The 144,179-nt window shown below is 39.4% G+C and overlaps 3 protein-coding genes across 5 annotated transcripts; 1 reads left to right on the top strand and 2 right to left on the bottom strand.

Moving 5' to 3' along the window:
* Window positions 1-44,299: 44,299 nt before the first annotated feature.
* Window positions 44,300-56,201, bottom strand: MAIP1 (matrix AAA peptidase interacting protein 1). Of its 2 annotated transcripts, XM_049887758.1 has the most exons (5): window positions 55,734-56,201; window positions 49,602-49,673; window positions 49,044-49,170; window positions 47,468-47,615; window positions 44,300-44,552 (listed from the first exon to the last, which is right to left on the bottom strand). In XM_049887758.1, exons 1-5 carry the CDS (start codon window positions 56,187-56,189, stop codon window positions 44,474-44,476), a joined length of 882 nt encoding a protein of 293 aa, XP_049743715.1. In that variant the 5' UTR covers window positions 56,190-56,201; the 3' UTR covers window positions 44,300-44,473. The 2 variants fall into 2 exon arrangements, with proteins under 2 accessions (XP_049743715.1, XP_049743716.1); XM_049887759.1 differs by lacking the exon at window positions 44,300-44,552 and having other exon boundaries at window positions 47,492-47,611.
* A 92-nt stretch (window positions 56,202-56,293) lies between these two features.
* TYW5 (tRNA-yW synthesizing protein 5) lies at window positions 56,294-80,983 on the top strand. Of its 2 annotated transcripts, none has more exons than XM_049887756.1 (8): window positions 56,294-56,609; window positions 59,214-59,349; window positions 67,657-67,748; window positions 68,514-68,558; window positions 69,545-69,682; window positions 72,177-72,264; window positions 72,661-72,777; window positions 74,923-80,983. In XM_049887756.1, exons 1-8 carry the CDS (start codon window positions 56,532-56,534, stop codon window positions 75,177-75,179), a joined length of 951 nt encoding a protein of 316 aa, XP_049743713.1. In that variant the 5' UTR covers window positions 56,294-56,531; the 3' UTR covers window positions 75,180-80,983. The 2 variants fall into 2 exon arrangements, with proteins under 2 accessions (XP_049743713.1, XP_049743714.1); XM_049887757.1 differs by having other exon boundaries at window positions 59,214-59,368; window positions 67,679-67,748.
* An 87-nt stretch (window positions 80,984-81,070) lies between these two features.
* C6H2orf69 (chromosome 6 C2orf69 homolog) lies at window positions 81,071-89,024 on the bottom strand. Its single transcript, XM_049887755.1, has 2 exons — window positions 88,573-89,024; window positions 81,071-83,112 (listed from the first exon to the last, which is right to left on the bottom strand). Exons 1-2 carry the CDS (start codon window positions 88,903-88,905, stop codon window positions 82,285-82,287), a joined length of 1,161 nt encoding a protein of 386 aa, XP_049743712.1. The 5' UTR covers window positions 88,906-89,024; the 3' UTR covers window positions 81,071-82,284.
* Window positions 89,025-144,179: the final 55,155 nt, after the last annotated feature.

Genomic DNA, 144,179 nt, shown 5'->3' with positions numbered 1-144,179 from the left:
GAATCAGAAGTATTTCCCAGTCGATTATGGGATGCATAAATCCAATCAAAGTTATCACCTATAGAACTGAAAACATTAAACTTACAAAGCTGAATGGATCACCTGGCAAGTCATAAATATTGCTGTGGTATCTACATATTGGCACTCCATTGTCTTCAGTCAAAATTTGGGAGAAAGGTTAACTCTTTCAGATGGTCAGGAGAAGGGCAGCTGTGTTCTTATAGGTACGACTCCACATAATTAGGTTAGGAAGCCAAATTATCCTTCACATCTGAGAAGGCACCGTTCCAAGTAACACGTGACAAAAAGTCTCCTTTGGTCTCCCTGTCTTTTCTCCCCCTGGAGCCAGTGACCGCCAAAGCTGTAGACAAAGCAGCTTTTCTGCGGCATTTAAAACAAACAGACCAGGAAGGTGACCTAGTGTGGTCAAGAGAATATTAGGCTGTTCTCACTAATCATAGGAATGGAAAGTAGAACCCTCATTAATATGCTGTTCCTGCTTCCTCCTGAGAGAAAGTTGAATTTGGGATTATCAGGAGAAGGCAGGGCCGTCTCAGGATAAAGCCAAGTTTGTTTGTTTTAATTTTAGAGTTGCTTATCAAGGCCTCTATTATTCCTCTCCTGTCTACTCCCCATTATGTTTTCCTTTGTCCTGTATGTGTATATATATATATATATATTTGACACGTTCACGTATATAGTAACCAAACAAAGAGCCCTGGTGTCTCAATGGTTAACTGCTTGGCTGCTAACCAAAAGATTGGCAGTTCAAACCCACCAGCCACTCCATAAAAGAAAAGACCTAACAATCTGTTCCCGTAAAGATTACAGCCTAGGAAACCCTACGGGATAGTTCTACTCAGTCATTTAGGGCCTTTGTGAGTCAGAATGGGGCACCCTAGTGGCACAGTGGTTAAGAACTCAGCTTCTAACCAAAAGTCTGCAGTTCGAATCCACTGGCAGTTTGAACCCACCAGCTGCTCCTTAGAAACCCTATGGGGTAGTTTTACTCTGTCCTATATGGTTGCTATGAGTTGCAATTGACTCGATGGCAACAGGTTTGATTTTTTGGTTTTTTTATGAGTCAGAATTGACTTGATGGCACACAATAACATAATAACCAAACATCTTACATATATCTAGACAGTTCTGCTTCCAAATATGTTATGCTATTTTCCCATTAGCATACCCATACTGATCACATCATGTTTCCTGCTTTTTCATTTAGAAACAAGGTCACCAATAGGCCCATAAGGAAAACATGCCCCATCTGCACTGGCTGCCTGTCTTTATTTCACTATCATTAAGTGTAGCAGACATTTGGTTACGGTAGTTTTCTCTGCCGTAGTCAATATGTTAGCCAACTTTCTTTTAGTTGCAAGTGATAGAAAGAGTTAAGTTAAAAAGTTAATTTATTGAAAGGATGCTGAGACAGCTCCCAATATCTGAGGATGAGAGGAATATCCAAGCCTGAGGGCTGATACCTCAGCATAGGAGCCTGTGGACCAACTCCCTAGAGCACTGCCATTGATGTGAGTCAGCTCTAAGAATCCCATCTCTGTATGTCATCATTCACAATGCCAAACTGGAAAGAGAGAGAATCTGATTTGCTTAGCTTAGGCCAGGTGTCCACTGCTGTATCCATCAGCTGTAGCCAGAGGCAAAGGTCTCTTGATAAGGTGTGGCTGCTGAGGCCCCTCCCTTGTCTCTTTGGATAGTTCCGTTTCACAGCAGGGGAAAAGGCCATGAACTGAGAGGTGACACCAAGGGGCATCTGAACCTCAGGAATTCCTCTTTGTATATTGCTTCGAATAGAACCATGCCTGTTGTGTTTCTTTGCTATTTTTGCCATGAGACTGCCAACAATGGCTAAGTGTTGTCTCTTCATCCCAAAGCAAAGGCACATTTATTAAGCCCATGTGTTCCCATAGCTTTGAAAACACCAAACATTGTCTGGTTCACATTGACATGGTATAGACAGTCCAAATCTAACAATGAATTAAAACATACTTCCTGAGAATAGCATACCAAGTTTTGAAAAAGAAAACTTCTTTGCCAAGTAAGATGCATCTACCTCCCAAAAGATATAATTTAGGATGGAAGAAAGAAAGGCTCTTTTAAAATGCCAGCCTGTTAGTTTATAGCCTCTATCAGGGGCTGCAAGAGATGGAAAAGGAAGGTGTCAAAAAAGTAAAATAGCTGATTTACTATCTACAAAAGATTAACAGCTTTGCTAGGCCTGAGCAAGTAGGGAAGTACAGAAGAGTGAAATGTTCCTGACGGACCCACGCTGATGAAAAGGGGTTGGGTGAGCAGATTGACCAAATTGTTTCTGTTGTGGGAAAAAATATTTGTCATCCATCATAATTTAATCTAGTCAGCCTAGGGATCTGTTTGCAAATCCATTTTGCTTAAGGTTCATTTTCACAATTTGATACTTCTGAAGATGAACAAATTATTCTGGGACTAAAATGTAACCAAATTTCTATGTCCTAAGTTAGGGATATCACTTTCCATCAGTCTCCTCTGCAGATTTATTCAAGCCCCCTCCCCCTTTTATTTTGGAGTAGGGGATACCAAAAGGCACAGAAGGAAGCTATAACTTGGTGAATGAAGGAATCACTAGAGTTGATATGGCCAAAATGTGGGTCAAACACAGGAAAACAAGATGTCGGCAAGGATTGGACAGAAGGCAGTTTCAGAGCCCGAGTTACTTTATTCAGGCATCAGGCTAGCCCATCCTCTGATCTCACAGGGACCCCTATGAGAGACAAGCACCTGGCTGGGAATCACATCTCCTTCTGGCCTGGCTCAAGAGGCTGAGGACAGGTATCCAGGGCAAGAGCTATATCGATCCTCACAACCAAGCCTAAGTCCAAGGTAGAGGGCAAGGGACTGAGCAGAGGACAGTTGCTTCCACACATTCGGAACCCAAGGACACTGACCGAAATGACGTAGACAGGTCATAAAGACTCGTCCAAATTCTGGAACATACTGGAATAAAAATTAGAAAGAAAATACATTTCTAAATGCATAGCAAAGACTATCACATTCTTGGCTGGTGTGCTGTGCAAACCTGTTAGACTTTCATCTAGTTTCTAAGCAAAAAAGGTATCTGTTTTCCAATGTTATTTAAATCTTTCTGTCTACACTTGACCCTGGTGTGAGTTCATGGGATGGGTAACCTTTCTTATATTTAAACTGTGCCACATAGACCTCTGAGTGACATTCTGTTCTGATAGGTTTGTATTAGGGTGGTGCTTCTAAACCTTATGAGACCCAAATGTCTCCTTTGTAGAACAGGTGTTTTATAACACCTTGTCATGGATTGTATTCTGTCCCCAAAAAATATCTGTATCAATTTGGCTAGGCCATGATTCCCAGTGTTGTGTGATTGTCCACAATTTTGTCATCTGATGTGATTTTCCTTTGTGTTGTAAATCCTATCTCTATGATGTCAATGAGGAAGGATTTTTGGCAGTTATGTTAATAGGCAAGACTCAGTCTACAAGATTAGGTTGTATCTTAAGCCAATCTCTTTTGAGATATAAAAGAGAAAAGCGAGCAGAACAGAGAGACAGGGGAACCTCATACCACCAGGATAGCAGTGTGGGGAGCAGAGCTCATCCTTTGGACCCTGGGTTCCGCTCGGGAAAGCTCCTAGACCAGAGGAAGATTAATGACAAGGACCTTCCTCCATAGCTGACAGAGAGAGAAAGCCTTCCCCCTGAGTTTGGACTTCTGGCCTCCTAGACTGTGAAAAAATTAATTTCTCTTTGTTAAAGTCATTCACTTGTGGTATTTCTGTTAGAGCAGTGCTAGATAGACTGAGACACACCTTCTTTACTATCTTTCGATAAAAATCACAGATTTTTTTTTTTTTAGTAATATAACTTATCTTTACACATGATTTTTTTTAAATCAAATGTAATCATAACATTAAAGGAGAAACAAAAGGAAAGCAATTTATAATAAAATAATACTTATTTCAGTATGTAGAAGCTCAGAGACAGCTGCATTAGGTGAAACAAAGAAGTCAGACACTTGTACCTACATGTAAAATTATTATGATTGCAACAGCTGCAAATACTAACTAATACAGGTGCGATGTTGGTAACTCAAGTGCCCCAAGAAGTATTGCTGATAGTAATGTGATTTTCTGAACTGGCTGACAACTCTTGGTAAAGTTCCCAGCAAAGTAAAGTATAATCTTCCTTCCATTTCCATGGTAGTTGCACTCATGGAAAATGCAGTATATATTTGAACTGTATCCAAAGTAGTCTGTGTTTATATAAAATTAGAGTTAGGATCTAGGCTTAGATCATTATAAACAGTTTTTTTACCTATACTGATGTCTTCTGGGACATTTGAAAGTCATGTCAATCATGCATCAATTAATTATCCACTTGCCTGCACACTACAGACTGTATAGAATCCCTGCGCTCATCTAACGAATGCCAATTGCACCCCTCAAACATTGTAACAGTTCAAAAGCCTCCCACATACTTCTAAAATGGCCCCTGAAGGCAAGGTCTCTCCCGTGTATTAGGGCGTCTTAGTGTGACATATCATTTAAAACATAAGGAACATTTAATTAACCCTTCTTTACAGAATCTTCATACTTCCAGGGAGTAAAAATGTCAAGTAGGCAGGATTGGAATCCGGGGCAGAGGAAAAGGTGACAACTTGGGGGTCCTCACAATAATTTAAGTCGTGGGAAAATAAGCATGTTATAAAAATTAGACATTTGACCTAGAAAACTAATAACTATATTGTTGAAAACCAAAGTCATGTACCAACCTGTATAGGCCAAACCAGGCAAGCTTTAATCAAAAACTCAGAATGATCCCAAGGGATCATTAATGGGTATTGGATCCTAAACTGTCTTATACTTCTGACCTTCTAGAATCCTTGATGTCTGCAGGCTATAAGCATTTAATATTAACTATGCTTTACTTAATTGTGTTTCCATGTTTCTGTGATTTATGCATAATCTAGGTGATAAGCCCTTTGAGGACTGGGATCTTTCTAATTTATCTTTTTGTTTCCCTAGAGAATCTAGTACAAGACAATGGACTTGGGAACTACTTCCAGGCAGGGCAGATAATCCAATAGGCAAGGTAAGCACAGGCTTACTTGTGCTTATTTACTAATCTGTAGTGAACACTGCGTCATCCGCCCCTCTCAGGGATTGTAATATTGAAAAGAAGATATGATTCTAGAGGAAGGTGCTGTGGGGTTGGGAGAGAGACAGACACCAGCCATACCTAGAAGCAGAATCTTTGATGTGGTAAAAAAAAAAAAAATGTAAAATTGTTCACTACAGATAATCTGGTAAACAAGGCAAGCACCATACTTACCTTGCCTACTGGATAAGCCATCCCTGCTTCCAGGGATCATAGAGAAAAATGAACTGGAAGAACTACTCCCAGGAAGCAGATCAGGCCCTAATCAAGAAACATTTGCTGCCTCCAGAGAAGAGGGACTTGGCAACACGTGCCAGGCTGGATTTCAGAATTGCTATGAACCAGTGACCACTTCCCATTTTTAACTGAGTGTTTATTTGGCTCATCTTCTTCCTGCCTCACCCTTCATGTAGGGTGTGTGTGAGTGGGGGCAGGGGATGGTGCTAACTTACTTTTTCAGTTCATAGGTGTCCAGAACAAGAGGAGCTGTACTTGAAGGCAGTACCTGAGAAACCTCATCTGCTGTTGGGCCTGATTTAGATGATGAGAGCATGGGCTTCAAGTCTGATGCCATAGTGAAATGAGATTTTTTTTTGGGGGGGGGCGGGGTGCAGTAGTCATCCTGTGAAGATTATATTAGATTTGCAGGGAAAAAAAGGCCACAGATTATTTGACTTTCTTTTCATTGCCATTTGGTCATGTGGCCTGATTTAGTCAATGGGACATTACCAAATGTAATACAACGAGAAGTTTGAGCATGCTTGCACATTGGGTTTGGGATCATTAATTGGAACACATGTAAGCAGGCTTGAACTAGACTCTTAAAGGATGAGAGGATGTGGAAATAGACCACGGCCATCCAGTTAATCCACAGACTGATTGCAACCACACGAGTGAGCCCAGGAGAGACCAGCAGAACCAGCCCAAATGCTCAATTAAAAGAATCATGAACTAATCAACGATTGCTGTGTTAAGCCACTAAATGTTGGGGGTGGTTTGTTACACAGCACGGACTGAATGATAAAGTAACTGTATACCACTTAGGGATAGAAACCATGCACAGTCTGTGGGAAGTTTCCAGGCAGGGGGAGATTATCCAATAAACAAGGCAAGCATGGGTTTATTTGTGCTTACTTACTAATCTGTAGTGAACAAATTTCACATGGGTTTCACTACACTGAAATGTTTATTGGATAATCCACGCCTGTTCCCAGGTTAGTACTGCATACGAGTTCATTATCTGACTCACTGGAGACATCACAGATACCAGCTTATCAAAGGGAACACTGGCCACTCTGCTTATTGACTTGTTTTATATACCCAATGTTCACACATCAATTCTTGCTAAGTTATCAGATTCTGAAACTGCCATAGAAAAATAAACTTCATGGTCCAGTACATCTACCTGACATTTTTAGGTAGTTTCTCTAACTTTAATTTTACCTTTGGCCTATGGAGCCTCATATAATGGATCAATTGTGCTCCCTAAAAGCTTTGGGATTTTATCAAATTACATGTTGTTAGTTGACCCCTATGCATTTCTTCTTATTATCTAGGCCTACTGAAAGGTGGGTGTGATTAAATATCATTAACCAAACAGAACTAAAGAAGCCTCCTAAATAGACATGCCAACCTTTGACCAAGTACAGTTCACAGACTGTTCCAGAAAATAAATGCTGGAGCTTTCTTTTGGCATTTCTATTTCTGAATTGGATTGGGAGTGTGTGGAATGAAAAGAGCACTATACTGGAAGTTGGAAGGACTGGCTTTTGCTGTAAGTCCTTCCTTCTATTTCCTATGAGATCTTAGAGTCCTTCCTTCTATTTCCTATGAGCCCACGCTCTCATCATCTAAATCAGGCCCAACAGCAGATGAGGTTTCTCAGGTACTGCCTTCAAGTACAGCTCCTCTTGTTCTAGACACCTATGAAATGGAAAAGTAAGTTATCTTAGAGTTATTTAACTTTATTAAGTCTCAGTTTTCTCATCTGCTAACAGGAATGATGAGACCTGCCTTGCCTACTGTCTTAATCATCTAGTGCTGCTAAAACAGAAATACCACAAGTAGATGGTTTTAGCAAAGAGAAGTTTATTCTCTTACAGCCCAGCAGGCTGGAAGTCCAAATTCAGGGCAGCAGCTCCAGGGGACGGCTTTGCCTCTCTGTTGGCTCTGGAGGAAGGTCCTTGTGATGCATGTCTTCCCTTGGACTGGGAGCATCTCAGCGCAGGATCCTCAGGTCCAGAGGATGTGCTCTGCTCCTGGCTCTGTTTTCTTGGTGGTATGAGTTCCCCAACTCTCTGCTTACTTCCGTTTCCTTTTATCTTGTGTGAGAGAAAAGGTGGTGCAGGCCACACCCCAGGGAAACTCCCTTTATATTGGATCAGGGATGTGACCTGGTAAGGAGTTACAATCCCACCCTAATCCTCTTTAACATAAAATTAGAATCACAAAATGGAGGACAACCACAGAATACTAGGAATCATGGCCTAACCAAGTTAATACATACATGTTGGGGGGGACATAATTCAATCCATGACACCTATCCTCACAGGGTAGGTGTGAGGAATAAATAAGGTGAACTTTTTGAAGGGATTTTGAAAACTGCAAGATGGCCTACATGTGTCAGCTTTATCGGGTGCTGCTGGCCCACAGAGGCCCTGCTTTTAAATGTTTTCTCTAATGGTAATGCTTCACCTATGCACACTAATAGGCCAGTGAAGTAATAAACTGCAGTGATTACTAGAAATAAGAGGAAAATCAATCTGAAATCAGATGTTCAGGTCTCCAAGAGCTTGGTGCACTGACTGTAGGAAGATGAGGCTTGGGCCCCACCCCCTAAATCCCCTGGAGGCCAGCCTCTACCTTCTGTTTATAACTTTTCCTCTGACCATGCTGTGGAAGGTCTTTCTAGTGTGCATTGCATTTACTCATTAGATCAAGACCAAAGTCACCATTCTATTGCCTGCAGGATCCATCTCGACCAGAAAGGATTCCATGCTCCTTTTATACCCAACCCTAATATCTGTGGCTTGACACAATAACCACAACAATAGGCTCAAACATACCAATAATCATGAAGATGGCACAGGACTAGGCAACATTTTGTTCTGTTATGCACAAGGTCACTGTGAGTCAGAGCCGACTTGGTAGCAACTAATAATAACAATATTTGCGGGCCTGGGGTAAGAGGACAAATGGAAATCCATGTACTCCATGTCAAATATTTTAAAAGTATAAAGGAAGCTAAGAAAGTGGTTAAATAAAATATATCCTCACATCTTGACAAATACACTTTCACACTGACATTGAAGGCCAGTTGCAAATTTATCATTCTTAGACTTCTTGGAGTTCTTCCCTAGGATGTGGTGGTGCCTAGGGTCCACCCGTTCTCTTCCATGCTTCACTATGAAGGGTCTCAAGATCCCCTGTGTCAATGCCTCAGTCCCCATGTCCAAGCTCCATCCACACTTCTCATGAATGTCTGCCTTTCTGGCCACCCCTCAGGCTGAGAAGTGCATGCTGGGGTTACAGTCCACACTCATAAGGACAAACCCAGGATAGGGGATTGCACAGGCCTTCAAAATAGGCCCAGGGTCATTTCAGCAGAGCCTTCCAGAGTCTTGGACACCCCAAGTGAGGTCTTGCAGGGAGGCAAGGACTCCAGTGGCCATGTCCCATTGGTCCAGCAGACTCCTTAGCCTTCACCAGCTGGAATCCTTGATGTCTTAGCCTCCAAGCTCACCATCCCTCTCTCTCCAACCTCAAAAGCAAGCTATGACCAGAGAAGTGATTGTATTGGCAACCACAAGTGATAGTGAAAGATATTTTAAAACCAGCATGGCATGAGCGCCATCCAATTAAAAAGCACATTTGGCCAGTAAAAATAGACACAGACTATGAGCAATTGGCATGGCCATAGTCTTGCCTAGAATACACATGGCTATCAAACTGATATTTTTCTCTAGCTTTTTATCCTCTCCCTGAAACATTGGCAAAGTCCATGCAACTGATGTTCTGCCTTAGTTTACTTTCTAGGATTGGAACTCTTTGCTTATCCCTAGTGTCCTTGAATGGGGCCCTGACACCCTTCCAAGTTCTTCCTGGCATCTTTTCCTGGGGCTGGATGCCTCAGTTAATACAATATCTGGATGCATAGTGCCACTGCCTGTCTGACTATGATAAAACCTACTGCCTGTATCCCCACTGCTACTCCCCGCCATTAGCTTAGGCTCTCTTTACACCCCAGGCACTGGCCAGCTGTCAGGCCAGCTATACTGAGGCAGGCAAGATGCAAACATAGAGCAATGGAAACAAGGCTTTCACTAAAGCAGGATCACATGCATCTGGCCTCTGTCCACCTGTTTCCAGCTTTGATGCCCTCTGATTTCAGCCTTTGTGACCAGGTAATCCCCTCCATTCCATCCCTCTGGCTTGGCATTTCCAGAGCCAGCACCTCCTGCTCCACTGCCTTTCTACCGTGGTCATCTCACTTGGTTGGCCCTTTCACTCCTTGCTTCCAGCAGAAGCTGTCGTTGACTTCATTTTGACCTGTGCTCTAGCACTCCTCCTTGCCTACCTAACCGGAGCATCTGGAAAACCATCACCCAACTCTAGCTCAGCTGGTATTCCTGATGCCCTTCCTAGGGCAACAGACCCTTATAGCCCAGGCAGTCCACGTGGAGTACCTGGGCCCACATACCATATGTCTAAAGATGTGAAGGCCCACATACCATATGTCTAAATATTTTTAAGTCATACATTAAGCTAACTGACTGTTAAATAAAGCATATTCTATCCTCCTACTTTGACAAACATACCTTCAGTGTTCTTGAAGTTGGATTGGAATTTAAAGTTATTAGATTCCTCAGAGTTTTGTGCCAGAACATGAGGACAAGTGAGAACCAGCCTCCAGGCCTTGGACCCAACAAGCTGCCCAACCCCCTTTTCTTTCCAACCTGGATTTGATCCATAGGGTGAGGGTGCTTGCAAGAGTGTGTGTGGACATCTCAGCCTTCACACCCAGGTTCTATCTACAGAGCTGCCTTTGCCCACCCTGTCCTCAGAACGTACCTGCACAGACCATGGAAGCAGGCTTGGGACTATCCAGATGGGGGACTCTGGGGTCTTGGCTGCCCAGTGTGTGGCCTAAAAGAGGGGATGGGGGTGTGTTTGGTGTACAAACATACCCCTGGCCCAGGGGCTCCTTGCCCTGTGGGGCCTGGCACAGCTGGGGAAGGGTGAGAGTGAGGCCCTCTAAAGTGGGCGGCCCAGCACAGAAGCACCTCCTCCTTGGGCCTAAGGGCTGTTGGATAAGTTTAGTTTCATATGCTTCAAGTTTGAGGAGCTGATGGAAACCCATGTGGAGGTGTTCTGCAGGCCTTTGGAAATGTGGATGTAAAGTTTGATGGAAGCACTGCATACAGCAGAAACCTGGATATTACTGAGCTAAAAAAAAATTTTTTTTTATTAAAGAAATAAATGAAGCTAAGTAGAATTCCCCACACCAGCTAACAGATGGTAGGATGTTGTTGAAGTCAAGGGAGCTTCACACTGCCCCTGAAATCACTGCACCTAACAACGCAAAGGTTGCTGTTGCCTGCCCTCTCTTGGTAAAGCCAAGGTGAGATATGTGGCTTTCCAGAGATCATGCGGGGCAGTGGAAAGTACCCTAATGCAGGAGCTATATATAAGATACATTAAGTTTGACCATGAGGGCAAGAAAAATGTACATATATATGTAGATATATACATATGTGTTTGTGTATATATGTTGTTGTTAGGTGCCATCAAGTCAATTCTGACTCAGTGACCCCATGTGACAGAGTAGAACTGCCCCATAGGGTTTTCTTAGCTATAATCTTTACAGAAGCAAATAGCCAGGAGTGGCTGGGTGGGTTCAAACCACCAAACTTTTGGGTAGTCTAGCACTTAACCATTTATGCCAACAGGGCTTCTTATGTATATCTGTATCTATCTGTGTCTATAACTATATCTGCATCTACATCTTTGTATCTGGATTATACCGTGGCAGTCCAGGGCAGCAGCCTTGGTGCCACAGTCTTTAGAGACCCACACTTTTTCTATCTGTCATTCTCAATAATAGTTTCTACCCAATTGCTTAAGCTCCAGTCATCAATACACAGGCTAACCAACAGGAAAGAGAGCAAAATATGCACTTCTCCCTTTAAAGATATTTTTCAGAAGTTGTACTTTCATCTCATTATTGAGAATTTAGACACTTGGCCACATCCAGCTCCAAGTGAGGCTGGGAAATGCAGAATTTATTCCAGTTAACAAGAACCACCACTCCCAAAAAATGAGGAGCCCTGGTGGTACAATGGTTAAGCACTTATCTGCTAACTGGAAGGCTGGCGGTTCAAACCCACCCAGCAGCTCTACAGGAGAAAGACCTGGCAATTTGCTTCCATAAAGTTTATAGGCAAGAAAATCTTATGGGGCAGTTCTACTCTGTCACATGGGGTCACTAAGAGTCAAAAATCAACTCGACAGCACCTAATGCTAACAACGTGTACATTACTGAAGAAGTTGCTAATGGATTAAAAAAAAAAAAAAAACCCATTGCAATCAAGTCGATTCTGACTCATAGTGACCCTATAGGACAGAGAAGAACTGCCCCATCCAGTTTCTAAGGAGCGCCTGGTAGATTTGACCTGCCAACCTTTTGGTTAGCAGTGGTAGCTCTTAACCACTAAGAAGAACTGCCCCATCCAGTTTCTAAGGAGCGCCTGGTAGATTTGACCTGCCAACCTTTTGGTTAGCAGTGGTAGCTCTTAACCACTATGCCACCACGGGTAGTTAGGGACAATTAGCAGACCCTGCCACAGGTCAGAAGTGGAGACAGGAAGAGTTGCCTTAGCAACAGGGTCTCTTGGCTTCTGATACACTGGAAAGCTCTCAGCAGCATGCCCACCTTTGGTCACATCCTGCTGCTGCCCAGGAGGGTATGGCAGAAGCCTCCCCAGCCACCCCAACTCTACCTTTTTTCAGGTAAAGTCTGGAGCTGCAGGCCACTGTCTAGATACTAGGTGAAAATCATATCTTAATTTGTCCTTGCACAGCCCATCAAAGACTATTTCTCTCTTTGAATGAGCGGTAGCTGTAGCTGTTACTATGCCAGGAAAGGCTGTGAAGTTTCCACGGATCAGCAGTTTTGGTAGTTGACTCTGCCTGATCAGATGTAGAGCAAATCATAAGCTATTCATACGTTAACACTGGAGGATGTGCTCTGCATGGAAACCCACAGGAAGTTCAGGTAGGCAAGTGGGTCCTGGGAGGGCTCTAACCCAGCCCCATGGTGTGGAGGGGTGGTTCCAATTCCTGTCAGGTCAATGTGGCAAATTGAGAAAGGAGAGGATGTTCAAATGAGGAAAAAAATAAGGAGCAAGTGGTCTATTTTCCATAGATGAGTTTTCCTTGAGTCTGTTCTGTCCTTCTTGATTAAACCAAAACAAGCCAACAAACAAACCTGTTGCTGACAAGTCGATTCCAATTCATAGCGATCCTATAAGATGGAGAGAACTTACCCATAGGGCTTCCAAGGCTGTAAATCTTTAAGGATGCAGACTGCCACATCTTCCTCCTGCAGCGCAGCTCGAACCGCTGGCCCTTCAGTTAGCAGCCAAGCTCATAACAACTGCGCCACCAGGGCTCCCCTTTCTGACTAGTCCCTCAAATTCAGGGACTTCTTGGGAGCGCATTGAGGAAAATCATCTGAACACCTTCACACAGGAGTCTAGGGAAGAAAAGACGACATCATGAACTCATCCAAGAGTGAGCAAAGCTACCACAGAAGCTAACTTCTAGCACTAACTTGTCTCACTTAGCAGCTGTTTTGTCAGAATAACTTTCTAATTGATCTGTCCTTTTGATCACTTTGCACTGAAGGTGCAGGAAGACACCATAAACGATGGGCTGAAAGGTGGGGAGTTCAAACCCACCCAGAAGAACCTCAGAAGAAAGGCCTGGTGACCTGCTTCTGAAAGATCACAGCCATAAAAACTCTATGGAGCACAGTCTACTCTGAAACACATGGGGTTTCCATGAGTCAGAATCAATGGCAACTGGTGATTTTTTTTAGATCCAGATTAAAATCCCAGATCTGCTATTTACTAGTTATGTAGTCTTAAACATTAACTTCTGAGCCTCAGTTTCCCCTACCTACAAACATCAAAAAAAACTACCTTATGGGATTGCTGTGAGACTTAAATTAAATGGTATGCGTAAGATCCTGGATAGGTTCCTGGCCCATTCACGTACATAAGCTATAATTTCCTTCTATCTTCTCCCCTTGCTGGAAACACTGACTCATATGTTGGCCTTGTCCATTAAAACCTGCTGTGTCTAATCATCCTTGCCCACTCCCACTCCTCCCAGCAACCAATCCCCTTTGTGTTCCTATCCCAGACTCCAGTTAAACCTTACTCTTACCCAACCCTTTTCTCGCCAGTTGCAGAATTTCCTTTCTCAACAGCTGCCTGACCCCTCATCAAGTTCTCTCCAACCAGAGAGATTTATGGCAGAAGTCTTTAATTTCTCCTGCTACAGAAAACTGCTTGTTGGCTAAGCGATGCCTCAGCCCTTGGTGACCTGGGCCTGGCCAGTCCAGGGTGTCAGTAAATCCACAGCTGTGGAAACACGCTGTCCTAACAGCTGAATTTCCCCTGACCCCAACAACCTTCTGGAATACCCACACAGTGACTAAAATTTTCTCTTGGATCAGAGGGGGACTAAACGGAGAGACCAAGACCGGAGAATCTTCCTTCTAGGCTATTGTGTCTGTTTGCAGTACAACCCCCTTATGCCCTTTCCATCTGCCTCCTGGCCGGTGACACTAGCAGTGGCAAGAACAGCCAAGCCACATTGAGTTTAGTTGACATGGGAGGAACGAACTGGCTCCTGATCCTGACTTGCTTCCTCAACAAGACGAACGTCCTGTGACTTGCATCTGCTCTACTTTGTCCTTCCCCTGCCACAGTGAAAGCTGTTCCCCAAAGCCAGCCCTTCACTCGGGCTCAGCTCCCATCCTTGATACGGTCTCCTTCAATTATCTGTTCTCTCTTCGTCATTACCATTGCTTCCCTCTGCACTGGATCAGTCCCAACACCATGCAAAGATGCTTTATTATCTCTCATTTAAAAAAGAAAGAGACCCTTTCCTCACCCCACATCACCCTCTAACCACTATCCCATTTCTCACAACTTCTTAGGAGGATTATTGGTACACTCTGTCTCCACTTTCCCCACGCTTCACTCGCGCCACAGCAGGATCCAGTCAGGCTTCCGTTCACTTCTCTCTGCTGAAACTGTTCTTAACAAGACCTCCAACAATCTCCATGTTGCCAACCCCAGGGGAAAGTTTTCTGTCTTCATCTTGCTTGATTTATCAGCAGCTTTCAGTAACGTTGACTACCAGTTCTTCTTCTAACCCTTTCCTTTCTCGGCTTCCATGACAACACTGTCTCCTGTTTTCCTCTTTACTCATTAGTGACTCTCACAGGGCCCTACGCTGGCACATCCTCTTCTATTCAACCTCTAAATTTCGGAGTCCCTCACTGCCTTATTTTCTTCCTTTTCACACCCTTTCCTCAGGGGCCAGACATGTCCCATCCACTCTCATGGGTTTAAATACCATTTATATGCTGATTACTCCCCAATTCATAAATATTTCTCAGACTTCTCCTGTAAGATCCAGACTCCTATCTCCAACTGCCTACTAGAATCCTCTACTGGATGTCTCATATGTATTTAAAATGGCCAAAATAGAACTTTCGATTCCCCTTAACCCCTGTTTCTTCCCCAGTCTTTCTCAACCAAGAAAAGGCATCACAATTCCGTTGGTTAGTTGCTCAAGTCAGTGATCACTGATGAATGTAAGCTCCACAAGGGCAGGGTCTTTATCTATTTTCATTACCGATGTATGCAAAACACCTAGATCAGTGACTGACATGTAGTAGATATTCAGTTTGTTGAATGAATGAATCGTGCCACATCCAATCCATTAGCAAGTCTGAGTAACTCTACTGCTAAACCATATTCCTCACTGTCCACCCCTCTTCATCTACATGGTCACCATTCTGACCAGGGATGCAGTACCCAATAAGCAAGGTATGCATGGGTTTACTTGTGCTTACTTACTAATCTGTACTGCTCAATTTCACCTGTTTTTTTTTTTTTTTTTTTTTTTTACCGCATCAAAGGTGCGGTGAAACCCATGTGAAATCGTGTACCACAGATTAGGAAGTAAACACAACTAAGCTTGCTGTAAGCCCGTGCATACCTTGCCTACTGCTTAACGTGCCCCTGATTCTCTGTCTAGAGTGCTCTTCCTCTCACTCTGTGTAGAGGGTTCTTTCTCAGTCTTTGGGTTTCAGCTTAAATGTCACTTCCCTAAGAGACCTTAATTGACTACTCTACCTAAAATGTCCCATCTTGATATTTTACATCACAGTATTCCATCGTTAGCACCAAATACCAATAAAACCAGTTACCATCAAATCAATTTTGACTCATGGCAACCCCATATGTCTCAGAGTAAAACTATGCTCCATGAGGTTTGCAATGGCTGATTTTTTTTGGAAGTAGATCTCCAGGCCTTTCTTCTGAGGCACCCATGGGTGGACTTCAACTGCTAATCTTTCACTTAGCAGCCGAGTGTGTTAACTATTTGTGCCACCCAGGGACTTCGAGCACTGAATGTTGTTATCGTTAGGTGTCATCTAGTCAATTCCAACTCACAGCAACCCTATGTACAACAAAAGGAAACACTGCCTGGTCCTGTACCATCCTTGCAATCATTGCTATGTTTGAGCCCATTGTTGCAGCCACTGTGACAATCCATCTCATGGAGGGTCTTCCTCTTTTTCGCTGACCATATGCCTTGCCAAGTATGATGTTTTTCTGCAGGAACTGGTCCCTGCTGATAATGTGTCTAAAGTATGTGAGACAAAGTCTTGCCATTCTTGCTTCTAAGGAGCATCCTGGCTGTACTTCTTCCATAACAGATTTGTTCATTTCTTCTGGCAGTCTGTGGTATATTCAGTATTCTTCACCAACACCTTTGTCATGGATTGAATTGTGTCCCCCAAATATATCTGTCAACTTGGCTAGGTCATGATTCCCAGTATTGTATGATTGTCTACCATTTTATCATCTGATGTGATTTCCCAATGTGTTGTAAATTCTATCACTATGATGTAATAAGATGGGTTATCTGCAATTATATTGATGAGACCTACTAGATTAGATAGTATCTTAAAACAATCTCTTTTGAGACATAAAAGAGGGAAGCTAGCAGAGAGACAGGAGAACCTCATACCACCAAGAAAGCAGCACTGGAAGCAGAGAGTGCCTTTCGGGCCTGAGGTTCCTGTGCTGAGATGCTCCTAGACCAAGGGAAGACTGATGACAAGGACCTTCCTCCAGAGCTGACAGAGAAATAAGGCCTCCCCCTGGAGCTGGTGCCCTGAATTTGGACTTCTAGCTTACTGGACTGTGAGAGAATAAACTTCTATCTGTTAAAGCCATCCACTGTGGTATTTCTGTTATAGCAGCACTAGATGACTAAGACAGCCATAATTTAAAGGCCCCAATTCTTCAGTCTTACTTTTTCACTGTCCAGCTTTCACGTGTATATGAGGTGACTGAAAATACCATGGCTTGGGTCAGGTGCACCTTAGACCTCAAAGTGACATTTTTACTTTTTAACACCTGAAAGGGGCCTTTTGCAGCAGATTTGCCCAGTGCAATATGTTGTTTGATTTCTTGACTGCTGCTTCCATGGGTGTTGATAGTGGATGCAAGTAAAATGAAATTCTTGACAACTTCAATATTTCCTCTGTTCATCATGTTGCTTATTGGTCCAGTTGTGAGGATTTTTGTTTTATTTTCGGGTGTAATCCTGCCCACCATGGGGGACCCTGCTGATATATGAAATACTGGTGTCATAACTTTCAGCATCACAGCAATGTACAAGTCACCACAGTATGACAAACTGACAAACCTGTGGTGAACACTGAATGTAATCGATAATTATTTTGATCACTTATTTGTTTGATGGGTCCTTGATGGCACAATTAACCATTTAATTACTAACCAAAATGGATGGTGGTTCGTATTCACCCAGAGGCACCTGGGAAGAAAGGCCTGGGGATTTGCTTCTGAAAGGTGACAGCCTTAAAAACTCTATGGAATGTAGTTATAGTCTACAACACATGGGTCACCATTAGTCAGAATTGACCGGACAACAACTGGAGTGGTTTGGGTTTTATTTCTTTAAATGTTTATCACTTCTCCAAACATTTCCCTCTACTCCCCCACACACATGTAAACTCCATAAAGTCAGAGACTGTGTCTGTCTTGTTCACCATCATATCCCATGGGTCTGGTACACAACCTTTGCTCAGTGTTGACTGAATAATGAATGAGTGACCTGGATGTGCTTCATCTGTCAAGTTACATGTGGATTCTTCAGACGTCTGATTCCACCTTCAGTCATTTGAATGTTAGATAGGTCAGATGGTACCCATTCTTTAAGAAGCCCTTGTGGTGCAACAGTTAAAAACTTGGCTGCTAACTGAAAGCTTGGAAGTTCAAACCCACGCACTGGCTCCATGGGAGAAAGACCTAGCAATCTGTTCCCATAAAGATTACAGCCAAGAAAACTTTATGGAGAAGTTCTCCTTTGTCACATGAGGCCGTTAAGAGTTGAAATGAACTTCACAGCTCTTAGCAATAACAACTCATTCTTTGAGATTTACATACAGTTGACAGCAACTCTTTTTCCTGCAAAAGTCCAATGCCCTCCTCAGGATGTTTGTGAATTCCTGGTGACTTACGTTCTCAAGGGCACCTCTGGTTCTAATTTGCTGCTCCTGTCAAAATTTCAATCTCATTCACATCTTGTCTCATGCAGCTGTGCTTAGATTTCTGCTCCAACATGACCCAGATGTGAAACTCAGCTTTCTTTTCCTTACCCAAAACCTCTTTTCCTTATTGGCCCCAAATATCACCTTACTAGACATCTGAGGATAGAGCAGACTTTCTTGAATGTTTGGACGATGGTAAGGGAAGAGGCAGACAAGGGAAAGACGGAGTGTTTACACCATAGCACCACAAAACAAATAACTTTAATTTGCAATATTAAACATTCCTGCTTGAAAAGTTCTTTAGTCACCGCCGCCATCACCACCCCATCGTTGGTGACTTTTCACTGGTGACATTTTTGAGCGCTTCTTCTCCTTTCCCTTTGCTCTTCCCCCCATTTCTTTTGGAGGCAGGTTAACACTCTCTTCTTGTTCTTTCAAAGTAGATTCTGGTTGAAGTAGCAGGAGGTGGGAAAGGCAAGGAAGAAACATTTTACCTTTCAAATAAGCAGATGTCAATCTACTTCCAGAGAAATAGTCCAGTCCCTTAGAAATAGAGTGACTTCAGGCTGTTGTAATTTTAAAAAGCATTTTTTTTTTTTAAACTTCACTTTACTTATACATTTCGTGCACCCATTAACAGAACTTCTATGGGATAGGCCAGATTCTCAGTCAGTGTACCCAATTCTCAGTCAGTCATGACTTTGGAGACTGAGCAAAGATTTCTTTTGATTGGATCTGCCAGCCATCCCCACTGCAGATACCTGTTACACCTTCATATTGATACCTGTTAAACCTTCATGCTGATACCAGTTACATCTTCACACTGATACCTGTTATACCTTGGCTCTAGGTAGACCAAGTAACCAGGCCTGGTGGGATGAGCTGGGAAAGGAATTTAAAGACATTTACACAGATTCCAGTTAAGGTCAGAGGCAAGGAAAAATAGGAACATTCTTATTTGGATGCAAAGTATGTAACACCAATGGGAATGGTCTGACTTGATTTTCAAAGAATAACTTTGAGCACGTAAGAAACCTCATACATCTTAGAAACAATAAAGAAAATAATAAAAGGACTATGTTTCTCTGGTGAAAGAGATTGAAACCATTTTATCTAGATGAAAACATTTGGAAAGGTCATGTTTGATTATCCAAGGAACATAACAGCTGACTCTCCAGAGCTCAAAGCAAAGTAAACTCTCGGGCTTCAGTACGAGCTTCAAGTAGGTTCTCTTTTGCTCTACATACAAGTTGATATATTCTAGAGCATACAGGTGAAAGAAACTTGGTCTCTGAATACAGAAGAATTTATCATTTAGAGTTTGATCCGTTGCTGATGTGCTTAAATTATGGAGAGCAGGGCTATAAGTGAACGATCTGCATTTATTTTTCTGTGGGTTACTGAGATGGATAACCAAGTATTATAGAAAGGTTAGAGGTAGGACTGTTCCACCATCCATGGCGAGGTGAGGAAACTAAACCCCATCTGCTCCAGGTCTCTCCTCTTCTCCACTGTATAGCTGGCAGATAACACTGCTTTTTTCTCTGCTACCCCCACCCCATTTCAGGTCTCTGTCTCTCCAAAGATGTCTTCTTCGGAAGCCAAGTCTAAGAAATACAGGGAAACAGACAGATTCTGTCTTTGAGGGTATCTGAGGCTTCCACAGTCCTCTGATGAGGGGATTTGCATTCTAAGTCTCTGCATGACTTTTACTCCCAACTCTTCTATCACACTCTTCCCTGCCTCCTGCCTTCTCAAGTGCTACCTCCTTAACTTAGGTCAGGGGAGGTCATTTGGTCAGACTTAATGACTGAATGAACAATTCCACTCCTCTTCCTGTCTGCCTTCGAGTGTAATATGCTCAGGGGAGAATTAAAAGTGAGGATTCTGGGGTTCCTGGACCGATGTTATGGGCAACAGGTCACCCAAAGTCTGTTCATCCCCTTCATTGAGTAGTTTTGTGGTACAGACATTGATATGACTCCTCCCTCCCCTTAACTCCCCCAAAATTCAATCTATAGGTATGACTTGTAGATCGATCCCTCAAAGCCACCCTCTTTCTTCCATCTTCACTGAATCAGCCTAGCCCAAAACTAGACTGCTGCAACAGCCAATTCCAGCCCCTCCTATCCTCTCCTCCCCCTGCCTTTTCCATACACCAGCCAGAATGATCGTTTTACATGCTAATTAGATGATATCACTGCGCTGTTAAAGCCTCCAATGCAGGGACAGCTTCAGAATTTCTATACAGGTAGAACTGGAAATTACCTTACATATCACTTACCAAAGATTGAGAAAACACCAATTAAAGAAGTACGACAGAATGGAGATTTGGGGGGTGGGAGACTTCTTCTCACTTAGAATGAAACCCACATAGTTTTCTATGGCTTTAAATGACCTGCACAAGGTAGCCCTCCTCTTTCTTTCTGTGTTTGGATAGCCCACCTTCCCTTGGCTCACCTGTGATAGTCTCACCTGCACCTCCCACAAACAAAGCTTGTTCTGACCCAGGGGCCTTGGCACAAGTTCTCCCCTTGGCCTCTGCCCTTGTATGACTAGATCCTACTCAGCAGGAGTGTCACATCCTCACAGAGGTCTTCTCTGACCTCGCTACCCAAATTAAGGACTAGCCACCCCTCCCCCTTCTCCTCACTCCTTCTGCTCATTATTCCTCATCATCACACTCTGTTTCTTCTTAATACTTTTCTCAATTTTTAATCAATGTATTCATTTAGTTGTTTATCTGCACTTGTCAGTCTTTCTGACAATACTGTGACTTCCAACAGCGTAAAAAGCATGTTTGTTTTGTTTATTGCTGTCCCCACTACCTGGTGCAGCACTCGATACATTAGGCACTCAAAAAAATTTATCAGTGAATGAATGGGTGATTGCACACTGGCTGGATGTATTGTTTATTTTCTGGCCACAAGAATCATGTGTAACAAAATTAAGAAGGTAAAAAAAAAATTAATAGCAAATTAGGGTTTTGCACACACAATGTTAATCTTTCAGATGCATGATCCTAAAAAATGGAATTGAAATACAGATGTTTTATCAAATGATAGCCTTTGATCTTGCCCTGGATGCAGATAACAGGTATCAGAGATCCAGGAAGGCCCATGTAGAGATATATTACTACCACATTTAAGTACATCAGGGCTGTCCTGTGCATTGTAGAAAGTTTCACAGCATCCCTCACTTCTCACAAAATGCCAGTAGCACCCAATCCCCAGTTGTAAACAACCAAACATGTCTCCAGAAATTGACAAATGTCCCCTGGGGGACAAAATCATCCCAGAAAAACCACTGGTCTAGAGGATATTTACCCTCTTCAGGTGGATTATGGTGATCTGAAAAATCTTTGTACAAAGAAAATAAAGAAAGAGGACAACTAGACTGGTAATAGGTAGCTTTTTACTCCTGGCATGAGGACTAGAGCGAAGCATTCAAAGGCCAGAATGGGTCATCAATCTAGATTTCTCTTCAGAAATAGACAAAAGATCGACAGGATGGAGCCAGAAGCTCACTAGAAATTTCCACAAGAAAAAGGAGGTGAATTAAATATGACTAGATAAAATAATTCATGCAACAGTGACAGGATTTAATTATGGGTGACTGCAGTCTGTGAATGTGAATCAAAAAAGTGCCAAAGGCACATCGTGCAATGACGACTGAAATGATACTCATCATGAATGCCTGGCTTCTAAACCAGGGCTCGTTGGATGGACCACGTGGAGCCAGCTGCCTCTGGTAGTGGCCTTAATCAATAGACAAGTCCAGCTAAGCAGTTTAGAAGCTGCTAAACGATGGTATGTATCATTGGCCCATGACACTGGGATGAGAGTGCTTTATAAATCATCTTGACATCAATCCAGCCACGAGAAAAGCAAAACTGAAGTTTCAGGTCTCAGGTCTGGAAGGATGTGGCATGTGCTTAGATAAATTGAATAGAGACAAATGATAGGGATGAGACGGAAGTAAAGTGTGCTCTAACCATATGAAAGCAAAGCAACGCCAAAACTGGATTCCAGAAATGCAAATTCAGACAGTGAAGGCTTCAAAACAGTTAAGTAAATCAGCCTAGAAGGAACTTGGAAAGGAAAAACGATTACAGTATGGAGTTTTCCCAAGGCAAACAGGAAACACGCTGTATTGGGAGAAGAGCACAAAACCCAAAACCTTTCTCTAACAGGCAATCCTACAAGCAAGTAGAAAGTTGAAAGGAGATATGGAGCCACAAACTCTCACGTAAACACTCAGTAACCGCATAACAGCTGCCTGATGCTGACCGGACACTGTGAATATGTCTTTGAAATTATTGGCCGCAACAGCTGAATAGAACAGAAGTTATGAGGGCTTCTTCTCCAATTCAGAGGGGGTTTTAGAAAAGATCTGGGAGACCACGGACTTCATGATTTCAACAGCAGGGGAAAAGGGTTTTGAAGTGCTAAGCCACAGCTCGAATGCAAGCAACCCTAAGAAAGTTATGTTTAATTACAAAGTAATCCACAGGCATTTTCAGTGGGGAAGCTATCCTGTAAACCCGTGAGGTTAAACTGCAAAGGGAAATGTTAGTGGATAAAGCAGCCTGTACAAATCATTTAAGCACCTTTCCAGAAATGCATTTGACACAATTCTTTGTAAAAGTCCTAATCTGCAAAAATATATTCTGGCATTTACAAGGCAGGCTATTTTAACCACAACGAGCACAAGAAGCCCTCCAACCAATTTTGAGAGAGGCTATCGTGTTACAGTCAGTATTCTAGCACGGCAGGAGGAGCACTGAAGCTCATTTGAAATACCGTGTGCGGCTCTGATAAGGATATAAATATGGAGAAGGTGGAGCAGAGAGCAATCCAGTGATAAAGAGACTCAAAGGAGACATACTTTACATTAGCACGTATCTTGCAAAATCAGCAACTGCACAGCACTTGGTCAGCAAAGAAGGGGATTTATGAGAGAATTTCATTGAGATGTTAAGAAAAAAATTTAAAGGGATTACAGATGATAAGGCAACAGGGCTGCTTGACTCTGAATGTAAGACCAGGGTCTGCAAATTCAGGGGAATAAAAAATAAAAACCAAACCCATTGCCGTCGAGTTGATTCTGACTCACAGTGACCCTATAGGACAGGGTAGAACTGCCCCATAGAGTTTTCAAGGAGCGGCTGGTGGATTCGAACTGCTGACCTTTTGGTTAGCAGCTGAGCTCTTAACCACTAGACCACCAGGGATCTAAATAAAAAATAAGTAAATTTTTTGTTTTGTTTTTTTTATTTGTCTGTTTATTGGGGCAGGTTTGGGATTTTTTCTGTTTTTTTTTTTTTTTTTTGAGGTGGGGAACGGGGCCTGAGTAGAATTGAATGGGAAAAAGGGACAGAACTGCTGAGAGGATAAAGGGAAAAAAAGAAAAGAAATTTTACAGCACCATGAACTTGGCAGTATAGAATCATTCCATTCTAGACTGGAGAAATAGACATTTTCCTTCCTAGGCTCAACTCATAGTGGATTTTGTGTACTCCTGTTCTGACATGCAGAAAGTAAATTATTTCATTGTGATAGAGAATCTAAAACACATGGATTAGGATCTTAATGCTCTCTCTGGCTTTTCTCTTCTGCTTTCCAAGTCCAATCCATTCTTCAAGGTTCAGTCCAAATTCCATCTCTTCTGTGAAGTCTTTTCTGGCTTCCCTGGTTGAAAGTCATTTCTTCCCGTCCTGAACTCTTCCAGCATATACTATCTGAAACACATGGGTTGCCATGAGTTGGAATTGACTCAACGACAACTGGCTTGTTTGTTTGCTTTGTGGTACTAGTTTGGCACTGTTTAACAGCTAGGGAGAGGTCTTCAATGAGATTATAAGCAATTTAAGGACAGGGACAATATCTTGTATGTTTTTGTGTTTTTCCTTAATAATTCTTAGTTATCTAGTGCCACTATAACAGAAATACCACAAGCGGATGACTTTCACAAACAGACGTTTATTCTCTCACAGTCTGGTAGACTAGAAGTCCAAACTCAGGGCCTCAGCTCCAGGAGAAGGCTTTCTCTCCCTGTCAGCTCTAGAGGAAGGTCTTTGTCAGCCTCTCACTGCAGTTTGTGGTAAGGGGCTCAAAAAATGATTTGCAGTTATGTTAATAAAGTACATATACACTGTATCTTATAGGCAGCTCAGTACACCTTATTATCCTAGGGCTTGGTTTTCAAGGTGAGTCAGGCAGACATGTTCTGGTGTGATGATAATAATAATACCATTTATTGAGTATCTACTATGTATCTAGCATAAATTATATCAAAAGCTAAAAAAAAAATGAAGGAATTGGGGGAAAGCATGGCATTTCGAACAGTGGAAAGCAGGAACAAAGTTTAGAGAGTTGGGATCCAATCCAATTAAGATAGGATTTAAAAATGAGCTAGTTCAGCCTTCTTAGAAAAAAGAAAAAGGGCTTTAAAATGCTAACGTATGATTATATTTATGCTAAATTGTTTTATTGTATTTCATTACTCACGCATACTCTATAGTATACGTATGTATGTACATGTATGTAAATGTTAAAGTCCTGAAAGGACAGACACCTGCTGGAAACTGGGGAGTGGAGTAACTAAGTGGTAGACACTCAAAGACGACAATTTATAGACCACATGGAGTATGGGGTGGGAAGGGGGAGGAGATGACTGAAGCTTTCAATCTGGCTGTCTATATATGTATGGATTATTTTTATAAATGCATATTTATGTGTCAGCCAGGGTCTGGTGAGAAAAAATAAAATACCCCAGTTGTTTAAACTGTGAGAATTTAGCAGAAAGAATTCTGAACTAGGTATTAAAGAATTGAAAAGGCAAAAAAAAAAAAAAAAAGGCAGGCAGGGGGGAATGAGTTATCACAGAGGTAATAACTACAGAAAGCAGCTACCACCTAGGGCTGGGGGAAAAAAGGGAGAGGTTGGCATTATTAAATTTTAGAAGCTTGGAAGGGAACTTGGCTGGTCTGGATGCCTCAGCATCTCAGAGGACGGATTCAGGTTTCTGACAAGGGGGTGACTATGAAGGTTGGGAAAACTGCAAGCTGGAGTCAACTGCTTCTGCCAGGATGAAGCCCATTGCTGGACAACACTGACAAGAACAGTAGCCAGCAGCAAAGAGCCAGTTCTTCCTCTTCCTTCAGCTTTCCTGATTCCCTGTAGCACCCTCTACTAGAGACAACTGGTAGGGATTCTTTTTCAGTCTCATGGGGCACGCCTCTAACTTATTGGTGAAGATCTTGATTAAGCTGTGCTGCAACCGCTACTGAATCTGGTGGATGAAATAAACAAACCAGAGCTATCATAATCATAGAAGTAAAAAATGGACCTGAAGAGGGTAGAAAACGAGCCCTATGCTTTTGTGTAAATTGTTTCCTTGGAGAGGTACACTGGTTTGATAGAGAGTACGCAGAGTTAGGAGCCATTTTTTTTGTTCTATTTTCAGTTCTGCCACAAACTAACTGAGCAATCTTATGTAAGACACATCTCTCTTTTAAAATAACAACAGTTAGAATGAATTCCTATGTATTGCTTACCATGTTGCAGGCACTCTTCAATCCCCACTACAGCCCTATGAAGAACAGGGACATTAAGTTCTACACCCAACATCACAAAATAGTAAGGAGCAGGTCAGAATGTGAACCTGGAAGCCTGTCTCTAAAGATTGGCTCTTTGTTACAAAGCTTTGCTACCTCTCAAACACTTAGATGGAAACCCTGGTAGTGTGGTGGTTAAGAGCTACGGCTGCTAACCATGAAGGTCAGCAGTTCAAATCCATCAGATGCTTCGATGGGGCTTATCATATGCTAGGTACAGTTTTATGCCCTTAAGGTACACAATTATCCTATGAGGTAAGAAGTGCCATCCCCATTTTACAAGTAAGGAAAGCAAAGCCTAAAGAGGCTATGGTATTCTTTCATATCTATGCGGTATCTATGATAGTCTGTCAAACAGGACGTTGTTGGACCAGCTGACATAGAAGGGTGCTTTTTTTCCTAATACAAAAAAGCTTAAGGGACCTGGCTAAAACATGACTAGAAATAAGGACCTGGTGGCGCAGTGTTTAAGAGCTCAGGCTGCTAGCCAAACAAACGGTCAGCGGTTCAAATCCACCAGCCACTCCTTGGAAACCCTATGGGACAGTTCTTACTTTGAGTATGCTATGAGTCGGAATCAACTCCACGGCAATGGGTTTGGTTTTGGGTTTGGATAGATTTTACCAAGGCTTCGAACTAGTTCATTCCAGTTTGAACCCTTGCTGAGAATTTGCATTTCCACTCCAGATACACTGAATCAGAATCTGCATTTTAACAAGATCACCGAGTGTATAATATATTTATGTATACTAAACCAGTGCTTTACTAGTGGTTCTCAGAATTGGTCCCTAACCAGCAGCATTAGCATCACCTGGGAACTCATTAGAAACGCAGATTCTCGGCAAGGATTCAAACCAGAACGAAAGGTTTCGAAGTCCTGAATTGATCTCACACAATTGATGATAAAATGGCTTCATACACACGTACAAAAATTGCCAATTCAACACAGATTTCCCGCCTTTGTCTATTTTCCTACTAGGAATTAGGTGGGAAATAAAAGGAAGGAGATTGGCAGCTAAAAAAGAAAAAGAAAAGAAAAAATCCATATAGGATAATCTGTTTCTTGCTTTTGGCAAGTAACTCTGTAACTGAATTCACATCTAAGACTTAACATTAAATTCAGAGGGGGGATAACATCCATTCTTTTGTTATTATTATTTTGGTGTTTCTTCTTCTTATTTCCTGACTTTTAAATTTTCCGTCTTTTACAACAAGCCTTTGAGATACGTATGGTCACAGTGCAAAGGTCTAGAGTCCAGAGAAACTTCAGAACTTGCCTGAGGACCAGGGTTTCAAACTGATTCAAACCAGTTCAGTCATGGCCAACAAAGTGAAACCAGAACAGACCCGAATTTTTATAATTTGGGTGATCCAGAACGGGAAAAATTATGGGTTGAAGCCCTGGAATGGGAAGCTTGGAAGAGGCATAGTGAGGCCTTTCAGGAGCCTAATGCATGAGACTGAATTATTGGCAGGACTATGGAGAGAGGCACACATTCAAAGCAGTGAAGTTGGCCGCCATCTTTGAGTGGGGCACCACTGTTTCGGACTCTGTTCAAAATCCGATGGGCAAGAGATTTGGTTGCTATGTAATGTGTACACTGCCCTTGTTTTCTAAGAGGGAGATTAGGTTTCTAGCAGGGCTTCCACCCATAATTTTTCCCATTCTGATTATTGTTCCAGTTCACCCAAATTTTAAAAATTCAGGTCTGTCCTGGTTTTGCTTCTTTTGTTGTCTTAGTTTGGAGGTTTAGGATCATGGTTTCATGGGACATCCCAGTTAATTGGCTGGATAACGTGCTTAGTGCTTCCATTCTGCCTCCTAGTTCATTGAGTAGTGTCTGGGGTCTCAAAAGCTTACAAATGGACATCGATGGCACAACAGTTGGATCATCAGAGGAAGAAGGAAGAGTCAGGGATAGAAGGAGGAAATGGAATGCATAGCTAATTGCCTCCATTAACAACTGCTTCATTTACCATGAGTCCAGAAAAACTGTGCCTGGCTACCATTACTGAATATTTTGATTAAAGATTTTATAGAAGAGTCTCTGATCAAATAGGAGAAAATGCAGAACGGAATTTCAAATTCTCATGGCATCCAGATTTTCTGGATCCATGGAGGCAGAAAGAACCCACAGAACTATTATCCTAAGATAATCTTTAAACCTTAAACAATATCCTCTGAAGTCTCCTTAAAACCAAACAATAGATTAGCATAATTAGTAAAGAATGTCTGCCTTGAGCATTATGCTCTTTTAAGATCTATCTAAATAGGATCAAATGGACAACAGCAACTTGAAAGAACAGATAGGAATCTTAGGGGGCAGCGAGATTACGTTAATGGAGGAGTAAGAACTCAGAAACGGAGGGTGAGAATGGTTGCACAACTGGAAGAAGGTAATCAGCGTCACTGAATGTTATACGTAGAAACTTGAATTGGAGTATGTTCTTTCTGTGTATATTCTTACCACCAACAAAAGTAAGATAAATTATTTTTAAAAAATCAAGGTCAATAATTAATTGAATCCAACACTATTGAAGGGAGACGGAAGGCACTGAGGATAAGTTAGATCAGGGGTTTAAATCCCAGTTCCTACACTGGTTTTGCAAATCTATGCAGGCACTTAGCCTCTTTGAATCTCTTGTTTCTTTGTCTGACAAATGGGGGTAATAATACCCACCTCGTTGGTTAGGGGGTTAAATTAGATGGTAAAATTAAAGCCCCTCACATAGTATCTGCCAATACAGGTCTTTAATAAATAGAGGGAGCCCAGGTGGCACAGTGGTTAAGGTTGGCAGTTCAAATCCACCAGCCACTCCTTGGGAACCTTATGGGGCAGCTCTACTCTGTCCTATAGTGTCTCTATGAGTCAGAATTAACTCGATAGCAACAGGTTTGGTTTGGTTTTGGAATAGATAGAATAGTTATTGTTTTTCCAGGGAATGGAAGAAAAGGGTTTGATTTGGGAGTGAAACACAGGACAAGTATTGGAGAAGGGGGCAGCATAAAGACCCGGTTGAGAGAAAATAGGAGGTTCAGAAAGGGCAAGCAGAGAATGCTAAGAGATGATCTCATCTGGGCTTCCTAGGCTCCTGTGCCCTCAGCAGCCAAGGCCTGGGTTAAGCTATTGGGGTTGGTCAAGAGAGCTGGACAACTCAGCCTGGTCTAGTTTGTCCCAGTCTCCCCAGGTGGCCTTACCTCCCTGAAGAAGAATTTGGAGAAAGAGTCCATGTGTAAGTTCCCACTTATTCCTTTCCTGTCATTGGTATTTTAAATGTTGCCTATGGGAGTGGCAGAATAGTAGATTTTGGAAGCAACACTCCCAGAGTGCAGAGGCTTTCCCGGTGAAAAGTAAGTGACTGTCAGTGTTGGGCACAGAAAGGAGCTTCAATGATTTGAGAAGGTTCCTGGGCCCTGGAAATGAACCAAGCATAGCAAAATGTGAAGTCTGAGGCAGCTGGAAAAGCTAGGCACCTTCCTTTCTAAGGTCCGGATGGCAGGCATCCTGGATGACTGGCTGATGAGTGAGTTGACCTAGTTCTGGCTATGCCAAAATCTTCTGACTGCCAAGCATCATGGCTTGTAGTTTTGGTATAATTGTGGCACATATTTAAGTCACCAGAAAAGAAGGAAAGGTTAAGAGTTGTAACTGAAAATTGAATACAAATATTCCCTTGAAGATTAACTTCTTTTCTCTGGAGGCCTCTTAGTAGCCTCTCAGCCAAGGGTCCTTAACCCCCTTTTTTTTGTACCGTGAACCCTTTTGACACTCTGTCTCAGTCTATGTGCCCCCCTTCTCAAATAATGTTTTAAAATAAATAAAACACACGAGATTTCAAAGAAAACCAACGATGTTAAAAAAAAGAAAACAGTTCTTAAAACATCAAAAACCACAAATTTGTGATATGGTTCTATATAACCAAAAGATAAAAAAAAAAACTCAGTGCCATTGAGTCGATTCTTACTCATAGCAACCCCATAGGACAGAGTAGAACTGTCCCACAAGGTTTCCAAGAAGCAGTTCGTGGATTCTCACTGCCAAATTTTTGGTTAACAGCCAAGCTCTTAACCGCTGTGCCACCATAGCTCCTATGGTTCTATATAGGTTCCTTTATTAATGCATTAAATAACAAGATATAACAGCAGATCCTACAGCTACTGTAAATTTGAAGCATTGAGGGACATAAACGGTATTTCAAGATACCTGCACCAACAGGATCTGCTAATATCTGTGATTTGTCGCATACATTTATAATAGAAGAAAATGCTAAATTTCAGTTAGAAGTTTGTGAAAATAAGCAGTTTTTTCCACATCCAAGGTCACAGAATTTTATCCATGTAAGTTTCTGGCCCCTAAATTTAGAACCCCTCTTCTCAGCACACTTTTCAAAGGAACCCAATTTTTGGTAGGGCTCTCTATGCAGGTTAGCCTAGGCCTGGGCACCAACTGAGTTATGTTAGCAAAGGAGGCCCCCTAGTGGCCAGCAGGCTCATGCTAGTAATCAGAAAACTCACTTCGTTGGCCATGTTAGAAAACAATAGGTCAGGCAATTAATTCACTAACTGAAATCAAGAAATGGAGTGGGAGGGCTACTCGTCAACCAGGCCCAGAAGTATCTAATCAGTACGGATTTAAAAGCACCATCTGGCTTAAAAGGATAAGTGTTGATCGCTCGGGCTGTTGGTCATTAGCAAAGGACAAGATGCCAGCCTGGCAGGCTGTGTCTAAGGGGTCGGCCTCCCCTCTTCCTGGTCAACAACAACAAAAACCCTGCTTAAAGGCTTAAAGGTCTGGTATTCTCTGCTTTCAGCCAAGATCCATCTGACATCAGCAATGATATCCCTGGTTCCACGTCCTCTTCCTAACCTGACCTGAATTTCTGGCAGGTCCCTGCTGATGTACAGCTGCAATCACTTTTGAATGATCTTCAGCAAAATTTTACTTCCATGTGATATTAACAATATTGTTCCATAATTTCTGCACTGCGTTTCATCACTTTTCTTTGGAATGGGCACAAATATGGAGCTCTTTCAGTAGGTTGGCCAGGTAGCTCTCTTCCAAATTTCTTGGCGTAGACAAGTGAGCACCTCCAGCGCTGCATCCATTTCTTGAAACATCTCAGTTGGTATTCCGTCAATTCCTGGAGCCTTGTTTTTCAACGATGCCTTCCGAGAAGCTTGGACTTATTTCTTCAGTACTACTGGTTCTTGATCATATGCTACATCCTAAAATGGTTGAACGTTTTGGTATAGGGACTCTGTGTATTCCTTCCATCTGCTTTTGATGCTTCCTGCGTCATTCAATATTTTGCCCATAGAATCCTTCAAAATTGCATCTCATGGCTTGAATTTTTTGTTCAGTTCCTTCAGCATGAGAAATGCCAAGTGTGTTTTTCCTTTTTGGTTTTCTATCTCCAGGTCTTTGTACATTTCATTATAATATTTTACTTTGTCTTTTCAAGGTTCCTTTGAAATCTTCTGTTCATCTCTTTTACTTCATTTCTCCCATTTGCTTTAGCTGCTCTATGTTCAGGAGGAAGTTTCAGAGTCTCTTCTGACACCCATTTTCATCTTTTCTTTCTTTCCTGTCTTTTAAATGACCTTTTGCTTTCTTCATGTATGATGTCCTTGATGTCTTCCCATAACTCACTTGGTCTTCATTCAACGCATCAAATCTATTCTTGAGATGGTCTCCAAATTCATGTGGGCTATACACAAGGTCGTATTTTGGCTTTCATGAATTTAATTTTCTTCAGTTTCAACTTCAACTTGCCTATGAGCAACAAATGGTCTGATTTGCTGCAGTCAGCCATTGGCCTTGTTCTGACTGATGGTACTGAGCTTTTCCATCGTCTCTTTTCACAAATGTAGTTGATTTGATTCCTGTGTCTCATGGGTTGAATTATGTCCCCCCCAAAATATGTGTATCGATTTGGCTGGGCCATGATTCCCAGTATTATATGACTTTCCTACATGTTGCAAATCCTGTCCTTATGATGTTAATGAGGGAGGATGGGCAGCAGTTGTGTTAGTGAGGCAGGACTCACTCTACAAGTTTTGATTGTCTTGAGGCAATCTCTTGAGATACAAAAGAAGTGAGCAGAGAGACTGGGGAACCTCGAAACACCAAGAAAGAAGCACGGGGAGCAGAGTGTGTCCTTTGGACTTCGGATACCTGCGCAGAGAAGCTCCTACCTAGCCTAAGGGAAGATTGACAAGAAGGACTTTCCTCCAGAGCTGACAGAGAGGGAAAGCCTGCCCCTGGAGCTGATGCCCTGAATTTGAACTTACTGTGAGAAAATAAATTTCTCTTTGTTAAAGCCACCCACTTGTGGTATTTCTGCTTCAGCAGCACTAGATGACTAAGACAGGGTTGTTTCCACCCAGTGAGGTCCATGTGTATAGTCTCTGTTTATGTTGTTAAAAAAAATATTTGCAATGAAGAAGTCGTTGGTCTTGCAAAGTTCTATCACGCGATCTCTGGCATCATTTCTATCACCAAGGCCATATTTTCCAACTATTGCTCCTTCTTTATTTCCAACTTTCACATTCCAATCACCAGTAATTATTAACGCATTTTGATTGCATGTTTGACCAATTTCAGACTGCAGAAGTTGTAAAGGTCTTCAGTTTCCTCATCTTTGGCAATAGCGGTTGGTGCATAAATTTGCATAATAGTTGTATTGACTGCCTTGTAGGTGTTGTATATTATCCTATTACTGACATCATTATACTTCAGGATAGATCTTGAAATGTTCTTTTTGACAACGAACATGATGCCATTCCTCTTCAAGATGTCATTCCCAGCATAGTAGACCATATGATTGTCTGACTCAAAATGGCCAATTCCAGTCCATTTTAGCTCACTAATGCCTAGGATATTGATCTTTATGCATTCCATTTCATTTTTGATGATTTTCAATTTTCCTAGATCCATACTTTGTGCATTCCACATCCCAAGTATAAATGGATGTTTGCAGCTGTTTCTTCTCATTTTGAGTCATGCCACATCAGAAAATGAAGGTCCCAAAAGCTTGACTCCATCCACATCATTACAGTTAACTCTAATTTGAGGGGGGCAGCTCTTCCCCAGTCGTATTTTGAGTGCCTTCCAACCTGAGGGGCTCATCTTCTGGCACTATTTCAGACAATGTTCTGCTGCTATTCATAAGGTTTTCATGGGCCAATTTTTCGGAAATAAACTGCCAGGTCCTTCTTTCTAGTCTGTCTTTGTCCGGAAGCTCTGTGGAAATCTGTACACCAAGGGTGACCCTGCTGGTATTTGAAATACCAGTGGCAAAACTTCTAGTATCACATCACCACACAAACAACCACAGTAGGACAAACTGAGAGATGTGTTGTGAATCCTGATCTCTGCCATTGGCTAATGAAGCAAAATTAGGTTATATTAAAGAGGATTAGGTTGGGATGCAACATCCTTACTTAGGTCAGAGCCCTGATCCATTGTAAGGGAATTTCCCTGGGATGTGGCCTGCATCACCTTTTATCTTACAAGATATAAAAAGAGAAAGAAGTGAACAGAGAGATAGGGACCTCATTAGCACAAAGCAAGAAGAGCCAGGAGTGGAGTGCATCTTTGGACCCAGGGTCCCTCCACCGAGAAGCTCCTAGACTGGGGGAAGATGGATGAGAAGGATGTTCCTCCATAGCTGAGAGAGATAGAAAGCCTTCCCCAGGAACTGGTGCCCTGAATTTGGACTTTCAGCCTCCTAAACTGTGAGACAATAAATTTCTGTTAAAGCCGTCCACTTGTGGTATTTCTGTTATAGCAGGACTAGATAACTAAGACACACCCTAAGGAAGGCAGAATTGTGACCAGAGAAGGAGCCTGGATCCCTGAGAACTTTGTGGAGCTGGCATACCAGCCCAAATCAGCTTATCTCTGGACTTCTGTAATGTGTAAGAGAAATCAATTTTTATATTATTTTAGCCACCATTTAAAAAAGATTTGTTTTATGCAGCCAGACCTAATCCTCAGTAATACACCAATTATTTTGCATTATCTGCCCACATTATGAGATTGAATGGCTGTGCTCAAGCACTCATAAGATCTTATTTTAACTAAGTTAAAAAAAATTATTTTGGAACAATGTATAATTTATAATAAGACTGACATTATATAAGCCTCAGGTGACTAATTTTGGTCTCACATGGTGCCTTCATTAATCTAAGGAATGTTCTGGTACACATCAGCAGGATCTGTCATTTAAGAAAATGGAATTCAGGTTGGCTATGGCCTTTTTCATTTAAAGCTCGTTTAAGACATCTGCAATCATCTGTATACAGAAAGAAAGGCTCTCACCTTCAGGCTCCGCCAGCAAAGTGGTCAAAAATTCTCAGCTAATAGTAGGTCACAGAAAGATCCGTAAAGTTCCTTTTTCTCACTAAGTCTCCTAATCTCGCCAATGTAATTATGTGTGGACCGGCTCTAACATAGCCATTCTAAAGGTTAAAACAAGAGGGAAACAGTTACTTTCTGCATGTGATCATCATTATTGCTATTCATCAAATACTTCTTGCTGTCTGCATTCCAGGCACATAGGAGAATTGGACTTCTAGCTTCCTGTGGCTGGGTAGTGCCATGTTCTGGCCAATGAGTTGTATCACTTTCAAGTTGAGCACTTAACCATTTGTGTGATAGCCTTCAGAGTTTTTTCATTTGCCATGGTACCAGGTAGTGGTTTCTCCATCAGCCTGTGTCCAGGAGGAAGGATGATGCCACCACGGAGTAGAGTCCCTAGTCATCACATATTGGACATGGAGTATGAATGTGCAATTCATATGTTTTTGTTTGTTTCAGTCCACTGAGATTTGAAAGTGGCTTGTTACTGTAGCAGAAACTAGTTTAGGCTGACTGATACATCATATACCCAGAAAAAAAAAATCCTTCTGAGGATGGGAGTAGTCACAGAGTCACTGAATGATATAACCTATGGTGCTAGCAACCAGAGGAAAGTGTGTAAAAAGTTCCCTTTGATGTGACCCATGTTCTTAACCCTCTTAACATCAACAAATTCTACTCATTAAACTTGTTTGTGGAGCAATTTCCTGTAATATACCTATCTATAAAAATGTGTGAGAAAGCAAAGCAATCCCTCCATTCCTCAGTAACTCCAGACTCTATCAAGTTTACTGCCAATCTGGGCATTTAGATCCCATAAACAATTAGCTCCACCATGTGGTATTTAGAATAAATAACATAGGACCATAAGAGCAAGGACACGTATCCGATCTACAACAGTATATACCTCGAGAGGAGAGCTATACGTGATAAGTCACATTCAGCTTGCTAGGGCATCAAATCAAAAGCAAGAGGGACAGGGTTCCTATTAAAGAGACCCAGAAAGCGCAGCAGTAATGAGTTTCACTTATTTATTCATTAACTCAAATAATATTAATTGAGCTCCACTATAAAGAACTTGGCTACTAACCAAAAGGTCGGCAGTTTGAATCCACCAGCTGCTCCTTGGAAACCCCATGAGGCAGTTCTACTCTGTCCTGTAGGGTCGCTATGAGTTGGAATGGACCCAACAGCAAAGAGTTTGGGTTTTTGTTTGTTTGTTTGGGGATACAGTGTGAACAAGATAAAGTTTCTGCCTTAGTAAGAAAGATAGACAATGGAAAAAAAAATTTAAATTTTTACAAATCTAAACCAATTAATATATACTACATTTGTCAAAAAAAAAACCAAACCCAGTGCCGACCAGTCGATTCCGACTCATAGCGACCCTATAGGACAGACTAGAACTGCCCCATAGAGTTTCCAGGGAGCACCTGGCAGATTCGAAAGGCTGACCCTTTTGTTAGCAGCCCTAGCACTTAACCACTACACCACCAGGGTTGTAGCATAGTGGTTAAGTGCTATGGCTGCTAACCAATGGGTCAGCTGTTCGAATCCCCCAGGTGCTTCCTGGAAACTCTATGGGGCAGTTCTACTCTGTCCTATAGGGTCGCTATGAGCTGGAATCGACTCGATGGTACTGGATTTTGTTTTGTTTTGTTTTTTTACATTTGTCAGAAGGAGCCCTGGTTGTGCAGGCTGCTAACCAAAACTTCTGAAGTTCAAATCCACCAGCCACTCCTTGGAAACCCTGTGGGGCAGTTCTACTCTGTCCTATAGGGTTGCTATGAATTGGAATTGACTCCACGGCAATGGGTTTGGTTTTGGTTTTGGATAATATCAGACAAGGAGACCTGGTGGTACAGTGGTTAAAATGCCCGGCTACTAATCAAAAGGTTGGTGGTTTGAACCCACCAGCCACTCCGTGGGAGAAAGATGTGGCAGTCTGCTTCAGTAAAGATTACATATAACATTGGAAACCCTATAGGGCAGCTCTACTGTGTCCTATAGTGTTGCTACAAGTTGGAATTGGTTCAATGTTGATTTTTCTTTTTTTTAAATAGTGTCAGATAGTGACATTTTTATAATGTCAGAGGGATGAGGGGCTTTAAATAAGATGGATAGAAATAAAGACAAACAGTGCACATTTAGCTTTCCCAAAGCTCTTTTAGATTAATGAACCAAAGTCCCAAATATATCTGTATCTATCTACATCTAGGAAAACCTTGTGGCATAGTGGTTAACAGCTACAGTTACTAACCAAAAGGTCAGCAGTTCTAATCAACCAGGCGCTCCTTGGAAACCCTATGGGGCAGTTCTACTCTGTTCTATAGTGTCGCTATGAGTTGGAACCGACTTGATGGCAACTGTTTTTTTTTTTTGGTATATATTCTCTTGCACACATCCTCAAGATACCCAGATCATAGTTTCTAAACATCGTTCCCCTAAAAGAAATGAAGATTCAGATTCCAGGTCTGAGCAGGGAACAGACAAGATGAGCCTGGGACATACTGTTACACCAAGAAATACAGAAGCACACAAAGACTAACAGTAGGGTCATGTTAGTCTTTAATCTGTCACAGCAGACAGATTAAAGGGGCCCCCGCTGACCAAAACGGCAACTATTTAAACATCAACAGGAATAACTGTAATTGATTACAACATATTGAGTGAATAAAAATTCAGGAGTTTCTAGCCATGTTTAAAATAGAGGGATGGGTCTCTGTTTTACAGAACAATGCCAGCAGAAGATATTATAGAATTACAGAACCATCATTTTGCTAACTCTAATGTAGTAACTGATTCACGCAAGGTCCATCTTGTCCATTAGTTTCCTATCGATGCTGTAACAAATTACCACAAACTTAGTGGCTCAAAGCAACACAAATTTATAAGACAGGTCAACAGGGATGCATTCCTTCTGGCGGTCCTAGAGAGAATCTGTTTCCTTAGCTTTTCTAGCTTCGAGAGGTTGTCTTCATTCCTTGGCTTACAGCTCCACATCACTCCAACCTTTGCTTCCATTGTCACATCTCCTTCTAACTCTGCCCCTCCTGCTTCCCTTTTATTATAAGAACTCTCATGATTACATTGGGCCTACCCCAGTAATCCAGGATAATCTCTCCATCTCAAGATCTTTAACCCACACCAAATCAATACCATTTACAGTAGCCCCCAAGAAGATAAAATACTTAGGAATAAATCTAATAAGAGACATACAAGACCTACACAAAGAAAAGTACAAGACACTATTGCAAGAAACCAAAACAGACCTGTTGTTCTTGTTAGGTGCCATCGAGTCAGTTCCGACTCATAGTGACCCCATGAGCAACAGAACGAAACACTGCCCGGTCCTGCACCATCCTCACAATCATTGTTATGCTTGAGCTCACTGTTGGAGCCACTGTGTCAATCCACCTTGTTGAGGGTCTTCCTCTTTTCCACTGACCCTGTACTCTGCCAAGCATGATGTCCTTCTTCAGGGACTCCTGACAACATGTCCAAAGTATGTAAGACGCAGTCTCACCATCCTTGCCTCTAAGGAGCATTCTGACTGCACTTCTTCCAAGACAGATTTGTTCATTCTTTTGGCAGTCCATGGTATATTCAATATTCTTCACCAACACCACAATTCAAAGGTGTCAACTCTTCTTCGGTCTTTCTTATTCATTGTCCAGCTTTCACATGCATATGATGCGATTGAAAATACCATGGCTTGGGTCAGGCGCACCTTAGTCTTCAGGGTGACATCTTTGCTCTTCAACACTTTGAAGAGGTCCTTTGCAGCAGATTTGCCCAATGCAATGCGTCTTTTGATTTCTCGACTGCTGCTTCCATGGCTGTTGATTGTGGATCCAAGTAAAATGAAATCCTTGACAACTTCAATCTTTTCTCCGTTTGTCATGATGTTGCCCATTGGTCAAGTTGTGAGGATTTTTGTTTTCTTTATGTTGAGGTGTAATCCCTACTGAAGGCTGTGGTCTTTGATCTTCATTAGGAAGTGCTTCAGGTCCTCTTCACTTTCAGCAAGCAAGGTTGTGTCATCTGCATAACGCAGGTTGTTAATGAGTCTTCCTCTAATCTTGATGCCCCGTTCTTCTTCATATAGTCCAGCTTCTCGTATTATTTGTTCAGCATACAGATTAAATAGGTATGGTGAAAGAATACAACCCTGATGCACACCTTTCATGATTTTAGACCAGTCAGTATCCCCTTGTTCTGTCAAAACAACTGCCTCTTGATCTATGTAAAGGTTCCTCATGAGCACAATTAAATGTTCTGGAATTCCCATTCTTCGCAGTGTTATCCATAGTTTGTTATGATCCACACAGTTGAATGCCTTTGCATAGTCAATAAAGCACAGGTAAACATCCTTCCGGTATTCTCTGCTTTCAGCCAGGATTCATCTGACATCAGCAATGATATCCCTGGTTCCACGTCCTCTTCTGAAACCAGCCTGAATTCTGGCAGTTCCCTGTTGATAAACTGCCGAAGCCGCTTTCGAATGATCTTCAGCAAAATTTTGCTTGTGTGTGATATTAATGATATTATTCTGTAATTTCCACATTTGGTTGGATCACCTTTCTTGGGAATATACATAAATATGGATCTCTTCCACTCATTTGCCCAGGAAGCTGTCTTCCATATTTCTTGGCATAGACAAGTGAACACCTCCAGTGCTGCATCTGTTTGTTGAAACATCTCAACTGGTATTCCATCAATTCCTGGAGCCTTGTTTTTCGCCAATGCAGCTTGGACTTCTTCCTTCAGTATCATCGGTTCCTGTTCATATGCCATCTTTCGAAATGGTTGAATATCAACTAATTCTTTTTGGTATAATGACTCTGTATTCCTTCCATCTTCTTTCGATGCTTCCTGCGTCATTTAATATTTTCCCCATGGAATCCTTCATTATTGCAACTCAAGGCTTGAATTTTTTCTTCAGTTCTTTCAGCTTGAGAAATGCCGAGCGTGTTCTTCCCTTTTGGTTTTCCATCTCCAGCTCTTTCCATATGTCATTATAATACTTTACTTTGTCTTCTCGAGAGGCCCTTTGAAATCTTCTGTTCAGTTCCTTTACTTCATCAATTCTTCCTTTTGCTTTAGCTGCTCAACGCTCAAAAGCAAGTTTCAGAGTCTCCTCTGACATCCATCTTGGTCTTTTCTGTCAGTTTGTCGTACTGTGGGGGCTTGTGTGTTGTTGTGATGCTGGAAGCTATGCCACCGGTATTCAGATACCAGCAGGGTCACCCATGGAGGACAGGTTTCAGCTGAGCTTCCAGACTAAGACAGACTAGGAAGAAGGACCCAGCAGTCTACTTCTGAAAAGCATTAGCCGGTGAAAATGTTATGAATAGCAGCGGAACATTGTCTGATACAGTGCTGGAAGATGAGCCCCCCAGGTTGGAAGGCACTCAGCAGATGACTGGGGAAGAGCTGTCTCCTCAAAGCAGAGTCGACCTTAATGACGTGGATGGAGTAAAGCTTTCAGGACCTTCATTTGCTGATGTGGCACGACTCAAAATGAGAGGAAACAGCTGCATACATTCAGTTAATAATCGGAACCTGGAATGTACAAAGTATGAAACTCGGAAAATTGGAAATTGTCAAAAATGAAATGGAACACATAAACATCGATATCCTAGGCATTAGTGAGCTGAAATGGACTGGTATTGGCCATTTTGAATCGGACAATCATATAGTCTACTATGCTGGGAATGACAACTCGTAGAGGAATGGTGTTGCATTCATTGTCAAAAAGAATGTTTCAAGATCTATCCTGAAGTACAACGCTGTCAGTGATAGGATAATATCCATACGCCTACAAGGAACACCAGTTAATACAGCTATTACTCAAATTTACACACCAACCACTAGGGCCAAAGATGAAGAAATAGAAGATTTTTATCAGCTGCTGCAGTCTGAAGTTGATCGAACATACAATCAAGATGCATTGATAATTACTGGTGATTGGAATGCAAAAGTTGGAAACAAAGAAGAAGAATCAGTAGTTGGAAACTATGGCCTTGATGATAGAAACAATGCCGGAGATCGAATGATAGAATTTTGCAAGACCAACGACTTCTTCATTGCAAATACCTTCTTTCACCAACATAAACGGCGACTATACATATGGACCTCACCAGATGGAACACACAGAAATCATACTGACTACATTTGTGGAAAGAGACGATGGAAAAGCTCAATATCATCAGTCAGAACAAGGCCAGGGGCCGACTGTGGAACAGACCAACAACTGCTCATATGCAAGTTCAAGGTGAAACTGAAGAAAATCAAAGCAAGTCCACGAGAGCCAAAATATGACCTTGAATATATCCCACCTGAATTTAGAGACCATCTGAAGAACAGATTTGACACATTGAACACTAGTGACCAAAGACCAGACGAGTTGTTCAATGACATCAAGGACATCATCCATGAAGAAAGCAAGAGGTCACTGAAAAGACAGGAAAGAAAGAAAAGACCAAGATGGATGTCAGAGGAGACTCTGAAAGAAAAAAGACCTACATAAGTGGAAAAACATACCTTGCTCATGGATAGAAGACTCAATATTGTAAAGATGTCTATTCTACCAAAAGCGATCTATAGATACAATGCAATTCTGATCCAAATTCCAAAGACATTTTTTAACGAGATGGAGAAACAAATCACCAACTTCATACAGAAGGGAAAGAGGCCCTGGATAAGTAAAGCATTACTGAAATAAGAAGAACAAAGTGGGAGGCCTCACACTACCTGATTTTAGAACATATTGTACTGCCACAGTAGTCAAACCAGCCTGGTACTGGTACAACAGATACATAGACCAATGGAATAGAATTGAGAATTCAGACATAAATCCATTCACCAAAGAGCAGCTGATATTTGACAAAGGCCCAAAGTCAGATAAAATAGGGAAGACAGTCTCTTTAACAAATGGTGTTGGCATAACTCGATGTCCATCTGCAAGACACATACCTCACACCATGCACAAAAACTAACTCAAAATGGATCAAAGACCTACATATAAAATCTAAAACAATGAAGATCATGGAAGAAAAAACAGAGACAATGCTAGGAGCCCTAATACATGGCATAAACAGTATACAAAACATTACTAACAATGCATAAACACCAGAAGAGAAACTAGATAACTGGGGGCTTCTAAAATCAAGCACCTATGCTCATCCAAAGACTTCACCAAAAGAGTAAAAAGATTACCTACAGACCAGGAGAAAGGTTTTAGCTATGACATTTCTGATCAGTGTCTGATCTCTAAAATCTACATGATAACTGCAAAAACTCAAGTACAAAAAGACAAATAACCCAATTAAAAATGGGCAAAGGATATGAACAGACACTTCACTAAAGAAGACATTCAGGTAGCTAACAGATACGTAAGGAAATGCTCATGATCATTAGCCATTAGAGAAATGCAAATCAAACTACAATGAGATTCCATCTCCAACAAGGCTGGCATTAATCCAAAAAACACAAAATAATAAATGTTGGAGAGGTTGCAGGGAGACTGAAACACTTATACACTGCTGGTGGGAATGTAAAATGGTACAATCACTTTGGAAATCGATTTGGCACTTCCTTAAAAAGCTAGATATAGAAATACCATACGATCCAGCAATCCTACTCCTTGGAATATATCCTAAAGAAATAAGAGCCTGTACATGAACAGATAAATGCACAACCATGTTCACTGCAGCAGTGTTTACAATACCGAAAAGCTGGAAGCAACCAAGGTGCCCATCAACAGATGAATGGATAAATAAATTATGGTATATTCACACAGTGGAATACTACAAATCAATAAAGAACAATGAATCTGTGAAAAACTGCATAACCTGGAGGAATCTGGAAGGCATTATGCTGAGTGAAATTAGTTAGTTGCAAAAGGACAAATATTGTATGAGACCACTATTATAAGAACTCAAGAAATAGTTTAAACAGAGAAAATATTCTTTGATGGTTACGAGAATGGGAAGGGAGGGAGGGAGAGGGGTATTCACTAATTAGATAGTAGACAAGAACTATTTTAGGTGGAAGGAAAGACAATACACAATACAGGAAAGGTTAGCACAACTGGATTAAACCAAAAGCAAAAAAATTTTCCTGAATAAACCGAATGCTTCAAAGGCCAGCACAGCAGGGGCAGGGATTTTGGGACCCTGATTTCAGGGGACTTCTAAATCAATTGGCATAATAAAATCTATTAAGAAAACATTCTACAGCCTACTTTGGAGAGTGGTGTCTGGGGTCTTAAATGCTAGCAAGCAGCCATTTAAGATGCATCAACTGGTCTCAACCCACCTGGACCAAAGGAGAATGAGGAACACCAAAGACGCAAGGTTAATTATGAGCCCAAGAGACAGAAACGGCCACATAAATCAGAGACAACATCGGCCTGAGACCAGAAGAACTAGATAGTGCCCTGCTACAACTGATGACTGCCCTGATAGACAACACAATAGAGAATCCGTAATGGAGCAGGAGAGCAGTGGCATGCAGGCCTTAAATTCTCATAAAAAGACTTATTGGTCTGAGACTAGAAGGACCCCAGAGGTCATTGTCCCCAGACCTTCTGTTTGCCCAAGACTGGAACCCTTCCCAAAGCCAGCTCTTCAGACAGGGATTGGACTGGACTATAAAATAGAAAATGATATTGGTGAGGAGTTTCTTGGCTCAAATAGACACATAAGACTGTACGCAGCTCCTCTCTGGAGGAGAGATGAGAAGGCAGAGGGGGACAGAAGCTGGGAATACAGGGTGGAATGAAGGAGTGTGCTGTCCCATTAGGGGGAGAGCAACTAGGAGTATATAGCAAGGTGTGTATAAATGTTTGTATGAGACACTGACTTGATGTGTAAACTTTCACTTAATTAAAAAAAAAATCCAATTGCATCTTCAAAGCCCCTTTGCCGTGTAAGATAACATATTCACAGGTTCCAGGGATTTGGATGCATGATGCTGAACAGGTTTCAGCAGAGCTTTCACACCACGGCAGACTAGGAAAAAGGCCTGGCGATCTACCTCTGAAAATCAACCAATGATAATCCTATGGATCACAACTGCCCAATCAACTGATTATGGGGATGGTGCATGACTGGGCAGGATTTTGCTCCATTGTCCATAGGGTCACCATGACCTGGGGGCCAATGCCACAGCAGCTAACAACATAGATCAATTTGTTGACAATAGGCATCTTAACTATACTGAGTCTTCCAATCCATGAATATGGCCTCTCTCTCCATTTATTTAGGTTTTGTTTCTCTCAGTTTAATATTTTGTAGTTTTCAAATGCAGAGGTGTTTAGCACATTTTGTTACATGGTTCCTTGAAAATTTCACATTTTTAAGATATTACAAATGATATTTTTCATTTCATTTTTCACTTACGGCTAGTGTATCAAAGCTCAATTCATTTTTATATATTAGACTTGTATCCTGTGCACTTGCTATATTCACTATCTTTGTAGCTTTTTAGTAGATTCAACAGGATTTTATGTATTTCCAATAATGCCCTCTGAGAAAAAATGAACAGTGATACAGCTCCCTTTGAATTATGCATTCCTTTTCTTTTTCTTGCCTTATTCCACTAACTAGGAGAGAGTACAGTGGTAAATGGAACTAGTAAGAGCAGACATCTTTACTTTGCTCACTAAGTGTGATGAAGTATGAGTGAGCTGTAGTATACAAGTGCTCTTTGTCGGGCTGGGGAAGTTCCCTCCTCTTCCTATATCCATTCCACCTCATCACAGCTAGTGGCCAAAGAGGTAGCCAAATAGCAGCAGTGATTTTTAAAAATAAACCCATATACTCACTACCAAAAAAAAAAAAAAAACCAAACCCAGTGCCGTCGAGTCGATTCCAACTCATAGTGACCCTACAGGACAGAGTAGAACTGCCCCATAGAGTTTCCAAGGAGTACCTGGCGGATTTGAACTGCTGACCCTTTGGTTAGCAGCCATAGCACTTAACCACTGCGCCACCAGGGTTTCCATATACATACTAGAATGATATAAATGTACTGACCATAAATAAAATATTTAAGAAGTATTAATTTAGAAAAGGTTCAAATTTTTCAATACCTTCTTTATTATGGGTATAAAATTATAGTTTGAGTGTGTGTATATATATATACATCTTACATTGGAAATAATACAGAATATGACACCAATAATGTATGGTTGTTGTATCGTTTTTTTACTTAAATAGTGCTTTTAAAGAAGACTGTGATCACAATCAGCGGAAAATGCTTTATTGTATCATGCCAATATACTGCAAAGAGTATTTCAAAATAAAGCAAAAGTAATTCACAAACTTGAGTGAAGATCAAATGATCCAAAAGATTTTCTTCCTTAGTCTTTCATAGCAATTACTGAAAGTCCATAAGCTGATTTTTCCAAGAAAGATTAATCTAAGAGTTTTGAGTGTTCAATCCGTGAAATGGTCCAATCAGGCTTTACTCCTTCTGTAAACTCCCTGTGAAATCTAAAAAATAAAATCACAAATAACATGAAAATTGTACCAGTCCAAATACTTCTTGGGTAACTATATAATTTAGAAGTATATATTAGAAGCAGTTTTTAGCAACAAGCTAATGGTTAATGGTAAGAAAGAACCAAACAAAGTTAAATCTACCTACTAAATCACAAAAAACACACCATCAAAATAGAGGCACATCCTCAACTAAAAGGAGCATTTTTAATGGACTGGTCTACATACAACATCTGTCAGCATCTGACAGGAGCTTGGCTATTACTCTGTTGTTAAATACTAGCTATGCTGTTTGGTGAGTTGATTCTCTGTCTTACAGAGACCCTATAAGATGGACTAGAACCGCCCCTCAGGGTTTCCTGGGCTGCAATCTTTACAGGAGCAAATCACCAGGTCTTTTCTCCTGCAGAGTGGCTGGGTGGGTTTGAATTGTAGACCTTTAGGTTAGCAGCTGAGTGCTTAACAGTTGCAACACCAGAGCTATAACACATGCCTAACATGAACAGAAATATTGATGTTTACGGTGATGCACACATTTTAAATATATAATCTACCATACAGGAGAAATTATTTTCAAATACTATCATTACCAATCAGGTATAGTAAATCAATCTTGAAAATAATAGTGTTTACAAGCTCTTAGGGAGGTAAATAAAAATTGATCTGATAAGGGAGTAAAACACTTAAAAATCACCATCTTTCAAATTTGCTATTTCTGGTACTTTTCTAAGCAGAACTCTCTCAAGAAATACAATCATTCCTCATTACTTCCCATGGTCTTAGTAAAGAACATCAGGAGACAAAAATTAGTATAACTATGTTGTTGCGTGCGGCCAAGTCAATTCCAACTCACAGCAACCCTATATGACAGAGTAGAACTGCCCCATAGGGTTTCCTAGGCTGGAGCCCTGGTGGTACCAATGGTAAAGCTAACCAAAAGGATGGCAGTTTGAATCCACCCAATGGTTCTGTGGCGATCTGCTCCTGTAAAGATTACAGCCTAGAAAACCCTATGGGGCAGTTCTACTCTTTCACATGGGGACGCTATGAGTTGAAATTAGCTCAACAGTGCCTAACAACAACAATCTTTATGGGAACAGATTAATAGGTCTTGTCTCCCGCTGGTTGATTCAAACTTCTAGCCTCTCAGTTAGCAGCTTAGCACTTAACCATTGCTCCACCAGGCCTCCTTAGTATTAAGGCATAGCTATATCTTAAAGAAGAGACAATACAGGAGATTTAGATTAAGTAAGTATTTAAATATATTAGAATATTTTGGGTAATTGCAAATAAAGCAAAATGCCAAAAAAGAAAAAAATAATAAATCAAACAAAATTTTTTTTCAAGTAAAAAAAAAAAATGGGGTTATAACTCCTTTTCCCTTAGTGATAATACATTTTCCTTTTTAGATCATTTCTGGCATTTTAAAGCCAATTTGTATACTTTCAATGACATAACAATGGCATTTTGTTTTAAATGAATACTAAATTATGTTTCCCCTTACTTATTTACTATTTCAAATTTTATTAGCATAACAATACCATAGTATCTATTTCAAATAATTTTCTAAACTCCTACTAGACAGATAGCTGCCATTGAGTCGACTCCAACTCATGGTGATCTTATGTATAACAGAACTAAACATTGCCCAGTCCTGCATCATCCTCACAACTGCTGGTATATTCAAGTCCATCTTTGTGGCTATGATGCCAATCCATCTCACCGAGGGTTTCCCTCACCCTCGCCTGGCCTCCATTTCACCAAACACACGGTCCTCCTCCAGTGATTGATCACTCCTGATGAGGCGTCCAATGCAAGGAAGTTGGACAGTGTTTTATTATGATCTGTAAGGTTCTCATTGGTTAATTTTTGGAAGCAGATCGCCAGGGCTTTCTTCCAAGTCTGTCTTGGTCTAGAAGCTCTGCTGAAAGCCATCCACCATGGGTGATCCTGCTGGCATTTGAAATACTGGTGGCATAACTTCCAGCATCACAGCAACATGCAAGCCACCAGAGTAGGACAAACTGACACAACAGTGGTGGTGCTACTAGGCAGTAGCTCCTTAGGGGCAGAGACCCTTCAATGTTGTATCTGAGCCCCTACTTAGCACTTAGTACATAGTAGATGATCGATAAATGTCTACTGACTGGATGGTCCATTTACTCTGTATGGCAGATTTTCTTTTCCAAAGATGGCTACAATAATATCTTCCATCCCACATGCTCTTCCATAATGTGACCTTGCCATTCCCACATAAAGAAGTATAGTCTCTCCACCCCTTGAAACTATGGAGGCCCAGTGATTGCTCTGACCAGTAGACTATGGCAGAAATGTTACAATTCTGGGTGCAGCCCTCTACTGGCCTAGAGGCTTCAGCTTTCTGCCTCTTAGAAGCCAACCACCATGTAAAAACTATGAGTGAACTGAGATCAAAAGCCAAAGCACAAGGAGGGGCCCCAGAGAATGAGATATCATATGCAAAGAGGGAGAAGCCAAGGGGCACCAAGGCCCAGACACGTGAGTGAAGAACAGACACGAATCCTCAGCTCCAGCCTCCATAGCTGATGCCAGGTGATGCAGAGACCAACTTCCAGTTGAGCTTTTCCAAAATTGCTGAGCTGTGAAATTGCAGGCAATATAAATGGTTGTTTAAGCCACTAAGTCTTAGGGTGGTTTGTTACGTAGCCATAAATAGCTGAAACACCATTTAACTAAATTCAGCAATATTATCTCTTTCTAAATTCTGAACGCTCCTGTTTCACGGCCAATGTTTCTTTATGACCTTTTTCTTCATAAATAACTTATCAAAGTTCAAATTGTTCCTTCTTAAAGCTCTGTTTAATTTTCATACCTTCACGCTACCTTGCATTTTCTAGAGAAAGGAAACAATGAAATATGGTTAGACTTACTCATAGCTTGCACTAAGAAGTTTTTTAGTTCCCACCTCCTGATGTCCCAACTTAACCTGGAATACACCGGCTCCACTTAAATTTTCACTGGTGATGTTGGCACTGGTTAGATACCAAAAGCACATCAGGATGTCAACAAACTGCCTTCCTTAGAGAAAAAACACACACACAAATACACATCACTACAGTCCATCATCCATATAACCAAAATCACATCAGGAACTGGCAGCACGTGTAGTTACACAGTCATTAAGGATCACATTTTCTGCTCAGCCTAGTAGAACTTAAGATACCTGTAGTAATACCTTTTGACTTTTTAGAAAATTCTCTTAGAGTTTATAACATACTTTCATTCCAACCTACATCTCAGTAGTAATACCTATCATTTACTAAGCACCTACCTATTTAGTACGCGTATTGCACGCATTATTTTCAATTTGTGGCATTTTCTAAAATTACAATAATCTTGTGGCAGATATCTGCTGTCAAACGAAAAATGAGGCAAAAGAAAAACCCGCATTTTTTTGCTGCTGAGTAAGTAACTTAATCTCAACTGCCACAGAGAAAAAAGATTTCTATTCTACCTGAATTCACTTTGCTGTGACTGGTGATTAATTACAACATTATGGTGCTCAGATACAATTTGAAACATCAAGGGTAAGAAAATATTTATCACTAAAAGTACCTTTATAAATATTTCAGACTAACGTGTATGAAAAGTTTTCTAACAATGAAGAGTCCTGTATCAGAACTGCTTAGGGAAGTGTGTAAGAAGCAGCTGGATTGCCTGGGAGCCTAGCATACAAGACAAATGCAAATACTCTACACTGAAACTTGTGAGAGCTGGAACTCCATGGGACTGCCTTGTTTTTCTGGGTCTCACAAGGTGTCCACCGTTGACAGGGTACAGCCATCACTTTTCTATCACTCTCTATTTAGTGGAAAATATTTGAGTTTTCCTTTTCTGACAGCTTTCCACCTTACACAGGTTTCTGCTTTTGCAGGTTTTACTGTTATTTGTAGAGGAAATGAATACATCAGTGAGTTTTCAGGAATTCCATAGGGGATATTCATGGATTGGAGAAGAAGAACCAGATGAACATTAAAGTTCCTTCCAACTTTTTTCTTTATTCCCAAATAAATCCAACGTGGGCATTCTGCAGTTTAGTCTTACTTTCAAGTAAGTTTTTAGCTAGTACTATTTACCTTGTCTTTTACCCCTTCTTCTGTATAATGCATAGCTAGAAATTGAGAATTCTCAATTGTTTCCTTTAAATTAGGCTATCTGAGACACAAATATTTTTGATTTGGACATGGGAGCAGCTTGTCCCGGGAAGCTTGTTTTCATCAACCTGAGTAACGATGCTCTCTCCTATGAATAAAGTTATAGTAGAGAAAAGTTCTAGACAGAAGCATATATGGACTATCAGCACATCTCAGCTCTTCCGGAGTCAGAACTTTCAGTACATATTACTTTCCTGGAAGTCTGTCCAGACATACCCCAGTATTTCATGGTTACGCACTGCTCCGGCTTGTATGTAGAACGATGGATCATTTTACACTGACTATGCTTTACCTTTTTCATCGTAGTAAACGGAGATATCTCCTGTAGATGTGTATACGATTTCATCTAAGTCAGCAGCAAGAGCATTTTTATGGTTGTCAGGCAGTGAAGGAACCTTTTCTTTCAACACATGCAGCATCTAAGTTTGGAAAAAGCTAACCATTAGTTCACCAGTTCAATTTTTTAAAACTTTTTAAAAAAGTGGTCTTTATGATGAAATGAATTTTCCTCTATCATTTTTAAATTACCAAGTTTACTCATCTTCAAATGCAAGGCTGGCAAGTATTTCCTTAAAAGCGAAGGCATAGAAGCATTTAATTATTCAACTAGATAATTCCTAAAAGAACATTCTACATAAGGCAAATAAAAGACATTATATTTACTTATTTGTACCTTAAACTGCAGGAATCATTTCATGCTTTTATATGACCTAAAGTGCCCACAAGGATAGATACAGGGACACTAGCTTGGCTGATGGTCACACATGCTAATTTTAGGCACAAAGATAGTGTCTGATCAATTCGCTGCCATAGAATAACATACTGATTTTAAACAAAAAGTATACTTTACCTCTTTGGCCACAAGTTCTTCCAAAAGATCAAATTTACACTGCGACAGCAATTTTGACACATAAGCAAAAGCCTTAAAAAAAAAAAAAAATTGGGAGAGAGTGATTATTTCAAAATACCATACAAAACACCATACTGTGGACAATGCTCTTATTTAAACGGCTAAGTGTGAGAAAGACTTTTATGATAAACACTGTCAAACATTATCACAACAATGTCACTCAAGACTCTTCCAAAGTTGCTTGAGGTCTCTTTTCTCCTACGGCCTTCCAACATAGCATAGTAGTACCTGAGCAAATCGTTAATTAGGTTATCCACTCTCAGCGCCTGGGAAACAATATGTGCGAAGTTCACACTAGGTGCCTCAATAAACACCCTCCTATATACTTCCTTCTAAGGAGCCCTGCTGGTGCAGTGGTTAAAGTGATCAACTACAAATGCAAAGGTCAGTGGTTTGAAACCACCAGTGGCTCTGTGGGAGAAAGATGTGGCAGTCTACTTCTGTAGAGATTTATAGCCCTGGAAACCGTATGGGGTTGCTATGAATCAGAATCCACCCGCCAGCAGTGAGTTTGGTTTGGGTTTATATCTTTCCTTCCAGAATTAAGAAAACAACTGTTCTGACTGTATGACCTCCATCTTAATTGTGCATAGACAGCAGCTGGGAAGCATTGCAGCCTAGATTGTATGAAGAGCCAGATCTGGGTTCCAGTCTAAACCTCATTAAGATAGGTAAGGCAGGTTTGGAGAAATATGAGAAAAGATACAGTTTACACAGTCTAAAGCAGTGGATCTCAACTCTGAAGTATGAGGTTCCTATATTAAAGTTAACAAAAAAAACAAAAAACACAATTGGAATTCTCCACATTCCTAGCAGTGAGAAACAAAACTAAGTTAGGTTCTACTTGTCTCCAAGGAGCTTCCAGTCTACAAGGGGAGAGTGACAAGTTCAAGAATTATTAACAGGGGTAAGAACAGGATGGTATGGAAGCATGCTGAAGAGACACCTAACCCAATCTAGAGGGACAAAAGAGGGCTTCCTAAAAGTAACATTTAAGCTGAAACCTGAAGAGCTGACAGGAGGAAGGGACACACGGGAATTTCGAGCATAGGAGACTACATAATAGAGTCAAATTCTGGGAAAACGCACATATCCCAATAGATTCAAGGGTCCCTTACAAACAATTTGAGGACCTCAGGGTTCAGAAACACTACATGTTTTGGTAAGCCTTCACGTGCAGAAGACAGGTGATAATTTGGGCAAAGAAATAAAAAAAAAACACCATAGCTGTCATGCAAAACTCAATCATTAGACTCTAGTTTGTGTGGCTAAGACAGAGCATATTATCCTATAGTGAAACAGAGAATCACTAGGAGGCTGTTCTGATAAGACCTTGATGACATAATAGTGTCTACCTTCCAGAGGCTTCTAGGAAATAGCTTTTTTTTTTCCCCCACAGAAAAGGCTAAAGTGGGATAATGTGCAAGTAAGTTATGGAAAAACAAACAGCGTATGATTGACTCGACAACAACGGCTCGAGTATAGAGTTTCCAAGGAGTGGCTGGTAGATTCGAACTGCCAACCTTTTGGTTAGCAGCTGAACTCCGCACCCCGCCCCAGTATTTATTTATTTATTTATTGTGCTTAAAGTGAAAGCTTACAAATCAAGTCAGTCTCTCAATAAAAAAGTTATACACACCTTGCTGTGTACTCGTACTTGCTCTCCTCCTAATTAGACAGCACATTCCTCCTCTCCATCCTATATTCCCTCTGTCCATTCAACCAGCTCCTGTCCCTCTCTTCCTTCTCATTTCTCCTCCAGACAGGAGTTGCCCACAGTCTCATGTCTACAGCCAAGAAACTCACTCCTCAACAGTGTCATTTATCTTATAATCCAGCCCAATCCCTGTCCGGAGAGTTGGCTTCAGGAATGGTTCCAATCTTGGCCTAATGAAGGGTCCAGGGACCATGACCTCCAGGGTCCCTCTAGTCTCAGTCAGACCATTAAGCCTGGTCTTTTTACGGGAATTTGAGATCTGCTTCCCACTGTTCTTCTGCTCCATCAGGGATTCTCTGTTGTGTTCCCTGTCAGGACAGTGATCGGTGGTAGCCAGGCACCATGTAGTTCTTCCGGCAGAGCAGAACTGCCCTATAGGTTTCCAAGCAGCAGCTGGTAGATTCAAACTGTCCACCTTTTGGTTAGCAGCCAAACGCTTAACCACTGTGCAACCAGGTCCTTATTTTTTGTTTTTGTTTTTTTTGGCTTGTTTCCTATTCGGGTCAAAATCCAAGGGGCAACAGATTTGGTTGCTATGCAACTTGTACACTGCCCTTGGCAATTACTGAACTGATTCAAACCAGTTTGAAGCCCTGGTTTAAGGCTCGATAGCATTGAGCTGCCTATTCCCCTAGCTCACGTGATGAATAAAAGCTTGCTTAGATTATATTTAGCCATATCAATCTCAGTGAAGCTGGAAGATCAAGACAGCCTGTGGGATGGGGTCACAGGGTGGAGTACCTCAGCACTTATTAATTATGCATCCTTGAGTTAACTGTCTCACCTTTCTGAAACTTGGATTCATCACCTGTAAAGGATTAGACTAGAATGATGAGCCCTAAGGTCCCCTTCCAGTTTCATGGTCTATGATTTTTTTTAAAAAAGGACAAGTCTAAATGATCTTCACAACCCACAGTAACATCTCACTGCTGGGAGATGACCATAAGGAGAGAGGGGAAACAGAATGCACTAAGAGTAGACATAGCTGATGGTTTTACCCCACACTATTAAAAAATAATAATAATAAAATAAAAAATAAAATAATAATTTTTTTTTTTATTCCCACACCCCAGAGTTACACCCATGTAAGGAATGTACAGCTACATCATGAGAGCTAGTAGGGAGGTTTTTTGGCTATGTCCTTATAAGTCTTAGGTGTTGAAGAATTGATTTGCTTGATTGGAATGGTATGTTCAGTAACGACTGGTTTAAAACCCCCAAAACATCCACTGCCATCGAGTCGATTCCAACTCACAGCAACCCTGTAGGACAGAGCAGAAGTGCCCCATAGGGTTTCTAAGGCTGACTGGTTTAAGCGAATTGCTAAATATTTGCCAGACATTCTTTTTTGGAAGTCAGAATGGGTACCAAAATATTAACTTAGGGCAAAATGGCATATATATGGCTGATCAAGAGGTGGAGATACTGTTTAATAGTACAGAGAGAGGCTGAAAGCTAAGACCAGAGAGTGAACAAGCTCCTCTGTATATGTATGTTTGGAGAAAACAAAGGCTAAGGATTGATTTCTGGCCATGGTGGGATGATGATTTCCATTCTTTACTGGCACATAAATAAACTGGTAGTTATATATGTGTTATGAAAGGTTGACAAGCTCAAAGGTTGACAAGCTCAGATGTCATCAGCAGGCATTGTGGGGAATGGTAAGATCATGCCAATTTAGCAGGGCCAAAAGGTTTTGAGAACCGACATGAGCAGAGGTTTACCCCTTGATTATGATGTTGAGCTCAGTATATCAACCAAGTTTGTCCTTTGTTTTTTTATATTTGTAAATAAATACAAAAAACAGTTGAGAATGATTGAGGGAAGCAGGATGTGGAAGTTAATACTGACATCGATTACATAAAGTCGAAAATATTTAATCTACAACTGATGGTCATACAAGTAAATATAAATAACTATGGTTTTTTTTTTTTTCTTTTAAAGGTTTTTGGGTTATAGGCTGAAATAAATTAGGAGTAAAATATAATCAATACAGTATACAATGAATACTGTATCACAATTACATCATGGCATACTTTTAACGTATATGGAGGTAGAAAATAAATTATGATTTCCATTGTTTATCAATAGTTCTGAGAATGACCAACTTTGTAAGAGATTTGAAAGGAAACTATAGCTAGACTTTCATGCTAGAAAAATGTATGTACAGGTGAAATCCTGCAAACAATTTCAGGACCCAAAGTGACCATTAAGTGGCAAGGATAAGACAAAGTATTCATCAGCCATTGAGAAAGAGAAAATAACTGTTAAAATCAGAGCTATGAATTATTAAAGGCTGTCTTTCTCCGTGTGCAAAGCACTATACATTTATCAGCAACCAGGTCGTCCTGGCAAATTCTTGGAAAGGAGAAAAATGCTTATCTGCAGGTTATTCTTTTAGGAGTGTGATGGTGAAGGGGAGAAGCGCTGCCAAACTGCTGGCAGGAACTTTTGTCTCTGTGCCAAAGATTATGTTATGGAACCCTGGCAATGTTCAACTGTTTATTCTTCACAATAATCATATCCATTCACTCATTTATCCAAGAAATACTGGGTGCCTATTATGTGGTGGGCACTATTCCATAAGGATGTTATCTTCCTCATTTTGCAGATTTGGAAATCACTTTCAGAAAAATAAGGTCATATCTGCTGGGAGATTGCAACTCTTATGCACTGCTGGTGGGAATGCAAAATGGCAACAACCACTTTGGAAAACGATATAATGCTTCCTTAGAAGCTAAAAATAGATATACCATATGATTCAGCAATCCCACTCCTAGGAGTATATCCTAGAGAAATAAGAGCCATCCCAAGAATAGTCATATGATCACGCATGTTCATTGCAGCATTGTTCACAATAGCAAAAAGATGGAAACAACCTAGGTGACCGTTAACAGATGAATGGATAAACAAACTATGGTACATACACACAATGGAATGCTACGGACGGAACGATAAAGAACAATGATGAATCTGCAAAGCATCTCACAACACGGATGAATACGGAAGGCATTATGCTGTGTAAGATGTCAGTCGTAAAAGCATAAATATCGAATGAGACCACTACTATAAAAACTTACGGAAAGACACACAAAAAGAAGCAATCATTGATGGTTATGAGGGAGACAAAGAGTGGGGGAGGGAAAAACACTAAATAGACAATAAATAAGTAGTAATTTTGCTGAAGGATACGAAAGTGCACAATACTGGGGAAGCCAGCGCAACTTCCAAGGCAAGGTCATGGAAGCTCCATAGACACATAAACTCCCTGAAGGACCAAATTACTGGTTTGAAGGCTGTGGAGACCATGGTCTTGGGGGAATATCTAGCTTAACTGGCATAAAATAGTTTATAAAGGAAATGTTCTACATTCTACTTTGGTGAGTAGCATCTAAGATCTTAAAAGCTTGTGAGTGGCCAAGATACTCCACTGGTCTCACCCCATCTGCAGCAAGAGAGAATGAAGAAAACCAAAGACGCAAGGGAAAGATTAGTCCAAAGGACTAACGGACCACAACTACCACAGCCTCCACCAGGCTGAGCCCTGCATAACTAAATAAATGGTGCCCGGCTACCACCACCGGTTGCTGTCAGGGATCACAATACAGGGTCCTAGACAGCTGAAAAAAAAATGTAGAACAAAATTCTAACTGAAAAAAAAAAAAAAAGGACCAGACTTACTGCAGATACCCCGATAGTATGACCCCCGGAAGCCCTTACAGCACAGTAATGAAGTCACTCCTGAGGTTCACCCTTGAGTGGAAGATTAGACAGGCCCATAAAACAAAACGAGACTAAATGGGCACAACAGCCCGGGGGCAGGGCAGGAGGGGACAGGAAAGCTGGTAATGGGGAACCCAAGGTGAAGAAAGGGAGAGTGTTGACATGTCCTGGGGTTGGCAACCAATGGCACAAAACAATACGTGTATTAATTGTTTAGTGAGAAACTAGTTTGCTCTGTAAACCTTCATCCAAAGTAGAATTTAAAAAACATAAGGCCATATAGCTTTTAAGCGGCAGAAATGGGCTTTGGATCCATTTCTGCCTGTTTAAAAAATCTGTGTTATCCACCACAGTATGCTGCTCTACCCACTCACCAAGTCTCTCTCAGAGAGCGAAGAGGTAATTGAGAAATTCACCCTAATGCCTCAAGGAAGCCCCTACTCCTGGGTGGCCCTGCAAACCCAACCAGAAGCTTCCTTTAAGCCAAGAAGCAGCCGGAGGGCTCCGTGTCTGAGACACTACCCAAGTTAACTACCGTGGGACCCAGTGTGGAAACCTCACTACTTAACACTTCCATATGTAAGAGATGAGCGCATGCGAGGTGGGCAGGATAACCAGGGAAACAAACCAACCTGTTTTGCTCCCTTAGAGAATTCTCCGATGCTAAACTCTTCATCGAGATAGGCCCAGATAAGGAAGGAGTAAATTCGAGTCCGAAGCCAGGTGATGGGGTTTGAGACTCCCAGGACGATCATCTTGGTTTTCTGGCGCGGCTGGGACTGCTCCTCGGTGCTGTAGCTGCGCCGAGGGCGGGCAAGGACCGAAGCCAGGGCTGCGGGGCATCCCGGAGGGCTGAGTAGGCGGCACCCGGGGCTCCTAGCAGGCAGCGCCGAAGCCGCCTCAGCCCAAGCTACGCGAGGAAACCAAGCCGCCCCCGAGCCGAGGCGGCGGCGACATAAACAGCAGAGTCCAGTCAACGGTGGCCTCACTTGGGCCGCACCACAAGTCCGGAGTCGGGAGCACCCCCCAGATAGGGCCTGGGAGAACAGAAAGCGCGGAAGCAAGCGAGCGGCCAGCGCCATTTTCATGACCTTTCACCCCTGTACTTGGCAGTGCCGTAACGAAAAGAAGTCGGCAGGAAACCACCTCAGCGAGTTTGCAGGGCGTTGGGGGGAGGGGGCGGAACTGGAGTATGAAACTGGCCTGCTGTTGCCAACTCTGATGAGCTCGCCCAATCTCAGCTTTCCTGGCGTACAACCGTTATCATACCGAGACCCTTCGGCCCCCGCGTTCGGAACCAGCCACTCTCTCTACTCGGCCGGCCTCGCGGACCTTTTCCTCTCGGGTCGTGTTTCCGGACGGATCGTGAGCGGAAGAACGTGGTGGGGCTGAGATTCCGTAAGCCGGGAACACGGCGGGCATGAGGAACCATGGCGGGTCAGCGCCTTCCTGTGCCCCGGCTTGAGGGCGTTTCGGGGGAGCAGTTCACACAGCACCTCTACCCGCAGGTGAGGCCCTTGCGCGGGGTAAACCGCAGAGAGTCAGAGGAGGCCAGCCCCCACCACTTGGGGTGGCTCCGAACTGGTCAGCAACCCAGCGTGTGGAGAGGAGGCGACGGGCGGCTGAAGGTTGCTGGTTGGTTCTGTGGCCAAGGGAGAGGGTGCTTGGGGGATGTCGGATGTTTACCTGTTGAATTTTCCAGCACCCGGTTTCCGGGGAACAGGATGACCATGGTGAGTTGAGCGCAAGAAGCATTTTTGCCCAAGCTCTTTACTCAGAAGAGCGACGGTGCAGAATCCTATGGAGCATGACGTCTGCCGTTGCCATGGCAGAGAAGACCAGCTTTTTCTCCCTCCCGCGGCCGCGACTCTTTATCTGCTGCTGAGTGACCTTGAGTTTTGAGCAAGATTGGCACCTTCTCCCTTATCCCCTCCCCCCGGCCCCCGGGTGGTGCGAACGATGCCTCAGTCGACTCCAAGTTACTGGGTTTGGAGTTTTCACTCCACTGAGCCAACAGGGAAAGCAGCGGGCACCCCCAAGGAAACATCTTCTGGTCTTGGATTCTAATTATGGTGGTTCTAGTTCAGAAGTTGACGTTCTTTAGATGTGTGTTTAGAATCTTAGTTTTTTAAAAAAGGAGACAGTATTAAGGGAAAAGACGTGTATTTACTTGCAGTACTTTGCAAGAGAATCCAGCCGTCAGAAGAACTGGGAATAAGGAATCCAGCGGTTACTTAAAAAAAATGCACAAGGTTGCAGCTAGTCTCTCTATGACAGGGGAAAACAAACAAACAAAAAAAACACTAATTTTTTTATCTGATATTTACTTCTCTAAGGGTATCCTTATTTATGGTTCTGAGTATTTTAAGAGTCAAGGATTTTTTTTTTTTTTTTTTTTGTCTTTTGGGAGTTAGCAAACTACAGGAGAGGATTCAAGTCTTCTTTTATTTTGGGGGGTAGTGCTAGATGGACTGTTCTTAGTCCTCCTCATAACTCTCCCCCCACCAAAATGTCTCATAAAGGGCGTTAAAGGCCTGTGTATATGAAGAACTTGAGGGGAAAGGGGAGGCCAAAAACCTGATTTAAAAAATGACCAAAAAACCTGAATGAATAATTCATAAAAGAAATGTAAAAGTGATATTTAAACATATGAAGAGGTGTTCATAAGAGAAATGCAAATTAAAACTACAAAGAGATACCCAAGTTACTTGTTTATAACCTAGCGAATGTAATAGAATAAATGAAGTTCATTTTACTTGAGAATGCCAATTAATGTAGAAGAAATGACGGATTAAAAAAAATCACTTTTTTTGTATCTATCATAGCAATACTTGATTCAGGCAGAAATTACTGATAGATCAAAGTTAACATTACAAATAACAGGGCAAAATATCATATGCCACTGAAAAGGATGTACTATTTCCTCTGTGATACTCCTCCTTAAAATGCATAACCTGCATCTAATCTTGAAGAAACAGCACACTAACTCAAATCGAAAGGCATTCTATAAAATAACTGTACGCTTCAAAAATGTCATTTGTGGAAGGCAAAAGCAAAGCAACTGTTCCGGGTTAAAGAAGACTAAAAGACATCCGTGGCATCTCAGATTGAATCCTGGGCCAGGAAAAGAAATAACTATATAAAGATAAAGGATATTATAGGTACAATTAGTGATATTTGAATATGGTCTAAAAAAAAAAAAAGATAACATGTATTAAATGTATCTGTCAATTTTTTTTTTATTTTGGTAATTGTAGTTATGCAAGAGACGGTTTTTATTCTCAGGAAATGAGCATCAAGTATTTAGAAATAAACGAACCTGGTTTCAGCAACTTACCCTCAAAAGACACAGATAAATATTATGTACAATAATATGTATCTGTCTGTACGCACGCACAGTGAAAGAGAGGAAATAATAAAGCAAATGAGGCCAAAATGTTAAATTAATTGGTGAATCACGGTAAAGGATGTATGGGAATTCTTTGTACTGTCCTGCAGCTGTTCTTTAAGCTTGAAATGGTGTCAAGTTATGAACAAAAACTTGTATTATAAGGTACATATTTCAATCAAGATAGCCCAGATACAATACAGTACAAAAAATATTTTAAAGTATTTTTGTGATAGACAGCGCTTACTCATGAAAATGCCTTATGTAATATCCAGATTTCTTTTCTTTCTTTCTAGGCTGTTGATGGTACCACTGTTGTGGGTTTTTTTTTCCCTCCTAGTCTTAAAATTTTGTTCTAGGTATGTTACATGGGTTTTCTTCCTGTTTTAGTGACAACATAAGCCATCGAAAGCTTTGAGTTTGAACATCTTGGCATCAACGATCATTATCTTGATTTTTGTCTCTCTAGTTTTTTTTTAGTGCTTATGTGGAAACCCTGGTGGTGTAGTGGTTAAGTGCTACAGCTAGTAACCAAAAGGGTCGGTAGTTTGAATCCGCCACGTGCTCCTTGGAAACCCTGTGGGGCGGTTCTGCTCTATCCTGTAGGGTCGCCATGAGTCAGAATTGACTTGACGGCATTGGGTTTGGTTTTTTTAGTGCTAATGTAGCTCCTGATCTATTGTTGGATTCACTATTTTTTTTTATGTTTTTCCTCACTTAACAGAGAAAACCACTGGTATTGGCAGGAATTGATTTGGGGGCATGTACAAGCAAATGGACAGTGGATTACCTAAGCCAAGTTGGAGGGACAAAAGAAGTAAAGATTCATGTTGCTACAGTTCCACAGATGGACTTCATTAGTAAGAACTTTGTGTATAGGTATTTTCTTCTGAGGCTTACTCTGGGGATACAAATGACTTTTTAAAAACCTTAAAAATATTTTTGTGTTATAGTACAAGGACCATATGGTATTCAGCTTTTGGCTAGTTTGATGTAATTATGGGATAACTTGCTGATTTTTTAAAGAATGACTTTTAAAAGACAAGAATTCTGAGTTTACGTAATTGTACAAAGACATTTCTAAAGATCGTTTTTTAAAACGGGGTATACCTTATACCTTATGGAGCCATGGGGACAGAGAATTTCTTTAGAGTTAGATTACATCTAAAGTTGAATGTGGTGTATTCATTGAGTGCCTGATTAGTTGATTGATCCTACCGTTATTAGTAATTGTATTCTAGAATAAGTAATTCTAATGCTTCTTTTCATAATCTGTTTTGAGTTTTAATGCCCTTATTTTTGGAAAATCTTTAAATTCCAAGTGGTTTTTAAATAAGTATAGGCTCATGATTCCTGTTTTCTCTAAGAGAAACATAGGACAAACGCAAACCCAAACCAAACCCATTGCTGTAGAGTTGATTCCAACAAGTGGTTGTTATATCGACGTGTATGACTTTAAAAATAATATCTTAAGATAACCTTTAATTTTACTCATGGTTGTCATTTATATGCTTTGGAAGCTCTTAAAGGTCCTAAAGAGACATTCAAAAGATGCTGAATATGTAAGCTTAAAAGCTTTAAGTGCTATAATCTTGTAGATTTAATGTTCTCTTTGTTGCCATGGGTTTCATTAAAAATGTTAAATTAAAAAACATCTTCCAAATTCTGAGCATGTGCAATTCCTGGCAAGTTCAAGCACTTGAAATACCATGTAGCTCACAAAAGCCTTCAGTTTAGGGATGAGTTAAATGGAGCTTCTAATGACTAGGGCCATTCCTTTCTCATTAGAGTTTTTATGTTCAGATAGCAACTGCCAAAACATTTCTCAGCTTTTGATCCTGAGAATATTTACTCTTATAGTTTTGGTTTTTAATAGACCATGAATTTAATTTAATTGCCATAAATTTTTCCTAGTGACTGTAAGAACTTTTCATTTTTTATTAAATCACGAAAGTGGAAGAAAGTGCTGGAATGATGAGTGTTTTGCAGCCTGCAGTTAATGATGTTCATTTTCCAAAGGGGCCAATACCATAACAAATGGCTATTGAAACTTTATCCTGAATTGCCTTGATGCTTTGTCATGTCTTTTAAACTTTTCAAAACTTGTTTTTGAAGCATATGAATTATGTAATAGCTCCTGTCCCAGCTTCTCCCAAGTCTTTTACTAGAGCTCCTAAAAAAACCACAAATTATTTTCTTAGTGCAAGAAAAAAAAATTTTTAGCCATTATTAGCAATTACCGAACCAAACCAAACCCATTGCTGTCAAGTTGATTCCAACTCACAGTGACTCAGTATGACAGAGTAGAACTGCTGCATAGAGTTTCCAAGGCTGTAATCTTTATGGACGCAGACTGCCATATCTTTCTCCCATGGAGCAGCTGGTGAATTTGAACCGCCAGCCTTTTGGTTAGCAGCTGAGTGCTTTAACCATTGTGCCACAGTGAGTTGGGAAAAAGAGATTAGAAAATAAGAAATCCTACATATGTACATATCATTATTATCACTTCATTTTGAGGTTAGATTATGTTTTTTTCCTGCTTTGTCTAACATGTGGAGACTGATAAATTTCCAAGTCTTAGCTTTCTTCTTGGTAGCTCTCACTGTTTCTCCCAGAGTCAGAATGCTAAGTGCAAGAGAACTTTGTGTTTACCCTGTGTGGTAAAAGGATCTTGTTGGTATTCTTCTGGTCATAGATTCTTAAAAAAGGTAGTTTGAATCTTATATATAAGCTTTACGTTGCTGCTTCTATCACAGTATCTAATTCCTGAAGAATCATCTAATTTCTGTCATCATCCTGCTGTTAATTTTTATTACACCTCCATTCAATCCTGATCTTGATTTTGCAAAGTAGCCTTTCAAAAATGGGGAACAGGACAGTGAAATTTTTTCTTTCCTTATTTTTTTTAAATGTTTGTTACTGCTTGCGTGCTTCTGAAGGGTAAATTATCGTTTTTGCTAATGCCAATATATTTTTTACAGAGCATGTAATACATATAAAGTACTGTGCTAAGCATCCTAGATTATATTAGAGTATCTTCATTATGTTAAACTTCAGAACAATTTGTGAGGTAGATATTTTTATAATAATTTTACGGATGAGAAAATGGTGGCTTAAAAATGTTAAATAACTTAACAGAAATCATATAAGCTCATAATGACAAAACCAGGATTTACAACCACTTTTGTCTAACTCCACAGAGCCCATTATCTTAACCAGTCCGCGATACTCTCTCTCTTAATGTCTCTTTGCCAGTTCAGACAAATGATAGTTTAAATAGCAGTGAGAATAGATACACTTCTTTTTGAAACTTGGATAAGATAGATAAGGCCTCAAGGCTAAGGACCTTCCTGGACTTTACATCTGCAGAAGCTATGACAAGTACCATTATCAAAGGGAGGAAGTTGCTGGGGCACTTAAGTTCTGCTTCTTTGGATTGAGGTATTCTGTCTGCAGTTGCAGGGTCACTATCCTGCTCTGTTTTTGTAAAGGCCTTGAAACACTTCTAGGTTCTCCCTAGTAACAAAGCTAAGCCTGGGCAGCTATACTAGTAACTGATCGCTATGAGCCACATACACTTCTCCACCAGCCCCACACTCTTCAAAGATGTTCTGGTAGGACTAAAAGATAGATGGGGAGGTCAGAGATTAGAAAACGTAGAGCTGGAGGATACTAAGTAAATTTGTTGATACAATTGGGTGGAAATTATAGATGGAGACACAGTACCATGCCTTGGTCTCTCCTGTAATGCTCACTCTACAGGATTACCAGCAGTGGCTTCAGGTTCACATTGACCCAACGGTCTGTAACCTAGCATCAGATTCACTTAGCTTTGCAAAAGGATACAGAGCTGGGATTCTAAAAGTAAAGTTGACATTAATGACGCGGTTGGAGTAAAGCTCTTGGAACTTTCATTTGCTGAGGTGGTATGACTCAAAATGAGAAGAAGCAGCTGTAGACGTTAATAATGAGAACATGAAATGTATGAAATATAAAGCTGGGAAAATTGGAAGTCATCAAAAACGAAATGGAATGCATAAAGGTCGATATCCTAGGCATTAGTGAGCTGAAATGAACTGGTTTTGACCATTTTGAATTGGACAATCATGGTTTTCTATGCCGGGAATGACAGATTGAAGAGGAATGGCGTTGCATTCATCATCAAAAAGAGCATTTCAAGGTCCTGAAGTGCAACACTGTCGGTGATGAGATAACATCCATATGCCTACAAGGAAGACCAGTTATTACAACTATATTTTCTCAGCAACCACTAGTGCCAAAGGTGAGGGAATTGAAGATTTTTACCAACTTCTGCAGCCTGAAATTGATCAAACATGCAGTGAAGATGCATTGATAATTCCTGGTGATTGGAATATGAAAGCTGGAAACAAAGATTCACACACTTCGCTGGTTGCTGTCGAGTCGATTCTGACTCACGGTGACCCTATAGGATAGAGTAGGATTACCCCATAGAGTTTCCAAGGAGCATCTGGTGGATTTGAACTGCCGACCTTTTGGTTAGAAGCCATCGCACTTAACCACTGCTCCACCAGTGTTTCCAAAGAAGGATGAGTAGTTGAAAAATATGGCCTTAATGATGGAAACGATAGAGACACCAGAGATCACATGATAGAATTTTGCAAGACCAGTGATATATTTCATTGCATATACCTTTTTTCAAGAACATAAATGGTACCTGTACACGTAGTTGGAAACCCTGGTGGCATAGTGGTTAAGTGCTATGGCTGCTAACCAAAGGGTCAGCAGTTCGAATCCGCCAGGAGCTCCTTGGAAACTTTATGGGGCAGTTCTGCTCTGTCCTGTAGGGTTGCTATGAGTTGCAGTTGACTCCACGGCACTTGGTTTGGTTTTGGTATACATGTTGTCTTAGTCATCTAGTGGTGCTGTAACAGAAACACAAGTGGATGGCTTTAACAAAGACAAGTTTATTCTGTCACCATCTAGTAGGCTGGAAATTCAAAGTCAGGACATCAGCTCCAGGGGAAGGCTTTGTTTCTGTCAGTTACGGAGGGAGGTCCTTGTCATCAGTTTTCCCCTGTACTAGTAGCTTCTCTGCTCAGGAACCCTGGGTCCAAAGGACACACTGCTCCTGGTGTGCTTTCTTGGTGATACGAGATCCCCATGTCTCTCTGCTTATTTCTCTCTTTTATACCTCAAAAGAGATCAGGTTAAGACACAATCTAATCTTTTAGATTGAGTCCTGCCTCATTAACATAACTGCTCCTAATCCATCTCATTAATATCATAGTCACAGGATTTAAAACACATAGGAAAATCACATCAGAAGACAAAGTGGCGGATGGGCACACGATACTGGAAATCATGGCCTAGCCACATTGACACACGTTTTGGTGGGGGACACAGTTCAGTCCATAACACACATGGACCTTGCCAGATGGAATATTTAGGAAGGCAATTGTGGAAAGAGATGACGGAGAAGCTCAATATCATCAGTGAGAATGAGGCCAGGGCCTAAATGTGGAACAGACCATCAATTGCTCATATGCAAGTTCAAGTTGAAGCTGAAGAACATTAAAACAAGTCCATGAGAGCCAAACTACAACCTTGAGTATATCCCACTTGAATTTAGAGACCACTCAAGAGTAGATATGACATATTGAAAACTTAGGACTGAAGACCAGATGAGTTGTGGGAAGACATCAAGGACATCGTACACGAAGAAAGCAAAAGGCCATTAAAAAGACAGGAAAGAAAGAAAAGACCAAAGTGGATATCAGGAGAGACTTTGAAACTTGCTCTTGAATGTAGAGTAGCTAAAGCGAACGAGGGAAATGATGTAAAAGCTGAATAGAAGATTTCAGAGGGTGACTTGAGAAGACAAAGTAAAGTATTATAATGAAATGTGTAAAGACCTGGAGATGGAAAACCAAAAGGGAAGAACACGCTCTGCATTTCTCAAGCTGAAAGAACTAAATAAAAAATTCAAGCCTTGAGCTGCAATATTGAAGGATTCTACAGGGAAAATACTGAATGAAGCAGAAAGCATCAAAAGCAGATGGAGGGAATATAGGCAGAGTCACTGTACCAAAAAGAATTGATCAACATTCAACCATTTCAGGAGGTAGCATACGATCAAGAACCGATGTTACTCAAGGAAGTCCAGCTGCACTGAAGGGGGTGGTGAAAAACTAGGCTTCAGGAATTGATGAACTATCAGTTGAGATGTTTTAGCAAACGGATGCAGTGCTATAGGTGCTCCCTTGTCTATGCCAAGAAATTTGAAAGACAGCTTCCTGGTCACCGACTGGAAGAGATCCATATTTGTGCCCATTCCAAAGAAATACCATCCAAGAGAATGCGGAAACTATCAATGTTGTTAATATCATACACAAGTAAAATTTTGCTGAAAATCATTCAGAATCAGTTGCAGCAGTACATCGAGACAGGGAACTGCCAGAAGTTCAAGCCAGATTCAGAAGAATACGTGGAATGAGGGATATCACTGCTGATGTCAGATGGATCTTGGTTGAAAGCAGAGAATACCAGAAAGATGTTTACCTGTGTTGTATTGACTATGCAAAGGCATCTGACTATGTGGATGACAGCAAATTATGTATAACACTTAGTTTTGCTCATGAAGAGCCTATACATAGAACGAGGGGCAGTCGTTTTTTTTTTTTTTGACAATCGGGGATACTGCATGAGTTAAAGTCAGGAAAGATGTGTGTCAGGGTTGTATCCTTTCACCATATTTATTCAATCTGTACACTGAGTAAATAATCAGAAGTTTTACCATATGAAGAAGAGTGAGGCATTAGGATTAGAGGAATGCTCATTAACAGCGTGAAATATGCAGATAACACAGCCTTGCTTGCTGAAAGTGAAGAGAACTTGAAACACTGTTGAAGATCAAGGACTACAATCTTCAGTATGAATTACATCTGAAAAGAAAACAAAAATTCTCACAACTGGACCAATAAGCAGCATCATGATAAACAGAAAATATTGAAGTTGTGAAGGATTTCATTTTACTTGCATCCACAATCAACGTCCACCGAAACAGCAGTCAGGAAACCAAACTATATATTGCATTGTGCAGATCTGCTGCAAAAGACCTCTTTAAAGAGTTAAAAAGCAGAGGGGTCATTTAGAGGACTGAGGTGTGCCTGACCCAGCCATGTTTTTTTCTATCGCCTCACATGCATGGGGAAGCTGGACAATGAATAAGGAAGACCAAAGAATTGACGCCTTTTAATTATAGTGTTGGCAAAGAATATTGAGTATGGACTATCAGAAAAAAACAAGTCTGTTCTGGAAAAGGTATAGCCAGGATGCTCCTTAGAAACAAGGATGACAAGACTTCGTTTCATGCACTTTCGAGGTGTTTTTAAGATTATCAGGAGAGGCCAGTCCCTGGAGAAGAACATCATGCTTTGTAAAGTAGAGGGTTATCAGAAAAGAGGAAGATGCTCAATGGATGGATTGACACAGTGACTACAACAATGGGCTCAAGTATAACAAAGATAGTGAGGATGGTGCAGGACCGGGCAGTGTTTCGTTCTGTTGTAGATAGGGTCACTATGAGTGGGAACCAGCTTGACGGAACCTAACACAGGCAGGGAATGGTGTTCTAGCAGGACAGTGTCTGTGAATACCAGGGACCTTTTTTGACTCATCATCTGACAGTTTAGTTGTAAGGGAACCAGACTGTGGAGGTGGATACAAAAACACCCTAGTTTAGGTAAGCCACATATTCCACACAAACCAACAGCTTGAAGTAGCCCATGAACTTAGCTTCCAGGTTCCTCCAAGGGACAAAACCAAACCCATTGCCATCGAGTTGCTTCCAACTGGTAGCAACCCTATAGGACAGAGTAGAACTGCCCCATAGAGTTTCCAGGGTGCGCCTGGTGGATTCGAATTGCCCACCTTTTGGTTAGCAGATGTAGCTCTTAACCACTACACCATCAGGGCTTCCCACCGAGAGACATACTCAGTTAAAAGATTTAAACTACACACAGGTAAGACAAATCCATGCGTCTTAATAAGTATTGTAACCCACTGCCAGCCTTCTAGTTCAGACATAGTTCACCAGTCAAGGATCATTTTTATAATAAAGAATGTTTCCTGATACCACAGCTGACATTCCACAATTATCTTAACCCAGTATGTTTCTAAGAAGATGGTGCTAGAGGAAGTAAGCCTAAGGTTATTTTCTCATAAAGGGTTTTGTTTACCCTTTCTCCCCACTTCCCCAGTACAAATTTCAAATGGCAAGATATTTGATGGTGAGAATGAAAGATGACAAATCTTGGAGTTTGGAAGAGGGGTGCAGTGGGAGAGCAGAGGAGAGGCTTTTGACCTAGATGCTTTTGAGTGTTGTCTAGCTGTTACAGAGATGGTTTCACAGTCACGTAGGAGGCAATACTACTATTGATTCTAGAAAGTTGAAGGGATAAAATGGGGCTCAAAGAAAAGATAGCCCTCTAGGCTCAAGAGTGTGAGGTAAAGGAAACAGACACTTTGCTTTTAGATTTTTCAACTTTGTTCACCAGGATGAAGGAATCAGGCATTTGGCAGAAATTTTGAATAAGAATAGAAATTGATCACTTCAATTCAGTGCTTCCTTGGAAGCCTTAAAATAATCAAAGGTGATACAGGTGGGTGAGAGTAATGTTATTGGCTCCTGTGTTCTGTGAATTTTCCAAAAGGCAGGAAGGTAGGTGGGGAGTGGGCTTTATCTTTATTGGACCATTTGCCTACTATCTCTGCCAAAGTAGCGCTAGTAGTTTTCTCCATTCATCACAAAACTTGTTTTGCCTTGGCGCTTGAAAACAGGTAACAATTACAGCCTGAAATTTTGTATGTTTCCAAAGGTAACCAGATACTGTGGAAACAGTTTCACGTCAGTAACTTGAAATAGGAGGTATTGATATATGAGAAGCATCCAACTATACCATAGATTTAAAAGTCTTTAATTCCAGAATTTCAGACAACCTTGGTCAAATAAGCACACTGCTAAATGAATTTTGAAAATTGAGAATTATATATAATAAAAAACAATAAAAATTATGGATGTTGTAAAGCAGATCATATCCAACTCCAACAAGTCCATACATACTTGTGTAACTATAGATAAAATATGTTAGCTATATATATAGTAATTATTAGTTTATAAGTCCAAGGATTCTTTTGTGTTTATGTCAGAACTTTACCTTTTGACAAGTTGGTCCAGAGGGCAGCTGAAGAAAAGCATGAAGAATTCTTTCTTTCTGAGGTAATTGTTTTTAACTTATTTTCTTTTGAAAGCATTAATATCTATATACTAAATGGATTTTCTTTAAAAAGAACATTAGATATTCAAACTATAGCCTTCTCTGAAAGCCATTCTTAAGGTCTGGTGGAGTATGCTATAGATCCCAGCTCTGCTTTTCATTAGCTTTCAGCCAGATTACTTTCTGTACCTCAATATACTCATATAAAATGGAGATGATAGCAGTTTCTACTTCATAAGGTTTGTGTGAAGATCGATTACATAAAAGCTATAAAGTTCTTAGCACTGTGCCTAACACATAGAAACTATCCATTAAATGTTAGCTTTCAATATCAGTTCCAGATTTTTAAAAAAATTACTAAAAGCATATGCTGTTTTCTCTCTTTCTCTGCGTTTATATCATATTAAAGAAGTTTGTTGTTGGCCCTGAAAAATACTCTGAGATCATGTTTGCTATACAAATAGGAATTCTTTTATTAATAGTCTTAGGACATTGAGTGTAAATAATTTCAAGTGTAACATCTAAAGTACACATTATGGTTTTTAGAATTGATTTTATTTAATGTTTCGTAGATCCAGTCATTGTAAGCAACATTTAAAAACAGTTCTTCATATGGCCACCAGAGAGCATTAGTAGAACACATAAGATAACTGAATTTTTTGAAAAACTGCTTAAGTGGGTTAGTTTTTAAGACTTGTATCCTTCTTTCTTCACTTCCTAATGTTTTTAAATGAATGCTGATGTAATTTTCCTTTGGGATGTTTAAGGATGAGAAGTACTACTTACGGTCACTTGGGGAAGATCCTAGAAAGGTAAAAATTATGAATGTAAAACAGTTGCTTAAAACCTAAATGAATGTATATATGTTAACTGGTGCCGTAATTTTGGCTCTTACTGCCTAATGTACAATCTGTTTTATACTTTTCCATTCTTTTCTTACTGACTGGTGCCCCTGAATAAGAAATATGATTATTAAAATTACTTAGTTTTCAGGTAGAACTATAGAATCTTAGTATTTAAAGTCATCTATTTTTTTTTTTTTATTTTATTTCTTTTTTTTTTAACTGGTCAGTTTGGCTGTAAAATATTTTGTATTTCCACACAACTAAGCAATCCCTACAACTGTATATTCTACAGATGGCAATTCAGTTAATACAATTCTAATCCAAAATAATTATTAGAAATCCTGATTAATTTATTATATAGGCTTTGACAGTAGGAGTGAATGTCTTTTGGAGCACCTTCCTTCTGAATGCTGTGACATGTATTCTGAGTCAAATTAATATGACTGCAGTGTTAAGGAGTGGTCCCTAAAATGGTATAAGTAAAATGATACATTTTCTCTTTATCTCATTATTTAGTTCTTTACTTTTTCCCTTTTATTCTTCCTAGTAGAACCCACAGGTTTTATACAGTTGTTGGAGCTCAAGTTGTTGACTCCTGAACTTAACAAGCTTAATATTAGAGTAGATAACAGTTGCATAATATTTGATTAAAGTAAGAAACTTTTCTATTTATGAAGCATATTGAGCTTAACAATAATAATATTGTTGAATCTGCAGTTCTGTTACATAGTCTGCTATTCCTTCACTTGAAAGATCATGTGTTGGCATATAGACTCACATCATGGCATTTTAAAGCAGTGAACCAAGTTTTACCCCATTCTTCCTTAATATTATGGGGTCTGGTGGCAACCTTAGATAAAATAGGCATTATGCCAATATTGTGTATACTATTAAAATCCTTACCTCCCTTATTTTTTATCTAGTGTTTTATTGTTATATTTCTCTCAATGCAGGATGTCGCAGATATCAGAAAGCAGTTTCCTTTATTGGAAAGAGATATTAAGCTCCCAGACTTCTTCAAAGAGGAGCAGTTCTTCTCGAGTGTTTTTCGTATTAGCTCACCGGGATTACAACTTTGGACTCACTATGATGTATGCTACGTAAATGTGAAATCTAAAGCTACTGACAGATTTAACATTCCCAGTTTCAACTTTCTATAGGCTACCGTCAAGATCTCTTGACATATAATTTGCTGAAACATGAGTTTTGAAGTTGAGTGTTCTGCTAGGTGGTGATGTGGAGTAATTTTTTAGTTAGCTCTTCACATTTATATTTCTCTGTGGTCATCATTCACCATCCTGTGTATGCTAAGCTTTATGAAGAGGTTTTTTCGTGTGTGAAAATGGCCACAAGGGGGGGGATATTGTGAAAGTGGAAAAAGTGAGAAGTTCGTGGCATGAAGCTGTGTAAATGGTGCCCTCTGATGGAACTGTTACTCAGGAGAAAGGCAATGGCTTGTAAAGAGCCATTTCCAACTGTAAGAATTTGAAGGCCTTAGGATATATATGCCCTGACAGTGTCAAATGTCTGCTGTATTTGTAGGGCGGCAAGATACATAGAATATTGATCTTGATTATTTTATTTTCTCTCTAGTGTAATTTATTTTCTTAAATGTATATGTATCTATATAAGTACATATAAATATTTTTAAAGCATTACGAATATTAGTGTTGTGTGTGGTTTGGGGATCTCTGGTGGCACAGTGGTTAAAGCACTTGGCTGCCAACTGAAAGGTTGGCAGTTCGCACTCACCAGCTGCTCTGCAGAAGAAAGATGTGGCAGTCTGCCTCCCTAAAGATTACAACCTTTGAAACTCTATGGGATGGTTCTGTTCTGCACTGTAGGGTCACTGTGATTTGGAATCGAATTGACAGCAGTGGGTTTGGTTTTGGTGTGGTTTGGGAGAAATTTAGAAAGCTAAAATAATACCTAATAGATTTCCAAAGAATAAGAGTTTTGTTTTGTTTTTTAAGGTCTAAGTCAAATTATTGTGTCTAGTGCATGTATTTTGCAATTCAGCTGGACTGCTTGATAGGATTGCAACATAGTAACTATGATTAAATACGAAATCTTAGCATATTGTTTTATAAAGGTCTTACATGAACAACATGGTGAGAAAATGAAGTGGGGGCTCAGATACATTTTTAACTATATTCCTGTGTTTTAAGTGGTCTCCAGGTAAAAACCTGGAGTTACAAAGGATTATAATAAATAAAGCTTTTCTTAAGGTAAAAGTCAGTCAAAGTAATGGTAATTATAAATACATAGCTAAGGTCCAAGACAAGTGAAGGATTAGTGTTAAAAGGAGAAATGCTTTGGTAGAAACCAAAAAAAAAAAGCCCATTGTCGTCGAGTCGATTCCGACTTACAGCAGCCCGATAGGACAGAGTGGAACTGCCCCATAGAGCTCCCAAGGAGTGCCTGGTGGATTCAAACAGCTGACCTTTTGGTTAGCAGTCATAGCTCTTATCCACTATGCCACCAGGGTTTCTGTAGAAGGGATATGTTAATAACCATTTATATATCTTGTGTAATATATCTTTTAATGCCTTCTCTGGGAATTATGTGGCTCTGCCTTTTAACATTTTTCGCAGTTTGTGGCAAGAAAGTATACCCTGTGTACACAGGAAAAGTCAGAAGTTCATTAATAAGTACGTTAAGAACATTTGCCAGATTATATTCCTAAGGAAATAATTTAGAAATCAATGTATTTATATCCAAATTAAGGAGCCCTCGTGGCGCAGGGGTTAAAGGCTCAGCTGCTAACCTAAAGGTCGGTAGTTGGAACCTATCAGCCATTTTGTGGAAGAAAAATGTGGCAGTTTGCTTCCTAAAGATTTACAGCCTTGGAAACCCTGTAGGGGGAGTTCTCCTCTGTCCTTTAGGGTTGTTATCAGTCAGAGTCGACTCAATGATAACAGTTTTATAGCTAGGTTATGGATAGCCATATATTGAAAGAGTTGAGCAGTGGTTGCAGCATTACCTTGTATTTTCCCAGGGCTTTCAATCTATGGTCTAATGTTGGCCATATAGCATTCCTTGACAGATAAGTGAAATAAATATTAACCAAGGGGAGCCTCAAATAGGTTTAACTACTCTCACTGCCAGTTAATGTTGGGCAAGGGTAAATAGTTTCTTGTCTCCAGATTTCCTCATGGTTCACGAGACCTTTCCATTTTAAGGCAGTGTTTCAGAAATGTCTTTTATAAAGGCACAGTTGTATGTGGAATACAGATGTTTTCATTGTTAGATTACAACATTAAGGATTTTTAGGTCATGTAAGTCAAGTCTTTATTGAAAAAGGCAACATTTTTGCTAAAGGATGGGATTTATGGTTAACTGTTTGAAATATGGAAACCGTGGTGGCGTAGTGGGTTAAGAGCTACAGCTGCTAACCAAAAGGCAGGCAGGCAGTTTGAATTCACCAGTTGTTCCTTGGAAACTGTGGGGCAGTTCTGCTCTGTCCTGTGGGGTTTCTATGGGTCAGAATCGACTCGACAGCGGTGGGTTTGGTTTGTAATATTATTGGTTCTATGTATTTGAATTTTAGATACTGCTTATCTGTAAGTTCTTATTGGTCTTCAGGTTATGGATAACTTCTTAATACAAGTGACAGGAAAAAAGCGTGTTGTATTATTCAGTCCTCGAGATGCCCAGTATTTATATTTATCAGGTACGATCTTTTTTATTACATCTATATTTCTAAAGTCTAGTTTATTCAGTTACTCTTTGGGAGAACTCTCTTTATCCCCAGAGAACATCTTAGGACTTCTTTCTAATTATGATGTATTGTTTTCTCCATTGTGTATGTGTATCCAGGTAATGATAGGCTATATGAAGAATGAGATTTTTCATGTCGTCTCAATTATATAAGAAAAGTGCCAGTGGTTATAATTAGAGGGTGGGTCATCGAAAATTGTCTTGGATTTCAGAATAGGTATTGTTCTCACCATGTGGGTTCAGTGATTGTACAGAAAAAAAATAAAATTTCAAATTTATATTTGTGATTACTTTTTAAACAGTGCTAACTTTTTTCAATCTATATTATCCTTTTCTTGGAACTTTTTAGGTACTAAATCAGAAGTGCTGAATATAGATAACCCAGACTTGGCTAAGTACCCACTGTTTTCCAAGGCTAGAAGATATGAATGTTCCCTTGAAGCTGGAGATGTGTTATTCATTCCTGGTAAGATTTCTGAAACTCCGTAGTGTGCTATTTGTAAAATCTGTACTCCGTCACTCATCATTTGTGTGATTTTTTAAGGACAGAAGTATATTTGTTATATGTATCCTGTCCTATACAAGGGACTTATATACACAACTATATGTGTGTGTGAGTATGCTTAAAGTGTTGTGGTGGTGATAGTTAGGTGCCTTCAAGTTGATTCTGATGTAGCCTCTAAGATGTTTAAAGTACACTTAGGCAAATTCTTCCAAAATTAAGTGAATTTTTCTAAGCCAACCATGTAAACATATTATTATTGTGTTATAAGTTATTTTATTAAATGACATCAAGCAAGACACTTTGTATCCAGGAAACGGTTGTGTCTTTTTTTTTTTTTTTCTTCTTCTTCTTAATCATTTTATTTCTAAAATATTTGCATATCTTAGAACTGTGTCACTTAAGTGTTTACCAAGAAACAGTAAATATTTTTCAAAACTAAAATACATTAGAGGTTTTATTAAATACCAAGATTTTATAATCTCAACCTGTGATATCTTTTGTGTGTATTATTTTTCTATAACAGTCCGAATTCGTGTCACCTAATTTCTTTGTGCAATAAATAGACATTAGTTTGACAGTCCATAAAATTTCCATATTATTACTAACTAGAGTGATGTAATTAACATGTTTAATATTTAGAAGTGAATACCTGAAGATTATAAAAATCATAATTAAGGTTAAAGGACTACATTAAGAACTTCTCTTTATATAGTTGTGTTTTCCATATCTAAATTAATATATTAATAATTGCTAATACCTCTTTTTGGTGATAAAAGTAAGTAAAGAAGTAGCATTTTAAAATAAAAACCTGATTATCTCATTTGGGGCTAGATTATAAATTTCTTGAGGACAAGGAGCGTTGTTTTGTTATTTTGTTAAGATTTGGTATCTTGACTTCTTAAATTCACTGGAAATAACCAGCACATGAATACTTAAATGGGAGTGCCATCTTTTAAATTTACACTGAATTTTTTGTTTTTTATATCTTGGAAGCATGGTTAAGGGCTATGCAATTTTCCCTTATTCTGTATAGAATTTCAAAAAAAATGCTGAACGTTTGCATAGATTTTTAAACAAAAGCTCCAACTTTAGGTTTGTATTTAACAGTATGGTTAGCTTTTTCACCTGTTATATTAAAAAAAAAAAAAAAAAAAGATTTTTGAAAGAGTAGTTAAGATTGAAACTATGTTTGAAAACTGGTTATGGAAATCAAAATATTTTAAGGTTTTGTTTTTCCTAGAGCACTCGTAAAATGAATTTGTTTCTAAAATTTAGCATTTTGTAATTTTTCCTTTCTCCATTTCACAAGATTAAACATTTTTTGATGTGATTAATATTTCATGTTTGTTACATTGTTATGTCACTTTAGTATTCCTATAGCACCTACAGGAATATTTTGAAAATGTTTATATTCAGTTGAAAAAACAAAGAAACTTTCCAGTGGGAGTAAAAAATTAATTAGCTATGTAATATGATAAAGTTCACTTATCCCTTCTACAACCAAAATATTTGCTTTAGGTTTATATATTTATTGTAAAGGAGCTGAAAGAAATATAAATTGAGTATAATTGTATAAGAAATATAAAACTGAGGAGGCCACAATGAATGCAAATTTAAGCAAGTTAGAAAACCAAATTACATCTTGAACAGGAAGTCTTTGAGAACAAAAGTACAGGATTACTGTACTGAATCAGAAAAGGCCAAAGATTCTCCTCAAATAATTGAAATGTTCTGTGTACAAAAATTAAACACCTTTGATGTGGTTGCATGACTCAGGAAGTGTAAACAAGTAACACAAACCGCAGCCCCAAATTAGAGAACTACAAAACAAATATAACTTTATTATGTCTTTCAAGTTAAAAGGAAAAATTGCTATTTCCAAAGGTTTTAAAAGTTAGGGTTGTGCTATTGACACTTTAAATTGGTTGGCAGTTCACAAAAGTTAAAACGATTCTGTTAAAAGCTGGTAGTGTGCTAACGAAGGGATCTGGTTACAAGAATTATTTCTTACATTGGCTATATGTAATTCGTGATATTTCACTGACATTTTGGTTTTTTTTAACTGTAGGTTTTATTTTTAACTTGTTTTTTTAAAACGTTCTCTAGCTTTATGGTTCCATAATGTAATTTCTGAAGAGTTTGGAGTGGGAGTAAATGTCTTTTGGAAGCACCTTCCTTCTGAATGCTATGATAAGACAGATACCTATGGAAACAAAGATCCTACGGCAGCATCAAGAGCGGCACAGATTTTGGACAGAGCCTTAAAAACGCTGGCTGAATTACCAGAGGAGTACAGGGACTTTTATGCACGACGAATGGTCTTACACATCCAAGACAAAGCCTACAGCAAGAACTTTGAGTAAACGAGGCAGTACTAATGGATATAAACTTTTTAATAAAATTCAGGTCAAACAATGGAAAAATACAGTGATATAAATTGTTTCCTGTTAAATTCACTTTGTTAAAATAGGATAGATGAATAGTCTTAGATTTATAGATTAAATAAGTATGAAGGGGTGTTTATGTGGTTTCTACTTTATACAGATTGTTAGAGTTGAAAGAACACTCTACTGGTACCACTCTAGCTTTCAGAGGCAAGTAACTGAAAATCCACCTTTAAATTACTTAGACAATAAGAAAATGTATTGACTGGCAAAAGATGAAGTCTTCTGATAGAATGGGCTTCATTGTTTCTCATCCAGTGATTCAATAGTGTTACCAAGAACCTAGGTTTTTTTTTTACCCCCTCTTTTCAGCCACAGCATTGGTGTTACCCTTAGGCTGACTACCCTCGTGGTTATGGGATAGTTGGAGTAGCAGTTGGGGCTGTGTGCATGTTCATTTACATGCAGCAGAAGAGTCAGGCTGGCTTCCAGGAGCCCTCTCTTAATGGAGAAAGCTTTCCCAGAATTCTATAGCAAATCTCTGGGTTTCACTGGTCTAAAGAGTTTAGACCCTGTGCCAGTTACTGGCGAAGAGTATGGAATAAATAGCACTTAGGCCACTCAGGTCTACTCCTAGAGCCAGGATTGAATCATCTTTCTCTGAGGCATGTGAGGTGTATATGGGGACAGAATGTGTAATGTTTTTTAATCAGGATTATGATAAAGAAAAAAGGTGGTCAACCAACAGTCCTAGGACATTTGCCTAGAATCGGAATCTTTTGAGAAACATTTAAAAATATACAGATGCTTAGGTCCTGTCGTGGATTGAATTATGGCCCCCCAAAATGTGTGTATCAGTTTGGCCGGGGCATGATTCCTGGTATTGTATGATTTTTCTATGTGTTGTAAATCCTGCCTCTATAATGTATAATGTTAATGAGAATGGGTGGCAGTGGTGTTAGTGAGGCAGGACTCAATCTACAAGATTGAATTGTGTCTTGAGGCAATCTCTTGAGATAAGAGAGAAGCCAACAGAGAGACAGGGGGACTTCATACCACCAAGAAAGCAGTACCTGGAGCACAGCATGTCCTTTGGACCTGGGGTCTGCTCAGAGAAGCTCCTAGTGCAGGGGATCACTGATGAGAACGCTGACAGAGAAAGCCTTCCCCTGAAGCTGATATCGTGAATTTGGACTTTTAGCCTACTTTGAGGAAACAAACTTCTCTTTGTTAAAGCCATTTACTGGTAACATTTCTTTAATAGCAGCACTAGATAACTAAGACAGGCCCCAAACTCTTATATGCTGATTCAGTATGTTTGGGATTTGGTATAGGTACCTATATTTAATAGACCCCACAGTTGTTTTGATGTATAATCATGATTGAGAACCACTGAATTAAGATGATAGTAATTTGGATTATTAAGTTTGTGATTTGTCCAAAACAAATGTTTGATCTGATCCTGGTTTTTCTTGCCTATGACCACCCCTTCAGTTTTTGAATGTTGGAAAATATTCAGATCAGTTTTTATACTTAATTTACCGTTAACCTAACTGAAATTTCCCCCACTAAACACTTCCTCCTCTTCTTTTCTAAAGAAAAATTTTTTAGGCTGTATAAATGAGAGACCCTAATAATGTCGTTGAAAGACAGTGAGCCATTGTATGCGGATTTGTGCCATTTTTGTTTTGCACTTAGTAATTACATTGCAGTGTCATTGAAGAAAGCGCAGATACATTTATTTAGTGAGGACAAATGTACCCATGTAAAGCAATCTCAGAGTACATGAATTTGGGGCATTTTAATTTGGGAAAAAACATTTTCTCTGTTGAAGATACTGTATCTACTCATCTCCTGTATACAGAGTTAGATTAAGTTCAGATGTAAAAAGCAAATTACATTGTAAGTAAAAGAAAATTGTCTAAAAAATTATTCTGAATTTCCTAAGTGTCTTTGGGAAAAGATACTAAAGTTATTTAGGACAACAAAGGTGGAAAAGTCTGTTAGAAAAGGAATTGTTTTAATAGCCATATCTAATAAATTTTGATCTTGGGTTCTTAGCCTAAGGAAAGAACTTCATTAACAATTCGTTTTCTTTCAGAAAGAAGGAAGATAAAACCCATCTTAGTTCGCAGAGTATTTACAGCCAGCTTTTTAAAAAAAGCCTTCCTTGGTTCTGCCTTTTTTTTTTTTTTTTTGAAACCAGTAAAAGAATCTTTGCAAAGCATATACCCAGAATCTTGTAGGAAACTTGGAAGTAAAACAGATTATAGTTTTACCACTGAATATTCATTTCAATTCACTTTGTTTATTGGGGAGGCAAACTATGACCTTAAAACCAAAAAAAAAAAACCCATTGCCATTGAGTCAATTCCAACTTACGGTGACCGTATAGGACAGAGAACTACCCTGTAGGGTTTCCAAGGAGTGGCCGATGGATTCAAACTGCCAGCCTTTGGATTAGCAGTGGATCTCTTAACCACTGCACCACCAGGACTCCGTTTGACCTTAGGTATGTTAAATAACCTTTCTGAAATTTATTTTCCGTATTAAAATAAAGCTAACTTGTATGTACCAAACCCGTTGCTGTTGATTCTGACTCATAGTGACCCTATAGGCAGAGTAGAACCGCCCCATAGAGCTGCCAAGGAGTGGCTGGGGGATTTGAACTGCTGACCTTTTGGTTAGCAGCCAAGCGCTTAACCACTGCACCACCAGGGTTCCAACATGTACATAGAGTTGTTAAAAAAAATTGTAAGGAGATAGTTCAAGGGCAGGTCCATAGTCACAGCTAATGCTAGTTCTTGCATTTTAATTCTTTCTTTGCTACGAGAGACTTGAGGTGGCACCTGTTGCAATATTAGAACACTTAGAAAGCTAAAGATGAACCTTGTGTAAAGTTTTAAAATTATTTTTCTGGTCATGGTATTTAGTGCCTGTTTATTTTAAATACAAAATATATATATATTTTTTTTTTGCCTACAAGGTTAAGATCATACAGGATGTTTTAAAGTATAAAATAGTATGCTAAATGCAACTTCTCAGGAATTCCAAATCACAGAATTTTATTGCTGGAAGGGAATCTTAGGAATCATCTTCATCACCGCACACTGCTTAAATGACTATCCAGGCTCACACGGCTGAGATAGAAACTGAGAATCCATTGTGGGGAGGTTACCAATTGTCCTTTCTTTCTCCTTCATGTGCAGCACATCTCAAATACTTTTGAACAGATTATGTAGTTTTTCTTTGGCTGCAGAATTTGAGGACTTCACCTGATGCACCAAGAATTTTACTTTACAACAAAGGTCTTCACTGCACAGCTTGTCACACAGACAAGGATTTAAAGTAAAACTAATGATGAATAGGTAGACAACAGTGTAATACATAATGGAATACTACGCAAAGAATGAATATATACACTGGCATGGAATTTTTCCAAGGTAACTTAGATGAAAAACCGGTATGAAACTATGCTGCGATTTGTGTAAGATAAAGGTATACTGTATATAAACATTTACTTGTACATGCACAGAGTTAACCTACAATGATACACAGAAACTAGTGGTAGTGGTTGCCTCAAAGACACTGATTGGGTGGGCAAACTGGAAACTAGTTTTGTATTTCTTCAATTTTTTTTTTATGCCCTTGTACATATACTTTAAAAATACAATGTGTAAAGTATAATTTTTAGCTTTTCATGAATATTAACAATATTTGCCTTGGTACATGATTGCATTGGAATTGTATTTATTCAGTAATTTCAAACTCACCTTCTTGAAATACCAAAACAAGGGAAACAGTCAACAGTTTATTTCATAACTTTCCATCCTTTTGCAGCAGGTTGGCAATCCTTGGAAATCCTATTTGGCAGTTCTAGTCTGTCCTTGGCAGTCATCTTTCTATCACTGGTGTTACCTTAAGTCTTGTTTTGAGCATAGAAGCCATGAATGTTTGGGTGTCTCAAATATGCCTAAATTGTATTTTGCTAGGTTAAATGGGATACTCAAATGACCATCCTATAGTAACTCAGCACACATCTACCAATAAGAGCTGCTGGGCTTCTCTGCCTTGGTAAAGAACCACCTGAATTTACAGGTTAGCATGTCTGGCGTAGTGGTTAAGTGTTCCGCTACTAACTAAAAGTTCTGCAGTTTGAACGCACCAGAGGCCCCACAGGAGAAAAGATCTGGTGATCTGCTCCTGTAAAGACTACGCCCTAAGAAACCCTGCGGGGCAGTTCAACTCTGTCCTCTAGGGTCAATGAGTCAGAATCGACTGATGGCAAACAACATTCACATCTTATCCTCTAATGCATGTTTCTCTTAAAAACAAACCCACTGCCATCAAGTCAATTCCATTAGGCCCTTGAATGAAATGTAACATTTTATGAATACTACCTTTTCATATTTTACCACTTAAACCTTAGTCTATTGCACGTTTCCATACTCAGTAGCTGAGATTTTGTCAGTGCTGTGTCCTCAGTCCTAGAACTGTGCCTTCCTTGCTCTTGGTAGGTACTCAGAATCTAGATGAATGAACAATGAAAAATAGATGACATCATTTTCTAACCAAGTCTCTGAAGAAGAGCTAAAGGAATACAGATACCTGAAATGATCAGCACAGAAAAGGAACAATTTATTTGAGCTATTTTGTTCTCTAGGAAATCCAACTTAGGAAATGGAAATAATTTTTTATGGAGATATTTAAAAAGGGGAGAAGAGATGTATTCATACAGGAAAGGTTCAAAGTTGCTCACCTGGATTTCAAGAACATGTATGTAAACCCAAACTGGCAAGGTAGAGACAAATAGCTTCCTTTTAAATGTCTGAAATTTAACTATGCTAGTCAAAAAATATAAAGCACACCCAAACAGACTTCTGTGGATTATTAATTTTAATATAATTATACATTCATGCTGTGGTGGTAACAACTTTCACATTATTTGTATGACTAATTCTCAGTTGACTCTCTCAGGACAAAGACACAGTCCAAAACATTTACAAAACAGTTTTAAACAAATGTCAAGAAAGGACAAACTTAAAAAGTATAAAACAGAAAACATCTGACTATGGATCAATCTGAATATATTTTAATTCAAGAAAATATTTTTACTTTTCAACACTGTCTCATTTTGACGAGATGGCAGTTTCAGGTGCCCCATGAGTTCTTAATATCCACTGAACACATAATAATAATAATTAAGCATCCACATGACAGTAGGCAGCTGAAGAACCCAGATTTTTAAACATCTCAGATTTTTAATTGAATATTTCTGCTAAGAGTTCTACTCTTTTTCATTTCAGTCAGTCCTAAACTCCCTTCCTTCCCCCCTCATTAGAGCATCAGCAACTCAGCTATTTTACATTAAAGTGAATTTAACCAAATATTAAAAATGAAAACAGTCATCCAATTAATCATGGTGCTTTAAGGCAAGGTAATAAAAGATTATAATCAGGCTGACCTGTTTCACTGATGGAAATTTTTGTGTCTGAAAAGAAACAGCAGGTATTTAAAGAAACTGAAGAAATATAAAACTACTTTGTGGGGGGAAAAAATTTAGAAATGCTATTCTGTAGTTTATAGAATTAAGTGTTAAAGCACAACAAAAGTATATTACTTTCAAGCATTTGGTAGGTAAGAAGTTCTCACCAGTCTCTCAATAGTTGGAATGTATTTATAGTCATTAAAATATAATCCTGGGAAGAAACCAAGAAATTATTCTTTTCCGTATTGTTTTATAAATTTAGATGCCCTGGGTTATTAAGATATTAAGCTTCAGTGTCTTATTTTTTTCAGTCCTTAAGTAGAATGTTACTTCCCTGCTTAGTTATTTCATGACTTGAAAAAGCTAATTACTAATAAACAGTAAAAAAAAAAAAAAGTTACAGCTCACTTTTTATTGTAATCACACAGCTGTGTTTAATGTTGGTTGACATTCATTTAGATCTTGGTTTCTCAAAATGTATTTACCTAGTTCCAGGTGAGAACTATGAAAAAATGGGCAGAAGGAGACCACCCAAATTACGTAGCAGTGTTAAGAAAATTCAGTTTCTGAGCCAAAAGTAAATCATTTGTATCTTCAAACTTTTCCTTGTAACTTTTCTTACAGCAATATAATTTTGCATTTTGGCCAAAGAGAGCTGTTTTCTCTTGGCAGACAAAATCATGCTTCTGGAGAAACACTCATTTAGACCTGTGGACTCCGTCTCCTCAACAGAGCACTAACAAATAGACCATTATATATTTATTTTACCTAAGTTGATCTCTTTGAAAAGACTGATACAATGAAATGATCTAAAATCTGTGCTGTAGTATATTTTTACCCAATGTACATAATTATGCTTAATTTAAATCAATTTTCCAAAATAATTGGTTTTTGGGTCCAAAATTCAAGACACTGTGTAATAAAAAAGTTTTCAATAAAAATTAAGCCACAGTGCTTAAGTGTAATATGCCTTTAAAAACCAACTTTTACACTATTACACATTCTTGGATATTTGGGAACAGATGTATTTCAACTCCAGAGAAAAACACACTTGGTGACAGATTAAAGAGTAAGTTCACGAGTTTACAAAACATAAGAAGTAGGGTATAAAATAGTTACTCCAAAATCATGAAAAACATTAGTGTGCCTTTGTTTTGTCTGAAGAGAAATGGAGTGTTTGCCACTGAAAAGTTTTGAATGCCAAAATAGTTACTGTTATACTCTCACCAAAATGAGTGTAAAACATTAGTTTAAAACATTACTCAAAATCAACTATTCTCAACAATAACAATTTTAGTTCTCTTTTATAAGGACTATATTGTAACTTTTATTTTTAAGGCTCTTATATTTCCTTATTGGATTATCACAAACCACCTTTTTAGATTTCAAAGTAACTATAACATAGTCTAAATTAAAAACCTGCTCATATTCACAATGAAGGAATACTACAATTGCACATTACACTCACATTTTAGGAATGTGTTCTCCCCTCCCCCAAACTGATGCATCTATTGAATTACATCTTGTTATCTGAATTTATAACACTCAAAGTGCTTATGCTCTTCCACTGAACATGTACATTAATATTCTTGGGTCTCAAAATACTTCATGAACCCTGAAGTGATTCTCTATGGAAGGCGCTTCCTTTGCAAAATGAATTTGGCTAGTTACCTGCATACCAAACTCCCCAAGTATCTGAACAAATTTCTTATGCTCCTTTCCAATCCAAGATCTCATTGGATCACGTACTTGGTAAGGTGTCACATGGGTGTGAACAATAATCTCTGTTTGTGCAAATTCTTTCAAGATTTCGGGATAAGTAACCCAAGTATTACTTCCTCCAGAATGACCACCATCCAGCCAGTACATTGTTCTTATGCTTTTGATAAAGGCATCTATGTTCTTGTCTTTCTTGGCTTCTTTCAATTCAAAAAGCAACTGATTCAAAACAACACAACCTTTACTGAATCCAATCAAAGTAAAAGATGCACCATTTAGTGATGGTGGATAAAAACTCATGGCAGACTCATCAGATTTTTCACAGGTCCTCTCTTTTTCTCCCTGGCATCCATTAGTAGTAAGAGAAGAAGTGGATTTACAATTAGATGCTTTGGAATCCTTATTCAAGACATTCACATTCTTCTTTGACAGCTGACTGTTTTGAGTTAAATTAAAAGCATTAACTAATAACATATAAAGGTGCTTAAAAGCTCCAAAGTCAGTATCGTGTTCTGGGGCACCAAACATGTTGCTTTTCACAAAATTGTCATAGCAGCTGAATTTGTGCAAATGCATTCGGGAACACTTTATCACCCAAATGTAACTATTGGGGAACCGGTGGGCTAGAATGTTGGCAATATTTTCTAGACTCCAGTTTTCCCACTGGTAATTCTCAGGATGATGAGTCATAATTTCATGATAATTCTGAAAGGTAGGAAAGATAAGACAAGCATTAATACACATTAACATAAAACCATTTCCACAAAACAGTTTCCTATTTTTATTGTGGAAAAAGTTGGGATATTATAGAGTATTGTCAATATACTAGAAATGAAAACTAAATCTGTCATTAGTTTCTAAGATTTTGAAAAAGTCACGTCTTTAGTTTTTTCCTCAAATTCATCAAGACCCCATAGGGTTTCCAAGGCTATAAATCTCTACATAAGCTGACTGTAACATCTTTCTCCTGAGGAGCCCCTGGTGGTTTCAAACCACCAACCTGGTTAACAGGAGATCCCACTGCACCACCATAGCTCCTTGATTACATTTATATATATGATAAATTTTATTTAGTACACATTTATTTTCTTAACACATTAACAGCAAATATAAATTTGGTTAGTAGACAGATTTTTTGACCAACATGGAATTTAAAAACATTTCCCTATAAAAGCTGCCATTCTGTACCCCTCCCTCTTTGGATATGCCTCTTTGGATTGCTCTAGCAACATGAACACTATGTTTGATTTCAACTTTGGTATTACAAACAATGCTGTAATAAACATTACAGAAAATTTTTGTGTACATCTTTGCACACATGTAATCTGTGATTATATATTTAAATTCCTAGATATGGAAAAACTAGGTCAAGGAATATTCATAATTGGTGATATAGACTAGTATACTGCCATTAAGAGAGGCATGCTTCCTCACCAACAGTGGGTGTAATTTTTCTTTTATCTTTGTTAAACTTCATAGGCACATTTCATAGATTGAAATTTTGTTCATAGCTTATTAGGTATCTGGATTTCCACCTGTGTCTGTTCATATCCTTTGCACTTTTCTATTTGGATCTTTGCCTTTTTCTTAGTTATTTGTATGCATTTTATATCTATCAACAATATCAACTTTTTGTCTATGTCCTACGATATATATGTAAATTTAGTTTTTATTTATAGTGGGTTTTCTTTTTTTAAAAAAGGCAATTCATTCAATCATTTGTTCACTTATCAAAACAATTTAATACCTGCTGATTGAGCACCGGATGGAACAGACTAAATCCGTCTACATAGAGCTCACATTCTATGCAGAGATGCACAATAAACAACTCACAGTGCAACAGAAATATAACATGAGCCACACATAAAATTTTCTGGTAGCCACATTAAAAAAATGAAAACAGATGCAATTAATTTTACTACCATATGTGACTTAGCCCAATAAAAAAATAAAATATTTCCAAATTATTATCATTTATATAGGTAACCAATTTAAGAAATTATTAAAAGGTAATTACACTCTTTTTTTTATAGGTCTTTGAAATTCAGTGTGTGTTTTACACTTACAGCACATCTCAATTTTGATGCTAAATTCTCACCGGAAATACCTGACCTGCATTTAGATTTCATAAAATTTACTGTTGAAAAAGTAGATGGACATATCCAAATTGTTCCAAATACACTTAAAAATTTTCCAAGAACTGAATATCAGTTTTTAAATTTAAATTAACTAAAATTAAATACAATTAAAAATTTAGGGTACCATTAGAAGCTTTGTCTCATCTTGACACTGCTTCAATATTTGGTATTAAATGGATCTGGTTGTCCATGTAATTTAAATCCTCCTAATTACCATTTTTTTTTTTTAATTACCATTACCTTCCTGATGTTCCTTTTGTTGAATGTCTTTTTTTATTCTATAATTGTCTTTTATCATCTGAATTACAGAAAAATTGATGCCATAGTAACTCACATATGTTTCAATAACTCTTTATGTTTTTCTTATTCAACAGTAATGATTCTGGAGGAAGAGAATGATTTTTTTCTTTATAAGAGCCCTGGTGGTACAAAGGTTAACAAGCACTCGACTGCTAACCAAAAGGCTGGTGGTCTGAAACCACCCAGCAGTTTTGCAGGAGAAAAACCTGGCCGTTTGCATCTGTAAAGATCACAGGCTAGGAAACCTTATGGGGCAGTTCTACTCTGTCACATGGGGAAACAGCCTGGCCATTTGCTTCTGTAAAGATCACAGGATAGGAAACCTTACGGGGCGGTTCGACTCTGTCACATGGGATCCCTATGGGTAGGAACTGACGCAATGTCACCCAACAACAGCTGCTTTTCAATTTTCTTGAGTTATCTTTTTAAAACCTCAGGATATAAAATTATACTTTTTTTTTTGAGGTGTAGTTATATACAGTAAAATTCACTAATTTTAAATGTAAAATTTGATGAATTCTGACAAATTTTATAGTTATGTAACCACCTCACAGGCATGTTATAGAACCTCTCTGTGACCCTAAAAAGTTCCTTTGTGCCCCTATTCAGTTAAACCTCTTTTCCTACTCCCAGTCCACGGCAACACGGATCTGCTTTCTTCCACTACAGCCTTTTCTAGAATTCCATTAATTTATAGCCATATAGTATGTAGTCTTTTGTGTCTGGTTTCTTGTACTTTGCACAATGCTTTTGAAATTCACCTGTTGCCTGTATCAGTAATTTCTTCTTTTTGATTGCCAATTTTTGGCTATTACATATCTTTTTAAAAATTCTGCTTTCCTACAGGTTACACAGATGTCCACGCCCTGTGGTGGTATATCCTGGTCATGTATTTTGGGGCTTTCTAAGCTCTGTCTGGCAGCCCTCTTAGGCTAGATCCTACAGTGGTGGGTCTAGCCTCCCTAATTGAGACATCCACTTTATGCTCAAGAAGAATGCCCCTTGCCCCACTTTTGGTAGAAGTACAACTTGAACCCAGTGTAGCTCTCCTCTGCTATAAAAGTACTCCAGCTTGCTTAAATCTTTATCATGAGTGTCTCCAAACTCTAGGAGACATATGTTAAGTTTTTCTAATAATTCTTTGTACCTTGCTCCAGCAGCAGTATGGGGTAGGCCTATTAGTTTTTATATGTTTACAAGCATTGTGTGATGAAGACAGACAAAAACCAAAATTAATAAATAACTAATAAAGTAAGTGAACTGGGTAAAAATAAAGGAGAAAGTTGATAGGAAGCCTGTGTATATGTATGATTATAAATAGGATGGTCAGAAAAGGCCTCATTGAGGTAACTTTTGAGCAAAAGCTTGAAAGAGCTGAAGTAGTGAATCCTACAGGTATCTGGGGGAAGACTGTCCCAGGCAATATGTGCAAAGTTTTTGAGGTGAAGTATGCCGAACATGTTTGAGCAACAGCAAGGCCAGTGTGGCTGGAATAGAGCAACACAGAAAAAGGAGACAAAGAGTAGTAACGGTAGAAAAAAGCAGAGACAGTGAAGGGCCTTGGAGCCATCAAAAGGACTCTGGCTTTTACTCTGAGTGACGTGGGAAGCCACTGGTAAGTTTTGAACAGAGGTGTGGCATGACTTGACTTACATTTTAAAATGATTATTCTAATCAGTTCTAGAAACATTTAAAAGATAAAACCACTGAATCTGTTAATGGATTGGATATGATATGTAAAAGAGAGGAGTGAAGGATGACTTTAGATTTCTAAGTTGAACAACTAAAAAAGTAGTTTCCATTAGCTTAGATGGAGATTGTAGAAAAAGCAGGTTTAGGAATAAAGATCAGGAGATTGTAGGCTTGAGATGTCTATTAAGTGTCCAAAAGGAAATAGTGTGCATGAAATTGCTGAGTCTAAAGTTCAGGGAAGATGTCCAAGCTAGATAAACAAATGTAGAGAGAGTGTCAGGGTACAGGTAGTACGTAAGTCACAAGACTTAAAGAGATCACTAACAGAGTGAATGCAGATAGTGGAAAAGTCCAAGACTAAGCAAGCGGGTACTCCAACAATTTAAAAACTCATCAGGAGGATAAGAAAGGGCTGTACTTCACTGAGTATTCACAGTACTGACATCCTATAAATTATTATTCCAATTTTATAGCTGAGGTAATTGCAACAAAGAGATTTAACAATTGGCCAGAGATTTCATAACTAAAAACTGCAGAATCAGGGTCCAAAGCTAGGCAATCTGCCATTAAAGTCTATACTTTGATGCATTATCCTCTATTTATTCTCTAAAAGATCTTCAGTTTTTAGAGCACTTATACTCTGCATAAATCAACAGTGTATCATTGTCCAAAAAGCTAATGGAATCCCAGGCTGCATAAAAGATGGATGACATTGAAAGGAAGGGAAGTCATACTCCAGATGTACTTAATAGTATTTGTTGGACCTCATCTCAAGACTTGAACTGTGTCTGGCTGGCACACTTCAAAAACACTTACTAGGTGCTCAGTGAACGTTAGTTATCGTTACTGTCATCATCATCACCATCGTTATAGGCATGTGCACAGTAGCTGATCCACAAATCTCCAGAAGTCATTGTCAGTGATACCACATGCTATTTTCTCAAATCTGAGCAAGTAAATTAAGTTTGTTCTCTTAAATCTAAATACTATTTTCTTCATAGTTTTTATTAGCAGTCATTGAGACCAGTCAATTATTTTCAGGGCAGAAAAACTACTACGTGTATCTTAATCATTATTTGGCTCAGGGCACACAGTTTTTAAGTTTATCTTTTTAAACCATCAATTTTAAAAAATAATATTATTTTATGGTACAAGAAATATATCTAGCCACATTCTTGCTTTGCCTGTCTAGACCAGCACTTCCAGTAGAACTTTCTATGATGATGGAAATGTTCTGTATTTGCACTGTTCAATACAGTATCCACAATAGCTACTGAGCATTTGCAATGTGGCTAGTACATCTGAGGATCAGAATTAATTTTTTTTTAAATTTTAATTGAATAGCCAGACACAGCAAATGGCTACTTTATTAGGCAATGCAGCTCTAGATTATGATCCAGCTTCCAGGAAAAAATAACCACGGATATATTGCCTGCAGCTATAAAATTAATAATAAAAAACCCACAGTCACACACGAAACCAAAAGTACAGAATTTAGGTGAGCATAAAAAGATTGATATGCATAACAACTACTGTCCCTTTTCTTTCTCCTTCGTTTTTTTAGGGTTAATGAGTGTCATACTCTTGCAGTGTGTGTTTGGTTTCTTTGTTTTTTAATTACTACAGCATTTTCTGAACACTAAGTGCCAAATTAATTTAAAAGCAATGTCTCTGTCCCCTGCGCCAACACACACAGAGACCTCTGAGACACCAAGTTATCGAATGAATATACATTATGCGTTCCCATTTCTTCTACGTCTCAAATTCCACCGCCTGGAAGCCTGGACCGACAGCTATCTCTTTCGAGGCAGAAACCCATCCAGAACATCTTCCCCCTAGGGCTCCATGAGGGAGAGGGCCAGGGGTGGGGAAGGGGCGGTTTCGGATTTCCCGGAGTGACGAAAGGCGCTCCGGGAGTGCATGTGTGGGTGTGTTCAGCGACGCAAGGAAGCCGGCACCAGCCCTGAGGTAATGATCTGGGGAAAGCGCTAATGTACAAGGGGAGGGCCAGGTGCCGAGGCAGGCCCCAGATTACCTGCACATCCCCCGGGAAATACAGGACATGATGCTGGGGCGGCGGTTGCGGCTTTTCCTTCGCACAGTCGCCGGGGAGATCCTGCAGCTCCTGTCCCTCCCGCGCCGCCGCCAGCAGGAGCAACTCGTTGCCGCGCTGCGGGTCGGCTCCCGGAACCGTGGACAGCTGCAGGCACGGCAGGCGGCGCCCCTCGGCCGAGGAGGAGCATCGCGCGCCACTGCTGCCGCCCAGGTTCATGGTTCCGGCCCGAGAGCTGGCAGCGGCACCTCCGGTTACGAGCTGCGGCAGCAGGAGCAGCAGCGGCGGCGACCACGGGAGCCTGAACCCCCACATAGATCGCCGCCCGAAAGGGATTGCTGGGGGTCCTGAGGGAGGAGCTTCGGCAACCCGCTCAACGGTCGGCGGCGGCGGCCCGGACCGGAGCCGGCGCGGGGCGACGGTGGCGTCATAGGCCGACGTCCGCGCGCAGCGTGCGTAAGGGGAGGAGGGATGTGCGCAAAAACAGGCTGGGTTTCCCGAAGGGAAAGGTGGGGAGGCGTGGCCCGAGGAAGGCCGTTTGTGATTGGTGGGTTCTGCAGCGGCGGGGAAGTTTGAACGGAAGTCTGGGAAAGATCCCTGGAGAGCAAAGGAAGAACGCAAGGGGGTAGGAGGAGCGAGTGGGGGGGGGGGCGGGGGGGGGGCGTAACAGTTTTGGTGCATGGGCAGTAGTTTTGGTGCATGGGCAGTAGTTTTGGTGCATGGGCAACAGTTTTGGTGCATGCGCAGCAGGAGGTGCGTCCCTAAAGTCGCTGTCAGGTAATCTGATGTAGAGTTTTGAGTATACGATGCTCCCATTTGGATAGATCACCTTTCAGGTTAGGTTTTTCTAGTCCTTCAAGCCTTAAAATGGAGAAAGTTCCAAAGATATAAGGAGAATAATTCTCTCCTGTATAGAAATCTGTGGGAAGTCTACATGCCCTAGGTGAAGGGAATCTCTCTTGTCTTATGCCCTCTAGTTCCCTGAGTAGCGTTAGTTAGATATATGAAGATTTCTAGATTCAGAAATCAGAAATTATAGATTCTATTTTTTTATTCAGAATCTAATATAGAAGTTTGGAAGAAGCCCTGGTTGCGCAGTTGTTGAAGTGCTTGGTTGCTAACCAAGAGGTCGGCAGTTCCAAACCCAGCAGCCGCTTTGCAGGGAGAAAGATACGGCAGTCTGCTTCTGTGAAAATGTACAGCCTTGGATATCCTATGGGGCAGTTCTACCATTGGGTCGCTATGAATTGGAATTGACTTGACAGCAGTGGGTTTGGTTTAGAAAGTAGATTGCCTAGAGCTGGGAAGGAGGAGGAATTGGGGGAAAATGAGGAGTGATTGCTAATGGGTATGAGGTTTCTTTCTGGGTGATGAAAATGTTCTAAAATTGATTGTGATGATGTTTGCACAACTTTGAATATTTTAAAAACCATGGCATTGTATACTTTAAATGGGTAAGATGCATGGTATGTGAATTACATCCCAATAAAGCTATTTAAAAAACAAAAAAAAATTATTGAGAGATGATCATATGCCAGTCAATTTGCTTGACTCTAGGAATACAGAAATAAGTCACTCAAAGTTTTTTCCTCAATGAACTTACAATCCAAAGCAGTGATTCTCTAACTGCTTTTAAGAATCACCTGTGGTTCTCTACCTTTTAGCACGCCTTATAATTTTTTGTTGAAAGCTGGACATGATGTATTGGGTAGAAGGAGCTGAGGTTCTTTCATTTGTAATCCCATGTAAAGCCCTGTTGATGATGTAGTGTTAAGGTATGAGGGGAGAGGAAGCACTCCGTAACCCTATGATTAAGCGTCTACCTTTTAGTGAACCTGTGCCCTTGGGTTGCCATGAATCGGAATTGACTCGAGAGCAATGAGTTTGGTTTGGGCTTTTGTTTTTGTTTTGGTAACCCTGGACCATTACCTTCAAAAGTACTCAGCTATTTTTTCACACTTAAGTGAAACAGGGAGATGAGAGGGGACTGGAGTTGGGTAATTCCCTTTCTCCACATGTTAACCCCCCAAAAAAAACCATTGCCATCGAGTTGATTCTGACTCATAGTGACCCTATGGGACTGAGTAGAACTGCCCCATAGGGTTCCCAAGGAGCAGCTAGTGGATTCAAACTGCTGACCTTTTGGTTAGCAGCTGACCTCTTAACCACTGCTCCACCAAGGCTCCTTCCCACATCTGTTAGGTTCTGATAAAACCCACATTGGTGAGGCACTTGTAAAGTAGTTTCCCTTGAGAGCAGCCCAGTGTTAAGCAGAAAACCAAAACCAAACCCTTCGCCAAGTCCATTATGACTCAGTGCTCCATAAGGCCTCAAGACTGTAATCTTGGATATATATCCAATTATATATTGGATTATATATTGCTGCATAACGAATTACCCCAAAACTTTATTGGCTTAAAACAAACAAACATTTATTATCTAATAATTTCTGTAGGTCAAGAATTCAGGAGTAACTTGGCATGGTGGTTCTGGCTCAGGGTCTCTTATGAGGTCAGGATGTCAGAAAGGGCTGCAGTCATCTGAAAGCTTGACTGGGGTTGGAGGATAAGCTTCCAACATGGCTCACTCACCTACTTCTTGGCAGGAAACCTCTCACTAGCTGTTAGCAAGAGGCCTCAGTCCCTTGCCTTGTGGGCCTTTCCTCATGACATGGAAGTTAACTTTCTCCACAGTGAAAGGGTGAAGAAGCTTCAGTGCCCTTTATTACCTAGTGTCCACAATTGCTTTTTTCCTGGTTTTTTTTTTTCCTCTTTGTTGAAAGCTAGTCACAAAATCCTGCCCACACTCAAGGGGATGAGAGTCAGGCTTTATCCCTTGGAGGGAGGAGTATCAAAAACCTTGCTGATGTATTTTAACATAGTCATACCCAGGCTCCACTCCAGGTACATCAGAATTCAGAGATCTTTGAACTTAAGCACAAGGGCAAGCAAGCTAAGACTTGATTATTGTATAATACTTTAACCCTAATCCTTATCCTAAGAGAATGGGGAGCCAATGAAGAATTTTTGTAGGGAAACTTATGGTCAGGTATGCACTTTAGAGATATCACTGTTATAGCAGTATGGAGAAGAAATTGGAGGGGGCAGGAATGGAGACAGGGAGATCAGTTGGACAGCTGTTCCAGTATTCCATGTACAGTGAAAACTAGAACTCGATGAGACTACCTTGTTTTTTCAGTCCTCACAAGTTTTTCACCTTTGACAGGGCACAGTCTTACCACTTTACTATCACTCTCTGTTAGTGGAAAACATTTGCATTTTCCTTCTGTGACAAGTTTCTGTCTTACACACATTCTGGCTTTTGCACATTTTACTGTATATCTGTTATCTATTGTCACAATAATGCTGTATAACAAACCAACTTAAAATTCAGCAACTTAAAACAACAAGTATTTATTATTGCTTTTGAGTCTACCGGTTAGCTGGGACAGCGTCAGCTGATCTCTGTAGTCAGCTGGAGGAATGAATAGGGTTTGGCTTGTCAGTTATGACCTCACTTGTGTCTGGTGATTGGCTGACTACTGGCAGGGGTAGCAGGAGACACTAGGCTATGTTTCTCTCATCATCCAGCATGATAGTCTGGGCTTGTTGTCATGGTGGCAGGAGCAAGATTCTAAGAGAGTGAGATTCAACATGAGGCCTAGGTTTGGGATTTACACATTATTACTTCTGCCACATTTATTAGCCAAAAACCAAGAAACCAAACCCAGTGTCGTTGAGTCAATTTCAACTCATAGCGACCCTATAGGACAGGGTAGAACTGCCCCATAGAGTTTCCAAGGAGCACCTGGCAGATTCCAACTGCCGACCCTTTGGTTAGCAGCCAGAGCACTTAACCACTATGCCACCAGGGTTTCCTTATTAGCCAAAGCAAGTAATAAGACCAGCTTGGATTCAAGGGTTGGGAAATAGATTCCACCTCCTAACTGGGGAAACTACAAAGTCATATTGCAAAGGACATATAGAGAGAGGTGAAGAATTGCAGCCATTTTTACAACTTACCACAGTCCATCCTCTGGCCACAATTACTCACATCCCTCCCCACATGCAAAATACACTCACGCCCATTCCAAGACACCCTAATTCTCTTCCAATCATGGTTTAATACTTCAGGTTCAGGATCTTATGATCTACATCAGGTGCAGATGTGGCTCTTCTTGATCTGCAATCTATAAAGTAAAAAGACAAGTAACCTATCTCTCCTATGCTCAGTAGTCAATGGTGGAATAAGGACAGGAAAATCTCATTAACACTCATTCAAAAAAGGAAGAAAGGATAGTGTAATGCAGTCATTGCATAGCAATTCTGAAATTCGTCTATGAATGTATTGCCAGATCCTTCTATTCTAGGTCAGGCCATATTCCTTGACTGGGGCCCAATTCTGCTTCCTGGGAGTGGCTCCCGAGTTCATTGTGTGTTCTGTGACTTTTAGTTCTGGTTTCTGAACAATACACTCAGAGACGCCCTTCCTTCTTTATCACCCTTTGGCTATTCATCTGGAGAAGTTGTTTATGTTGACAGCTAAGCATTTTCTTAGACTGCTTTTTGGAGTTTGGGCTCCAGAGGTCTTTTTGTACATTTCAGTAGTCTCAGTCCTTTTTAGTCCACACTAACAGTCCTTTTAGCATGGATTGAAAAGAGCTGAGACTATTCAAAAATACAAAAAGACCTCTGGACACACACAGAGTCACCATGAGTTGGAACTGACTGTACAGCAACTGTGTTTTTTTTTTTTTTTAAACAGTTCTTTTATCTATACAATTTACTTAAAAACTTTGTTTCCCATGTATCTAGTTATATAATGCTCCTGAAGTCATGCATCGTAATTGTTTTCAAGGCATGTCTTTCTACATATAGACTTACTTGTACTTTGGGAAAAGAATTCTCTGAGAGCGTGCTCTGAAAATTCCTAAAAACCCTTTTGTCTAATAGTTATTACCTTAATTCTTTCAGAGATCTAATTGAAGGGTCTTACATTTACACCCTTGATCTTATTTTTACCCCAGGGCTATATTTTACTTGGAGAAATTTTTTTATTTTTCAACCATACAAGTCCTGGGCCCTCTATATTCCCTCTATATTACACTGTATTCCCACTAAATTTTGCTTAAAAACTGACCAGCTTTTTTTTCTTTAGCTCGTTTTTTTCTTTATATATTTTATACACAGCTACCAGCAAATCAGCTGATATTTTCAACATTCTATCTGGAGAACTCTGTGCCCAAATACAAAATAGTCATTAGATGCTTCTGGGAAGATGAAGCAGCTAAACTTTTCCCTATTTCTCCTGCTAAGTACAACTAAAAACCCTGGACATTATCTAACCAAAACCAAAATCAAACCGAGTGCTGTCGAGTCGATTCCAACTCATAGCGACCCTATAGGACAAAGTAGAACTGCCCCATAGAGTTTCCAAGGAGTGCCTAGCGGAGTTGAACTGCCGACCCTTTGTGGACATTATCTATAAAACAAAAATAAGATGACTTTGAGAGAAGAAGTGGAGAGAAGCAGGAAGACCATTTATGGACCTGGGAAAACTCAAGGAACAACACAGTGGTAAGTATCCTGGGCTTTCTGTTTGCCTCATATATTGCAGATTTGTTGCTGAAGGAACCAGCAACTTGATGATGCCAGTGGATGCATACAATAAAAGCCCCAAGAAAAACCTGCTGTATCTAGGTAAAAGACGAGGAAAAGCATAGCCTTACAAATAAGAAAATTTTTAGGAAATAACTGATCTATTCCACCCACACACTACAGAAAAAGCTGTGACCCACCCACACCAGGAAAGATCAAGTGGAGAGCCCAGACTTCCCTCCTCATGAGGTTCTAACAAGGCACCCAAACACCCCCATCAGGGTGGTGTCAGAGAATGCCAAGTAAAGAGCCTGAGTTTTTAATCCCCATATTTCAGTAATGAGCCTTTCCTCTCTCAGAGGACACCACATGGGGAGGTATGCCCCAGTCCCCGCTGAGGAGGCCTAGTAGAAAGTCAGGACTTTCGCCATTAAAAAACGTAGTGGTAAAGAGGCCACCGCCAGTGTAGTGTAATTAGAGAACATGTGGGGAGCCAGATCTCCCACCTTCACCCATCAGTAACGAGGAGTCCCTGTGTCCCATTTGGTGTCAAGGGAGGCTGAGTGGGGAAACTGGGCTTCTACATCTGGCAGTAACAAGTTGGTACCTCCTCTTCACAGCTAGAGTAGTATCAGAAAAAGCCAGTTAAAACCAAATAAGATCTAGAGTGTTACAACATAATTTGAAAATTTACAGGTTCCAATAAAAAATCACTTGTTATACCAAGAACCAGGAAGATCTCTCTGAATGATAAAAAGGCAATCAATATAAATGCCAACAATGACAAGTCAGAGATGTTAGAATTATAAAAACTGACAATGATTTTAAAGCAGCCATGATAAAAATGCTTCAACGAGCAACTACAAACACACTAAAACAAATTAAAAATTGGAAGTCTCAGTAAATAAATGGAAGATATAAAGAAGAACCAAATGAAAACTCTATAATTTAAAAATACAGTAAACTAACGCATTGCAATGAATTACCTAATATGGCCCTTCTATCCATAGTCTTGTGACTCCCACATGGTGATTGAGTGGGACCATGCGAATAAGGTATATGCAATCCTAACAAGGAGATTCGTCAGTTTTGCCATCCCGTTAGGCTTAAAATGAGCCATCCCAGAGACGGGAAGGAAAAATCTCACTACCACCAAGAAAGGAGAGCTAGGAATGGAGCAAGTCCTTTGGACCCCAGGATCCCTGCTCTGAGAAGCTCCTGGAACCAGGAGACTGAGAGAAAGCTGTAACACCATAGGCGGTGAGAAGCAGTGGCAGAGAAACGGTAGCAGCAGAGGCAGGAGACTGGCAGGATACCAGCAGGAGACAGTGGGGTGGGCTTCCCTGCCCAAGGAGTGAGAATGCTGAGTGCCTTCAGGCAGGAGGCTTCCTGGCAAGTAGGGTGTCTCTGGGCACTTGGTGGAACTAGGTTTGCCAACCCATGAAGCTAGAGCTGAGTACCTTCAGGCCAAGGTTTACCGACAGAGTGGGGTACCTCAGGGCACTTATCAGCAGAGCTAAAAGAGCTTTGTAACATTTGCCTGAGCATGGCAGAGGGGCTGAGGGGCCAAAGGCCAAGAAGAGACTTGCCTGCAGGCACAGCTGAGAAGAGGCTGTCTTGATCGAAGAATGTATCTTGAGTGTTCCTGAACCTGGATTATAACCTGTTACTTCCCTAATAAACTCCATAATTGTGAGTATTGTTTGTGAGGTCTGTGTGGCCATTGCAATGAATTATCAATCTCAGCAGAGAAGTAGAGAGTGCTGTGGGAGGAACAGTTGGTGTCAGAGCTGGTAAAAAGGTTGGAGGGTAGAGGCATAACTGACCTCCACCTCATAGGAATCAGCCTTGGGCTATTGATCTTGATTCTCCTTCCCCCTTGTGAAATTAGAGGAGGAGGTCAGGTGCCCCTGACACGCCATTTTTACAGCTAAATAAAAAACTTAGCAAATGAGCTCAAAGGCAGAATGGAGAGAACAGAGAAAGAATCAATGAACTGGAAGAGAGAAATTATCCAATCTGAACAACACAGAGAAAAAAATGAACAGAACCTTAGTGACCTGTGAGAGTATAATGAAAGATCTGATATTCATGTCATTGGAATTCCAGGAGAAGAAGAGAAAAACAGCAGGGCTGAAAAAGTACTCAAATAATGGCTGAAAAGGTCCCAAATTTGGCAGAAGACATTGTGAAATGGTAGTAGTAGCCTCAGAACCTGTCTAACTTCAGGGGGATAATGAAAATCAAGATCAACCCAAGACTGAGCCATATGAGGTGAAGGTCAGACATACCTCCAATCTCCAATCTTTTCTTATTTACCAATTCTGTCACATCAGTCATCCCTCCCACGGCACTCTCTACTTCTCTTCTGGGTTTGATAATCTGTTGCAATGATCACACAGTGCTCTCAGACCATATTTACAGTTAGGTTTGATCAGGATCAACAGGCTACAACTCAGGATCAGGATTGGGGAAGCATGTAGGCAAAGACTGGAATGCACCCCTGAAGAACAGAGCACATCTATCCTTTTTTTCAGTGCAGGAGAGCTGTCTCAGCTCCTCTCATTGTGCAAGCAAGCAGGTCTTTCTCTGCCATGCACGCCCCCTCTCAGGCATGCAGGCCTCCTCTCAGCCCCCTTAGTACAGGCTTTCTTTCAGCCCCCTCAGGACAGGCTTCTCTGCCTTCAGCCTCCCTGCTGTCATCCTCTCCACTGTTAACTTCCCCGGCTCGTAGCCAGTGTAGCAGTTTTGTTCAGCTCTCTTAGCCGCAGTCCTAGCAGCAGGTTTCTTTTGTCACCACCGGCTCTGCTGCAGTGCCCCTTCTGAGCCTTTTGCTTTTGGCTCTGCCACAAGGCCCTTTCCAAGGCTTTTGCTGTCTTCAGTGTTACAGCCCTTGACCTGTGTTACAGCTCTTTTAGGAAGTTCCTTGCCTCTTCCCTCTCTGCTTCTTCTCTCTTCTTGCCTTTCTTGCCTTCTTTCATTTCTGCTTCTTTCATCCTTTTTTTCTGTCTGCAAATCTCTGTGGGGCCGGCTACATATATAAACAAACTTCTGGTCAATTTCTAGGCATGGCCCTCCTGCCATGGCCATGAACTGACCAGTTCCTTCTTGGTAGGCCACAGACACTTTATTTGCATAGTAATTTATAGTCACTTCATTTGCATAAGTATATTGACCAATTCTTTCAAGGTACGCAAAGTAGACCAGTCACAGGGCATGCTGCAGCCCTGGGCCAGACAAAAAGTATCAAACCGCAAGATGATTTCAGCTCACCTAGGAAATCTCGATCAACCTGGACAAAAGTAACAAGCCGTCTGTGGTAGAAAGTTAGGGCAAAGGTAACTCCTAAGGGCTTAGGGAAAAAAATCTCTCAAGCTGTTTCCCTTTCCAAGTCAAAAGGCCACATAAAAGAACTCATTTAACCACAGACATCAACCCACAGATTTAAGAAGTTGACCAAACCTCAAATAGGATAAACCCAAAGAAATACATGGTGTTGTTAGGTGGTGTTAAATCGGTTTCTCCTAATAGCAACCCTATGTACAACAGAATGAAACACTGCCCAGGTTTTTGGGCACATCATAATTAAACTTGTGAAAACTAAACGCAAAGAAGAAATCTTGAAAGAAGCTGGAAAAAACTGACACTTTCCCTATAGGGAAAAAAAAATTTAAATAAACAGAGACTTCTCATCAGAAACAATGGAAGCCAGAAGAAAGTGGTACAATATTTTTCAAGCACTGAAAGAAAAGAACTGTCAATCCGGAATCTGATACCTACTGAAAATATTCTTCAGGAATGAAGGGGAAATCAAGCCATTTTCAGAAGAAAGAAAACTAAGAGAATTTGTCACTTTGTCACCAGCAGATCAACCCTAAAAGAATGGCTAAAGGAATTTCTATAAACAAAAGGGAAACAGTAAAGAAGGACCTTTGGGATATCAGGGAGAAAGAAAAACACAATAAGCAAAAATATGGGTAAATACAATACTCCTTCCTTCTCCTCTTAAGTTTTCTAAATTAATTGACTGTTGAGGCAAACCCCCATGCATCTGTCAGTTTGTCATACTGTGGGGTCTTGCATGTTGCTGTGATGCTGGAAGCTATGCCACCAGTATTCAAATACCAGCAGTGTCACCCATGGAGGACAGGTTTCAGCTGAGCTTCCAGACTAAGACAGACTGGGAAGAAGGACCCAGAAGTCTATTTCTGAAAAGAATTACCCAGTGAAAACGTTATGAATAGGGGCAGGACATTGTCTGATATAATGCTAGAAGATGAGCCCCCCAGGTTGGAAGGCACTCAAACATGACTGGGGAAGAGCTGCTTCCTCAAAGTAGGGTCGACCTAATGACGTGGACGGAATAGAGCTTTCAGGACCTTCATTTGCTGATGTGGCATGACTCAAAATGAGAAGGAACAGCTACAAACATCTGTTAATAATCTTAACTTGGAATGTACAAAGTATGAATCTAGGAAAATTGGAAATCATCAAAAATGAATTGGAACACATAAACATTGATATCTTAGGCGTTAGCGAGCTGAAATGGACTGGTATTGGCTGTTTTGAATCAGACAATCATATAGTCTATTATTGCTAAGAATGACAACTTGAAGAGGAATGGTGTTGCATTCATTGTCAGAAAGAACATTTCAAGATCTATCCTGAAGTACAATGCTGTCAGTGATAGGATAATATCTACACACCTACAAGGAAGACCAGTTAATAACGAATTTTTGCACCAACTACTAAGGCCAAAGATTAAGAAATAGAAGATTTTTATCAGCTTCTGCAGTCTGAAATTGATTGAACATACAATCTAAATGCATTGATAATTACTGGTAATTGTAACGCGAGTTGGAAACAAAGAAGAAGGATCAGTAGTTGGAAAATATAGCATTGGTGATAAAAACAATGTCGGAGATCAAATGATGGAGTTTTGCAAGACCAACGACTTCTTCACTGCAAATACCTTTTTTTCACCAACATAAACGGCGCCTCGCCAGATGGAACACACAGGAATCAAATCGACTACATCTGTGGAAAGAGACAATGGGAAAGCTCAATATCATCAGTCAGAACAAGGACAGGGGCCGACTATGGAACAGACCATCAATTGCTCTTATGCAAGTTCAAGATGAAATGGGAGAAAATCAGAGCAAGTTCACGAGAGCCAAAGTATGACCCTGAATATATCCCACCTGAATTTAGAGACCATCTCAAGAATAGATTTGACACGTTGAACACTAATGACCGAAGACCAGACAAACTGTGGAATGACATCAAGGACATCATCCATGAAGAAAGCAAGAGGTCACTGAAAAGACAGGAAAGAAAGAAAAGACCAAAAAGATGTCAGAGGAGACAGAAACTTGTTCTCGAATGTCGAGCAGTTAAAGCAAAAGGAAGAAATGGTGAAGTAAGAGAACTGAACAGAAGATTTCAAAGGGTGGCTTGAGAAGACAAAGTAAAATATTATAATGACATGTGCAAAGACCTGGAGATAGAAAACCAAAAGGGAAGAACACGCTTGGCATTTCTCAAGCTGAAAGAAGTGAAGAAAAAATTCAAGCCTCGAGTTGAAATAGTCGAAGATTCAATGGGGAAAATATTAAATGATACAGGGAGCATCAAAAGAAGATGGAAAGACTACACAGAGTCATTGTATCAAAAAGAATTAGTTGACATTCAGCCATTTCAAGAGGCAGCATATGATCAGGAACTGATGGTACTGAAAGAAGAAGTCCAAGCTGCACTGAAGGCATTGATGAAAAACAAGCCTCCAGGAATTGACGGAATATCAATTGAGATGTTTCAACAAATGGGCGCAGCACTGGAAGTGCTCACTTATCTATGCCAAGAAATTTGGAAGATAGCTACCTGGCCAACTGCCTGGAAGAGATCCATATTTATGCCTAGTCCCAAAAAAGGTAACCCAACCGAATGTGGAAATTATCGAACAATATCATTAATATCACAAGCAAGCAAAATTTTGCTGAAGATCATTCAAAAGCAGCTGCAGCAGTATATCGACAGGGAACTGCCAAAAATTCAGGCCGATTCAGAAAAGGACATGGAACCAGGGATATCATGGCTGATGTCAGATGGATCCTGGCTGAAAGCAGAGAATATCAGAAGGATGTTTGCCTGTGTTTTATTGACTATGAAAAGGCATTCGGCTGTGTGGATCATAACAAATTATGGATAACATTGTGAAGAATGGGAATTCCAGTACTCATGAGGAACCTCTGTGTAGATCAAGAGACAGTTGATGGAACAGAAAAAAGGAATACTGAGTGGTTTAAAGTCAGGAAAGATGTGCGTCAGGGTTGTATTCCTTCACCATACCTGTTCAATCTATATGCTGAAAAGATAATTCTAGAAGCTGGAGTGTATGAAGAAGCACTGGGTATCAGGATTGGAGGAAGACTTATTAACAGCCTGTGTTATGCAGATGACACAACCTTGCTTGCTGAAAGTGAAGAGGACTTGAAGCACTTACTAATAAAGATCAAAGACCACAGCCTTCAGTATGCATTACAGCTCAGCATAAAAGAAAACAAAAATTCTCACAACTGAACCAATAAGCAACACCATATTAAATGGAGAAAAGATTGAAGTTGTCAAGGATTTCATTTTACTTGGATCCACAATCAATACCCGTGTAAGCAGCAGTTAAGAAATCAAAAGACGCAGTGCATTGGGCAAACCTGCTGCAAAGGACCTCTTTAAAGTGTTGAAAAGCAAAGATGTCACCCTGACAACTAAGGTGCGCCTGACCCAAGCCATGGTATTTTCAATCGCATCATATGCATGTGAAAGCTGGACAATGAATAAGGAAGACCGAAGAAGAATTGACGCCTTTGAATTCTGGTGTTGGCAAGGAATGTTGAATATACCAGACTGCCAAAGGAACAAACAAATCTGTCTTGGAGGAAGTACAACCAGAATGATCTTTAGAAGCAAGGATGGTGAGACTGCGTCTTACATACTTTGGACATGTTGTCAGGAGGGATCAGTCTCTGGAGAAGGACAGCATGCTTGGTAAAGTACAGGGTCAGCAGAAAAAAGGAAGACCATCAACAAGATGGATTGACATAGTGACTGCAACAACGGGCTCAAGCATAACAATGATTGTAAGGACGGCGCAGGACCAGGCAGTGTTTCATCCTGTGGTACATGGGGTCGCTATGAGTTGGAACTGACTCCATGGCACCTAACAACTACAACAACAGTTAAAGGAAAAATTGTAACACTGTCTGATGTTGTATTTTTTCCTTCATGTAGATATATAAATGTGTAGAGGAAATATTTAAGGCAATTATATTATAAATGAGGAGGAATAAAGGAAGGTAAGGTCACTTCACTTAAGCTGGTAAAATGATGGCAACAGTAAACTGTGATAAATTATGGGTATATAATACCTGGAGCAACCACTAGGAAAGATAAACAAAGAGATACACTCAAAAACGCTATATGAAAACTATTAAGAAACCATTCTGTGTCCCATTTTGGAGAGTGGTGTCTGGGGTCTTAAATGCTAGCAAGCGGCCATCTATGATGCAACAATTGGTCTCAACCCACCTGGAGCAAAGGAGAATGAAGAACACCAAAGACACAAGGTAAGTATGAGCCCAAGAGTCAGAATTGGACACATATATCAAAGAATCAACTCGACAGCATTGGTTTTGGGTTGGGTATCAAATACTACATCAGCCTGAGACCAGAAGAACTAGATGGTGCCTGGCTACAACCGATGACTGGCATGACAGGGAGCACAACAGAGAATCCCTGAAGAAGCAGGAGAGCAGTGGGATGCAGACCCCAAATTCTAGTAAAAAGACCAGACTTAATGGTCTGACTGAGACTAGAGGGACCCCGGAGGTCATGGTCCCCAGACCTTCTGTTAGCCCAAGACAGGAACCCTTTCTGAAACCAACTTTTCAGACAGGGATTGGACTGGACTATAAGACAGAAAATGATACTGGTGAGAAGTGGGCTTCTTGGGCCAAGCAGACACATGAGACTATGTTGTGCAGCTCCTGTCTGGAGGGGATATGTAAAGGCCGAGAGGGACAGACGCTGGCTGAATGGACATGGAAACACAGGGTGGAGAGAAGGAATGTGCTCTCATTAGAGGGAGAGCAACTAGGAGTATATAGCAAGGTGTATATAAGATTCTGTATGAGAGACTGACTTGATTTGTAAACTTTCACTTAAAGCACAATAAAACTATTAAAAAAAACCATATAGACACATCAAAATGGAATTCTAAAAAATGTTGAGGTAACCCATAGGAAGTTAAGAAAAAGAAGACAGAGGTGGGAAAAACAAAAAAAAGAAAAAGAAAAGAACAAACAGAAAACAAAGCTTGAACGGCATACCTAATCCCTAACATATCAATAATTATATTAAATGTAAATGGTCTAAATATACCAATTAAAAGATAGAGATTGGCATTGTTTTTGTTAAGTACCGTCAAGTCAGTTACGACTCATAGCAACTATGTACAACAGAAAGAAACACTGCCTGGTGCTGCGCCATCCTCACAATCCTTGTTATGCTTGAGCCCATTGTTGCAGCCACTATGTCAGTCTATCTCATTGAGAGTCTTCCCCTTTTCCCTGAACCTCTACTTTACTAAGTATGATGTCCTTCTCCAGGGACTGTTCCCTCCTGATAACATGTCTAAAATATGTGAGGCAAAGTCTTGCCATCCTTGCTTCTAAGAGGCATTGTGGCTGTACTTCCTCCAAGACAGATTTGTTCATTCTTTTGGCAGTCCATGGTATATTCAGTACTCTTCACCCACGCCGTAGTTCAAAGGTATCAATTCTTCTCTGGTTCTCTTTTTTCGTTGTACAGCTTTCGCGTGCATATGAGGCAATTGAAAACACAATGGCTTGGGTCAGGCACACCTTAGTCCTTAAGGTGACATTGTTGCTTTTGAACACCTTCAAGAGGACTTTTGCAGCAGATTTGCCCAATGCAATTTGTCATTTGATTTCTTGGCAGCTGCTTCCATGGGTGTTGATTGTGGATCCAAGTAAAATGAAGTTCTTATCAACTTCAATATTTTCTCCATTTATCATGATGTTGCTTATTGGTCCACTTGTCAGAATTTTTGTTTTCTTTATGTTGAGATATAATCCATACTGAAGGCTGTGGTCTTTGATCTTCATCAATAAGTGCTTCAAGTCCTCTTCACTTTCAGCAAGCAAGGTTGTGTCATCTGCACATGACAAGTTGTTAATGAGTCTTCCTCCAATCCTGATGCCTCGTTCGTCTTCATATAGTCCAGCTTCTGTGATTGTTTTGTTCAGCATACAGATTGGTTAAATATGATGAAAGGGTACAACCCTGACACACACCTTTCCTGATTCTAAACCATTCAGTATCCCCTCATTTTATTTCAATGACTGCCTGTTGGTCTACATACAGGTTCCGCATGAGCGCAATTAAGTGTTCTGAATTCCCATTCTTTGCAATGTTTTCCATAATTTGTTATGATCCACACAGTGGAATGCCTTTGCATAGTTAATAAAACACAGGTAATCATTTTTCTGGTATTCTCTGCTTTCAGCCAAGATCCATGTGACATCAGCAGTCACATCCCTTGTTCTGCGTCCTCTTCTGAATCTGGCTTGAATTTTTGGCAGTTCCCTGTTGATATACTACTGCAACAGCTTTTGAATGATATTCAGCAAAATTTTACTTGTGTGTGATATTAATGTTATTGGTTGATATTTTCCACATTCTCTTTGGATCACCTTTCTCTGAAATGCTCACAAATAAGGATCTCTTCTAGTCGTTTGGCCAGGTAGCTGTTTTCCGAATTTCTTGGCATAGACGAATGAGTGCTTCCAGTACTGCATCAGTTTGCTGAAACATCTCATTTTGTATTCACAAAATTCCTGGAGCCCCATTTTTCACCAGTGCCTTCAGTGCAGCTTGGACTTCTTCCTTCAGTACCATCGGTTCTTGATAATATGCTACCTCCTGAAATGGCTGAACATCAGCCAGTTCTTTTTGGTAAAGTGACTGTGCATTCCTTACATCGTTGTTTGATGTTTTCTGCATTGATTAATATTTTCCCTGTGGAATCCTTCAGTATTGCGATTTGAGGCTTGAATTTTCTCTTCAGTTCTTTCAGCTTGAGAAATTCCAAACGTGTTCTTCCCTGTTGGTTTTCTAACTCTAGGTTTTGCTCATTTCATTATAATACTTTGTCTTCTCAAGCTGCTCTTTGAAATCTTCTGTTCAGCTCTTTTACCTCGTCATTTCTTCCACTTGCTTTAGCTACTCTACATTCAAGAGCAACTTTCAGAGTCTCCTGACTTCCATTTTGGTTTTTTCTTTATTTTGTGTGTTTTTCATGACCTCTTGCTTTCTTCATGTATGATGTCCTTGATGTCATTCCACAACTTGTCTAGTCTTCAGTTATTAGTAGTTAATGAGTCAAGTCTATTCTCAAGATGGTGTCTAAATTCAGTGGAATATACTCAAAGTCATATGTTGGCTCTTGTGGACTGGTTCTAATTTTCTTCAGCTTCAATTTGAACTTGTATATGAGCAATTGATGGTCTGTTCTGCAGCTGGCTCCTGGCCTTGTTCTGACTGGTGATATTGAGCTTTTCCATCATCTCTTTCCACAAATGCAGTTAATTTGATTCCTGTGTATTCCATCTGGCAAGGTCCATGTGTACAGTCACTGTTTATATTGGTTTAAAAAAAGGCATTTGCAATGAAGACGTCCTTCGTCTTGCAAAATTTGTTATGTGACCTCCGGCATTGTTTCTGTTACCAAGGCCATATTTTCCAACTACCAATCCTTCTTTGTTTCCAGCTTTCACATTCCAAACACGAGTGATTATCAATGCATCTTAATCGCATGTTTGATGAATTTCAGACTGCAAAAGTTCATAAAAATCTTCAACTTCCTCATCTTTGGCATTAGTGGCTTGTGTGTAAATTTGAGTAATAGTCGTATTAACTGGTCTTCCTTGTAGATGTACAGATGTTATCCTCTCACTGACAGTGTTGTATTTCAGGATAGATCTTGAAATGTTCAGGACAGATCTTGAAGAGGGACATGATGGCATTCCTCTTCAATTTGTCATTCCTGGTGTAGTATACTATATGATCGATTCAAAATGGCCAATACTAGTCCATTTCAGCTCAGTAATGCCTAGAATATTGATGTTTATGCATTCCCTTTCATTTTTGATGACTTCCAATTTTCCTAGATTCATACTTTGTACATTCTGTGTTCTGATTATTAACAGATGTTTGCAGCTGTATCTTCTCATTTTGAGTTGTGCCACACCAGCAAAGAAGGTCTCGAAAGCTTGACTCCATCTATGTCATTAAGGCCAACTTTACTTTGAGGCAGCAGCTTTTCCCTAGTCGTATTTGAGTGCCTTCCAACCTGAAGGGCTCATCTTCCAGTACTTCGTCACACAGTGTTCTGCTGCTATTCCTATGGTTTTCACTGGCTATTTTGCTTTTCAGAAGAAGACCACCAGGTCCTTCTTCCTAATCTGTCTTAGTCTGGAAGCTCACTCAAAACCTGTCCATGATGGGTGACGCTGCTGCTATTTAAAATACTGGTGGCATAGCTTCCAGCATCACAGCAACATACAAGCCACCACAGTATGACAAACTGACAGATGTGTAGGGAGAGATTGGCATAGGTGATTAAAAAACATAACCCAGCTATGTGCTGTCTATCAACAAGTCACTTCAAATATAATGATATAGGAAGGTGGAATATAAAAAAAAAAGGATGGAAAAAGATATATCATGCAAACATTATACCAAGGAAAGCAGAAGTGGATACATTAATAAATGGTAAAGTAGACTTCGGAACAAAGAAAATTACTATAGTTCTACAAGATGCTACCAGTAGGGTAAACTGTGTAAAGAGTATATGGGATCGCTGTGTTTAAGTTTAATTTAAAAAATTTAATTATGCCTATTTTTCATCTTCTAAGTTACTTCACCTCTCCCTTTAAAGGTAATTTTCAGAAGTTGCACATGGCAGTTCTACTTTCATCTCATTGTCTACAATTTAGACATTTGGCCACATCCAACCACAAGTAAGGCTGGGAAATGTTGACTTTATTTCAATTAATCAGGTTCCCCCCAACTCCCTAAAAATTAGGAATCCTGGCTGTACACGAAGCACTCTCTTGCTAACTGAAAGGTTGGTGGTTTGAACCCACCCAGTGGCTCCAAGGGAGAAAAGACCTGGCAATCTTCTCCCATAAAGATTACAGCCTCGAAAATCCAGTTCTACTCTGTCATGTAGGGTCACTATGAGTGAAAATTGATTCGATGACATCTAACACTAACAAGTTACTGCAGGGAAGAGTTTGGCCAGTTTCTGCAATCACACAACATAGGTTACCATTTTTTAAGACTAATAACAATTTCCTACTTGACCCTGTACCCCACATTCTGCACACCACCACCAGCCTCAGGGTTATCAATTACAGTATACGTTACAGAATTTGAACACATGTTGGTTAGACTTGGGGGAGGGGGGTCATTATTTTTGACATGTCGAGAAAACCTGTGTACTTACCAGAGAATGAAAATAAGATTAATCAAATCCTAGTTCTTAAGTCCCTGAAGCCCTGATCTGCTTTTGTTTCTGGTAATTACCTCAGTAGCCTTTTAAAAATTTCCATTATTAGCTTATGCTGACTTGAAATGTATCTTTTCAGTGCAGCTGAAATATCGATGATTAATTCAAGCGCTTGGTATATGCCAAGCACTGTTCTAATCTCTTTACATAAATTTAATCACAGCAGTCTTTTGAAATAAATGTGGAAATTCAGGCTTAGTAAGATTAATTAACATGTTGAAGATCATATGGCTAATAAGTGACAGAGCCAGTATTTGAACCCAGGTCTTACTACCTGACTATATTATACTGTCAAAGAAGACCTTGTTCCTTTTTACCCACACTAGTCTTTTTTTTTTTTTTTTTTTTAGTCTACTATTGCTCTAAGAGTCTGTCTTTTGCCAGTTACTACTTTCAAGTACACTATAGTTCTAATCTTGTTACCTGTCTTTCCTAGCTCAAAAGCCTTCAGTGACTCCAGTTGCCTTTCAAAGTTAGTACTGACTCCTTTGCCAGCATTTAAAGCCAAACCTACTTTTCCATCTTTTTCCAGTACTTTCTTATTTGCTCCGTGGGACTACTCTATGAACTTGTATTATACCCTCTGCTTTACTATATCAGGTACTGTGACCTAACCTGTTCCTTATACTTGCCCCGTCTCCAAATATTGAAATTCCTTTTTTCAGAGTCCGTCTCAAATGCCATCTCCTTCATTAAGATTTTACAGTTCTCTACCCCCACCACACCCTAAAACTGGAACTGAGTACTCCCTCCTTAAAATAACCAAAGCATTTCATTTGGACCTTTTTTGTGGCACATGTCTTATGCTTTGTGTTTTAGTTATAAGAACTTGATTTATCCTTACTACTTGACTGTTGCCTTCTTGGCACCTTGTATTTCATGGAGAACCTGGCATTCTTTTAAAAATTATTGAGTACTCTGACACGTACTAAATGCTGGGTTGCAAAGACAAAAGACTTAGCCAGTGCCTTAAAAGAGCTTATAGTAGGAAAAGCCAGATCAGAAAGCAATTACTGTTCTGTAATTTAAGTTCTAATATGGAGACAAACCAAGGGTATTGTTGTGGGGAGCACAGGGTATAGTACTAAATGCAGTTTGAATTTGGGAAAAAGGAAGACTTATCAGAGGAGAGTAAATAGAGTTAGCCTGCTGAGTTAATAGCATAAGCAATAGCATAGAAAGGTCTAAGAGGGCATCATGCATTTGGAGTGGAGGTAGTTTGGGATAGCTACACTATAGTATTTAAGTTAAAGACCTGTAAGGGATGAAGCTGGAGAGGTAGGCAGGAGTCATATCCTGAGAAATTTCTGAGTCTTGCAAAGGCATTTATTGTTTGTTATCCTGAGGGATGTGAAAGTCGTTTAAGATTTTAAGCAAAGAAATTCTAACCTGTCAATCATGCTTAGGTGGATCACTCTGACAGTTACGTGGATAATAAATTGGAATTGGCTGAGTCGCACAAATGGTTAAACTCTGAACTACTAACCAAAAGGTTGGCGGTTCAAACCCACCCAGAGGTACCTTGGAAGACAGGCCTGGCCATCTGCTTCTGAAAGGTCATAGCCTTGAAAGCCTTATGGAGCAGTTCTACACCCGGAGCCCTCACATGCCCAAATTTGGAGATCTGGATACTGAGTCATTCTTCATACGAAGATCGCATTATGGGACTTCTCACTTTCCAATGGGGGTCAGGTAGAACTGTGGGCTGGAGAATATCTTCCTTTCTTATGATGCTCAGTCCAGAGTCAGGTAAGGATACAATTCCTTTTGTTTGCGCATGCACCAAAATCTGGTACCAGCAACAAACCAGAGTTAGAAGCCTTGGTTTACAAAGACTGCGGAGCAGAGCTGGAAACAAGGAGGGAGGGAACTGCGGCAAAGTAGGGTTTTGAAACCGATGAAAGAGAACACAAATATCAGGAATGAAAGTGGTGACGTAACTACAAATTCTACAGATATTAAAAGGGACTGTTATGAACACCTGTATGTCAATAAATTGGACAATTCAGATGAAACGAACAAATTCCTTGAGAGACAAACTACTAAATGTCGCTCAAGAAGAAATGTATAATCTGAATAGCCCTACATCTATTGAAGGAATTTATTTGTAGTTAAAATTCTTTCCACAAAAAAACTCCAGGCCCAGATGGCCTCACTGGTGAATTTGACCAAACATGTAAGGGAGAAATAATACCCATTCTACAGAAACTCTTGCAGAAAATTGAAGAGAAAGGAATACTTCCTAGCTCATTCTGTGGGACCACCATTACCCTGATACCAACTTCTCTAATTTTTAAAATATATTCACTATTGGTTCTTTTGCTCAATATTTGTTTTGTTTTTGTTTCTAACAAGTGGTATTTATCTTGAACATTGTGTAAACTAACAGGAAAATTGTGGCTTAGAAGGCCTGATAATGTTTTGACATAATAAAATATAGGCATTTTTAAAGATGTTGTATTTCATAATTTATTGGGCAGTGGTCAGCGATTTCTGGTAAGATATGCCACTTAGGCACTTCTGCTTTTCCTTCAGTCACTTTTTGTGTATATGTGCAACATAAGTTTTTCAGTTGATGCAACACTGAGCTCTGCTAGATGTATAAGTCAGTTAATCTTGCCAGACAATAGATTTCTATTAAAAAAAAACAGAATGGCAATGATGTCATTTACTTAACCTGCAGTGAAGCTATAAAGGTAAAATTTAGTATCTGTAATATTTCAATCTCACTAAAAAAAGTATCTACCTGTTCTCTAATTTTTAACATTTGAATAAATGGATGCAATGTATAATTTAGTGATGGGGTAAGTAATTCTTCAAGGTGTCAAATTCTCCACTTGGGGATTCACCTAAACAGTTACTTTATCATGCAATTTAAAGAGGTACCTCTTTCTGTTCTGCTGTACAAATTACTGGGACCCATCTCTTCTCATTGCCAGCAACTCCCTTGCCAAAGGAACTCTCCAAGGAAGTTCTGTCTTCCTTATCACCGGAGGCTCTGATACCGCAAGAAGCCAAAAGAACTCCTGCTCACGCTGCCAAAGTTGGGAGAAATGTGCTTGTAAAATGAAAATTAGAGTTAATCTTTTCTTAGAAATAATGTTAAAGATAGATACTTTTTCTTTAACATTTAGTTAAATCATGCGGTCCATTCTGGGAAAATAAGACTGTTAGTGGCACTCCTATTTACAAGTTCTAAACAGCCTTCTCTTAAACAAAACTTTTTTAAAAATTAAGTTGGGGGCTCCTGGCATACTAAGGAGTGGGGAACAGTTTACCTCAGCAGGAAGGAATATTGCATTACTGACTTTGTTTAGAATGTCTGTTGCCTGATGATAATAAAAGCAGACATTTTTATGTTTTGTTATTATTATTATTATTTTTAATAATTTTTATTGTGCTTTAAGTGAAAGTTTACAAATCAAGTCAGCCTGTCACATATAAGCTTATATACACCTTACTCCATACTCCCACTTACTCTCCCCCTAATGAGTCAGCCCTTCCAGTCTCTCCTTTCATGACCGTTTTGCCAGTTTCTAACCCTCTCTACCCTCCCATCTCCCCTCCAGACAGGAGATGCCAACACAGCCTCAAGTGTCCACCTGATACAAATAGCTCACTCTTCCTCAGCATCTCTCTCCTACCCATTGTCCAGTCCCTTCCGTGTCTGATGAGTTGTCTTCGGGAATGGTTCCTGTCCTGGGCCAACAGAAGGTTTGGGGACCATTTATCATTGTTTTTAAATTTTTTTTAGAAAATGCATCCTTTGTTGCCTGCCCGCAAGGTTGGTGCTTCCATTATTCCCTGTGCCTCATGACTTGATACACTGCTGTTTATATGTGAAATAGAAGTTGGGAAATGGAAATTAGAGTTATGTCATGAGACAAAGAACTCTGAAGGAAAAAAGTCTGGAGTACAGCCTATATGTTCTCCATTTTACTAATAAAATAAAACAACTTCTCTGAGCATCAGTTTTCCTATTATATTATTTAATATAATAATTATTATTTAATCCTCACAAATACATAACCTATCCTCACAAATACATAGCCTATTCTGTAAGAATTAAATTATGCAATATATTCAAAGTACCTAGTACTTAACATATATTCTCAACAAATATTAATTCTCATCTGTAGTAAACATTTTCCTACTTCCTGGCCATGGTGGATTAACCAGTAAGCAAGGTATGCTTATAGTAAGCAAGGTACTCACAGGCTTACTTGTGCTTACTTACTAATCTGCAGTGCACAATTTCACATGTGGTGAAACCATATGAAGTTGTGCACTACAGATTAGTAAGTAGGCACAAGTAAGCCCAAGTGTACCTGGTTTATTGGGTCCCTGTTTTTGGCTGTCCAGGATGTTTTGATCATATTTTCTACGTTTAGAGAATTTTCAGCCAATGTAAGTACTGCTTCCCCAAGGTAAACCCAGAAAACTGAATTTCCATACTCTCTCACAGTGAGGCAACAGACCTGTGACCCAGGCTTCAACATGCAGCACACCTGTATGAGACTTTGATTTAAAAGTTAGTAGCTTGAGGAAGGAAGGATTCTGCTTGGAAACCAATTTGCTGGTAAAGGCACCTGGCACTTGGGAATGGCAGTGCTTGCAAGGTCATATTCCTAGTGCAGAAGGGGCATTGGTGGGAAGTAGAAGTGTCACCAGTTGCATTTATTGTGTGGTGGGGCAGCAGTAAGCAGTGGCAGTGATTTCCTCATTGGGCCAGTTCTGGGGGTAGTTCGAAGCATGTCCCTGGAAGCTTTGTTCCATGCCTGTTCTTCCATCCTCCTAACAATTCTCTGAGTAACCCCATCTCCTTTTTATAAACTTCTTTCCTGGTCACCCAGCCAAAATTGGCTTCTCTTGCTTACAACTGTGAACCATGACTGCTAAACACTCTTTCCTTTGAAGTATTGTTACCTGTGAGTAATGCTTGCCAGTTTTAGGCCAAGAAGAAAATCCAGGTAGAGACGGTAATGGTGTAATTTATAATCACCTTAACCAATGGTACCTAATGCTGGAAAGCAAACCCCAGAAAAGTTTAGTGAGCTATTATAACTGAGTGAAGATTGAGGAAGATAGCTTTTAGGAAACTAGACATAATTTTGGAATACTTTTGCAAGTTCCCCTTTCTCTATTACTATTGAGACCTTTGGCTTTCATGTTCCTCAAAAGAAATTATTTCAGAACCAGCTTACAAAAAAATTTCAGTTCCTGGATATTGATTCTACAGAGCAGTCCCAAGTGAATTTATCAATTCAAGTCAATGCCAGACTCATAATAAATCAGGCATTATATGGCATATTAAATTTCTGGGGCTCATTCGGCTCCCCTAATCTCTTAGCAGCAACAGAGTGGCAGCTCTCACTCATTGCAGTGGGGAAATAACAAAGCAAGAGTAAAATTGCTGTTGCAAAATGAAGCATATCACCACATTTCCATCTGATGCATTGTACTTCATGAATCTCCCAGGAGCCAGAAAAACACAGTGAAGTCTTTAAAAGTGAATCTAGATGTCAGCCATCACCATAGCAGTGCTTTAATTATCAAAAAACAAAGAAATAACTCCTTAGGTATATTCTAAGCAGGTGTTCCTTCACAGAAAACAGAATAGCTGACAAAACAGCTGTGGCATTATATCTACTTCAAGACCAGGGAAGAAAACTACAATGCAGAAAACAGGCTGCCCAGAGGGAGCATAGAGAAATTACAAAATTATTAGCACTTTGCAAGTATTAATCTATACAACGCAATGACTGATTAATATTAATTAATCCATTGTACAGATGGGAAAACTGAGGGGTGCCTTGTATTACAGCCATTTCTAATTTAGTCTGTCAGTCTTTGACAAGTTCATGACAATTTATTTTACAAGATCCCTTAAGTGTACCTAAAACATGGTATTAAAGACATTTATATATTTTAACACAAATAATTTGTTTTCATCTTGGAAAAAATAGAAAATAAAGATGAGCTCAAAGGAAACCTTTAAACCATCTCTAATCACTGCTAAATTTATTTTAGGGAATTTTTAACCTGGGTTTATGGTTGAGCTTTGGAGGATCTGTGAACCTCTGAACTATGCAAAAAATGAAAATGTGCATTTTTCTGGGGTGAGGGTCTATATATCTTTCATCAGCTTCTCAAAAAATTGCTCACTCAAAAATTAAAAACCATCTCTATCCTTCTGGACTTTATGTATGTTGCTATAGAAACAAAAACTCATGCCTCCAACACATCACGGCTTGAGAAGCAAGGCGGCCTTTGTTAAATGAACCCAAACAAGTAGTAATTTCTAAAATTTTGCTTTGCCTTTGTGCAGTGGCCTTGAAAAATTATGGAATATTAGGAAAATATTCCCTGTCTTCCTTAAGAGCCTTATTTTTTGTTTTTTGTACCTGTGTAATCTGACAGTTACTGCTGGACAAGTAGAAAAGTAAAGACATGTTTTTGCAAAGTACATTGGTAAAAAGATCTGGCAGAAATAATGAAGTATCTAAAGAAGCAACAGAGTCAAGATGGTGATATTATGGATGAATATTTAAAACCTGAATATATTTAACAGCAGAGTTGAAAAAAAAAAACACAATAAAGAAGGGAATGAATGAACTGATAAAGTCCCTTGGATGGAAAAAAAAGAGCTGGGAGTAAGGGCTTTACTTGTGATCGAATACGGGAGGGAGTTGGGGATGATTTCTCTTGATGTTAATGAGAAAGGAAAGAGAAAAATATTGAGAAATACCCTTTGATAAAAATCATCAATTCCACAAACTTTTACTGAGAACTTACTATGTACAAAGTACTAGGAATAGGAACATGTATGACAAATAACTCTTGGCCTAAGGAATTTACAGCCTAATTGGGGAGAGAATTGTAAATCAATTCTGTAAAGTAGCAGAGTCACAGAAGATTAGTAATGTTTGTGAAATCAAAGTGGTGTTAGCCAGGAAAGGCATTAAAGAATGGTACTCAAAATGGGTCTTGAAATATGACTAGGATTTGTTGTTACCTGTCAAACAAGAAGAGGAAGGACTGCAAGAGAAGAGAGCAAATACCAAGACATAGAGGAGTGAGAAAGGCTGGCATACGTAGCTGTCTCGTAGACACTCAAACTTTATATGTCGAAAATGGACATCATTATCCCTTAAATCTGTCCTCTCTACCTTCAGTCTTTCATATCTCAGTCAACCACTCCAGCATCCCCCCAAATTCTGGTTACTCAACTGAGAAATCTTGGTGTGATGTGTATGTACTTAAGATAAAATCCATACTTCTCACCGTGGCCTTAAACAAAAAACAAACAAACCTGTTGCCATTGAGTAGATTCCAACTTGTAGCAACCTTATAGGATAGAGTAGAACTGCTGCATAGGGTTTCCAAGGAGCAACTGGTTGATTTGAACTGCCTACCTTTTGGTTAGCAGCCGAGCTCTTAACCACTGTGCCACCAGAGCACTGCATAACCTGTGTGCTAACTATATTTCCAGTGTCACCTTCTTCTGTTTTCTCTTTTTCCCATGGTGTTCCAGATACCCTGGTCTTTGATTTCCTAGAAGAAGCCAACTCTTTGAGCTTTTCCCTTTTCTCTGTCTGATTCACTTTCTTCTGCTCTTTATATAATACCTATTGTTGTTAGCTATCGTCGAGTTGGTTCTGACTCATGATGACCCTATGTACAGCAGAACAAAACATTATTTGGTTCTGTGCCATCTTCAAGATCATTGATATACTTGAGTCCATTGTTGTTTTGTTGCTGTTTTGGTTGTTAGGTGTCACTGAGTCAATTCTGACTCATAGTGGCCTCATGTACAACAAAATCAAACATTGCCCAGTCCTCTGCCATTCTCACAATTGTTGCTATATTTGAGCCCATTGTTGCACCCACTGCATCAATCCATCTTGTCCAGGGTCTTCTTTTTCACTGACCCACTACCTTACCAAGCATAAGGTCCTTCTGCAGAGACTGGTCCCTCCTGATAGCATGTCCGAAGTACGTGAGACAAAGCCTCACCATCCTCGCTTACAAGGGTCACTCTGGCTGTATTTCTTCTAAGAGAGACTTGTTCTTCTGGTGGTCCATGGTATACTCAATATTCTTCACCAACACCATAGTTCAAAGGTATCAGTTCTTCGGTCTTCTTTATTCATTGTCCAACTTTCGCATTCACATGCAGCAATTGTAAATATCATGGCTTGGGTCAGGAGCGCCTTAGTCCTCAGAGTGACATATTTGCTTTTCAACACTTTAAAGAGGTCTTTGGCATCACATTTGCCTGATGTAATACATAGTTTGATTTCTTGACTGCTGCTTCCATGGGTGTTAATTGTGGATCAAGTCAAATGAAATCCTTGACAACGTCAATCTTTTCTCTGTTTATCGTAATGCTGCTTATTGGTCCAACTGTGAGGATTTTTGTTTTCTTTATGTTGAGGTGTAATCTATACTGAAGGCTGTTGTCTTTGGTCTTCAACACTAGGTGCTCCAAGTCCTCTTTGCTTTCAGCAAGCAAAGTTACATCACCTGCATGGCACAAGTTGTTAATGAGTCCTCCTCCAATCCTGATGCCATATTCTGCTTCATATAGTCCAGCTTCTCAGATTATTTGCTCAGCATATAGGTTGAATAAGTATGGTGAAAAGATACAGCCCTGACTAATACCTTTCTTGACTTTAAACCACGCAGAATCCCCTTGTTCTGTTTGAACGACTGCCTCTTGGTCTACGTACAGGTTTCAAATAAACATAATTAAGTGTTCTAGAATTCCTGTTCTTCCCAATGTTATCCATAATTTGTTTTGATCCGCACAGCCAAATGCCTTTGCATAGTCAATAAAACACAGGTAAACATCTTGCTATTCTCTGCTTTCAGCCAAGATCCATCTGACATCAGCAGTGATAGCCCTCATTCCACATTCTCTTCTGAATCTAGCTTGAATTTCTTGCTTTTCCCTGTCAATGTACTGCTGCAACAGTGTTTTAATTATCTGCAGTAAAATTTTACTTGCATGTGATATTAATGATATTGTTTGATAACTTTCACATTCTGTTGGTTCAGCTTTCTTTGGAATGGGCACAAATACAGATCTCTACTAGTCAGTTAGCCAGGTAGCTGTCTTCCAAATTTCTTGGCATAGACAAGTGAGCACCTCCAATGTTGCATCCATTTGTTGAAATATCTCCACTGGTATTGTCAGTTCCTGGAGCTTTGTTTTTCAACAGTGCCTTCAGTGAAGCTTCAACTTCTTCCTTCAGTACCATTAGTTCTTAATCATTTAATACCCTCTGAAATGGTTGAATGTGGATCACTTCTTTTTGGTACAATGACTCTGAATATTGCTTCTATCTTCTCTTGATTCTCCTTGTGTCATTTAGTATTTTGCTCATAGAGTCCTTCAGTATTGCAACTCAAGCCTTGAGTTTTTTCTTCAGTTCTTTCAGCTTGAGAAATGCAGAGCATGTTCTTCCCTTTTGGTTTTCTAACTCCAGGTCTTTACACATTTCATTATAATACTTTGTCTTTTCGAGCCACCCTTTGAAATCTTCAGTTCAACTCTTTTACTTCATCATTTCTTCCCTTAGCTTTAGCTACTCTATATTCAGCAACAAGTTTCAGAGTCTCTTCTGATGTCCACTTTGGTCTTTTCTTTCTTTCCCATCTTTTTAATGACCTCTTACTTTCTTCATGTATAATGTCCTTGATGTCATCCCACAACTCCTCTGGTCTTCGATCATTAGTGTTTAATGAGTCACATCTCTTCTTGAAATGGTCTCTAAATTCAGGCAGGATATACTCAAGGTGGTATTTTGGCTCTCGTGGACTTGTTTTAATTTTCTTCAACTTCAACTTGAATTTGCATGTGAGCAATTGATGGTCTGTTCCACAGTCAGCCCCTGGCCTTGTTCTAACTGAGGATATTGAGCTTCTCCATCATCTCTTTCCACAGATGTAGTCGATTTGATTCCTGTATTTCCCATTTGGTGAGGTCCATTTATGTTGGACCAATTTCTAGGGGAATTAGAAATCATCAAAATCATCAAAAATGAAATGGAATGCATAAACATCGATATCCTAGGCATTAGTGAGCTGAAATGGACTAGTATTGGCCATTTTGAATCAGACAATCATATAGTCTACTATGCTGGGAATGACAACTTGAAGAGGAATGGTGTTGCATTCATCGTCAAAAAGAACGTTTCAAAATCTATCCTGAAGTACAACGCTGTCAGTGATAGGATAATATCCATAGGCTTACAAGGAAGACCAGTTAATACAACTGTTTACACACCAACCACTAGGGCCAAAGATGAAGAAATAGAAGATTTTTATCAGCTGCTACAGTCTGAAATTGATCGAACATGCAGTCAAGATGCATTGATGATTACTGGTGATTGGAATGCAAAAGCTGGAAACAGAAGAAGGATCAGTAGTTGGAAAATACGGCCTTGGTGATAGAAACAATGCCAGAGATCAAATGATAGAATTTTGCAAGACCAACGACTTCTTCATTGCAAATACCTTCTTTCACCAACATAAACAACAGCTATACACATGGACCTCACCAGATGGAACACACAGAAATCAAATTGACTACACCTGTGGAAAGAGACGATGGAAAAACTCAATATCATCAGTCAGAACAAGGCCAGGGTCTGACTGTGGAACAGACCATCAATTGCTCAAATGCAAGTTCAAGCTGAAACTGAAGAAAATCAGAGCAACTCCACGAGAGCCAAAATATGACCTGGAGTATATCCCACCTGAATTTAGAGACCATCTCAAGAATAGATTTGACGCATTGAACACTAGTGACCGCAGACCAGACGAGTTGTGGAATGACATCAAGGACATCATCCATGAAGAAAGCAAGAAGTCACTGAAAAGACAGGAAAGAAAGAAAAGACCAAGATGGGTGTCAGAGGAGACTCTGAAACATGCTCTTGAGCATCGAGCAGCTAAAGCAAAAGGAAGAATTGATGAAGTAAAAGAACTGAACAGAAGATTTCAAAGGGCCTCTCAAGAAGACAAAGTATTATAATGACATGTGCAAAGAGCTGGAGATGGAAAACCAAAAGGGAAGAACACGCTTGGCGTTTCTCAAGCGTGAAGAACTGAAGAAAAAATTCAAGCCTCGAGTTGCAATAGTGAAGGATTCCATGGGGAAAATATTAAATGATGCTGGAAGCATCAAAAGAAGATGGAAGGAAGATACAGAGTCGTTATACCAAAAAGAATTAGTCAATATTCAACCATTTCAAGAGGTGGCATATGATCAGGAACCGATGGTACTGAAGGAAGAAGTCCAAGCTGCTCTGAAGGCATTGGCAAAAAACAAGGCTCCAGGAATTGATGGAACATCAATTGAGATGTTTCAACAAACAGATGCAGTGCTGGAGGTGCTATGCCAAGAAATATGGAAGACAGCTTCCTGGCCAACTGACTGGAAGAGATCCATATTTATGCCTATTCCCCAGAAAGGTGATCCAACCGAATGCGTAAATTATATAACAATATAGTTAATATCACACGCAAGCAAAATTTTGCTGAAGATCATTCAAAAACGGCTGCAGCAGTATATCGACAGGGAACTGCCAGAAATTCAGGCTGGTTTCAGAAGAGGACATGGAACCAGAGATATCATTGCTGATGTCAGATGGATCCTGGCTGAAAGCAGAAAATACCAGAAGGATGTTTACCTGTGTTTTTTGACTATGCAAAGGCATTCGACTGTGTGGATCATAACAAGCTATGGATGACACTGCGAAGAATGGGAATTCCAGAACACTTAATTGTGCGCATGAGGAACCTTTACATGGATCAAGAGGCAGTTGTTTGGGCAGAACAAGGGGATATTGATTGGTTTAAAGTCAGGAAAGGTGTGTGTCAGGGTTGTATTCTTTCACCATACCTATTTAATCTGTATGCTGAACAAATAATACGAGAAGCTGGACTATATGAAGAAGAATGGGGCATCAGGATTGGAGGAAGACTCATTAACAACCTGCGTTACTCAGATGACACAACATTGCTTGCTGAAAGTGAAGAGGACTTGAAGCACTTCCTAATGAAGATCAAAGACCACAGCCTTCAGTATGGATTACACCTCAACATAAAGAAAACAAAAATCCTCACAACTGGACCAATGAGCAACATCATCATAAACGGAGAAAAGATTGAAGTTGTCAAGGATTTCGTTTTACTTGGATCCACAATCAACAGCCATGGAAGCAGCAGCCAAGAAATCAAAAGACGCATTGCATTGGGCAAATATGCTGCAAAGGACCTCTTCAAAGTGTTGAAGAGCAAAGATGTCACCCTGAAGACTAAGGTGCGCCTGACCCAAGCCATGGTATTTTCAATCACATCATATGCATGTGAAAGCTGGACAATGAATAAGGAAGACCGAAGAAGAGTTGAAGCCTTTGAATTGTGGTGTTGGCGAAAAATATTGAATATACCATAGACTGCCAAAAGAACGAACAAATCTGTCTTGGCAGAAGTGTGGCCAGAATGCTCCTTAGAGGCAAGGATGGCGAGACTGCATCTTACATACTTTGGACATGTTGTCAGGAGGGATGAGTCCCTGGAGAAGGACATCATGCTTGGCAGAGTACAGGGTCAGTGGAAAAGAGGAAGACCCTCAACAAGGTTTATGGACACAGTGGCTGCAACAATGAGCTCAAGCATAACAATGATTGTAAGGATGGCGCAGGACCGGGCAGTGTTTCGTTCTGTTGTGCATAGGATTGCTATGAGTCGGAACCGACTTGACGGCACCTAACAACAACAACAATATTTATGTTGTTAAAAAAGGTATTAGCAATGAATAAGTCTTGCATGATTCTATCATGTGATCTCCTGTGTCATTTGTATCACCAAGGGTATATATTCCAAGTACCAATCCTCCTTCTTTGTTTCCAACTTTCAAATTCCAGTCACCAGTAATTATCAGTGCATCTTGATTACACATTTGATCAATTTTAGACTGCAGAAATTCATAAAAATCTTCAATTTTCTCTTCTTTGGCATTAGTGGCTGGTGCATAAATTTAAATAATAGCCTTATTAACTGGTCTTCCTTGTAGGTGTGTAGATATTATCTTATCACTGACAGTGTTGTACTTCAGGATAGATCTTGAAATACTCTTTTTGAGGATGAATGCCATGTCATTCCTCTTCAGTTTGGCAGTGCTTCCCCAGTCGTAATTTGAGTGCCTCCCAACCTGAGGAGCCCTGGTGACACAGTGGTGAAGAGCTATGACTGCTAGCCAAAAGGTTGGCAGTTTGAATCCACCAGCTGTTCCTTGGAAACCCTACGGGGCAGCTCTACTCTGTCCTTTAAGGTCACTGTGGATCAGAATCAATTCAAGGGCAATAGGCAATGAGTTCCAACCTAAGGGGCCATCTTCCAGCACTATATCAGACAGCTATTCATAGGTTTTTACTGGCCAATTCTTTCAGAAGTAGACCCCAGGTCCTTCTTCCTAGTCTGTCTTAGTCTGGAAAAAATCTGCTGAAATCTGTCCACCATGGGTGAATCTGCTGGTATTTGAAATACTGGTGGCATAGCTTCCAGCATCACAGCTACATTTAAGCCACCAGAGTATGACAAACTGACAGATGCATGGTGGCTTTTATTGTGACCACTATGTAGTTTGAGTGACTTCTGTCCTAGGGAGCTCATCTTCCAGCACTATATTGGACAATATTCTGTTATGATCCATAGGATTTTTACTGGCTAATTTTCAGAAGTACATAGCTAGCCCTTTCTTTCTAATCTGTGTCAGCCTAGAAGCTCCCAAGAATCCTGTCCATCATGGGTGACCCTGCTGGTATTTGAAATACTGATGACATAAATTCCAGCATTATGGCAACATGCAAGCCGCTATAGTACAATAAACTGATAGAAAGGTAGTGGTCCTGGCACACGTTGTTGGTGTTCTTAGCTGCTGTCGAGCCGGCCCCCTACTCATGGCAACCCCATGCACAACTGAGCAGAACACTGACCCGTCCTGTCCCATGCCCATGATCAACTGCAGACCAGACTATTATGATCCACAGGGTTTCATTTACTGATTTTCAGAAGTAGATCACCAGGGGATGTGATCAGGGAGGGGCTCCCAGGGCATCAAAAGTATGTTCCTTTTCTTAAGCTGGGTGATGGCTACATGGCTGCTTATTTCATTTTTCTTTTAAAGATAGTGAGAGATGGTTTATATGTATCATTTTATACATATGTGTATATGTGTACATATATGTAGGAAACCCTGGTGGCCTAGCAGTTAAGATTTCCGACTGCTAACCGAAAGGTTGGCAGTTCAGTCTACCAGGTGCTCCTTGGAAACCACATGGGCAGTTCTGCTTTGTCCTATACGGTCGCTATGAGTTGGAATCAACTCGATGGCAGTGGGTTTGGCTTTTGGTTTTTTTGGTACATATATTCTTTTGTAAGTGTAAACTATTTCATAATTTTAAGTATTCACAATAAAGCAAATTTATTAGATTTGTAAGTTGTGCTTAAAGGCTTTAGAAAAACTAATTTTACATTTACAACTTGAATAAATTGGATGTTATTAAACGTACAACTGTTATTAAGTACTACAGGTACTTCTATCCATAAAAGCCCATTAGAACATTTCAAAACACAAATGGCAAAGTCTATAGTCTCTTTCTGGATGTCCCCTTTCCCCCCTCTATTGGGTTTCCTACCATCATGTTTTTGATGAACTTTGGCTTTTACAAAAGATAGTAAAATCCTATTGAGTATAAGCAACTTTTGCTTTTTAACCCAGCTACCAAAGTCCCCTGACAAAGCCTGCTTGAAAATATAGGAGGGAAAAATATAGGGAAGACAAGCACAAATTAGTAACTCAAATTACCTTGCTATAGCTGTTTTATTACATTTTTATAATTCTTTCCTTCCACATTCAAAAATTTTTTTAGGGTTTTTACCATTTATATAACCTCTTTCTATCGGCTGATTTAATAGCATCTTCATTTTAAAACTCTATACCCTATTTTAAGAGTTTTTAAAACCAGAAGTTTTTCTCCCCTCATAAATATTTTTTGAAGTTGTTTTAAACTGGTCTATTCCTGAAATTTACATTGAATTCTTTTATCCTGGCATCTCAGTCACTGAAAACATCTCAAGTCATCGCTGCTGTTGTGTGCCGTGGAGTCAGTTTTCAAATCATAGCGACCCAATGTGACAGCGTAGGACTGTCCCATAGGCAGGGCTGGATTGACCAGTAAGCAAGATAAGCACGGGCTTACTTGTGCTTACTTACTAATCTGTAGTGAACAATTTCACATGGGTTTCTGTGGTGACTCTTTATGGGAGCAGATGATGAGGCCTTTTCTCCCACAAAACCACTAGATGAGTTCAAATTGCTAACCTTTTGGCTAGCAGCCAAGCACTTAACCATTGCACTACCAGGGCTCCTTCAAATCATCCCTACAAAAAAAAAACCAAACCAAACCTGTTGCCGTCGAGTCTAATCCAACTCATAGCGACCCTATATGACAGAGTAGAACTGCCCCATATGGTTTCCAAGGAGCGCCTGGTGGATTCAAACTGCCCACCTTTTGGTTAGCAGCCCTAGCTCTTAACCACTATGCTACCGGGGTTTCCTAAATCATCCCTAGTGACTTTATAATCAAATTTCCTTCAACGAAATTCTTGTGTGGGTATTTGCTGATTTTCAAGAAAATCTCCCAACTACAAATTGCTGTTTAGGTTCTGGGATATGTGATCCTCCCTTCAGAAATTATGCTTCATTCTTTTCCTTCAGCAAAATTTTCTTTTCTCATGAATCTTAAGGGGATAATTAGGCAAGATACATATTCCAGAACCCCTTTGTCTTCCTGCTTTTGCCATTCATTTTTCTTGCGTGTTCATTCCTTTTCTCCCTTTACTTTGCTGCTTTTCTTTTTAACTCATTCCTTCTGAATATGTAGCTATTCATTCAATTCAAAAAGTTAACATGTTAGAATTGTATTTGTTTGCTAATCTCTCCGGTATTTCTGATACCTCTTCATTTCGCTTATCTCCAGTCTTTTTTCAGTTTGTTCATATCTTGCCTCATTCCCAACATAATTTTATGCTCTTCACTAAGTACGTTTTCTCTTTTTTAAACTTAAATTCTTTTCTTGGTCATTACTTACAAAATTTTCACCTGGGACAACAATAATAGATTTGATCTCTAAATTTTCATTATCATGCTTATGATAAAGAAGTTGTTTACCCTTGTTTAGCACATGGCAAAAAGAAGGTATAGAGAGGAAGGTATCTTGCCTCAAACCACATATTACACCTGTTGGAAGGCAAATTAGATCAGAGAACTCTTGCCCTCCTCCCTCCACCACCTCTTGGTGCCCTATCATCTGGACCAGTTTTCTTTTTTCTTAAAGGGGAATCCGGGACCATCTACAATGAAAGTGGTCCTGGGTGCTTTCCTACTCCAAACCTAGATATTTTCAGTTTCAGGAGACAGGGCCCAGGAATCTACATTTTTACCAACTCTCTAGGTTATTCTTAGGCACCAAAGTAAAAGAAAAGACAAAGCCATCAATCTAGCTTTACTTCCTAAAATAGTGAAGGAAATGATCCTTATTGAGCACACACTATGTGTCTAATATTGTATTCCATGTTTTATGTGCATTAGCTGATTTCACTCTAAAAATCCACTGGAATAGTTGTTATACTCATTTTATAGCTAAGAAACTGACTTTGAGTTAGGAAACTGCCAAGGTCACTCTGCTCGTAAGTGGAAGAGGCAGTCTAGAAGAGTCCAGGTCTGACTCCATCACAGTGGATTTTAAGAACTATGGTATGTTGTCGTTGTTAGGTGCCATTGAGTTGGTTCCGACTCATTGCAACCTTATGAACAACAGAACAAAACACTACCTGCACCTGCCTATCTTCACAATTGCTATGTTTGAGCCCATTGTTATAGCCACTGTGTAAATGCATCTCGTCGAGAATCTTCCCCTTTTTTGCTGACCCTCTACCAAGCATGATGTCATTCTCTATGGACTGGTCCCTCATGATAACGCGTCCAACGTATGTGAGATAAAGTATCGCCACCCTCGCTTTCCAAGGAGCATTCTGGCTGTACTTCTTCCAAGATGGATTTGTTCTTCCAGTAGTCCATGGTATATTCAATATTCTTCACCAACACCGTACTTCCAAGATATCAATTCTTCAGTCTTCCTTACTCATCCTCCAGCTTTCCCATGCATTTGAGGTGATTGAAAATACCCTGGCTTGAGTCAGGTGCACCTTAGTCCTCAGAGTGACATCTGTGGTTTTTAATACTTTAAAGAGTTCTTTTATAGCAGATTTGCCCAATGCAATACATAGTTCGATTTCTTACCTGCTGCTTCCATGGGCATTCCGTGGGCATCTTCCATGGGCATCTTCCATGGGTAGATCCAAGTAAAATAAAGTCCTTGGCAACCTATGAGAGTTCATAAAGTTATATTTTGTTATCATTTCAAAAGTCTAAATCTAGTCTAAATCAACAGTGAGAATGTAGTATTTCAGTGATAATACTATTGTATTATATGTTGCTATTTTTAAAGGTTCTCAGTTACAATTATTAAAAATAGGTTTTGTGGTTAGCAATCCAACATAAGAATTATTTATAGCACACTTTAAATATAAAATAAATTAAAGAACTTTACAATGACAGAGATCTATTACTAAAATAAATTATTTCTGATTCCATGGTAACCTTTTAGAGACAGCTTTGCTATGTCAAAAATAAAATTAGAGTTTTATAAGATGAGTAGTATGTTAATGTAATAGAGGGATTCTCTCTTTTCCAAAAGATTCCTGCCAGGTTTCTGACTCTAGTGCACCAAGCCAAATGCCCCATCTTCATATAAAGTACCCAGGCAAATTTAGGGTTGGAATATAAAAATTACTTCGTAATTTAGATAAAACTTGGGCTAATGGGGGGAAGTATGAACTCTCAGGGGAAATTCAAGTAGCAAGTAAGCTAGTCGAGGAATTACAGTTTATAATAGGTACTTAGAAGAAATGTCTTCTGAATAAGCAAGGTACAAATCCTATATTCCCTGTTCTGGAAGTTGATCCGTTGTACCTATTTTGGTTATGACAGAATTTATTCCCACATTTTAGTTTTTTTTTTCCCCTCTTTCCCTTTTCAGGAGGACTGTTTCAACCGTGTGGGAGCTCTTGTTGTTATTTTTCATCTATTTCCATTGTATGTGTGGGGAGTAGGAAGATGAAGGAGGGCTGGATTTGAGCATCCGCAGAGAACATGAAGAATCAGACAAGGTTTGTTTTTTTTTAAAAAGGAAAAGGTAGTGTCTCATAACTAAGGAAACGAGCTTTAAAGAATTCCTTTCTTGTCATTATATTTGAAAGCAAGATGTGTTGAGCAGGCCCAAGCAGGTAATTGAGAAGTGGACTCAAGTTACTTCTGCACTTAGAGTAGATACTGCTTATATTTTCCTAAAAGTTCAGGTTGTTTTTTTTTAAATAAATATACCTTTAATTTTATGAACTTGATAAGTTGGATTTCCATCTTTTTTATTTTACACACAAATTCCCTGGGAATCCAGGGGCACTCTCTGAAGCTATTAGAGCTACTGCAAACCTCCACACATGTCCCATTTTAGGATCTTCCCTGGAGAACAAATTTAGCAAAAGCTTAATTTCCAGTGTTCCTCCTATGTAATGCCAAAAGGCCAAATTGACCCTCTTGGGATTTGATCCTTTAACTCAGTGATTTCTTTTCTGAGATTTGGACCATTAGATAGTACCTTAAGTACTTTAGCAAGACATTCCTAACAGTGCATTTCTAATCAGGGAAACAGAAAACAAGATCTGTTCTTAAGTTGTTTTAGTTTGCCTTATAATCATCTCAATTTCCTCTCATGCAGCATTATCTTGATAAATTGCTGTTTTTAAATATCACTTTTTGCCTGGAAAGTGTGCAATAGATTAGACACTGCATGCTGTATTAATATCCCGCACTCTTCCTGATTTTGCTCTTTGTTTCTAATTTGTATACTGAATATTTTAGCAAATTAGATGGAGTGGATTCTCCAAACAATAAAGCATATCCTTTAAAAAAAAACCCTTTAGCTGAACTAAAAAGCATACAAAAATATTATCATATTCAGAAAAATCCATAGAGTACTGAAGCTCTCTATTAATAAAAGAAAGAAAGAAAACAGTCCTAATAGTCAGGTCACATTCTATGAATTCAAATGTTAATTACTCTCAGTGAAAACTCCCATGGTAATTGATTTATAGAGGTATGTTAGAATTTGAATCCCTTACTGACATTCATCCCTAGAAATCTAGCAGTAGTTTAAGGAAAACTTACATGGTAATTTGTCTGTACTTATTACACTTGGAGGAACACTTGAAAAACACTACACATGAACAAAATACAAAGCAGACTCATTGCTGTGGAGTACAAGTTCCTTAGAGTGACAATAACAATTAGTATAAAAAGAGCAACGTTGGCTCCACTGAGGACTACCATTTCCTCAAAAGCAAAGGAGCAATTTAGAGGAAAGTTAAAAGAACTAGTCACCATGTCAGTGAGTTGATTGTTAACGTCCTGAACTGATTTTGAAATAAATGTTGTGGAGCCCTGGTGGCGCAGCAGTTCAGCGCTTGGCTTCTAAGCAAAAGCTGGTGGTTTGAACCCACCAGCCACTCTGTGGGAGAAAGATGTGGCAGTCTGCTTCCTTAGAGATTACAGCCTCGGAAACCCTGTGGGGCAGTTCTACCCTGCCCTATAGGTCACCTAGAGTCAAAATCGACTTGACAGCAATGAATTATAGCAGTTATGTACTGGCAAATGGTAAAGAAAGTTTTTTTGAATTATTTGTATTTACCTGTCAAATAAGTTTGTTACCATCAAGAAAGTCAAGAAGGCACTGGTTCTTCTGCGAATTTTTTTCTACAGTATTAGATTTATACCTCTATTAGAAGATTTAAAAAATGCTTTGCAATTATCAGGCTCAAATCTTAAATTCTTACTTAAAAATAAAGTTAGTGTCATGCTCAAAGTCATGGAGAAATTTAGAAGTGGTGTTTAAAAAGAAATTTAGACTACTGACTTGAAATCTCATGCTCTGACCACCAGACCACATGCCTGCCCAAGGATACTTAAAATTTTTACTGAGTTATTCTTCTTTGTAATTAGGTGCAGTGATTAGAGTGTCTTTTACATTACTCTGCATTTTTCTTTTTAAGTCAGGGTTGTAAGCCACATAGGGCACTGTCCCTTACAAAACTAAACAAGGGATTTTCAGTCTTGCAATACAATCTCCTGATATTTGTTTGTAGGTTTCACACATCAAAAAACAATGAAATCTGTAATTTTTCAAATTACAATCTTCTTATTCTCTAAGTTATGTGCCTATGAGAATTTTCAAATCTTTTGAAGAGAATGTAATCTTTATGCTTACAAAATGTAGGCTTTCATATTTGGTTAAAATTACAAATCAAGGCCTTTTTTCCCATAATAATCAGTTTCTCAAAGTTGTGGGTTTTCTTCATTTGAAAATAAATTAATGGGAATTTTAAAATATAATTCATCCAGCTATTAAATCTTTTGAATCTTTAAAATTAGAAACCATTTCTATTCTCAACCTTCAAAGAAGCAATGACAGAAAATATCTTATATTATAGCATATTACAATTTAATTTTTTTGATTGGGACCAGTTTAAGTTAAAAGGAAACATTTTATGTGGCTGCTTATTGTTTTATGTTTTTTATTACAGCTATATAGTATGAATTAAATATTGAGTTTATTTCTGTCAAGTGCCTGCCAAAAAAAGAAAGTCATCTTGAGACAGCAAAAACTCAAAAGTATTACAAATGACTTTCTAAGGATTTTGAATCAGACAGTACTCAGTGCTGGAAAAAAAAAAAAAAGATATTTTTATTGCTCTAAACATTAGTTTTTAAATTAGAGATCGATATACAAGGGAGCTAATTTTGCATAATCATTATTCATTTTAAAATAATAATACATGATGGTTACTAAATTATATAGTAGTCTTATGTAGGGATATGTACATACTTTTTGAGTGCTGTCATCTATTTAGAAATTTCATTCTCAAAGCCATGAGTTTTGGACATAGGCTACTTTTTTTTTCTATTAATTATTTATTCTGAGGTGAAAACATGGTCATTCATGTTTTTTCTAAATCTACCTGGAGCAATCTACAAGCGGGGGAAGGAGTGGGAGAGTGGGGTCGAAATAGGCACACATGAAACTTGTTAAACCCTGTATAAGAATCATGGGCTTTTTGTGAAGGCATAAAAGAGTTTCCCACAAGGGAAAATAAAGTGGAATCAGGAATATCAATGCCCATATAAAGAGGTAGTCTTCCAAGTAGTGCCACTAAGTTGTACCTCTAAGTACTTTCCAAGTTGTGCCTCTTTGTCACAACTCTAGAAAATAATCTTGGAGAGCAAGTTCTTTGTCTAAGTTACTCAACACTATATCTCTAGTGCCTAGACCAACAAGTATTTGCTGAATAAATGATTGAATGTCTAAATAAATAGTGATTGCCTTGGACGCCTTTTAACTCAAGTTGCCAGATTAACACTAATAGTCTTGAGTATACTGAAGGTATTACCATTGATCAATGAGTGGTAGAAATGTACACACTGAGGATATTTGAGAGTGGGATTAGGAATTTTTGAGGGCAAGTGACTCTCTGACAGTGACTATTTGGATAACTTTAACTTTTCCAAAGCAGATGTAAGTCATGGAAAGACCAATGATTTATTAACTTAAAAAAACCTCCCTTTTAGTTTATGGATGAAATGATATGGTAGCTGGAGTTTTCTTTAAAATCATACTTTGAAGAGTAGGGTAGAGGGGAAAGGGAAAATAGGTGGGGTGTAAATTAAATAAAATTGGCCACATGGTAATTTTTGAAGCTAGATGCATGGGATTCATTATACTTTTCTTTCTACTTTTTGTTTAAGGTTCTTATAATAAAAAGTGAACAAACAAAAACACCTCCACTTAAGATCTTGCCATTATGAACCTTTATACTGCCTGGTGTTTAGATACAGTGTATTCGTAGAAGGCCCTTCTTATACTAGGTAGATTAAGGAAATAAAGATTTGTCTTCATGACAAAAAATTACTTTAGCTCTAAATCCAACAAATTGTGATGGAAATCATGTGCATATCACTGATATCAGATTTTTAATGATATTGGGGAAATCTATGGAGCTATGCATATGACTTACCTTTTCCCAAATCACAAATGTTTCTCAGCACATCTTTATACTTATTTAGAAAAGGCTTGAGGAAGTCAAGGAGAATTTTTGGAAAAGTGACCAAATAACCAAGGTATACACTATGAGTCAGAATTAATGTGAAGGCAGTGGGATTGATTTTGGTTTTCTATACCCAGATAACCCACCTGCTGTTGGCCTTTTTTCAGGTGCAGGAATTTATCAATTTATAGTCTGTTTATGTGATTCTCAGTGCTTGATCATGAGTCAGACTTATTAAATAAAGTTAATCTTAGATTTTGGTTTAAACCCATTAGTGATTTTCAATTTTCTTAGTTTAAAAGTCTACTTTCTTAACATGGGAGACATGTACTTTCCTGTCTCTTCAGAGAACTTTTTCAGGTCTTTTTCAGCTCAGTGATTTGTGACTTTATAAATAAATATTAGTCTAATATGTGCTAAGTATTTGATATAAAATGAGTTTGAATTCTCAATTTATCTTTAGGTGCCATCATAAGTGATATGATACATTTAAGTAAGTTGATCAAACAGAATAAGTGAGGAGATTTTTCTAGCCCAAACCCTGTACTTTGCCACTCCAAGAATAGTTTCACTAAGATTGATTTGTGAATGCTTTGCAGGAATGCATGCATGAAAGAAAACATCTATATATTACAGGGTCCAAGAGGCCAGGAATTATCTCTCCATAAGTACCTTTTTCATTTTCTCATAGCACCTAATTAATCTGTTGCATAGTAGACCCCAATACCTTTCTTTACAACTATTATCACTATCACAACAAGCCCCCACATGTCTGTCAGTTTGTCTTACAATGTCAAAGTACAACACTGTCGGTGATAGGATAATATCCATATGCCTACAAGGAAGACCAGTTAATATGACTATTATTCAAATTTACACACCAATCACTAAGGCCAAAGATGAAGAAACTGAAGATTTTTTACCAACTTCTGCAGTCTGAAAATGATCAAACACACAATCAGGATGCATTGATAATTACTAGAGACTGGAATGCGAAAGTTGGAAATAAAGAAGAAGGATCGGTAGTTGGAAAATATGGCCTTTGTGATAGAAAGAGATCACAAGAAAGAATTTTGCAAGACCAACAACTTCATTGTAAATACCTTTTTCACCAACATAAACTACAACTATACATATGAACCTCGCCAAATGGAATACACAGAAATCAAATCAACTGCATCTGTGGGAAGAGACGATGCAAGAGCTCCATATAATCAGAACAAGGCCAGTGGCCGACTGTAGAACAGACCATAAATTGCTCATATGGGAATTCAAATTGAAACTGAAGAAAATTAGAACAAGTCCACAGGAGTCAAGGTACGAATTTGAGTGTACCCTACCTGAATTTAGAGACCATCTCAAGAGTACATCTGATGCACTGAACACTAATGACCGAAGACCAGATGAGTTGTGGAATGACATCAAGAACATCATACGTGAAGAAAGCAAGAGGTCGTTAAAAAGACAGGAATGAAAGAGATGACCAAAATGGATGTCAGAAACTTGCTCTTGAATGTCAAGTAGCTAAAGCGAATGGGAGAAATGATGAAGTAAAAGAAGTGAAAAGAAGATTTCAAAGGGTGCCTTGAGATGACAAAGTATTATAATGACATACGCAAAGACCTGGAGATGGAAAACCAAAAGGGAAGAACATGCTCTGCATTTCCCCAGTTGAAAGAACTGAAGAAAAAAATTCAAGCCTCGAGTTGCAATATTGAAGGATTCTATGGGGAAAATATTAAACAACTCAGGAAGCATCAAAAGAAGATGGAAGGAATACACAGTCACTATATCAAAAAGAATTGGTTGACATTCAAACATTTCAGGAGGTACCATATGAGCAGGAACCAATAGTACTGAAGAAAAAAGTCCAAGCTACACTCAAGGGATTGGTGGAAAAAAAAAAAAAAAAAAGGCTGCAGGAATTGACAGAATACCAATTGAAATGTTTCAGCAAACAAATGCAGCACTGGAAGCACTCGTCTATGGCAAGCAGTTTGGAAGACAGGCAGGCGCCTGGCCAACTGACTGGAAGAGATCTATATTTATGCCTATTTCCAAGGAGGGTGATCCCACTGAATGTTGAAATTATCAAACAATATCATTAATATCACATACAAGTAAAATTTTGCTGAAGATCATTCAAAAGCAGCTGCAGTACTATATCAACAGGGAACTGTTTGAAATTCAAGCCAGATTCAGAAGAGGACGTGGAACAAGGGATATCGCTGCTGATGTCAGATGGATCATGGCTGAAAACAGAGAACACCAGAAAGATGTTTACCTGTGTTTTATTGACTATCCAAAGGCATTCGACTGTGTGGACCATAACAAATTATGGGTAACATTATGAAGAATGGTAATTCCCGAACACTTAGTTGTGCTCATGAGGAACCTGTACATAGATCAAGAGGCAGTTGTTCTAACAGAATAAGGGGATACTGCTTGGTTTAAAGTCAGGAAAGGTGTGGGTCAGGGCTGTATCCTTTCACCATGCCTATTAAATCTGTACGCTGAGCAAACAGTTTGAGAAGCTGGACTATAGGAAGAAGAACAAAGCATCAGGATTGGAGGAACACTCATTAACAACCTGCATTATGCAGATGACACAACCTTGGTTGCTGAAAGTGAAAAGAACTTGAAGCATTTACTGATGAAGATCAAAGACCACATCCTTCAGTGTGGATTACACCTCAACATAAAGAAAACAAAAATCCTCACAACTGGACCAATAAGCAACATCATGATAAATGGGGAAAAGATTGAAGTTGTCAAGGATTTTGATCCACAATCAACACCCATGGAAGCAGCCGTTAAGAAATCAAAAGATGCATTGCATTGGGTAAATCTGCTGCAAAAGACCTCTTTAAAGTGTTGAAAAGGAAAGACATCACCTTGAAGACTAAGGTACACCTGACCCAAGCCGTGGTGTTTTCATTTGCCTCCTATGCATGCAAAAGCTGGATGATGCATAAGGAAGACAGAAGAAGTGACACCTTTGAATTGTGGTGTTGGAGAAGAATATTGAATATACCACGGACTGCCAAAAGAATGAACAAATCTTCCTTGGAAGAAGTACAACCAGAATGCTCCCTAGAAGCAAGAATGGTGAGACTACGTCTCACATACTTTGGACATGTTGTCAGGAGGTATCAGTCCCTAGAGAAGGGCCTCATGCTTGGTAAGGTAGTGGTTCAGTGAAAAAGAAGAAGACTCTCGGCAAGATGAATTGACACAGTGGCTCCAAAATGAGCTCAAATATAGCAAGGATTGTGAGGATGTTGCAAGACTGCCAGTGTTTCATTCTGTAGTACATAGAGTCACTATGAGTGGGAACTGACTTGATGGCACATAACAACAACAACATCACAAGGAGCCTGACGTGGAAATGAACAATTCTAACCTCTAATAATATTAAACTGGAATTTCTTAATTATTGAATTAAGAAAACGGGAAGTATTTACATCAGTATTTCTAGTACTAACACTAAAATGTTACTATAACAGAGCAAGGTTAAAATTAAGTGAGCTGTTCACTTAGAATTGTACTTTACCTCTAGTATTCACATAATATATTGTAGTTTCCAGCTCACTCTCCCTCCTCAATCTACTTGCAAGAAGAGAGGTTTATAATTCAAATGTTATAGGAAGAGGAAATCTAATTTTGACCTTAAGTCAAATTGACGCCAAAGAGAGTGTATGGTTTTCTTTACTTTTATAAGCTGTAATTGCAAATACCGTTTCCTTCATCTAAAAAACTATTCCACCCTGAAATTTTCAAACAAAAATAGTTTGCAGAAACATTGGCAAAAGACATCTTCAAAGGAAAGTAACTAGTTTGAATTAGAAGGAGAGGGAGGAGAGAGATGGTGGATATTTTTAAAGGGATTATGTTTTCAATATTTTGGGCACACGATATCTAATTCCTATTTTTTAAAAGCATGTCTCATTTAAAATTTAAAACTGGATTAGTTATTTAAATTTACTTAATTTGTAAATAAGATAAAAATAATATGGACTTGTATAACAAGATAACTTTTTAAGAGAAAAAACATTAATATGAAAATACCTTCTTTAAATATTAAATGGAAACAATGTGCCATTAGTAAATGGCATAAAATGCAAAACTATATGGGTCCATGTTAAGATACTAGTAAATATTTAGTAATGGTATGAAATGCATTTGCCAAAAATATTTTGGCTTATTTATCAGAATCTTTGATAGTATAACCTCAAGTGTGTTTAATTCCAAGAAGTAAATTATGTTGGTTGCCCCCAATACTGTTTATTATTGTATTTTTATAGGTTAAATTTAAAACCATAACCAACTTTGAGATTAACTGACTAATTGCCTTCGATACAACAATTGGCTAATATTCAACATAAAACACGTCAGGATTCTAGTTTTAAGAAGTTAGTATAGTTTCTCAGTGGGTAAGAGTTTAGGGTAGGGTAAGAAGGTAGTATAGAAACATCCCTCCTTACTCCTTATTGCAGCTGATTCCTCATCCTTACACTGATCTCATTTGCATTTTTTTTTTTTTAATTCTCACACTCAACTACTTTTGATTCTAGTGAACATTGAACATGGACTTTGATCATCTAAACCAAGTTTGACCAAGGTAGTACAGGGAACCCACCAAATTAGTCTCAGAATGGTCTTAGTTTACCTTTGCATTAAATGTATTAAATACTCAGTGATAGTTGCAGTAATGAAAATAAGAGATCCCTGAATCATTAGGTATACCTAAACATTGGATGAGGTAGCTCATTTATCAGTTAATGGCCATCCCCATGTTAAAGAGAAAGTTCAGAGGTTCTTGTTTGCTTCTAGGGAGGCATAATTAAATTCAATAAAATCAAAGGAGCTGGAAAAGACCCAGGGGAGCATCAAATCTTTAGAAGAATGGCTTCTGTGTCAGGACAGGCTAAAAAGATAGTAGAAATATAAAGCCATTTCCCAAAGTGACACCCAAAGAATTTCCACCAAAAAGAAACAGACTAACCAGACCAAAAACAAAACAAACCAGGAAAAAAACAACCAGAAAATAAAAATAGCTTTCAGAATCATTAAAATTATAATGGCCATTGTAAATATTCAAGAAGACAATATACTATGTAGTGGTCCCAAATTTCTTTTGATTATGGGACACTTTTCAAAAGGACTTCAAGGGAAGAAAGTTCTGCAGGTCCTTTTCAGGAAAAGATTTTTTAAAGGATGTATGAGTACAGGCTGTGAATTATGAAAAGTTCAGAGAATTTGAACCTAGATTTGGGGACAGTAGAATTTGGAGATATCCACTGAAATTACTTTTAAGTAAAATGAAATCTGTCTACAGAGATATGGTATATGCAGAAAATAAATGGTATTAAGTTAAAAAAAAAAAACTCAATGGATAATACTTCTTCAACCTTTGATTACTTGCAGGCAAGTTAGAGATATTTTTGTTACATCCTAAACTGTGCAGGGTGAGGCCGTTGAAATCATCCCGGGATGCCATGATCTTTTCCAATAGGATGATTCACAAAATCTTAGTTTTTTAAGCTGGAAAGGACATTAAAGAATACCTAGTCCAAGTTCCTCATTTTACAGATATAGGAGCTGAGGTCCAGAAAAGGTTGAGTCATTTGTCCGATATTATTCACTTGATGGCAAGCTGGAATAGAAAAATGGCTTCTTGACCTCAGGACCAAAATTCCTTCTGCTTTGCAATATTGACTAATCAGGAACATCTCTGTGTTCACTCAAAGCCAAAAATGTGTTATTCATAGCATTGATTGCCTTCTTAGAAGTGCTTCAAGTAAAACAGTATCATAGTTGGGGCTGTTAGGTCTTACTAACCTGCTGGTGTACTATTTTAAATCACACAGGGAAGCAAAGCAGTCTGCTATCTTGTAATATAAAATAGCTCCTTTTGGGTACAAAACAATTATGTGAAAATTCCTGTAGGAAAAGATCTTTTCTTTTTTTCTAATGTCTTTGCCTTCTCATCATTTCCCAAAGTAATGGTACCTTGTCTTAGAGAAGAATGGGCATAGGTACCCTATCTCCCAGGGCTGACCCTGGTTGGCAGTTCTTGATGTTTCGATTTAATGGACAAAGGAGAAGATTAGGGAGCAAAATCTTTTAGTATATAGCTATGCTAAGTTTATCTCATGGAGAAGAGAGGAGAATGTGTGTTAGAATAGGAAAGACAAATCAGAATTATAACCAATTAAGCACTTTGTTTATGAAGTTAAGTTTTATCTACATCTGTTAGTATAAATACTTCATGCATGTAAGTATTCCATGCAGGCTCCCCGTACATACTGGCCTTGACGTTTGATTCTTCTGGAATTTTATGATGAATATTTCTTTCAAGTCAGGAAGGAAAACTCATATTTTTAAAAAAAATAGGAAGAAACTCCAAATCTATTGTTTTATATCATCTCCTTTCCATTTTACTGTCCTTTTAGAATAGTGATACATCAAATACACATTTAGGGCGAATGCCAAATGGCTAAGTTTTAGATCAACATTTGTTAGAGGCTGAAGCTAGATACCATCATAGAATGAACTTCCTGGATATAAAAAGAAATGTGAAATGTAATTGCCATTACACTTTTATAATAAACAAGTCTTATTAATAAAATTTTTAAACTTTGACATCATGGTACAGGAAGAACTTCTCATATTGTTGATCTATTTTTCTATGTCTCAATTTAACAACTTCAGGATTCTTTCTTGTTTTCTCTACAAAATTATCACCTTTCACAATCTCTAATTTTGCAATACGTTCCTCTTCTAATACTTCCACTGACATTTAAGCACATAAGAAAATTTTCATTCCAAGCTATACCTGTACATTCAAAGTGAATATTCAAATATTAAACAGTACATTAGAATGACCTTCCTTGTTGGCATTGTGCCCCTGCTATGCTGACCGTATGTGATGGTAACCTACACATGCAGTTGTAGACATATGGCTAGTCCACTTCCCAAAGGCCAAAGGTGAAGCTGTAGTTGAAGCCAAACACTACAGTTGAGGTCAAACTTCACCTCATCCTTAATTCAGAGTTTGGTAGAACATTTCAGTAAGCAAAGAATGTCCTCTTTTTTTTTTTTTTTTTATGGTTTCTCTTTTTTTCCCCTCTTTTCTGGGGAAATAACTAGACGTTTTAAACTGAAATCATCAATCAGTTCCTCTAAGATCCACAAGATGGTGCTATGAAGTGGTATTTAGAAAAAAAATGTAAATGATATGCCTTCTAGGAGTAAATTTTTTTGGCAGGGTCAGATAATTACAACTACAGATAAAATGCTGTCTTAAAAAGACAATGTAATTCGGGTTAGTTATTACAAGGAATGGCATATATTTATTTACTCATAATGTTGCTTTTTAGTATTGATCTCAGGTTTTAAGGGTGTTTGTGAGGTGACTAAGAATTGAACTTGGATGACAGCTGGATTTGAACAGACCAGAGTTCTAATCCCTGCCCTCCACCTGAACAGCTTATCTAGCTATCTTTCCTCTCATTGATTCCAGTGGTTTTAAAACAAGGAGGATTTTGTTCCTCCTCTCCCTTAGGGGGAGCCCTGATAGTGCAGTGGTTAAGAGCTTGGCTGCTGACCAATAGCTGGGCAGTTAAAATCCACCAACTGCTCCTTCGAAGCCCTATGGAGCAGTTCTACTCTGTCCTATAGAGTCCCTATGAGTCAGGAGTCGACTGGACGGCAACGGGTTTGGTTTGGTTTGGTTTTTGGTCTCCCTCAGAGGGACATTTCGGGCAGTGGCATATCTAGGGTATTGCACCGGCCCTGGGCACGTGGTGCCACTGAGCAGTTTCTATTAACCCAGTACAGCTCAAAGTAATGTGTTAATGAAAAGATTAAGGAGGTTGACTTTTATTTTTGAGCTGACATTATGTTAAAGTTATCTGAAAGAGAGGTGTCGGATATTTGCACAAAGGCGCAATTTCAGAACTTGCCGAAAGCTCCATGTTTCACAGATAGCCACTGGCCATACCAGGTTAATAGAAACTGCTCAGTGGCGCCGTGCGCCCAGGGCCGAAGCAACACCTGCCATACCCTAGTTAACGCCTTTGGCACGTTTGTCAATGTTTGGAAACATTTTTGGTTGGTACAATCCAGAAGGTGGGGCAGGAGGGGGTGGTGCTGACCTCCAGTGGGTAGAGGCTAAGATGCTGCAGAACTGTCCCCCACAATAAATAATTATCGGGAGCAAAATATCAATAGTGCCGAGGTTGAGAAACCTAATCTGTTCATTCACTCTCTCGTTGGCTTGTTTCTTCATTCACATATTTGTTCACTTATGTGTGTACTTATCCATTAGTCCATCAATTCATCCCTTCAACAAATTTTCACAAGTGTCTAGCCTAGCATGAATCAAACCTGGACTAAGTGCTAGGGATAAAAAAGATGAGAATTACCCCATGCCTATTTAATCTAACAGGGGAAAGAGACACATAATGAAATAACATAACAATAATATGATTTGATCAGTGTCTTTTTTTCAGTGATTAAGTATACAATGTTCTGGGACATCTTCTATCCTCTTCTGCAGAGAAGAGTGTAATGAATTCTGGGGAAGAGGATAGAACTCTGGAGGGCTTCAGAGGGGTGAGGGTTTTTTCTTGGAGAGGTGGTATAGGAAGAAATTATGAGCAAAGCACAAGCAAAGCCAGAGACATATAGTAGTGCAAAGTGTGTTTGGTAAGCAGTGTATTGTTATGGTTTGAGATTAGAGTGAGGAGGATGGTGAAGAAAATGAAGAGTGGGCAAAAATAGAATGGGGCCACATTTGGAAGGGCCTTTTTTTTTTTTTTGGACTTCAGCCTCCAGGCATTAAAAATTTAAAATAGAAGAGTGATATTAAACATGTGGCAACCACTTGACCTTTTTATGCCTGGATTTCACATCTTTAAAGTGTTTAATGTGATAAACTTCAGATTTTCTTTCAGCTTTAAAACTATTGTAATTTTAAAGTTAATCCATTAAATATATTAAATATTGCATATTATTAATTTTATATTACAACTATCAATAAAAATCACAGTATATATAAAGAAAATCTCTTACTTTTTATATATAAAATTTTGTTGTTCTGGATATTTACTTTCAAAAAATGATGAATAAATTATCACATATTCCTGTTAATATAGTTGGTCTTTAGGGCGAGACATACTTGAGAACATCAGGTTATTCTGCAAAAAACAGTTTTCCAGTTGATTTATTTCTACTTCGTAACTAATTCAGATTGCACCCAGGATAAATTTTTTTTAAAAATTTTCCTCACCAGAAGAACTAGATGATACCTGGCTACCACCAATGACCACACTGACAGGGAACACAACAAAGAGTCCCTGACGGAGCAGGAGAAAAGTGGGGTACAGAGCTCAAATTCTAGCAAAAAGACCAGACTTAATGGTCTGACTGTGACTGGAGGGACCCCAGAGGACAGGGCCCCTGGACTCTGTTAGGCCAGAACTAAAACCATTTCCGAAGCCAACTCTTCAGGCAAAGATTAGACTGGACTATAAGAAACTAAATGATACTTGTGAAGAACGTGCTTCTTAGCTCAAGTAGATAAAAAAAAAAAAAAAAAAAAAATTTTTTTTTTTTTAGTAGATAAAAAAAATTTTTTTTTTTTTTTAATACATGAGACTAAATGGGCAGCTCCTGTCCGGAGGTGAGATGAGAAGGCAGAAAGGGACAGGAGCTGATTGAATGGACACGGGAAATATAGGGTGCAAAGGAGGAGTGTGCTGTCACATTATAGGGAGAGCAACTAGGGTCACACAACAATGTGTGTATAAATTTTTGTATGAGAAACTAATTTGAACTGTAAACTTTCACTTAAAGCTCAATAAAAAAAAGGAAAAAAATTTTTCCTTAACCTTCTCTACTTTTACTTTTTTATTTGTACTTTTACTTTTTTGTGTGCTTTTATCCATCAGTTTTAGGCAATCTAATTAGATCAAAGTGGTTTAACATGTTTTATAATTTGAATATTTCAAAAGTATTAGTGTTTTAGGAAAATAAAACTTTGGAGAGTCATTTATCTTATATTAATAAATGAAGAAGAAACCAAAAGATTAATCAATTGTGTAAATTTTATTTAAGTAAAATTAGTAGCAACCAAGTGAATATGTGATATCATTTGATCTTGATTTACAAAGTGTATTATCATTTTCTATTACATATTTTTATATTTTACTTTAGATTGGGTTTTAAAATATGGGCGGCTGTAGCTATTGCTTCAGACAGTTCTGTAGTGTCATTCAGAATTTAAATTCACAGATGAAATGGCATCACATCTGATAAAAGTAAAAAATTAGATGGAGGGTTACAGAAAGGAAAAGTGAGTCCCATATATAAACAAAATACAGAAACTCCAGAAATCTCCTGTAAGGAACTTTGCAATCCTTTTGCCCAAAATAGAAGAATGAAAATACTGAGGTTAAAAGTGACAGAAGCCTTGGGAAGGGCAGGGCTGTATTTCAGTCTTCCAAACTGGTTAATGATACAGTCCCTAAGCCTCTTTCATCCTTGCCTGTTGTCTGCACTATAATTGTCTACTGTATTCGATTGCATCTTCTTGAATCTTTCTCCTTCCCCAAAATCTTCATCCTTCTGGCTTTTGTACATTTCCTCAAGTATTAATTAAAGTCTTTGGTGGATCATCTTAGATTTGAATATCTATTCATATTTATTTTCCTTTGCAGGAATGATTATTAAAACCCATCAAATAATTTAAAAAGCAATGTGGATGTTCCCTAGTTCTTGCATTTTGAGACAGCATCATAAACCTCATTTCAAGAGAGAGGGTAAATCTTCAGAAGATGAGATGTTATAAAAAGGGTTTCAAGCCCCAGAAAAGTGGTTGAACTGGTCACTGGTTTTCAAAGACAACTTAGGATTCAGGGAGGGGCCGTGGAAGAAGCAGTGGGGGAGGCAAAGTCCTCTGCCTGTCCGACTGCCACCCCAGGGTTCCATCAGAAGCTCTGCTTCCCTCTCTGTTGTGCATGTGGTTTGCGAGTCAGATATCATTCGAGCAAAGAATTGTGAGGAGATGATCTCTAAAGTCCCTTCTGACCTGAGGTTCTATGGATTTTTATTTTCAATTATTTTCCCACAAACATAGAACTTTAAGCTAAGAGAGTTGAATGATAACCGAGAGGCTCAAGGTAAGATAAAGAAAATATTAAAAACACCACCACCACCAAGACATTAATCTTTACCACTTCTTCCTAAGAAATTAGACATTTTCTATTTAAATGTAATGAAAAGTACATTAAAAAAAAAAAAGTCAAATCCCTTCAAACGCTGAGATACACAGCAAAGGACAAACAAACCAGCAGAAAACCTTCAGTTTGAATGTCCTGCAGGGACAGAGCTTGGAGATCTGCCCAAGAGCCAGAGAACTGGTTCTCTCCAGAAGGGAAAGGGATTCCTTTGGACACACATCTGAGTTAGGCCATGGCAAACGCCACATGGATGCTTCTGCTCAGGGCCTCTGATTCCTTTGTAAACCTTTAGCTTTCACGGCGTTACCCTCTTGGTGTCAGTGAGCGGACACTCACTGATTTGCATCTGCATAGGAACATTTAACAACAGCAACACATAAGAATCCACAAGAGCAAGGAGCATGACTGGTCACCACTGGACTGTCACAGATGTGTCATTTTGTGTCACCACCCACTGGTTGGAATTTTTAAGTGAATATTGATAAAGCCTAACAACAATAAAAATTCACGTTACTTAGGGAAAAATGTCTCCAACCATTCCCCACATTTTTCTGAATATAACAAGATACATTTTGGGAATTATAATCATTTTTAAAAAATAATCTTAATGTAGTCCCATAAGTTAAAACAAATTTTCAGCAACAATTCAAGGTCTACCTTAGGAATTGCTTTTCATCTGCAATAGTCATGAAAAGACAATTTTGGAGAGAAACTCTAGGATTTCATTTAATGCCTTGCTTTTGTTTTTGTCGTTAGACTCATGTCAAGCCCATGTGTGCAGAGTAGAATTCTCCCTAGGGTTTTATAGACCAACCTTTTGGAAGCAGATTGCCAGGCCTGTCTTCCAAAGCACCTCCTGGGTAGGTTCAAACGGCTAACCATTTGAGTGAGTAACTCTTTGCTATTTGTGCCAGCCAGGGACTCCTAGGTTCAATTATAAAGGAGAGCACAACTGAATGATCACATGGAAGGTATAAAGGGGCAAGGAATGAATTAAGGGGTGGGTGGGCCATTGACTTTTAACTTTTGGTTAATTACATGAGATATTCCCGCTGTGAATGACTAGAATGCATACCAAGTGATTCAATCTAAGCTAATAATTCAGTTTAAAATATGCTTACATTTGTGAAGGGAATCTACATTGTTTAAAAGGAAAGAAACTTCTAAAATATTAAGGTGAAGCATAAATTGTTAATTCTGTAAATTTTGTGAGTTTTTATTCTCCTCTCTCATTAAGACAAAAATGGTTAGATATCATTTCACATAATTAAGGCAGCGATACATGGGCCCTGGAGGTATTTCTGTTAGTTGCTGTAACTTTTTCCTAGACAACAAGCTCCTTTTCTTCATTTAAAATAAATTAATAGCATAGCTTCCCCCACTCCAAACTGAAAATGGCAGTGGTGAAACCCATTTGCTTTTTAGAAAATGACTAATAGAACAAATATTTCATAATATCACATGATACAAATAATTTAAAACTCACAAGTAATTAAAAACAATCTTTTTTCTTAACTTGCCCTAGAGTGACAACTAAAGCCACCTTTTTTATCCCTCATTTATCAGCCCATATTTATATGAAAGAAGACATAAAAGCTGTTTCTGTTCTGTGAGCAGGGGAAGAAGGCAGAATGAAATCTGACATAGTACAAAAATATGGTAAAAGTGAAATCTTTGGGGGAAAAGTGACACTGGGAATTAGACTCCAATTTTCTAAGGGAAATTCCCTACTCATATTTTCCTGAACACAGGTACATGGTTCTTGAACACAGTTACATGGTAGACTGTGCAAAATAGAAAACAGATCCATTGTATTAATTAAAATGTTCATTAAAACATTTCAAAATTTCACAGCATAATAGGAACCAGTCTAATTACCATATTCTGAGAAGTATCAGGTAAGTAGTTGGAACTGATTCTTTTGCTTGTTCTAATAAGGGCTTGCCTTCTTTTGCGATAAACTGGCCAAGTTTCCTGTGTGTGGAAGCCTCAGAAACTCTTGATCAGACTATAAATTACATGTATTCACTGGCCTGTAAATTTCTACCCTTGACATTTCTGGCCATTTGTTGGTTTCATTGCCTATTTTGGAGGCCAGAAGAGAGAATGCTAGCAGGGCAGAATAGCACAGTTGCCTCCCAACCCTGCAATCAGAAACAGGCTGGAAAAAGTGGAATGCAACCACAGGCCTGGATTAGGGTGAGGTGAGTGAGGCTGAGTCAGGCAAGTGCAGGTTCGAATCCTGTCTTTATTTAAAATTTTGGTATTTTTTTTTTAACCACAAGTTTTTTTTGGTTGCCTTGATTTTGTTGTTTTTTAAAACAATGTATTGCTTAGTTTTCTGTGCCCTCAATTTTGCACCCAAGGTGAGTGCCTCATTTGCCTTACTTCAATCCAGCCCTGCTCAACGAAAAACCTGGGCTCTGGGCTCAGGTAGATCTATGGAGCCTTTTTGTCCTCCTCTGCACAGATGGGTCAGGAAGAACTCCTACAAGAACTATGGTTGCAAAAAATGAAAACAAAGGGTATAGAAAAGTGTCCTCTTTGTGTAACAGGGAACAAATGAGAGTGTTAGGAAGCAGCAGTTGTTACTGACAGGAAGACACTTGGAAGTTTTATCTGCTCTCTATTCCACTGCTTATTTGTTTCTGGACAGGAACCATAGTAAGCAAAAGAGCTAATGCCTGGAGGATGGGCCTAGCAGGAGAAAGGAGAACTCAGAATAATATATTAAGTCAAAAAGTTTGAAAAATCCCTCCAAAGAATGCTAAGTTAAATAAAAATGAGAGGCTTGATATACATACATTATAAATATTACATAAAGCTCTTTTAAATAATGAACTGGATAGGATTACTTGTGGTATAGCTAAACTGACACCAAGGCACTCTTCCATTCTTGAAGAGAACGAAGTAATACTTTGTCTTATTACTAAATTTCTCATTGTATTTGGTGGTATCTGTCTCCTTGCCTTTTTCAAAAAATCACGTTTACAGTCCACAGGCAGGACAGGCACTGCCCTTCACAAAGCACACTGGGGCTCTGTTTTCTCTCCATTTGCGATTGATGGTATGATGGAGATAAGGACTAAAGTTTATGGAGTAACTGCTGGGTGGTGATGCTTTCATAAATGTTATCTTATTTAATGCCCCCAGCAGCCCTGTAAGAGAGAGATTTTCACAGAGAGGCTTAGAAAACGTGGAGGAAGAAGCTTTAGTTCTGGCAGTTGCTATGACTAGAACCATAATGCCCCTAAACTCGAAAACAAACCTGTTGCTGCCGAGTCAGTTCTGACTCTTAGCAGCCCTACTTTGGAGGGATATGACAAGACTGGATATAATGATACTGCTCTGTTTTTTTTTTTATTTTAGCAAGTAGCCTCGTCATAGGATTGTGAAATATAGGGGCTTCAGTACCATTGTCTTTCCACGGAAGGAACCTCTGGACACTTCAGTACTTTTTTTTTTTTAGCAATTGGAAGCTATGGCTACAGGTAACAGAAGCTCTCCAAAGGGAAAGAAGAGAAAGTTCGGGACATCAATCTGCTTAAAAATCACTCAAAATTATCTAGTAAATGATAACATTAGATGGATACTGGTCTTTAGAGATCAACATAGGTATATAATTTCTGTATTTCTATATAGTTTCAGAATTTTTCAAGAACTAAATATATATTTAGTTCCATGTAAGAACCCAAAGCCCTTTGAGGATTTAAACTGATAAGCCAACCTCAAAGGGACTGATTCTTGCAACTAAAACACAGACACCTCTGGGGTGAAATGCGGCAACAGTTTGACAGGCATAGC

Source organism: Elephas maximus, chromosome 6, assembly GCF_024166365.1.
Source record: "Elephas maximus indicus isolate mEleMax1 chromosome 6, mEleMax1 primary haplotype, whole genome shotgun sequence".
NCBI classification, from domain to species: domain Eukaryota; kingdom Metazoa; phylum Chordata; class Mammalia; order Proboscidea; family Elephantidae; genus Elephas; species Elephas maximus.
Note: the sequence above shows the minus strand (reverse complement) of the source record. Positions and strands in the feature narration are given on the sequence as shown.

Excerpts from the sequence above, each read along its gene's own strand:
- C6H2orf69 (XM_049887755.1), bottom strand. The coding sequence starts at position 88,905 with ATGTGGGGGTTCAGGCTCCCGTGGTCGCCGCCGCTGCTGCTCCTGCTG. Across the intron at positions 83,113-88,572 it reads ATTTCCCGGGGGATGTGCAG|AATTATCATGAAATTATGAC; the intron begins GTAATCTGGGGC and ends CCTACCTTTCAG.
- MAIP1 (XM_049887758.1), bottom strand. The coding sequence starts at position 56,189 with ATGAAAATGGCGCTGGCCGCTCGCTTGCTTCCGCGCTTTCTGTTCTCC. Across the intron at positions 49,171-49,601 it reads AAGAACTTGTGGCCAAAGAG|ATGCTGCATGTGTTGAAAGA; the intron begins GTAAAGTATACT and ends TTCCAAACTTAG. Across the intron at positions 44,553-47,467 it reads CTTCTTAGTGCAAGCTATGA|ATTTCACAGGGAGTTTACAG; the intron begins GTAAGTCTAACC and ends TTTATTTTTTAG.
- TYW5 (XM_049887756.1), top strand. The coding sequence starts at position 56,532 with ATGGCGGGTCAGCGCCTTCCTGTGCCCCGGCTTGAGGGCGTTTCGGGG. Across the intron at positions 59,350-67,656 it reads TCCACAGATGGACTTCATTA|GATTCTTTTGTGTTTATGTC; the intron begins GTAAGAACTTTG and ends TATAAGTCCAAG. Across the intron at positions 72,265-72,660 it reads CCAGTATTTATATTTATCAG|GTACTAAATCAGAAGTGCTG; the intron begins GTACGATCTTTT and ends GGAACTTTTTAG.